This window comes from Oncorhynchus tshawytscha, linkage group LG24, assembly GCF_018296145.1.
Source record: "Oncorhynchus tshawytscha isolate Ot180627B linkage group LG24, Otsh_v2.0, whole genome shotgun sequence".
NCBI classification, from domain to species: Eukaryota; Metazoa; Chordata; class Actinopteri; order Salmoniformes; family Salmonidae; genus Oncorhynchus; species Oncorhynchus tshawytscha.
In genome coordinates this window covers 13,226,401-13,354,384 of record NC_056452.1, presented here as the reverse complement: position 1 = coordinate 13,354,384, position 127,984 = coordinate 13,226,401, and the positions used below count along the sequence as shown (strand labels likewise).

At 41.7% G+C, this 127,984-nt stretch overlaps 14 protein-coding genes across 31 annotated transcripts; 7 read left to right on the top strand and 7 right to left on the bottom strand.

Moving 5' to 3' along the window:
- Positions 1-1,348: 1,348 nt before the first annotated feature.
- On the bottom strand, positions 1,349-12,814 carry ube2ib (ubiquitin-conjugating enzyme E2Ib). Of its 4 annotated transcripts, none has more exons than XM_024386812.2 (7): positions 12,400-12,814; positions 3,654-3,733; positions 3,393-3,476; positions 3,074-3,146; positions 2,636-2,745; positions 2,467-2,546; positions 1,349-2,339 (listed from the first exon to the last, which is right to left on the bottom strand). In XM_024386812.2, the coding sequence occupies exons 2-7, from the start codon at positions 3,717-3,719 to the stop codon at positions 2,276-2,278; spliced, it is 477 nt and encodes a 158-aa protein (XP_024242580.1). In that variant the 5' UTR covers positions 3,720-3,733; positions 12,400-12,814; the 3' UTR covers positions 1,349-2,275. The 4 variants fall into 4 exon arrangements, with proteins under 4 accessions (XP_024242580.1, XP_024242577.1, XP_024242578.1 ...); XM_024386809.2 differs by having other exon boundaries at positions 12,417-12,799; XM_024386810.2 differs by lacking the exon at positions 12,400-12,814 and adding an exon at positions 10,949-11,091.
- Positions 12,815-17,658: 4,844 nt separating this feature from the next.
- Positions 17,659-50,641, bottom strand: kctd5b (potassium channel tetramerization domain containing 5b). 4 transcript variants are annotated; one of them, XM_024386819.2, is made up of 8 exons: positions 50,175-50,641; positions 32,392-32,500; positions 32,147-32,238; positions 28,815-28,910; positions 28,523-28,627; positions 21,669-21,794; positions 20,335-20,402; positions 19,674-19,760 (listed from the first exon to the last, which is right to left on the bottom strand). In XM_024386819.2, the coding sequence occupies exons 1-7, from the start codon at positions 50,394-50,396 to the stop codon at positions 20,358-20,360; spliced, it is 795 nt and encodes a 264-aa protein (XP_024242587.1). In that variant the 5' UTR covers positions 50,397-50,641; the 3' UTR covers positions 19,674-19,760; positions 20,335-20,357. The 4 variants fall into 4 exon arrangements, with proteins under 4 accessions (XP_024242588.1, XP_024242590.1, XP_024242587.1 ...); XM_024386820.2 differs by lacking the exon at positions 20,335-20,402 and having other exon boundaries at positions 17,659-19,760; positions 50,175-50,636; XM_024386821.2 differs by lacking the exon at positions 28,523-28,627.
- A 2,521-nt stretch (positions 50,642-53,162) lies between these two features.
- pdpk1b (3-phosphoinositide dependent protein kinase 1b) lies at positions 53,163-63,929 on the bottom strand. Of its 3 annotated transcripts, none has more exons than XM_024386816.2 (14): positions 63,797-63,929; positions 56,912-57,184; positions 56,637-56,679; positions 56,335-56,472; positions 56,039-56,183; positions 55,717-55,814; positions 55,504-55,579; positions 55,274-55,342; positions 55,025-55,121; positions 54,666-54,839; positions 54,266-54,489; positions 54,021-54,078; positions 53,608-53,760; positions 53,163-53,427 (listed from the first exon to the last, which is right to left on the bottom strand). In XM_024386816.2, exons 2-14 carry the CDS (start codon positions 57,125-57,127, stop codon positions 53,314-53,316), a joined length of 1,605 nt encoding a protein of 534 aa, XP_024242584.1. In that variant the 5' UTR covers positions 57,128-57,184; positions 63,797-63,929; the 3' UTR covers positions 53,163-53,313. The 3 variants fall into 3 exon arrangements, with proteins under 3 accessions (XP_024242584.1, XP_024242583.1, XP_024242582.1); XM_024386815.2 differs by lacking the exon at positions 63,797-63,929 and adding an exon at positions 63,754-63,772; XM_024386814.2 differs by lacking the exon at positions 63,797-63,929 and adding an exon at positions 63,284-63,440.
- A 388-nt stretch (positions 63,930-64,317) lies between these two features.
- On the bottom strand, positions 64,318-70,578 carry tsr3 (TSR3 ribosome maturation factor). Its single transcript, XM_024386817.2, has 6 exons — positions 70,179-70,578; positions 69,416-69,626; positions 68,986-69,179; positions 65,517-65,684; positions 65,231-65,285; positions 64,318-65,110 (listed from the first exon to the last, which is right to left on the bottom strand). The coding sequence occupies exons 1-6, from the start codon at positions 70,297-70,299 to the stop codon at positions 64,942-64,944; spliced, it is 918 nt and encodes a 305-aa protein (XP_024242585.1). The 5' UTR covers positions 70,300-70,578; the 3' UTR covers positions 64,318-64,941.
- Positions 70,579-70,612: 34 nt separating this feature from the next.
- Positions 70,613-77,167, top strand: gnptg (N-acetylglucosamine-1-phosphate transferase subunit gamma). The gene is made up of 11 exons (XM_024386818.2): positions 70,613-70,771; positions 73,391-73,445; positions 73,561-73,628; positions 74,573-74,627; positions 74,838-74,921; positions 75,054-75,147; positions 75,333-75,447; positions 75,555-75,637; positions 75,929-76,054; positions 76,221-76,302; positions 76,449-77,167. Exons 1-11 carry the CDS (start codon positions 70,705-70,707, stop codon positions 76,529-76,531), a joined length of 912 nt encoding a protein of 303 aa, XP_024242586.1. The 5' UTR covers positions 70,613-70,704; the 3' UTR covers positions 76,532-77,167.
- A 2,014-nt stretch (positions 77,168-79,181) lies between these two features.
- Positions 79,182-96,923, bottom strand: LOC112223693 (uncharacterized protein C7orf50 homolog). Its single transcript, XM_024386835.2, has 6 exons — positions 96,813-96,923; positions 96,331-96,481; positions 96,070-96,204; positions 81,383-81,612; positions 81,021-81,102; positions 79,182-80,645 (listed from the first exon to the last, which is right to left on the bottom strand). The coding sequence occupies exons 2-6, from the start codon at positions 96,463-96,465 to the stop codon at positions 80,475-80,477; spliced, it is 753 nt and encodes a 250-aa protein (XP_024242603.1). The 5' UTR covers positions 96,466-96,481; positions 96,813-96,923; the 3' UTR covers positions 79,182-80,474.
- LOC112223689 lies at positions 82,654-89,115 on the top strand. The gene is made up of 2 exons (XM_024386828.2): positions 82,654-82,905; positions 87,603-89,115. Exons 1-2 carry the CDS (start codon positions 82,903-82,905, stop codon positions 88,650-88,652), a joined length of 1,053 nt encoding a protein of 350 aa, XP_024242596.1. The 5' UTR covers positions 82,654-82,902; the 3' UTR covers positions 88,653-89,115.
- LOC112223690 (G-protein coupled estrogen receptor 1) lies at positions 92,186-94,739 on the top strand. Its single transcript, XM_024386829.2, has 2 exons — positions 92,186-92,586; positions 93,004-94,739. Exon 2 carries the CDS (start codon positions 93,276-93,278, stop codon positions 94,287-94,289), a length of 1,014 nt encoding a protein of 337 aa, XP_024242597.1. The 5' UTR covers positions 92,186-92,586; positions 93,004-93,275; the 3' UTR covers positions 94,290-94,739.
- Positions 96,924-97,269: 346 nt separating the features above from the next.
- lg24h16orf91 (linkage group 24 C16orf91 homolog) lies at positions 97,270-98,758 on the top strand. The gene is made up of 2 exons (XM_024386836.2): positions 97,270-97,483; positions 97,891-98,758. Exons 1-2 carry the CDS (start codon positions 97,395-97,397, stop codon positions 98,216-98,218), a joined length of 417 nt encoding a protein of 138 aa, XP_024242604.1. The 5' UTR covers positions 97,270-97,394; the 3' UTR covers positions 98,219-98,758.
- Positions 98,759-98,882: 124 nt separating this feature from the next.
- On the top strand, positions 98,883-105,985 carry lg24h8orf33 (linkage group 24 C8orf33 homolog). Of its 5 annotated transcripts, none has more exons than XM_024386833.2 (6): positions 98,883-99,452; positions 104,065-104,177; positions 104,287-104,795; positions 104,885-104,975; positions 105,134-105,280; positions 105,569-105,985. In XM_024386833.2, the coding sequence occupies exons 2-6, from the start codon at positions 104,150-104,152 to the stop codon at positions 105,790-105,792; spliced, it is 999 nt and encodes a 332-aa protein (XP_024242601.1). In that variant the 5' UTR covers positions 98,883-99,452; positions 104,065-104,149; the 3' UTR covers positions 105,793-105,985. The 5 variants fall into 5 exon arrangements, with proteins under 5 accessions (XP_024242601.1, XP_024242598.1, XP_024242599.1 ...); XM_024386830.2 differs by lacking the exon at positions 98,883-99,452 and adding an exon at positions 103,144-103,404; XM_024386831.2 differs by lacking the exon at positions 98,883-99,452 and adding an exon at positions 103,144-103,519.
- On the bottom strand, positions 100,548-102,982 carry h3f3d (H3 histone, family 3D). Of its 2 annotated transcripts, none has more exons than XM_024386839.2 (4): positions 102,858-102,982; positions 101,634-101,772; positions 101,382-101,535; positions 100,548-101,000 (listed from the first exon to the last, which is right to left on the bottom strand). In XM_024386839.2, exons 2-4 carry the CDS (start codon positions 101,759-101,761, stop codon positions 100,872-100,874), a joined length of 411 nt encoding a protein of 136 aa, XP_024242607.1. In that variant the 5' UTR covers positions 101,762-101,772; positions 102,858-102,982; the 3' UTR covers positions 100,548-100,871. The 2 variants fall into 2 exon arrangements, with proteins under 2 accessions (XP_024242607.1, XP_024242606.1); XM_024386838.2 differs by having other exon boundaries at positions 101,634-101,775; positions 102,858-102,975.
- Positions 105,986-106,372: 387 nt separating the features above from the next.
- Positions 106,373-111,645, top strand: anks3 (ankyrin repeat and sterile alpha motif domain containing 3). Of its 3 annotated transcripts, none has more exons than XM_024386826.1 (16): positions 106,373-106,482; positions 106,803-107,017; positions 107,105-107,303; positions 107,447-107,568; positions 107,661-107,742; positions 107,872-107,989; positions 108,118-108,273; positions 108,423-108,548; positions 108,720-108,835; positions 108,945-109,079; positions 109,241-109,365; positions 109,544-109,685; positions 109,783-110,053; positions 110,175-110,246; positions 110,354-110,445; positions 110,579-111,645. In XM_024386826.1, exons 2-15 carry the CDS (start codon positions 106,845-106,847, stop codon positions 110,434-110,436), a joined length of 1,920 nt encoding a protein of 639 aa, XP_024242594.1. In that variant the 5' UTR covers positions 106,373-106,482; positions 106,803-106,844; the 3' UTR covers positions 110,437-110,445; positions 110,579-111,645. The 3 variants fall into 3 exon arrangements, with proteins under 3 accessions (XP_024242594.1, XP_024242591.1, XP_024242593.1); XM_024386823.1 differs by having other exon boundaries at positions 108,945-109,112; XM_024386825.1 differs by having other exon boundaries at positions 108,945-109,112; positions 110,354-110,457.
- A 3,009-nt stretch (positions 111,646-114,654) lies between these two features.
- wdr24 (WD repeat domain 24) lies at positions 114,655-123,145 on the bottom strand. Of its 3 annotated transcripts, none has more exons than XM_024386841.2 (12): positions 123,077-123,145; positions 122,493-122,594; positions 122,078-122,136; positions 121,402-121,885; positions 120,183-120,360; positions 117,454-118,126; positions 117,218-117,327; positions 117,018-117,133; positions 116,770-116,874; positions 116,094-116,434; positions 115,606-115,790; positions 114,655-115,265 (listed from the first exon to the last, which is right to left on the bottom strand). In XM_024386841.2, exons 4-12 carry the CDS (start codon positions 121,880-121,882, stop codon positions 115,097-115,099), a joined length of 2,358 nt encoding a protein of 785 aa, XP_024242609.1. In that variant the 5' UTR covers positions 121,883-121,885; positions 122,078-122,136; positions 122,493-122,594; positions 123,077-123,145; the 3' UTR covers positions 114,655-115,096. The 3 variants fall into 3 exon arrangements, with proteins under 3 accessions (XP_024242609.1, XP_024242610.1, XP_024242608.1); XM_024386842.2 differs by lacking the exon at positions 123,077-123,145 and adding an exon at positions 123,014-123,074; XM_024386840.2 differs by lacking the exon at positions 123,077-123,145 and adding an exon at positions 122,754-122,844.
- On the top strand, positions 123,124-125,489 carry zgc:112496 (uncharacterized protein LOC541336 homolog). Its single transcript, XM_024386843.2, has 6 exons — positions 123,124-123,256; positions 123,583-123,755; positions 123,973-124,066; positions 124,258-124,417; positions 124,741-124,893; positions 125,135-125,489. The coding sequence occupies exons 2-6, from the start codon at positions 123,622-123,624 to the stop codon at positions 125,308-125,310; spliced, it is 717 nt and encodes a 238-aa protein (XP_024242611.1). The 5' UTR covers positions 123,124-123,256; positions 123,583-123,621; the 3' UTR covers positions 125,311-125,489.
- Positions 125,490-127,984: the final 2,495 nt, after the last annotated feature.

Genomic DNA, 127,984 nt, shown 5'->3' with positions numbered 1-127,984 from the left:
GTGTCTACCTTGAGAAACAGACACCTCTCACAAGCCCACAACTGGCAGCTTCACTAAATGGTACCCGCAAATCAAGTCTCAACATCAACAGTGAAGAGGCGACTGCGGGATGTTGGCCTTCTAGGCAGAGTTTCTCTATCCAGTGTCCGTGTTCTTTTGCCCATCTTAATCTTTTATTTTTATTGACCAGCCTGAGATATGGCTTTTTCTTTGCAACTCTGCCTAGAAAAATGTTATTTCCTTTCAAAAACAAGGACATTTCAAAGTGTCCCCAAACTTTTGAACGGTAGTGCATTTTGATTTGTTTAACACTTTTCTGGTTACTACATGATTCCATATGTGTTACTTCGTATAGTTTTGATGTCTTCATTATTATTCTTCAATGTAGAAAATAGTAAAAATAAATGAAAACCCTGGAATGAGTAGGTGTCCAAACTTTTGACTGCTACTGTATATATTGTTTAGATAACATGCATTATAGTGTCTGTAAAGAATACACATGGAAAAAACAAATGTAGACATTAATAAATGCATTTCTATAGCTTCCAAAATATGTTTTACAATGGTAGGGGGGGTGGCAAGATTGAGGCAGGGTAGTTTAACACAGCACCCCTATCAGTAATCTAGTCTATATATAAATAATTGAATACAATACAGGCTAGAAAAGTCATTGTAAATAGACTGCATTTGCTCATCATCTACAGAACACATGTTTATTCTTACTGGGATAATAAGATCCTCAATTCTTGTTTTAACATGTTTTTTGTAAATTATAAAGCACAAATCAGAGACGGCTGGAGCTTTGAGGCCAGGCTCATTGTAACAGCTCACTACGATGAGCCTGCCCTCCTGTAGCTCCTCCCACCAACCTCTGGTGCAAATATCCTATATTATAATCATGTTCTTTTAATTTTACCTCAATAATCTGGAAATCAAGTGTGATGTCTTACTCTGAATCCCGATGTTCAAACAGTTTAATATACTATCTCAATAAAATAAGATATATTGAAAGTGTCTTTAATAGTCTTTGGGGTGGGGGGTTGTCAGTTACAGCCATTAAAACATTTCCACTTCAGCATTTGTTAACCACCAGTATATTCTAACCTGCTTGATGGTGATTGCTGGTCTCCAGTCCTCGTCTTCAGGTATATTGTGCCTGACAGATACGCGTTAGGATTGAAGAGGCTAGAAAATATATTGTACATAAGCCGCATTTCCTCTTCATCTACAGACATTGTGCTCATTCTTACTCAAGGGATAAGAACCTTAATTTTTGTTTTAAAATGTGCAAATATACTGTACTTCGATCATTATCAGGTAAACAAAATACATCCACTCAAGTCAAAAATCAAATTTCTTGATAAAGTATGATGTTTTACTGTATCATGATGATCAAACAAACATCTGTACAAAATATGGTATATAAACAGTGTTTCTTGTGGGGGGGGGTCCAGCTATAGCTTTAAAAACAAATCTATGCCAGCATTTGTTAAAACACTAGTTTTACTGCGAGACAGAAAGTATAACAATGGCTTTATAGAAACGGTTTATTTAGTCTAACACGTACATGAACAAAGCACCCTATAAATAGAGTTTAATACAGAAGTAAGCCTACCTGCATTGAGACGAGGCCATAAAAAATAAAAAAATGCAAACACTACAAATAACAAAAGAAAAAAAAAAAAGACAGCCAAGGCAGCAGATTATTTTATATTACAGCATGCTGAATAGAAAACCTGCATAAGAGAATCAGACCGAGCATTCTAGAGAAACTAGTGAGATAATACAGTATAAAAAGTGCCACTAATTATACAGCAGTTGAAATACTGACATTTAAGTAAATAGCTAATTTTACAGAATTAAAAATCAAGGAAAATACAAGAGGGGTGTTTTTTTTTTTTTTTAAAGGAACAGACCCTGTGAGAGAAATTAAACAAAAGACAAAGACAACCAAGACGGTCTCTTCCTCAAAAGAGGCTTATTTTGAGTCGATGGCAAAACCGTTACTGTGCTCTGTCCCTCGCACCACAAGACAAGTAATACGGCTAAAAAAAGGAAGCGGCCGGGGTGCTACGGCTCCCATTTCATCCTAGCGCCTGCCACACTCCAACCCAGAGGTAAAGAACAAAAAAAGGAAAAGAGGATGGCACAGAATGTATCAGTTTTAAATAGAAGTCCTTATAAGCAAGTCCCGATGTGAGAGGGGCACATTCATAGAGAAACAGAGGTGATCCGCGTTTGACCCATTCCTTCTGCCGAAGCCAAGCCTTCACCCTTACGAAGGGGAGAATTTTTTGGCCTGTGCGCGAACTCTTTTTTCATATTCTACTCTGTTTTGGCTGAAAAGAAAGAGGGGTTTAGTAAAACAACAGAAAGATCAGAATCTAGTTTTAATTCCACAATATCCCTATCCGAAAAACAACACGGCAAACAGGAAGGCATCCCTTCGATACTAGCAGAACGCACCAGTAAATTGTGTATGCCTCTGCTTGGGCTGGATCCTGGATATTTGGCTCATTTAAGAGTTCCTGTATTCCTAATAGGATCTGTAAGAAATGACAAGACATAAAAATCACAGTTGGGCATAGCCATTTGGTGGCTATAGCTTGTAAGTCGATCCCCAGCATATCTTAACCTGCTTGATGGTGATGGCGGGTCTCCAGTCCTTGTCCTCTTCTAGAATGGATAGGCATACTGTGCCTGACGGATATACGTTAGGATGGAAGAGCGGAGGCTCAAATTTACCTATTAAATAAAAATCAGTACAGTTAAATTAGAACTACTCTCACGACCTAAGGTCTGTTCCTTTGCGATCACCTGATCTGACTGAATTGGTGAAAAAAAACCTTGCACCAATCAAATTAGTGTCAGATCAGTGACTACGTCAAGGAAGAGGGAAGGATGCATTTTTCAAGTATTGGGCCCGAATACTAAGCTGTTCCCAACGTTCTGTATTGTGCCATGTTTTATGTTGCCCTCAGGAAGAGTAGCTGCTGCATGAGGAAGAGCTAATGGGGATTCTAATAATAAAAAATAAAATAAAAAACAGAAGACTGGTTAAAAGGAAACTCACACTTTGGGGGCGAGGAAGGATAGTCATCCTTGAACAGCATCCGCAGTTTGAACAAGCCTCCTTCCCATGGGGTCTGGGGAGGAGTCGTAAGTGTTTATAATTGATCACAAACACTTGCAGACTATGAAGATCAAGGATGAACTATGTCCTATCCTAGCATTCTTTGGTTTCATACAAGATGTCCACTTCATAGTATTGGTGCAAAAACATTTCTAGAAATGATCTACTAACTATGCACAGGCGAAATGCTATGAACAAAGTCACTCGGCACCTCCACTTTGAAACTGTATTGCATGTGTAGATAAATGGCTGTACTTACCCCCTTCTTCCCAGGAATGGCACATTCCCAGTTCATCAAGTTCATTGTTCCATCTGGATTTTTTGTGGGCACAGCCACAAAGCCCTTAGATGGAGGTGCATCAAACAGTAAAACAGTGAGATTAAGCAAAAATAAACCTGAATTTCAAAGCTCTTGAATAATGGATAAAATACTTCCCCCAATCCCTATCATAGTAAAAAAAAAAAAAAAAAAAGTACTATTAGAAATATAAAAAGTCTAGAACTACACACTGCTACTCACAAAAGGGTGGTCTTTCCGCCACGCTTTGCGCTCCTGAGCAAGCCGGCTCAATGCAATACCTGACATGACTGGTGGGCTTTCTGAAACAGCAGAGGTGACAAACGTGTGCTTTCAAAGACGTGTACATACATTTCTTAGGATTGTGTCATTATGGCATACACCAATTGTACAACACATTAGGAACACCTGCTCATTCCATGACGGACAGACAAGGTGAAAGCTATGATCTTATACCGACATCACTTGTTAAATCCATGCCAATCAGTGTAGATGAAGGGGAGGCAGGTTAAAGGATTGTTAATGCCTTGAGACATGGATTGTCTATGTGTGCCATTCAGAGGGCAAATGGGCAAGGCAAAAGATTTGTGTTTTTGAACGGGACATGGTAGGTGCCAGGTGCTCCAGTTTGAGTGTCTCAAGAACTGCAACGCTGCTGGGTTTTTCCACGCACAACAGTTTCCCCCATGTGTATCAGGAACGGCCCACCATACAAAAGGACATCCAGCCAACTGTTGGAAGCATTGGAGTCAAAATGGGCCATAATCCCTGTGGAAAACTTGACACCTTGCAGAGTTCATGCCCTGACAAATTGAGGCTGTTCTGAGGGGAAAAGGGGGTGAAACTCAATATTAGGTAGGTGTTCCTAATGTTTTGTACACTCCGGTGCACAAAGGTACCAAACGCAACAAGATTCCTGGAAGGTCGAAGTTGATATCTGGTTTACAAAGTCCAGCCTAAATCAGTCAAATTTAGCATATTACAGTTTATCAGGCATACAATGTGATATAAAATACCAAAAATCTTTTGTTATAAGAAATGTTTTCCAGCATTGAGAAAGAAGATTGTATTGCCAATACCAGGTTAGCTGAAGAGTGGTGGTTTGTATGGGGCTTTCCTGTAACGTCCTGTAACGTCCAGTAATGGACACCAACAATCTTTGGTTATATAAAAATCACATTATTTGCCAACTATAGCAAGCATAAACTGTGTCAAACCCCAGTCTAAAAGGGACATTTATGTAATTAGCAATTTAGCTACTTCCATCTCCCCTCTTTACATCCTTAGAAACCTCCCAGTGTGTATTGTAGGCTTTTAGTTTTATCCATCCAAAACTCTGGTCCTCGCGGGCTGCATACTTGTTGTCATGCATTTCGTAGCAATAGCTAGCTAGCGAGCTAATGTTACATCGTTTTAAAACACGGCAAACAGAGTAAACCAGCCTTTGTTATGAAGGGGTAAGATAACGTACTAGCTAGCTAAGTTCATTAGGCATACGAGTTGTACTCTTCAAGAATCAAATGGGTAAATGGAGAGCAACAGATAAGGAAATGTGCCATCTGTAATACTTAACTGACACTTTGGGGTTTGTAATCCAGTCTGATATTGTCATTGACTGAGCACAGCTATCATCATAGTAGTGATTTTACTGACTGATCTTTGATTCGTTCTGTACAAAGATCAAACCTTGACTAATTTGGTTAATTTGAGTCACTAATATACTGAACAAAGATATAAAAACAGTGTTGGCCACCCTGACATCTGATGAAACAGAAGTATTTCTGTCATGGCTGTGCCCCTGCCCAGTCATGTGAAAACCATTTAATAGGGCCTAATGAATTTATTTCAATTGACCGTTTTCCGTATATGAACTGTAACTCAGTAAAATTGTTACATTTATAGTTCAGTATAGACGCTGTAAACAGGTCAATCGAACTAGACCAAAACAATGGAATTACCTTGGAAACGTGTCGGGGAAAGATCACGAGTTTCCTCATTGTCCCCTGAGCAAAATTTGCCTAAATTTGGGCTAAAGTTTATTTCACACTATGTTGAGGTAAAAATCAGAGTACAATGCTTGTATTGAGGTCAACCCCAACACATATTCATGTCATCCTTACCAATCAACTGCATTACAGTCAAGAATGTAATTTGACTACCACCACCACTGATTTCTGTATGCTTACTATACTAACCAGCTTATACGAGCGGGAGTAAGAATTTAGGAGTCACTTCTTCTAAACCTGAAAAAGGGACTTCTACATGTTATGCAGCGAGAACAACCAAATATATCCAAATTGGACTTACAGTGCATTTGGAAAGTATTCAGGCCCCTTGACTTTTTCCACTTTGTTACATTACAGCCTTATTCTAAAATGGATTAAATTTTAAAAAATCCTCAGCAAACAATAGCCCATACTGATGAAGTCAAAACAGGTTAGTAGAAATGTTAGCAAATGTAAAATTAAAAAAAAAAAAAAAAAAGTATTCAGACCCTTTGCTATGAGACTCAAAATTGGAGCTCAGGTGCATCCTGTTTAAATTTATCATCGAAGGAATTGTCCGTAGAGCTCTGAGACAGAATTGTGTCAGAAGGGTATGAAAAAAAATGTCTGCAGCATTGAAGGTCCACAAGAAAAGCATGGCCTCTATTATTCTTAAATGGAAAAAGTTTGGAACCACCAAGACTCTTCCTAGACCTGGCCACCCGGCCAAACTGAGCAATCGGGGGAGAAGGGCCTTGGTCAGGGAGGTGACCAAGAACCCGATGGTCACTGACAGAGTTCCTCTGCGGAGATGGGAGAACCTTACAGAAGAACAGCCATCTCTGCAGCACTCCACCAATCAGGCCTTTATTGTGGAATAGCCACTTCTCAGTAAAAGGCACATGACGACTCGCTTGGAGTTTGCCAAAAGGCACCTAAAGGACTCTGACCATTAAAAACAAGATTCTCTGATATGATGAAACCAAGATTGAACTATTGGCCTGAATGCTAAGCATCACGTCTGGAGGAAACCTGGCACCATCCCTACGGTGATGCATGGTTTGTGGCAGCATCATGCTGTGGGGATGTTTTTCAGCAGCAGGGACTGGAAGACTAGTCAGGATCGAGAGAATGATGAACGGAGCAAAATACAAAGAGATCCTTGATGAAAACCTGCTCCAGAGCACTCAGGACCTCCGACTGGGGGGGGCGAAGGTTCACCTTCCAAAAGGAAAACGACCCTAAGCACACAGCCAAGACAATGCAGGAGTGGTTTCGGGACAAGTCTCTGAATGTCTTTGAGTGGCCCAGCCAGAGCACGGACTTCAACCCGAACAAACATCTCTGGAGTGACCCGAAAATAGCTGTGCAGAGACGCTACCCATCCAACCTGACAGAGCTTGAGAGGATCTGCAGAGAAGAACGGGAGAAACTCCCCAAATACAGGTGTGTCATATCCAAGAAGACTCAAGGCTGTAATTGTCTGCCAAAGATGTTTCAACAAAGTACTGAGTAAAGGGTCTGAATACTTGTGATCCGCCTCCCAACCCGTTTGAAAAAAAACACATTCTAAACCTATTTAAAAAAAAAACACATTTAAGAATAAGGCTAAAACATAACGTGGACAAAGTCAAGGGGTATGAATACTTTCTGAATGCACTGTAAGTAACCACATTGGGCTGGTTAGCCCACATAAATAATGACAGGTTTGACCAATATCCACTTTGTTAGATCAGATTTGTTGAATGTACGGCAATCTGGTCAATGGAATGTCTGTGGATAGGTTAATATAATAGTTTAAACTGTTTACATGCTTTGCAAGAAGAACAATTTCCTTAATAATCCTGGCTACTGATGGGACTTCTGATAAATGCAGAAAATGTCCAATCAAAATAAACTTTCTACTGCACTGACCATGTCATTTTTGCGAATACTTTTTGATTCTGAGTTTGGACATATAAATCATTTCACAGTCAATGTATAAGACGCATACTTCCAGTTTTTCTCAAACTCACTTTACTTGCGCATAAGAGGGAGGCTTGCGCGACCCGGTGCCAGTACATGCACAGATCTAATAAACCACTGGAACATCGATGAAATGTCCTAATACTTCGAAGGCCTCCCGGGTGGCGCAGCGGTCTAAGGCACTGCATTGCAGTGCTAGCTGTGCCACCAGAGACTCTGTCGCAGCCGGCCGTGACCGGGAGCGTCTGGCCGGTGGGGATATCCTTGTCTCATTGCGTACTAGCGACTCCTGTGGCGGGCCGGGCGCAGTGCACGCTGACCAGGTCGCTAAGTGCATGGTGTTTCCTCCGACACATTGGTGTGGCTGGCTTCCGGGTTGGATGCGCGCTGTTTTAAGAACCAGTGCGGCTTGGTTGGGTTTCAGAGGACGCATGGCTTTCGTCTCTCCCGAGCCCGTACGGGAGTTGTAGCGATGAGACAAGATAGTAATGGCTAACAATTGGATTCCACGAAATTGGGGAGAAAAGTTTTTTTTTTTAACAAAAAGCCATGCAATCTCCATAAACAAAACATTGGCAGTTGAATGGCCCTTACAGAGCTCAGTGAGTTTCAACGTGGCACCTTTCCTACAAGTCTGTTCGTTAAATTTCTGCCTTGCTAGAGATACCCCAGTCAACTGTAAGTGCTGCTATTATGAAGTGGAAACGTCTAGAAGCAACAACAGCTCAGCCGCGAAGTGGTAGACCACACAAGCTCACAGAAAGGGACCGCTGAGGCGCGTAAAAAGCATCTGTCCTCAGTTGCAACACTCTACAGAGTTCCAAACTGCCTCTGGAAGCAACGTCAGCACAAGAACTGTTCGTTGGGAGCTTCATGAAATGGGTTTCCATGGTCGAGCAGCCACACACATGCCTAAGATCACCATGTGCAATGCCAAGGTGTTGGCTGGAGTGGTGTAAAGCTCGCTGCCATTGGACTCTGCAGCAGTGGAAACGTTCTCTGGAGTGATGAATCACGCTTCACCATCTGGCAGTCAGAGAGATTAATCTAGGTTTGGCAGATGCATAGTGCCAACTGTAAAGTTAGGTGGAAGAGGAATAATGGTCTGCGGCTGTTGTCATGGTTTGGGCTAGGCCCCTTAGTTCCAGTGAAGGGAAATCTTAATGCGACAGCATACAATGACATTGTAGACAATTATGTGCTTCCAATTTTGTGGAAGGCCCTTTCCTGGTTCAGCATGACAATGCCCCCGTGCACAAAGCAAAGTCTATACAGAAATGGTTTGTCGAAATTGGGGTAGAAGCACTTGACTGGCCTGAACAGAGCTCTGACCTCAACCCCATCGAACAACTTTGGGATTAATTGTGACGCTGACTGAGTCAGGCCTAATCACCCAACATCAGTGCCCACCTCACCAATGCTTTTGTGGCTGAATGGAAGTAAGTTCCCATAAATGTTTCAACATCTAGTAGAAAGCCTTCCCAGAAGAGTAGAGGCTGTTATAGGAACAAAAGGGTGGGGGGGACCAAATCCATATTACTGCCCATGATTTTGGAATGAGATGTTCAACGAGTAGGTGTCCACCTACTTTTGGCCATGTAGCATAGTGTGCTTCTACACCTGCATTGCTTGCTGTTTGGGGTTTTAGGCTGGGTTTCTGTACAGCACTTTGAGATATCAGCTGATGTACGAAGGGCTATATAAATAAATTTGATTTGATTTAGCATAGATAGTTTATCATTTTGAAGTAGAACATTTGTTTGTGTCGTCTCTATTTTTGCGATTGTCCTGGCTGGAAGAAGGTTCAGTGAATGTGTAAGTCCATAGTCAAGTCAGTCTAGCTAGGTAGTCAGGAAGAATTGGTAGCTAACTAACTACAGAAAATGTACATCTACCGCGCATAAGTCATTTGCTAGATTAATACAATTCACATATCTAGCTGATCATTATCAAGTAAAATGTTTGCTTTGTGTAGATCTGGTTTAGTCTCTATTGTTACCAGTGTCCTGGCTGGAAGAAGGTTCAGTGAATGGCAAAGTGCAGTTTGAGGTAATACAGTAGGGCAAATGCTTCTCAATTGTAATGTTTTAATGCGTTCTCCACACGCTTGTCCTCACAAGAACATACTCAAGAGAATGTCCTTGGAGCATGAGTGTGGAGCAGAGTAGTCTGCATGTTACCATCTATGTCCAAAGCATGCAGGAGCCTAGACCTGCAAATTATAAAACTGAAAATGCAAAGAATGATTCTACAAGCTTCTCATTCACCATAAGGGGCTTATTGAGCTGTCATTTGTGACAGAATTGTAAAAGTGTGCTTTAAAACTATTTACATTTGTTGATTACTATATACACATAATACGATTTCTTGATACATTTTAAACAAGGTTTATTTGTGGCAGCAATCGGACTAGATTGTTAACGACTCGTGGCGGAATGCATTGCTTGATTGCGGTGAGGGTGATAAACACAATATCATTTGCAATCTGCAACACACCAAAACGATTCATTCGGATTTATTTTGTTGCAGAAACTCATTGTATGCATGTTTCAGTTCTACAAAACATTGAATAATTAATTGCATTTATTCTTACACATGAGATAAATTAACAGTTATAACCATGTATTTTTGTTATGTTATTGCTGCAGCATGATTTCCTATATAGACTTGTTTCTACTGTATGTTTGTTTTACTCCATGTGTAACTCTGTCGTTGTATGTGTCGAACTGCTTTGCTTTATCTTGGCCAGGTCGCAATTGTAAATGAGAACTTGTTCTCAACTTGCCTACCTGGTTAAATAAAGGTGAAATAAAAAAATATTTTAGTTGTTTGGTCAGAGCATGTCTCCGGAGCCGCTGAGCCGGAGGAGCGCGTATTAAACATTATATTACTCATAACGGCCAGCAGGTAAACGAAATCCAAAAGGATCGATTCACTCAAACATCATGACACGTCAGTAAAAAAAAAAAGTCGTAAAATAACGAATCGTCGAATAGTTAGCGAACTGCACATCACTAAGTTACATCATAGCTACTAGCTATTAGCATAACATCCGGCTGTTCATCTGTACCAGCAACAAGTCCAGCATGTTTGAGCAAAATCTCTCTGGTCCGCTTGTGGCTAAAACACGTTAGAAGGTAGCTAGTTATGTCAGCGACTATAGTCACGTAAGAAAGAAATAACTCAGAGCAAGTTCCAAGACAGAAACTGGCCAACAACATGCGCAAGTACCCTGGCTATTTGTGGCGCGCGGCTGGCAAACTGAAAAACCATAGACTTGCGCACTTGTCGTTGATTTTACACGTCGTTGTGGCTACGAGACTCGTTCTTCTCATCTGATGCCATACATATTAGTTGCCATGTTGGTCCGCTTGCTTTGGCTTAAAGCGGAACCTCACACGAATGTGCAATACCACCCATGACTGAGCAGGACAAAGAACCTAGGGCTTCCCAAACTGGCGCACATTTACGCATCAACCAACTAGCGAAAATGGCGCAAACTCAGGCAGATAGTAAAGCTAACCTTGTATTGCGTAAATACAAAATTGTTGGGCGACATTCGCTTACCTTGCTGTATGGCTATAATGACTCGTATTATTTAACTGTATGAATGAATCGTCTTTTAATCAAGAAAAACCCTGGTGAAGTTTCCCTCCTGAAAAAGCACCCGTTCCTGTCCGGGCTAAATAACAGGACCAGTGACATAGGCAACCTCCCAACCGCCTGAAAATATTTATAATTAATTGGGGGTTATGGAGAGATTGATGTACCATCATCACGTTACTAGTTTGTGTTAATTGGAATAACTGACAATTAAGTGGCTACAACGTTCACAATGTGGTCTGCATTGATTTGGGCACAATTTGCATTCTTAATAAACGACAGTTGATGAACATGCATTTATTACTATGTTCCATCATGTATGTTATTCAATATGTGCACATGAATTGGATAATAATTTTAGACATAGTCATATTCAATGTAATATAACAAATAAGTGCAAACAGGCAATTTTGTAGACGACTAAAAATTTAAAGGAGCAGCACAATTTTTTCTACCTGTTACCACAGCCACAAAGTCAAAATTGGCTACATCCTAAACATTTGAGAGAGATCGTTGAAGATCCGACATCGAAATTGGATGTCTATGTCCTGAGGACCCCTTTCTAAAATTATTATAAAAAATAAAACAATTTTTTAGCAGACGCTCTTATCCAGAGTGATTTACAGGTGCAATTTAGGTTTAAGTACCTTGCTCAAGGTCACAGCAACAGATTTTTCACCTAGTTGCCTCTGGGATTCGAACCAGCAACCTTTCGGAGCACTATTACCATCAAGTAGGATTGGGTTTTGCTTGGTGGCAGATTAGTGAACTCTGGATCAGAAGGTTGCATGTTCAATCCCAGTCTGAACTGTTTTTTTTTTTTTTTCACACTATCCCAAACCTTAACCATTCAGAATGAGGGTGCAAATGTAACTCTTAATTTAGAAATAGGGTTGCACCAACATGGATTAACTCTTAAACTGGATTAAATCAAGGTGTATTTTTTAATCTTGTTGCACCAAATGTTAAACCTAGTTTTAAATGAATCCTAGTTAAATAAAATCCTTCCTCTTCCCTTTAGTTTTCACTTTAAACCTAGATTCATTTGAAATCTGTTTCTCAATTAATAAAAAAATATACATTTAGATTGGAGATTAATTCTAAACTGCCACTTTAGGTGGTTTAACTGATTAAATGGCAGCATGTCTACTGTGGAGAGACCAAAACGAGTTCCTCAGAGAATAATTAGTGACAGGTTGAATCCTGTTGAGTTTTATGATAATTAACTCATTATTAGTAGGCTATTTACGTGCCCATTTTGCACAACAATTGAATTGGGGTTAATGATTTGCCCAGTCTTGGTACGAATGATGATGTTATGCAACATGTAACCGGCCTGATAACAAAAACATTGTAGTGAAGTAACGTTAGCATGAACGTTAGTTTTAACGTGCATTATAGGAATTTATATTTACCAGTTATTTATGCTTACTAAATATTGGTGGGTCAAATTGTCCGTCGTCATCATAGGGGATATGGAGAGGGGCAAACTGCTGAGGAATCATCTCGCATATTTTCTGGGCGATAGGATTCATTCCTTTGGACGGAGGCCCCCCTCCGGGTCCGGTCTGAAATAGCCCCCGCCTCACCTCTGCCGTATCCTTTCTCACTTTTGCTTTAAAAACAATTCCATCACGCTTTCATCCGATTTGGGTCCTTCTCTTTAATCCGTGTTGAGCCATTACATTTGTCGAATAAAATGGCTCAAGTGTCTTCCTTCTTTTTGACAGTCGTGTTGTCTGTCATTTTATCCTCTAGTACGTTACAAAATTCCTCCATCAGCTCGGACAATTGTTTTTTTTTTCTTCATAAAACGGAGAAATTTGAACTTCTTTGACGTGCCCGGATCAGGTGGCTAAATAACGTTAGGTAATGACAATAATACAGATTGTATGCTAGCTAGCTAAGTTTATAAACTAGCTAGCTACAGGAGCTAACGAATTCGTTTTCTGTCTAGTACTGGCAAATAACGGATTTTATTTCAAATCAGCCAACCCATGAGAACCTTTCACGGTGGAGTTGCAGTACTTCTAACGTTACATTGTTAGTATTTTATCAAGGAACAGCAACTTTGTGACCTCATTTGTCAAGTAGGGTAGCTACTTCGTTTCAACTCACGAAATACCTCATATATTGATGTAACATGCCACTAATCATAGTTTAAAACCGTACTGATCCAGATTTAAATTTAGTGGTGAAGTGGTGCAACCCGTTTGGAGAACGTGGATGAACGTCTAAATTGTGCAAATTCATGAAAACAACGATTAGCTTTTTGCTCTAAATTGAAGATTAGGGTTAGGCATGAGGTTAGCAGCGTGGTTGGTAAAATTTGTTTTAAAAAAAACAGATTGTGTAGAAATAGACGGGGTATATGACTTTGTGGCTGGGGGAACTAGTGACGACACAGTACCAGCATTTCCAAATGAATAACACTAGAGGGCGCTATTTGTTTACGTTTACTGTATCAGTTCAATTTGGTAAGAGTGACCAGCAGGTCTGTCGTTGTCTGTTAATAAATGTGAAGAGGCCGTCATTACATGAAGTTTGATAATTGCTCTTTTGAAACTATTGGCTTATTTGAATATGATTACAACATAAGGTGCTATGAAGTTTGGATGATCATTATTTTTCCCTCTCCAGGTAAAACAGACATTGTGCTTTTACACGGTGCCTAATTTGAGTCAGATTCTGCCCGAACAGCATCCGGCAACTCTGTTTTGGACAATGTCCTTCCGAAACCCATTTTCTAGGACCCGGTACCTCTTGTGGCATGAAAAATAACTATCACATTTGGCAATGTACAAATTGTAAAATCAGAGTTAGGCTAATTCAAGTGGACTCCTCCGTAATTATCCTGGCAGCCCCCTAAAAAACGTTACGTAGAAGCGCGCCTGTACCTCGCACAGGAGTATAATGAAATTCACTTTATATGATCTCGCTGTACTCTGATAGACTTGAGCCACATAACCCCTGATGAAGTGTAATACATTTACCAAAGTTACACAATTGCTCCTGTTTGTTCAGAAAGAAATGCAATAATTCGGACTACTACTCCAGGAGTAGGCCTACAATCTAGCCACAGACGGGCAATTTTTTTTTATTCCCTGTGCTGTGGATTGTGTAGCCCAATCACGAGTAATGCCTACAGTCGTGAACGCGTGACAAATCTGTCAGTGAACATCATGCAGCCAACAGGCCTTTCGTAATATTTCAAATACAGTCGCGGGAAAACAGTTTGGAAAGCAAATTGATCCTGCTGAAAAGACTAATCTGTCAGTAAGGCCATTCTACTGCCAATGTTTGTCTGTTTATCAACTTCCAAATAGGCCTATTGAGCCGAATAGCATTGTTTTACCAAGTAAAACAAGAGAGATAAGCTTTTGGCACGAGCACATCGGCCATCGCGGGTGAATGATCTGAGCTTCATTGGGCGAGTCAGTGAAACTGGAAAGCTTTATAAAACTAATTTCCTCGTACTGTACAATGTGTGTGTCTCCACACACGCTTAAATCCATGCTATTGATGGATTGAAGGTCGAATTTATTTATCTCAGATTCTGTTAGTGTTAAAGTAGCCTGTCATTTCGATATTTTGTTAGGTATAAAATAAATATTCTGCTAAAGTCTCCAGTTATTTAAAATGTAGAATTTTACGAAATGAGTTTATAAAAAGGCCACATTTTCCCCGAACACTAGGCTACACATTTTTACCCATGTGTGCAACTTCCACAAGCGCCTCTACTCCACTGATCTACGCCAGTACGCAAAAACATGAGAAAAGCATTCAAAGCTTTATTATAAAAGGAGATTTTTATTTTCTTCTCATGCGCACTGGAACCTCAGAGCACTCCGGGTCACCTCGCTCTCCGGCTCATTTTTTTGTTCCAGCGCCTCCAAATGTACAAATTAAGCACTGCTTTTGCCACTAGTGACAGTGTTAGATACGTTTTTGGACTATTTTGGTTGCCTCGTCTTGTCCCATTTCCCCCAACGATGTAGTTTTAATTTGAGCATTTTATTGAAGTATTTATGTACAAAATCTTACAAAAAAATCTGAGTGCGCTGCTACAAACTGTATAAAAAGAACAGAGATACACATGTGAAATGCAAACCATTTTATTGAAGTTAACCTATGCAAGACCATACATCTATCCCAGTAACATTTTTACATTGCATAAAATCATGGTAATAGTCAGAAGTGACAGGTGTAGTGATATGACATCATTCTGATAATTATCTTCGATATCAAGAGCATTATAATTCTGATTATGGAACAAGTACATTCCATCTACTCTGGAATAATAGGCCTGTGTGTGACTGTCTTCAATCATGCGTTACAGTGGACTGTGATGAAGTAACCAGCTGACTCTTCCCAATATACTGGGAACTTGCACATCTTACAGTAGACTGGAGACATTGGTGCACAAAAAGTGAAAGTTAAATGACCATGGAATGTAGTCGAGCAGTGTGTAAAATGGTGCTGCTGAGGAGGTAGTGCAGCCAGCCACTGTGATACAGGTCAAGACCAAAGTACACAGACTGCTAAGATTAAGATGGAACCAAGCTAACTAAACAAAAAAAAAGTACAAATCTCACAGCAACAATACTCATGAGACCAACACCAGTCTCCTCAAGCTGACTGAGCTAGTCACCATTTTCACAGGATCACTTTCACAGGGGGAAAAAAACATGGTCTCCAGCACTTTCTCAGTTAACCCAGAACTAAATTCTGATGTAAATTGGTCAGTACCATTAACAGTTGAAGTCGGAAGTTTACATACACTTAGGTTGGAGTCATTAAAACTCATTTTTCAACCACTCCACAAATTTCTTGTTAACAAACTATAGTTTTGGCAAGTCAGTTAGGGCATCTACTTTGTGCATAACAAGTAATTTTTCAAACAATTGTTTACAGAGAGATTATTTCACTGCATCACAATTCCAGTGGGTCAGAAGTTTACATACACTAAGTTGACTGTGCCTTGAAACAGCTTGGAAAATTCCTGAAAATGTTGTCATGGCTTTAGAAGCTTCTGATAGGCTAATTGACATAATTTGAGACAACTGGAGGTGTACCTGTGGATGTATTTCAAGGCCTACCTTCAAACTCAATGCCTCTTTGCTTGACATCATGGGAAAAATCAAAAGATCAGCAAAGACCTCAGAAAAACAATTATAGACCGCCACAAGTCTGGTTCATCCTTGGGAGCAATTTCCAAGCACCTGAAGGTACCACGTTCATCTGAACAAACAATAGCACGCAAGTATAAACACCATGGGACCACGCAGCCGTCATACCGCTCAGGAAGGAGACCCTTTGAGCGGCACAGATGAACGTACTTTGGTGCGAAAAGTGCAAATCAATCCCAGAACAACAGCAAAGGACATTGTGAAGATGCTGGAGGAAACAGGTACCCAAGTATCTATATCCACAGTAAAACAAGTCCTATATCGACATAACCTGAAAGGCCGCTCAGCAGGGAAGTAGCCACTGCTCCAAAACCGCCATAAAGACAGACAGACTACGGTTTGCAAATGCACAAAGATCGTACTTTTTGGAGAAATGTCCTGTGGTCTGATGAAACAAAAATAGAACTGTTTGACCATAATGACCATCGTTATGTTTGGAGGAAAAAGGGGGAAGCTTGCAAGCCGAAGAACACCATCCCAACTGTGAAGCACATGGGTGGCAGCATCATGTTGTGGGGGTACTTTGCTGCAGGAGGGACTGGTGCACTTCACAAAATAGAGGGCACCATGAGAAAGAAAAATTATGTGGATATATTAAAGCAACATCAAGACATTAGTCAGGAAGTTAAAGGTTGGTCGCAAACGGGTCTTCCAAATGGACAATGACCCTAAACATACTTCCCGAAGATGAGGCAAAACGGCTTAAGGACAACAAAGTCCAGGTATTGAAGTGGCCATCACAAAGCCCTGAACGCAATCCTATCGAACATTTGTGGGCAGAACTGAAAAAGTGTGTGTGAGCAAGGCGGCCAACAAACCTGACTCCATTACACCAGCTCTGTCAGGAGGAATAGGTCAAAATTCACCCAACTTATTGTGTGAAGCTTGTGGAAGGCTACCCAAAACATTTGACCCAAGTTATGCAATTTAAAAGGCAATGCTACCAAATACTAATTGGGTGTATGCAAACCTCTGACCCACTGGGAATGTAATTAAATAACTCTATTATTATTGACATTTCACATTCTTAAAATAAAGTGGTGATCCTAACTGACCTAAGACTGGGAATTTTTACAAGGATTAAATGTCAGTCATTTCAAAAAATTGAGTATTTGGCTAAGGTGTATGTACTATTCCGACTTCAACTGTATGTTTACGTAGTCGGTCCACGAGAGATTACCAGCTCTAACATTGACGTGGTAGCAAACCACTTGGAAATGTATATGTTAACAAACTATTTACATGCATTTAAAGTCTATCTAGAGTGGGGCGTGCTTGTTCCCTTTTCTCCAGTCAAACAAGTCAATATTTAGGTAAGTGGGGAGTGCAAGATCGCTGGAAGGCTTCAGAATACTATAGCAAATGTAAACATAGCCTAGCTCTGTCAAAACACACTTATTTAAATTGAACCTCTTTGCAGATTTCATAGTTTCCACTTTAAAAGCCCTTGTGTGCGAGTGTATGTATGTATATCAAAAACATGCATCCATCCAATCACCTTTAATGATATAAAACTGTTTGTTACATGGAAAGAGTGTGTGTAAAATTAGTTGTGGGTCAATATGCGTTTCCTGCTGCACATACAGGGTGCGTGTGCCTGCAACCAGAGTTCCAAAGTTCATGTATAAGCGGCACATAAGACATTGGATTTGGTCATCACTGGGAAAAGGAAACACTATCAAAAGTTGAGCAGTACCGCATCTCCGGTCAGAAACAATTTTTTGGTATAAAAAGTCTCCTGAAATGCAGCATTTACCCTTAAAACGGTGTTGCAGTGTAAGGAAAGCAATGTACACATCCTCCAACTAGAGCTTGGAATGCTGTGGTCTACACAATACAAAATGTCTCAAATAATGTGTAGCCTTTCAAGACCAATACATCTTTTTACAACATAACAGTCAATGTCTGAGCCCAGGTATATTGCCCGTATTATTGGATATCAAGAGATTTCAGGTGTTTTCTAAGTAAAACAGCGCATCAACCATTTCAACCTCGATTTACAAGTCTTAATATGCAGAGACCCATGTACAAACATTGCAAAACTCAAGTTAGCAATTTAAATTGTCAAGACTTTCTAGCTATGATCCAGTACAACAACTTACATTTTAAGTTGTGTTTAACTATACAGTGTACAAAACATGGAGTTTAACAGTTAAATATTAAATGGACTTTTTAGATTATGCACATCAACAAACCTAAGGATATTAACATATATTCCTTCACCGTTACCTTCCAAAACATTAGCAAACCCCAACCTTCTCAAAAACATCTTAAACCCACAAATACATGCTTTAAACAGAAAGTCCCATCTAAAATACAGAGGACACACCAGAAAAGGAAGCATTAAACTCGTTTGAAAACAAAATTAAGAATCGCTGTCTCTTTTGCGACTAATTTCTCAATAAGTATGCTTAATTACCTTCTACTACTACTACTGACAGCACAGGTTTTTAGCAGTTTATGCCTGATAATATATTGCTCATCATAAACCCTTCAGATCCTGGAGTGAGAAGGTAACAGAAACTCAAAAGTAGCCCCTGAGTGAATCATTGGCCGTGTATGACCATGGCCATGTTTTATAGCATAAAACATTATAATTCATCACTTTTAGTTAGAAGAAATTCACCACTAATTCAAAAATGGTCCAGTGTAACTGTACAGGCACAAAGACTCATATTTACATTATAAAATAAAATGGGAGGAAAAAAACAAACAAACGTACGTCCCTCTTAACTGTCTTCTCCGTTGTGTGACATGTTCTTCCTTGTCAAGGACATGTTTGCATCGTTATAGAGCCCCACAGTAGAGGTGTCGTAATACCCGTTAAACAGGGAAATGGTTTCAAATCGCTTTCACACCATTTTCCCCCATAGGTGATTTTAGAAACACTTAAAATAAAGGGCCGTGTTTTGTTTAGGCTTGATGTGATGTTTTGATGACCATGTAAATCCCTCTCGGACAAGGTGACTTATCAATGTAGTCGGTTCCATTTCCTCTCATATTTCAAAAATGCTAACTAGCATCAGAGTAGACGACATGCAAGACTACAAATCCCTACAAGCTCCTGCACGACATCTCTAGCTGAAAACCTTTGCTAAACAGGTAGTGTCAATTTCAAAAACTTGCACAAGACAGTTCACAGAATAGTCAAGTTTAAGTCATTTTGCCAATTTATTACTACATTTAGCCATCATTAGATAGTTCATCCAGAGACTCTTACCTTTGCCTCGATTCAGCAGTCTCATCCAGATCCCCATCGTATTTATTCTTTATGATAGCGACATTAGTAGTTAATTAGATTAATATTTTCGTGGGTAAATATATTGATAAAAAGTAATCTTGTCCTAGAGAGACTTACACGGTTATCAAAACATCACCCCCAGGGTAAGCCTACACAAAACACAGCCCTTATTTTAAGTGTTTCTAAAATTTCCCCTATGGGAAAAATGAACTGTGGAAAAACAATTGTAACCATTTCCCTGTTTGACTGCTAGGTTTTATGGGCATTATGACTCACACGATTGTACTCTATACCTGGTGCTTGTAATACTGATCATTCACATCCTGGATCCCCTCTCCTGAAGAATCTGCAAAGGGATTAATCAGTTAATGTTAAAACATATAGTAAAATATCTCAAACTACACCGCAGCAAGCTCAATCTTTGAGCCTGGTATCTGTGAATGGGACAGACCAACTAAATCTAAATATCAATTTATTGTACTATTTTTTTGAGATGCATCTTTGTTTAATTTTCATTGAGAATCCAAAACAAAAGTCGACATGATTTGAACTCTTTCCTTCCCACACACAATGATCCAAGCAAACGAGTACATGTAGGTGCCACACACACACACACACACGAGGGGGAGGATAGGATGAGGGGGTTTCTAAGAATGCATGCACTTGGTTTCCATGCCAGCAATACAAAGCAAAGATATGCTCATTGCTAAAAAAGTAAATGACAATTGCAGCCAACCTCAGTTCTAGAGAGACAGCGTTTGAAAGACTTATGAAGTGGTTGAATGCCTTACAGGACTAAACGCCCAGACATAATCAGCTTATTGATCAGGGTTGCAAGCACCAGGGCAAAGACACATGGGGGAGTCGTGGAAAGGTAAGATGGAGGGAGTCGAAGGAATGGAGGGCAGCTGAGCGCTCACCGTTGAGTCATAAGTGCTCAACCCTAATCAGAGTCATTCATTTCATAATCCGTCTCTTCGTCCTCGCTCTGAGCAACATGCAGCATGCAAATGGGACAGGAAAAAGACAAGACAGGCAAGTCTTACAAGAATGAAAATGAAAGGAGAAAATGTCAGGGGTAAAGTGGGGTATAAAACAACAAGGTTGCGTAAATGTTACAAAACATTTACCTTCAAACCAACATCAGTCAAATGAAGACTCAAACAGGGGATGTATCACAAACTATTACTACAACTTATTGGGACTTGATTCTCAAAAGGGGTTCACTCACATTTCAGGTTCAAGACACGATCACAACAGAGGTACATTGAAGGGTCAGAGGATAGACTACCTTTCATATCTACTAAGACTCACTTGCAATCGATCCGAGCCCCCCCCCCTCTCAAGATGTCCTTTGTGATTGCTTTGCACCTTAGTCCATTTAGTATACAGACGTACTGTAATAGGTGTATCCAAGTCTGTTTAGAACTCAAGCGAAAAACCTCTGTGGTGGAAATGTACTGAAATTCCTATCAATAGGAAAATAAATCTAAAACTGGTTGTAACTAGACTACATCCATGTGACTTCTAAAACCACTGACAGAATACAAGACTTAATGTCAGCCTATTAGCAATAATTCAATAGAATTACCAAGTCTGGGACTAGCTAGAGTGTGAAGCAGGCCCCGGAGGACTGGGCCCACATGGGAACCAGCAGATGGGACTAGTAATTCCCACTGCTAGGCCTGCTGCTCTGCTCCCAAAGCCCTCAGAAAGAATGACATTCTCCACTAATAGTCCCAATAATCCTCAAGGCTATGCTCTTAACCTTCTAATGTGGATTCAAATGTTTCAGTTTTTCCGGTGTAAGGTCAAATCTAACAACTTCAATCTTGTAAAGCTGGATTAATGGATTTAGGCCTGCGTGTGGTCTGACTAATAACTGTACACTAAATGACCGTACTGTCCTTTTGATTTTAGATACAAAATAGTTGACAGTTCATTTGTAATGCTATTAAATTTATTTGTATAGATTGATTGAAGGGTAATTCTCAGTAAATTAACACTAACCAAAGTCAATTACCATTTTAAAAAAAATATACTTTTCAGAAAATACCAAATTCATCAACTAATTACTCTGTGCAGCAGTCAAAGCCTATCTGCTTCAAAATGGACTCTTCTATGAAGGTAAACATCAGTAAACTGGGGATAGTTAGTAAATGTGTTGCATTTAGACATTAGAACAATCCACCATTCAGACAAGCTTGTCATTGGGCTTACTTTCAGTGTACACACATCTTAGGATGGGGCTCACCTTGGCTTTCTCACTGGGCTCACTGTTTGGGCCATATGATTGGTTGTGCAGCTCCTTGGAGACGACACACAGGAACTCAGATTGGTCCTCGTTTCCGTAGTTATAAGAGGATCCAATGCTGACCAGCTGGGGGGGGGGGAGAGAAAGAGAGTTAGCTTCAGAGAGAGAGAAAAGAGGATTACAGTGTAGATGTGAAGAGTTTGAACAGAAATTAAAAGCATTAGCGAATACGTAGAACATACATGAGACAGAGACAGAAACAGATCAGAACACAAAAGATGAGTTGGCTACAGACTCCAAATATGTAGAAAGTAATTAATGTGTGTGTGGGGGTGAGGGGTCAAATTTGCTTCCTTAAGATGTTAGTTCCTTTTTAAACGGACACAAAACACAGGGATACCAGGACATTAAACAAACATGCAGACGGTGAGGTGATACGATGTCATGCAAATACATATTTGACAAGGTCAGACAAACACAAAAATGTTCCTCCACTCAGTCGAATGCTTTTAACTTTAGTGTTCAACCAGTCAGCGTGCGCACATACACTATATACACACACAAAAGTATGTGGACACCCCCTCAAAAAAATGTGTGGATTCAGCAGTTTTAGCCACACCTGTTGCTGGCAGGTGTATTAAATCGAGCACACAGCCATGCAATCTCCATAGATTAACATTAGCAGTAGAATGGCCTTACTGAAGAGCTGTAATTTTCAAAGTAGCACCGTCATTGGATGCCACCTTTCCAACAAGTCTACCCCAGTCAACTGTAAGTGCTGTTATTGTTGAGAAGCAACAAGTGGAAGGCCCCACAGGCTCACAGAAAGGGACCGCCGAGTGCTGAAGCGCGTGAAAATCATCTGTCTTCAGTTGCAACACTCACTACCGAGTTGCAACGTCAGCACAAGAACTGTTCGTCGCAGGCTTCAGGAATTGGGTTTCCATAGCCAAGCAGCGTCACACAAGCCTAAGATCACCACGTGCAATGCCAAGCATTGGCTGGAGTGGTGTAAAGCTTGCCACAATTGGACTCTGGAGCAGTGGAAACATGTTCTCTGGAGTGACCATCTGGGTTTGGCTGATGCCAGAAGAACGCTAACTGCCTGAATGCATAGTGCAAACTGTAAAATCTGGTGGAGGAGGACTAATGGTCTGGGGCTGTTATTCATGATTCGGGCTAGGCCCCTTCGTTCCAGTGGAGGATAATCTTAAAGCAACAGAATACAATGACATTCTAGACGATTCTGTGCTTCCAACTTAGTGGCAACAGTTTGGGGAAGGCCCTTTCCTGGTTCAGCATGACAATACCCCCTTGCATAAAGTGAGGACCATACAGAAATGGTTTGTCAAGATCGGTGTGTTAGAACTTCACTAACCTGCACAGAGCCCTGACCTCAAACCCATCAAACACCTTTGGGATTAATTGGAACGCCGACTGCGAGCCAGACCTAAATGGCCAACATCAGTGCCCGACCTCACTAATGCTTGTGGCTGAATGGAAGCAAGTTCCTGCAGCAATGTTCCAAAATCTAGTGGAACACCTTCGCAGAAGAGTGGGAGGCTCTTGTACGCATTAAAAGGGGGGGACCAACTATTGATGCCCATGAGTTTGGAATGAGATGTTTGACGAGCAGGTGTCCATATACTTTTTGTCATGTAGTGTATGAGAACTTAACAGTGTACTCTGTAGGTGTGTATGTCTCAACATACAGACTCATTAGTCACTTCTGCATGAGCCCTGTTGGTGCCAAGAGACGTCTCACACAGGAGGCAAAAGTATTAGGCTACTCTATAATCAATGCTAAACGTTAAAGTTAGCAGGTACTGTACCATACCTTCAAGTTTCAATCTGAATAATAATAATATTTTTGTTGATGTTGCAAAACTTTCCCCAATGAACACAAACCAGGACTGGGTGGCTCTGAAAGTAGTGCAATAGGTTAGCGGAGTGCGTATGCCCAGATCGCAGGACTCACTGCTGCTGAGCCTTAAGCTAAAGGTCGAAGTGTTTTAAGGGGCTTCCCATCGGGAACCCTATAAGAAGATTAGTGAGATTCCTGCTCCGAGGGAGATCCAGTGTTCGTTCTTACCCCCCCAAAGGGATAGTGGGGCCAGGGGAGATTCAGAGTTTATCCACACACACTTATAGCCTGCACACAAACCCCCTAAAACCAAAACCCTAAAAGCGCTGAATTGGGTCATTGCAATTACCAACTCGGAGTCAAAACAGACTGTCAAGCAGTGACTGGTTTTAATTCCCCAAAACAAGCATACATTTGAACATTACACATTTAGTCAAATTTGATGTTTTATGTTTGTGTTTTGAACAGTTATTTTTCTGCTCAATTTCATTCACAGCAACTTTTCATAAACATTTTCTGTTATTCATTCAAAGATACTCAGAGGCTGAGAAATATGAGATTGAGCTAAATAGGACATGGTGGTACGACCTGTTTTATTTTACACTTGGTCCCTTTCAGAAATTGTTGGTGAACTCGGTTTGGGTTAAAGTTTGGTGCAATGCGAACGCTCCAAAATAATTCATATCCCTCAAAAGAGCCCCTTGGAGCGAGCCAAACTGAATCCATCTCGAGAGGTGGTCTGAGTTCGGTTGGTTTGAAGACCACGGTCCGGTTCGCTTTTTTACCCAAAGCTCTCCAGGCTCGCTTGTCATTGTTACCACACCATGTAGTAGGCTACTGCAACACCGTTTACCCTGCTATAACCCCTCACGTTGGTGCCACAAACGAGAGAAGATGTGCAGGTTGGTGGAGGAAAACATGCGTGCCGTTCTTGGACATTAGGCAGCAATTTAAGGATTACAAAATATGTATGTAGTTAAACAATGTTTAGATTTAAACATTTTTTAAAAGTTTGTTTATTCGATTGTGGGGCTTGAATAAAGTAACATTTGATGAAAACCACACAACTAGATTACAAAATCAACACAAGCTCTTAAAAAGGGGCAGTATCCTACATTGCATATACAATTTTCAAATACAGCATTCAATCTGCAGTTAATATTCTGCCATTTACCCTGTTACCAGTCATATTTACATTAAATATAATAATATTTTGATTAGAATGGTCTTTGATTAACTAAAATCTATTATCTTCCAACCGGTTCTGATGGTATGGCTTTGTCCTAAACATTTACCCATAGTGGATTGAGTCGATATTGGAAGATGAGCTTGGTTCATTTCTAAACACAGCAATGTGAATGTAAGAGTACTCTGACCACAATTGTTTAAGTGAACTGGCAAGAGAGCAGAGTGCTCATTCAAAAAGGCAAGGGCAGTGTGAATCGTTTCGTTCTAAACAGAACCATTACTCTATTAGTTCCATTCCACTGTTCTGACTAGCAAAATAAAGTTCTGAACCGGTTTAGAAAAAAAAACCAGAAAAAAATACCCATTATGGTTTATATGGTTCCTTTGTTCCTTTTTAAAACCCCAAATTTACATTTAGCTCAACACTAAATGACGTCACCAATCAGCGCAGATAGAGCAGCTTGCTATGGAGCGGGCAAGCTATTTTCATGCATTGGACCGACAAGTGTAGGGCGCGAGACGTGACAATTATGCGGGTAGGGAGAGGATGGAGGCGGCTTGAATTACTGGGCATCTTGTTGTTATGACATGCATAATCTGAATTAGGCCAACAGAATTATACCTACGGAGGAGCGGCTTCTATTGAGAAACTTTGAATGTCTGGACCAGAGACTTCTGAGACTGGACCAGAGCTGGCTAGCGAGCTAACATGCATCTGTGTGCAGCGCGGCACCAGAATTAAAATAAAAACATCTTACCTTTCTGTAGTTAATACATCCACTGAATTAACTATAGTATCCTTACCTAGCATTGAAAAGGTTAATCCATTATTCTCTAATAAACCCCCCCCCTAATTTCTGAAACACACTTGTAACATCAGTAGGCTACAGTAGGCTATACTTTGAGGGGAGGGGCAGGTAGCCTACACATTTTTAGCTGGCAGGCAGACGCTGGAATAAGTTTGAGTGACAGAGTGAGGGCTTTGCATAGGCACTTTGTTGTTCCTTGAACCGGTTCCAACCCCTGGTGTGGATAGAGGACTATATGTGAAAACAAAGATGGCCACTCTGGAGACAGACATTTAGTGCCAATTTTGCATTCGAAAGATCAATGTTTTCTACACCAAGTTGAGTGAACGGAAGCTAAATATGTATTAAAATGTTTGAGTTATATTTGTTTTAGTGGCTGCCAAACCCCCTAAAAGGCCAAATCTGGATGGCTCCATATCTCTTCAGGGTACATGTAGTACATCTACCTCTGTGCCAAATATGGTGCTTGTATCAAAGCGCCCTATTGAGTCAACATTTTCTGTTTAGTATACAAAATATTACTTTTCCTTCCTCCTGGAAATCATGGTAAGTTGTGTTTTTTTTGTCAGTTACTAATTGCTTGACAAAGTCCAAACATTTTAGAAGGCTAAAAAATGTCACAAAATTGATTATTTTGACACTTTGGGGTCAATTGACTTTCTATCCACATTATTTAGCCTGGCAACAAAGGCGCAGTCAGTTTGTTGCCATTGTCTTCCAACTTGAGACCCATTGACACAGCAAATCCAGGGAGGAGCTAAATATAAAATACATTGGTCAAAATTGTTTAATGAAGTGCACTGAATCTGAAAGAAGTTAATTCTCTTTCTTGAAATAAAAACGTTTATTTTTAATGGCGAAAAAATGCCAACATTAGCATTCCCATATTGTCGCAGTCTGATGAAAACCTCTCATCTTCTAGACACTTAAGAAAATAAATGCAATATTTGACCATTAACAAACCTACAATTTCAAGAAGCTATTTGGAATATATTTTCCAGGTCCTAGAATGTTCTGAAATATTCAGGGTACATTGATGTGAGTTACTACCTACATGTAATATAATTACAATTGGCAAAACATGTACTTACGGAGGTTTTCATCAGACAGCAATGACATGCTAAAACATGGATGTTAGCTAGTTAGTTGTGTGGCACAAAGAGATCGAAAACGACCTAATGTTATCTACAGAAAACCCTCTCGACACACATGCAGTAAAGAGATCAATGGATCGCAGACCGTCGTGGCTAGAAGAAGGACGCCATCATTGGTGTCCAATCAAAAACAGTCAAGTCCATCACGATTTGTGTGTTCTAACAGGCCCACAGTGTGGTTAGTAAAATCCGATTAGGATATATTTGGCTGTTTTCCCTACATAATATTTAGAAGTCGTCCTTTTCGGGTTTATTAAAAAATAATAATAATAATAATAATCTCTGCTAAATACTAACTCCCGTTTTGTATAAGCTGGTAGCAAAAGCTAGCGACATAGAAAAATTGGTGGTGGTAGTTGAATTAGTTTGAGTGTAATGCAGTTGATGATGACGATGACATGAACAAGTTTTGGGGTTGACATTCACACAAGCATTATACTCAGATTTTTACCTCAACATAGTGAAATGCATAAACAACCTAAATGTAGGCTAATTTTGATGGGCGGCAATGAGGAGATTCTGGATCTATCCCCAAGGGGAACTCATGTGCGACGTTTACATTGGGTAAGAGTTTGTTTTTGTCAATCTATTGTGTCTGTCTTTTGTCAATGGTATTCGTGTCTAACATAGTCATCCTTTCAAGTATTGCTCTTCGAGTGAAAAGGGAAAGCCTGTGAGGATAACGACCATTATATAGTTTAAATACGCTATCTAGCTAACCATCCATGTTGAGTCTATGGGAATGCTAACTGCACAAATGTCAGCGTTTAAATGAAATGTAAAAAATGTATATAATTTTCCTCATGTTAATAAATCAATCTTTCAGATTCTATGCAGTTTGTTGAATAATTTGGAAAAGTGTGATTTATATTTAGCGACTGCTTCTCCCTGGCTACAAAAGGTGAATAGCCTAATCAGGCTTCAATCACTTCCTTCTCTCATCAACTAGCATGGGTTAAAAGAATAAACAGGGTTGACGATTTCTTCTTAAAATCAGCCATACATCCCTTTGTGACAGGGGGAATGGCAGCTTGTTGTGTGCAACAGGGGGTGGCAATTGAAACATTTCTAGCCTGCCTATTTATGAGTCACAGGGTTGACGCGTTTCTCTCAACCTGCTCAGTTTTCCACCACAAAACACTGGAAAATGTCCAAAGAGTAGAACCAGCTCACCTGCTTTTACAGTAGGATTTGACTATTAGATGTTCAAACGTTAGATCTTTTTTTTTTTAGGAATAGTTTCACCATTTTAAAAATAAAGTTCAGTTCACGTAACAGGGTTGACCTTAAAATGAGGGACAGACGTAAATGAATCACTAATCACATGAAATAAAATAATCTTCAGAAATGACTGTCAAAGCAACAAAATAACTAGGGCTTTATTTTGGGGATTAAGTGGGATAAAAATCATCCTAGAAGTGACACAGGGTTGAATTTTTGCACTTTAGCAAGCCTTTTTTCATATAAAAAACTGATTTGAATAAATTCTCGATGTGGTCTATATTAAAAAGGGCAGTTCATATAATGTAACAGGCTTTTAAAATAGACATTGTGTGGGAATATGGTATAAAAATAGCAATAGATCTTTGTGGAACAACCTGCATATCACCAACAAACTGAAAACAAAATTGTAAAGGGGGAGGGGATAATCAAACAGACATAGAAAGGGTGCTGTGTTCACTTGGGTCCTTTGTTGAACAGTACACATCTTAAAATTGAAATCAACTCAAAATGGCTGCCTACTGTTCATAGAGTTGGGACAGAGGCCAAAAGGGTTGTGAATGGGTACATAGGGGACATGCAGTGACCAGCCCGTGGACGGAACATTGTGGGACACACCTCTCCGCTGTGGCTTGGGAAAGTAGACTCCTCCCCCTTCACCTCCCTTGACACAATCAGCAGAAACTCTGACTGCTGGGCCCGCCCGTAACCTATACTGACAAGCTGCAACAACCAAATCAGAGCACAGAGGGATGCCCGGATCACGTATAAGACACAGAAAATGTAACAGTTTTTTTAATGTTAATTTCCAATTCATGAATTGGATTGTTTGGGCGTTCAGGATTATGGGTCGAGGGAAGTACAAATAAAAGGAGGACATTTGGCTCCTCGTGGTGAGGGGCAGCGTTACCTGCTCAAACTTCCAGCCGTCAGACATGGTGGACACCATCTGGGTGAGCTCCTCCTCCTGGCACTGCAGCACCCGGTACACATGTTTCACTGGAGCCTGGGGAGAGAGCAGGGAGACGAGAGGGTATTCGAGTTGAGTGAATTCTGGCTACACACACGATGGAGCAGGTGCATTGATTAACAGTGCACTCGCAGCCAAAGGCCAGCAATCCCAAAGGGGGGGGGGTTCATACTGAATGAACACTTATTTTAACTTAATATAATACAATAAAAATCTATTTAGCCTCAAATAAATAATGATTGAACGTTTGAGTTCCTTGCTCAGTACATATGAAAGTTGGTGGTTCCTTTTAACATGAGTCTTCAATATTCCCAGGTAAGAAGTTTTAGGTTGTAGGACTATTTCTCTCTATACCAGTTATATTTCATATACCTTTGACTATTGGATGTTCTTATAGGCTCTATAGTATTGCCAGTGTAACAGTATAGCTTCCGTCCCTCTCCTCGCCCCTACCTGGGCTAGAACCAGGAACACATCGACAACAGCCACACTCGAAGAAGCGTTACCCTTGCAGAGCAAGGGGAACAACTACTCCAAGTCTCAGAGCGAGTGACATTTGAAACACTATTAGTGCGCACCCCGCTAACTAGCTAGCCATTTCACATCAGTTACACCAGCCATTAGGCTGATAGGCTTGAAGTCATAAACAGCACTGTGCTTGTGAAGAGCTGCTGGCAAAACGCACTAAAATGTTGTTTGGATGAATGCTTACGAGCCTGCTTCTGCCAACCATTGCTCAGACAGACTGCTCTATCAAATCATAGACTTAATTATAATATAACACACAGAAATAAGAGCCTTTGGTCATTAATATGATCGAATCCGGAAACTATCATTTCGAAAACAAAACATTTATTATTTCAGTGAAATACGGAACCGTTCTGTATTTTATCTAACGGGTGGCATCCATAAGTCTAAATATTATTGTTACATTGCACAACCTTCAATGTTATGTCATAATTACGTAAAATTATGGCAAATTAGTTCGCAATGAGCCAGGCTGCCCAAACTTGCATATACCCTGACTCTGCGTGCAATGAACGCAAGACAAATGACACAATTTCACCTGGTTAATATTGCCTGCTAAACTGGATTAGTAGTTATAACTAGTGATTATCATTGATTGTTTTTTTATAAGATAAGTTTAATTCTAACTAGCAATTTACCTTGGCTTCTACTGCATTCGCGTAACAGGCAGGCTACTCGTGGAGTGCAATGGTTAGACCGTTGGACTAGTTAACTGTGCAGTTGCAAGATTGAAACCCCTGAGCTGACAAGGTGAAAATCTGTCGTTCTGCCCCTGAACAAGGCAGTTAACCCACCGTTCCTAGGCCATCATTGAAAATAAGAATGTGTTCTTTTAACGGACTTGCCTAGTTAAATAAAAAGGTATAAAAAAAATGTTTAATTTTTTCCCCCAAAAAAATCGGAACTCGGCGCCCAAGAATATTGATTTCCGATTATGAAAACTTGAAATCGGCCCTAATTAATCGGCCATTCCGATTAATCGGTCGACCTCTAATATAGCCTAACTAATGCAACGTAAAACTTGACAACTTTTTTCCCTCTGGCCTCTGTTGATTTAGTCACCCTAATTCTGCCCATCCTACAAAAGGGTACACACACCAATAACTTTTGAATGGATTATGATAGACATGAGGTTTGGACCACTGGTTATCTACATAATTAACAAAATCAGCAAAAAATAAAAGGTCCCTTTTTCAGGACCCTGTCTTTCAAAGATAATTCGTAAAAAATCCAAATAACTTCACAGATCTTCACTGTAAAGGGTTTACACACTGTTTCCCATGCTTGTTCAATGAACCAGAAACAATTAATGAACATGCACCCATGGAACGGTCGTTAAGACACTAAGCGCTTATAGACGGTAGGCAATTAAGGTCACAGTTATGAAAACTTAGGACACTAAAGACGCCTTTCTACTGATTCTGAAAAACACCAAAAGATGCCCAGGGTCCCTGCTCATCTGCGTGAACGTGCCTTAGGCATGCTGCAAGGAGGCATAAGGACTGCAGCTGTGACCAGGGCAATAAATTGCAACGTCCGTTCTGTGAGACGCTTAAGACAGCGCTACAGGGAGACAGGGCGGACAGCTGATCGTCCTCGCAGTGGCAGACCACGTGTAACAGCACCTGCACAGGATCAGTACATCCGAACATCACACCTGCGGGACAGGTACATGATGGCAACAACAACTGTCCGAGTTACATCAGGAACCCACAATCCCTCCATCAATGCTCAGACTGTCCGCAATAGGCTGAGAGAGGCTGGACTGAGGGCTTGTAGGCATGTTGTAAGGCAGGTCCTCACTAGACATCACCGGCAATAACGTTGCCTATGGGCACAAACCCCCCCCATCGCTGGATCAGACAGGACTGGCAAAAAGTGCTCTTCTCTGACGAGTCGCAGTTCTCTCTCACCAGGGGTGATGGTCGGATTCGCATTTATCGTCAAAAGGAATGAGCATTACACCGAGGCCTGCACTCTGGAGCGGGATGGATTTGGAGGTGGCGGGTCCATCATGGTCTGGGGCGGTGTGTCACAGTATCATCGGACTGAGCTTGTTGTCATTGCAGGCAATCTCAACGCTGTGCTTTACAGGGAAGACATCCTCCTCCCTCATGTGGTACCCTTCCAGCAGGCTCATCCTGACATGACCCTCCAGCATGACAATGCCACCAGCCTTCCTGCTCACTCTGTGCGTGATTTCCTGCAAAACAGGAATGTCAGTGTTCTGTCATGGCCAGCGAAGAGCCCAGATCTCAATCCCATTGAGCACGTCTGGGACCTGTTGGATCGGAGGGTGAGGGCTAGGGCCATTCCCCCCAGAAATGTCTGTGAACTTGCAGGTGCCTTGGTAGAAGAGTGGGGTAACATCTCACAGCAAGAACTGGCAAATCTGGTGCAGGGTCTCTGAAGAGGAGATGCACTGCAGTACTTAATGCAGCTGGTGGCCACACCAGATACTGACTTACTTTTGACCCCCCCTTTGTTCAGGGACACATTATTAAATGTCTGTTAGTCACACGTCTGTGGAACTTGTTTAGTTTACATCTCGTTGTTGAATCTTATGTTCATAAATATTTACACGTTAAGTTTGCTGAAAATAAAACTCAGTTGGCAGTGAGGACGTTTCTTTTTTTGCTGAGTTTATTTTAACCATTGGTCAAAAGATACGTATCCTTACAGAAGGGATAAGAGTTTTGAAGAAATACAAAAATCAATAGCGTGCGATTGGGAAGTTCACCTACCTGTGATGTTTTGCAGTCTCGTTCCCTGATCTTGTCCTTGAGGAGCTTTATTAATGATGTGATATTGTAGAATTCGGCTTCCTCCAGGACACCTTCAAAAACACACATTAAGAATCCATTCTGGCAGGAATGAGCAACATAATAAAAACAGACTGCAACAGAGGATACTTAAGAGCTGACGTTGGAAACCAACAGCTTCACTGTGCACATTAGTAGCAACATTCATCTCATATGTCTAGTCTTACCTTCTTCTGCCAGCTCCCTGTTGAGCACCAGCTTGCCATGCCTCAAGTAGTTCAGTACCGGCCCAAAGTATGTGGGGTCTCTGTCTATGAGATAGGCACCAGTGTCATCCTGTAAATGGAACAGATAGAAAATAATTAGTCAAGATTTACAGTTCACCATTGTCGGACTAAGACCACTGAGTTGAGTGAAGAGAGGAAAACCACTGGACAAAAGTTAGAACACACAAAACCACACTGCATATATCAGGAAACAGAAACCCCAACATAAGCCCATATGAATGATGGAGGAAGCTACTGGGCTCATAATCCCTGCAAGTGTTGAGGAGTCACACACACACACACACAGCCGTCAACTATCACTTCTAGCCTTTATTCCCAGAAGCACTCAGATTTTGATCCTCTTGAGCTCATAACCAGTGGGCATTCCCATATTCCAGTAAGTACTGTGAATAGAACATCCTGCCTTTATGTACATATCTACCTCAAATACATTGTACCCCTGCACAGTGTTATGATACTGGTACTCCCTGGATATAGCTATTTTCTGGTATTTTATTCCTAGTGTAACCATTATTTTTAAACTGCATCATTGAGATGGGCTCATAAGTAAGCATTTCACAGTAGTCTACTCCCATTATATTCTGCATATGTGACAAATAAAATGTTAAATTCCACTGGTTAACATTTTATTTCTCACATATGCAGAATATAATGGGAGTAGACTACTGTGAAATGCTATAACACTGTGCAGGGGTACAATGTATTTGAGGTAGATATGTACATAAAGGCAGGATGTTCTAAATCACAGTACTTATAGGAATGCCCACTAGTGATAAGTACTGCGATTAAAAAAAAATATATATATAAAAAAATCTTTGTCTCCTGGGGGAATGGGTTGTTGAAACAATTAGAGCAGAACAGAATGAAATTTGGAACAGGAGACTGAATCCACAGAAGGGACCAAGAGGGAAAACACGACTACATCATCTTCAATGCAAAACAAGACCGAACAAATTACACAACCACCCTCTTCATTCCATTGAAAAACACAGAAGTCATTGAGATTGCTGACAAACTATCTGCAGTCAACACTAGTCCCCCAAAAACAGGGAAAAAAAGAGATAGTTCAAGTTACAATTAAATGGAAATGGTGAGTGAATGTCATTCACCAAAGGGGGGGGGGGGTGAAACCCAAAACAAATGTAACGCAAATCTCGTTAATGCAACAGGATGTGCGAGTTTGCATACTTTTTAGTACTTGGCCTCAGCGATCTAGACAAATTAGCTGAGGCATTGGGCTGGCAGCTGTCCCAACATAATTTACACAACACACGCTTCATTTTCATACTTTCCAGGCCTTGGTCAAACAAAGCTAGGCAAACACACACCTCTTCCTTCGCCATTGATAGACTGCCATCAAACGTTGTTAAACCCATTAGGTCTTTCCAATAATGAGAAACTGTCTCAGAGCATTCCCTAAGGTGCTGAACCTGAAGATTCGTGGCTGACTGACCTCCTTTCCACGGCAAAAATACCCCACTGGACCCCCATGGATTATGAACTAGTCCAAATGCTCTGCGTATCAGTTCCTTAATATTCTTCTGCACACATTCATTTAACCATAGTTACAGGTGGAAAGTACAGGAGAACAGAAATAGGTCAGTTAAGACTCATTTTCTGGTGTAGCGGCACCTAAAAAATAAACACTTACAAACTTAAGTCCCGCTAAATTAAACAGATGCAAGTACATAGTGAAAACATTACTGTGCCATGTTTGTACTTTGTGTGCAGCAACAACAACAGTTTTAAGGACAGGCCACCTAGATTTAGAAGCAGGCCTCTGTGTTGCCATATCTGTACATCGTTTCAGTCTCTGGTTGATGCGTCAGCTCGGAGCTGAACAAGTGGCCTATCCTAGTGATACGCACATGTCAAGAGTGTGCAAAGCCGTCAACAAGGCAAAGGGTGGCTACTTTGAGGAACCTCAAATATAATTTTGATTCGTTTAACACATGATTCCATGTGTTACTTTGTAGAATAATAGTGAAGACATCAAAACTATAATGTAGAAAAGAGTAAAAAAAATAAAAAAATAAAACCTTGAATGAGTTGGTGTGTCCAAACTTGACTGGTACGGTGCGTGTACATATTTTCGAAGAAGTCTGACCTTTTAACAGTTTCCCCACCCGCCCCGCTTCTTCCTCCACCATTTTCAAGGCACACATTCACTAGGCTCACAGCCGGTGCGCATTTAGCTGAACAATTTATGATGGATTAATGTCTCAAGTTCTAAAATGAACAACTCCTTTTAGAAGCCCCTGAAAGCTTTCCCTTCATAAGAGGCCGTTAAAGAGTTCCATCATGGCTGGGCTGGCAAAGGGGGGGGGAGAATAAAAAAAAATCACTCCTGTCCAAAGCACTCTCTGGGTGGGGAATATTCTTGTAGAGGAGGAGAAAACAGGCACAACGTAAAATATTTACTCTGCCTCGGAAACCATCAGTCGACAGGGAGACCGAGACACAGCTTACTGCTTCTCGATTACGCGACCGACTGAGCTGGCTAACTTCTGGAATGTTCCATCACCATGTGGCCGGGCCACCAAGGCATGTACAGTCATCCATGGCATGTACAGTCATCCATAGCATGTACAGTCATCCATAGCATGTACAGTCATCCATACCTAGCCAATTTTTGCAAATGCCACGTCGGTGGTGCCGACGTGTCACTGGTTCTGGTGATTTGTGGCATGGTGTTTAGAGCGTGGCAGTGTGAAGGCAGCAGGGGAGGAGCAGGGAGCTGGTAGTGTTAAATATTATCACTGCCTCCCTCCCCCAGTGTTCAGGCGGGAACCCAGCGCTAAATGCGGGCCGCACATCTCACCCACGTGGAGAAAGCCTTCTCAGCAGGAAAATAGAGAGGAATATGAAAAGAATTAGATGCGAAAGGAACAAGAATTTTATGCAATGGAATTCTTGAAATATTGATGTTGCTCTCAAAACCGGAGAGCTGGAATGTCACTTGAGTGGCCCTGCATTTGGTTCAGATGAGTAGTCTGATCTCACATTAACAAAGGAAAAAGTGATGAGGTTCTGTAAACTTATGGTCCTTAAGTCATTAGATAGCGGACCATCCACAACTTACCTGACGTCTGACCCAGTATACTTGGCTGATAAAACACTTGTTCTACCGGCACTTTAAATTAGCCAAGAACTGTGCACAAAAATCAACTAAGATATGTGGCAGAAAGGACCCATAAGTCAGGTGATTATCTAATACTATTCCAAAAAAATAAAAGCAGGAAGAAGTCTCTTAAAATATAGATGCAGTTCCCTCTGGAAACAAGAATTTGGGAGAATCTTAGATGTGGTGACTGTGCATGCGAGTGTACTACACCAACCTACACACTCTCTCCCTGGCTTACCCCAATGTGCAAAACAGGCTCCAGTCAACATGAATAATGCAAAGCTCCTTCTGAAGCGCATCAGCCTAGGTGACTGAAGACCAAGGTACTCATTTCCTGAGGTGGTAAACACAATACTGCATCGCCAAAAATAGAGCACTTGAATTAGCCATCAGTCTTTAGTGCATCCTGTTCAAGTGAAGGGATGTGAAGTGACCAAAAAAAAAAAACTGGCCTTGCACTCCACCATGTGCAAAATGAATTCATGTATAAACATTTTTTTGAAAGGTGTTAGGTATAGGGCTGACTATGGTTGATGGGAATAGCTCTTTTTATATTGAAGGTAGCCATTAGTCAAAGCTGCTGGCAGACAGGGATATGTAGTGCATTAGCCTGAGAGCCCAATCTGCACTTAGGCAGGGGATTGGGCTGGGCTGCTCCATTTATGATCAGCTGTTCACGTTTGGGCAAACCACCCAAAAACACACTGATTTAGGCTATTGAGAGATTAGGAGATTTGCATGAGCAAATGAAAATATTAAAAGGAACTGAGAACAGTAAATCCAAGGGAATGTGTGGTAATGGAGATTAACGGTGCTAGTAGATGAGTGCAATGGAATATGATGGAGCATTACGAGAAACGAAACGCACACGGACGTTTTTTTTTTAAACTGACAAAACAGTGCTGAGGCGGAGGTAGTGGTGGAGAGTCGACTCCAAAATAATTGATTCTTCGACTCCTTGCCCGTCGATTCCCGGTGTCGACTCCCAATTCTGGGTGTCAATAATAGATTCCGCTGGGAAGACTTCTCGGCTCCTAGGAATCAGCATTTTTGCAACGGAGGAGAGTGTTCTCGGGAAGTAGCCAACGGCAACTACTCAAACTCTTGCATCCTTCACAGCAAATACATTTAGGGGAAGGGCATAACTAGACAAGTAGGCCACCAGGCAGACAATCAGAGCTGAGCATTGGTAATCAAAAGCTGTATCTCGCAATATCTTGGCTTACAATAGTTTCGCAAGATCATTACGTAGGAGGCTAATCAATGAGTAGGCTAGCGTAAACTACTCCACACGCAACAGACCGAAGACTGAACATGCACTCACCTTTCATAGCGAAGCGAAAGAGCAGGCGACAGCGAGAGAGAAGGGGGCAGGCAGACAGGCTATATACTCTCACAATGCCTCGTAAATTCACCAAAAGTATAGGATTAGACTATCAATGAGTATGGCAAAACTATTCTACACTGAACAAAAATATAAAACGGCAACATACAATTTCAAAGATTTTACTGAGTTACAAGGTAAATCAGTCAATTTTACTAAAAATTAATTAGGCCCTAATCTATTGATTTCACATGACTGGGAATACAGATATGCATCGGTTGGCCACAGATAAATAAAGTAGGGGCGTGGATAAAAAAAATATTTTAAACTGTCCGTATCTGGTGTGACCACCATTTGCCTCATGCAGCAAGACATCTCCTTCGCATAGAGTTGCTCAGGCTGTTGATTGTGACCTGTTGAATGTTGTCCCACTCCTCAATGGCTCTGCGAAGTCACTGGATATTGGCGAGAACATGCTGTTGTACACGTCAGTCCAGAGTATCCCAAATATGCTCAATGGGTGACATGTCTGGTGAGTATGCAGGCCATGGAAGTAGTGAGACATTTTCAGCTTCCAGGAATTGTGTACAGATCCTTGAGACACAGGGCTGTGCATTATGCTGAAACATGAGGTGATAGCAGTGGATGAATGGCACGACAACGGGCCTCAGGATCTTGTCACGGTGTCTGTGCATTCAAATTCCCATCAATGAAATAAGTGTTTGTCCATAGTTTATGCCTACCCAAACATAACCCCACCACGGGGCACTCTGTTCACAATGTCGACATCAGCAAATCGCTCACCAACACGCGGTCTGCCCAGTACAGTTGAAACTGGGATTTATCTGTGAAGAGCACACTTCTCCAGTGTGCCAGTTGTCAAAGGTGAGCATTTGCCCACTGAAGTCTGTTACGACACTGAACTGTAGTCAGGTCAAGGCCCTGGTGAGGATGAGGAGCACGCAATAAGCTTCCCTGAGATGGTTTCTGACAGTTTGTGCAGAAATTATTCTGTTGTGCAAACCCAGTTTCATCAGGTGTCCGGCTGGCTGGTCTCAGACAATCCTGCAGGTTAAGAAGCCGTATGTGGAGCTCCTGGGCTGGCATGGTTACATGTGATCTGCAGTTTTGAGGTTGATTGAATGTACTGCCAAATTCTCTTAAACAACATTTGTGAGAAATTAACATTAAATTCTCTGGCAACAGCTGTGGTGGACATTCCTGCAGTCAGCATGCAAAATGCACTCTCCCTCAAAACTTGATACATCTGTGGAATTGTGTCAAGTGACAACAATACACAATTTTGAGTGGCCTTTTATTGCCCCCAGCACAAGGCCCATCTGTATAATGATCATGCAATTTACTCAGATTCTTGATGTGCCACAACTGTCAGGTGAATGGAATATCTTGGCAAAGGAAAAATGCTCACTAACAGGGACTAAAGAGAATGAGAGAAATACGATTTTTGTGGCATGGAACATTTCTGTGATATTTTGTTTCAGCTTATGAAACATGGGATCAACACTTTACATGTTGTGTTTATATTTTTGCTATGTGTACATTGTGCCAGTGAATTGAAATTGAACAAATGTCCGTTTAATTAGGCCTAAATGTGCAATTAAAAGTATTGTGCCTATAGTTTATTTAATGAAACCCTGGCTGTTAATTTCCTAGGCAATAGATCGCAAAGCGACTGAGCTAAACGTTTTGGAAAGGGCAAGTTCACTTCCTCATCCAGTCTCAAACGCAAATACTGTTCAGCAGCTAAAAATCTATTTATTAGGACGAAAGTCTACCATGGATCGCTAAAATAATGATTATGTCAATTCCACAATTGAAATATTATGGGGACACATATAGGCTGCTTGGCAGCCAAGCACGAGTTATTAGTGTAGCCTATTATCTATCGTCTAGACATGACCTTGAAACATCTTCACGCCCAGTTACAAAAACCTCCACTCCAAGCTGCTGTCGTAAGTGCAAATCGAATTTTAAAAAAAACACAGGTGGCAGTTTGGAGAATTCATGGATTGTGTTTTAAATGCTCAAAAGTACGGTACAATGCGCACATTTTCCTTATTACAAAAAAGTACGGTACAATGCGCACATTTTCCTTATTACAAAAATATATTGTGCAAAATATGTTGTTCGGTTACTATTAATACACTGACCCTCAGTGACTGCCAGCCGCGGCAGCTCCGCCGCAGTGGGCGCAAAGGCCGTGCAGATCGTGCGCAAATTGCCAGCCATTTGCTACGAGGGGGAACTTGCCCATAGCAAACAGCAAAAAGTAAGTGGACCGTCCTGGTACAATCAGTCAGAACTTCTGGAGCTCCGCTCTAGTCTCCTCCCAAAGAGTCTCTCGCACGTGACCGTAGGTTGAAGATGGGAACCTAAACGTGACTAGATCTGGTCTATCAGATGAAGCTAAAGCAAAATGTAATTAACTTGTAAATAAATAAAAATCATAGAAGCCTGGGACCTGAAACCAGACAACTACAAAGAACAAGAGTCGAAGGATTGACTAGCTAGAGCCTTCACATCGCGGATCTAGTAGTACAAAAAAAGCATGAGCAATTTTAATGTGGTTTGTCAGGTTCTACTGTAGGTGACAGGGCAAACATGTGCAGACTATAACAGCATAAAAGCAGGTGTATCAAAGCATGATCAAATTAATGAACCAGCTAGAGTAATTGTGCGAAGTAGAGAATTTGTTAAGCAGCTAGCTTATATAGTTAGCTCCCATGCCAATGTCAAGACTTTCTAAACTCATAACTAACCCGGAAATATGAAGTTACTTCAGAATGAACGTTAACTGGTTAGCGCATCCTGCTTTTTAACATTAAGTTAGATAAAGTTTTCACTTGCATTTGCGTGCTTGTGGCGGTCTCCCTAATGCTCTCGTTCGTTCGTGAGCTGTCTGCTCGTTCTAAATAGTATAATCTATCCTGTTCAAAACAGTGGCAGCATGTGCAGCAGTGTTCATTCGGTTTTTGACATACCAAAAGTTGAATAGGTGTATTGATGTTGTTCAAATGCACAGATCACTTTATATTTCTTCAAAATTAACTACCGGTAGTTCGAAAACTAGCATTACATTTCTGTCATGCTGCTTTGTTGACAACCACAATCTCGCCGTACCGGGTATTCAGCGGCCGCAGCTGTACTAATTCCGTCCGAATAGGCTATAACCTATAAACATGGCACATAACAGGCTCATCTGCATAGAGTGCGCTGCATCATCCAATGGGATCTGTCAAGGCTGCGCCCAGCAGGAATATTCTAGTTCATACACCTCACCTATTTTCAAACAAAATAGGCCTTTATAAGTTAATAAGCTAAATGGGCAGCATCATGCTCATGCCAGTCCGCTCTAGAAAGCAACATGTGTCTTCCAAGTAGGACTGCAATAATGAGGTAGTTTGAACGTGTATGCGCACACAGCCGTTTCAGCGTGTTTTGGGAGTCAAGCAAAAAAAAATATTCTGGAGTAGTTCCCCCCTAGGCGGGAGGGAGAAGTGACATGCAAACTGCTGCTGACAGATGGACGAACAGAGTAGGGATGGGCATTGGGCACGGTTATTCGAATACTACAATATTCATTTATTTTTGACAAAGATTTTAGGCCCATTTCAATGAAAAGGCTGTCTAATATTAAATTATCTCTGTGACATTGCTACATACAGGGATAGACCATGACATTACACAATGTTAGTAAAACAAGTTAGTGTGCCCCATAAACAATAAGTACCAGTAGCCTACACACTTTCCCGTGTGAAGCTTGTTATTGTTGATCAATCAAAGCAGCACTACTGTCAAGAGGCTCCATGTATGCAAAATTGAATTACAATTACACAATTAAGTTGGCTAAATGAGTAGGCTACAATGATTAACCCACAGGTAGGCTGTTTGAGTTGTAGACAAGGACGCGAGGAGCGCAGCAAAAGCCTCAATTAGCCTTGATAGCTGGCTCACTAACTTAACTGGCTAGTGTAGCTAGCTTGCTTCTTTAAAAAAATAATATTTAATGCAGTCAAGACAGACACTCACAGCAACAAGTTTGTCCAACTTGCGAGTTGGTTTGGCTACTTTGTGTCAGACACACCCAAGTGTACAACTGCAGCCCGCAATTTGGGGCCTTCCTGCATCAACTCAACCGTGTTCCAGATAAAACCGTGCCCGACAGGCGGGGACAGGTCTACCGGTCGCCCCCGTTTCCAGCTAGCACAGAAGGCGGAGGGACACAGTGTGCTAGCTCACCTACACCTCCTTTATACCGGAGTCATCTTTGCTCCTGCATGCCGAACACCTGCCCTCAACATTAACACAATTGCAGGAAAACAATGCCCGACACCCGGGGGCAAAGGACACTACCGGTGTGTACTAACTATAGCTTGCTACCGTTGTCGACCCTGCCCCTTCTTGTGGGGTTTATCAGCGGTTGGCATCCAACGTTATGGTGAATTACCACCATCTACTGTATGGAGCGCCACTGCCTATGTACTGTAATGAAACAGCAGGGAGCAGGTCTCGAACCCTCGACCTTCGAGCCCGAGGTCCGGCGCGCTATCGACTTCGCCGCAAAAGCATGCTCATGCGGCACGGTCGATTTCAGCGCTTATAAACCCAGGGTCGTTACACTACCAAAGTCATAGCTTAAAAAAAAAAAGAGGATGCAGATGTAGGAATGCCCACATACAGGAACTCCGAATTTCAGACACCAGTTCCACCCTTCAACACTGGCCCATGCTCTTATTGAGGGTGGGGCAAAATGCTTGTGTTCTTATCTCCAACAGTGCAGTAGTATGTGACAATACACACAAATCTAAAGTAAAATAATGGAATATATAACTTAGGCTGAGAAATGTCAAGAATGGCATTGACTGAAATACTGTAGATACGCATGAGTAAAGCAGTATGTAAACATTTAATAGTGTAACACTAGTCACTTTAAAAAGGGACCAATGATTCCATGTCTATGTATATAGGGCAGCAGCCTCTAAGGTGCAAGGTGGAGTAACCAGCTGGCAGCCAGCTAGTGATGGCTATTTAGCAGTCTGATGGCCTTGACATAGAAACTGTTTTTCAGTCTCTCTGTCCCAGCTTTGATGCACCTGTACTGACCTCGCCTTCTGGATGATAGAGGGGTGAACAGGCCGTGGCTCAGGTGGTTGTTGTCCTTCATGATCTTTTTGGCCTTCCTGTGACATCGGGTGCTGTCGGTGTCCTGGAGGGCAGATAATCACAGAGGGCAAACTCTTGGGCAGACCGCACCACCCTCTTGGTTGCCATACCAGGCGGTGATACAGCCCAACAGGATGCTCTCAATTGTGAATCTGTAAAAGTTGAGGGTTATTGGGGCCAAGCCAAATTTCTTCAGCCTCCTGAGGTCAAAGAGGCGCTATTGCGCCTTCTTTACCACACACCATAACAAATTATCAGTGATGTGTATGCTGAGGAACTTGAAGCTTTTCACCTTCTCTACTGCGGTCCCGTCAATGTGGATAGGGGCATGAGAGCAAGTCCCCATTGAAGAAAAATGTGTTTTTTAAAACACGCATTCCGACTATCCGGATATGCAAACAAAATGAACGATATAATAGTGTAATCATTTCAAAATGCCCAACCCTGGAACAGAGGCCCCTGATTCTCACCCAATACAAGCATACAGCACTTTCAGGGAGGGGAGTGACATCATGCCTTGGCTCCCCACCACACTTGGAAAAAGGCTAGAACATGAACTAAGCCAGTGAGAGAGACATCCACACAAGCTGCTCCTTACAGACCAGACACACAGCCAGAGGGTGAAGGGGACTAAGGATGGCAGTCAGTGTGTGTGTGTTTAAAAACAGAGCTAAAGTGGGAGAAAGGATAGCAAGACTGACAAAAAGGAGAGAGATATGTTGGATATTACGGCATTTTCAGGGCAGGTTACTAGGCCTATTAGAAACAGTAACAAAGACAGCAAAATAATATTTCTTTATTTTTGCCATTTTCTATCTGGCTTTTATTTCAGCTGTCAGTCAACTTCCCTTGCACTATGACAAGAAAATCTAAATTGCATGACAATCTTATTTGTAGCTAGGCCTACCTCTTCTAGCATTCTTCTCATTTTAAAAATGTCACAGCAGAACAATATTGGTCTACATTAACCTTGAAAAAACAAGTGCATGCATTTCATTATTATCATTGTGTGTGAGCAGCACACAACTGCTTCTTCCTCTATGCCCAGCGGATGAATAGGAAATTCATCACACGTGGCTGGAATGTCATTCATGCAAGCATTCAAACCAGTTAGCCAAAGCAGTTGGGCACTGGTTCATTCCTCGCCATACAGTAGTCAATCCCTTATGCCGCATTTCCATTGAGGATTTACCCCAGTGTTTTAGCCAAAAAGCTCAGACTTCTGTTTCCATCTACACAGGCCGGCACCCGTCTCTCACTGGGCCACGGCTGACGGACCAGCTGACTTGGAGCCAACTCAAGGCCCTGGGTACTTTTCAGCTTATTGACATAATAGCCAACTGGACTGGGTCGCACACGTCCCACAGAATGTGGAACTCCTGTTTGCTCAGCGCACTGTTGACATCTGACACCGGAAATCCACGTAGCACATTGGGGCGAAACAAAGGAGCCCCATTCATTTTCAATGAAGGAAAGCTAAGTGGGAAGGGGACCATTGGGCGATAATAGCATGGCTAAGGGAGCATGAACAGGGAGGGACCAAAGTTGGAGAAAGCTGAACATTATGTAAATATTCTGCTATTGACCAATCAAAGCTCGCTACAGTTTCTAGCCCCTACTGGATTGTCTGCTGATATCTAGCGCCAACGAGGGTGAAACAAGCTTGGCGATCCAAATGTACTTGTTACACGGATCTAGGCCATGACTACCAACATTTTCACATGATTCTACATGTAAAATCAGTTTGCACTCAGTTCACAAGTACTCTCGGCAAGCAAACGCCATTGTTGCGTTCAAGCCTTAAAACAACAGTCTTGTTGATTCTGCTCGCCACAAGTATTTAGTGTCACAAGCCTGACGGAAACATAAAAACACTAGTAGTGACGGGCATTCGAGTCTTTTCGGTGAGCAGGCTCATTTCACTCCATCCAGTAAACAAGTATGCTTATTTGGCTCTTCGTTCAAAATGCTTAAAAAGAGCAACTCCAGCATTATGGATGTGACATTTGCACACAAAATGACAAACAAAATGTCAAACAGAATTGACTTAACAAGCATAAATGAAAATGTTAACGTGTATATTTGTAGAACCCTATAGGGGAAGAGTAGACAAAATTACAAAAATGTAAGTAGTATCATTGAATTAAACAACAACTTGCGTTATGGATGTGACATATGGACAGGCATTCTTGGGAGAATGACATTAGCAAAAGTCGGTGAATCTCAAAGTCTAAAAGGTAAAATATTAATAGCCACTTTGAAAGTAATGCTTGGCTACACACAAAACCAATGAAAATATACAACAAAAAAACATACACTTGAGGAAAATGTACAGTCGTGGACAAAAGTTGAGAATGACACAAATATTAATTTCCACAAAGTTTGCTGCTTCAGTGTCTTCAGATATTTTTGTCAGATGTTACTATGGAATACTGTAGTATAATTACAAGCATTTCACAAGTGTCAAAGGCTTTTATTGACAATTACATGAAGTTGATGCAAAGAGTCAATATTTGCAGTGTTGACCCTTCTTTTTCAAGACCTCTGCAATCCGCCCTGGCATGCTGTCAATTAACTTCTGGGCCACATCCTGACTGATGGCAGCCCATTCTTGCATAATCAATGCTTGGAGGTTGTCAGAATTTGTGGGTTTGCGTTTGTCCACCCGCCTCTTGACGATTGACCACAAGTTCTCAATGGGATTAAGGTCTGGGGAGTTTCCTGGCCATGGACCCAAAATATCTATGTTTTGTTCCCCGAGCCACTTAGTTATCACTTTTACCTTATGGCAAGGTGCTCCATCATGCTGGAAAAGGCATTGTTCGTCACCAAACTGTTCCTGGATGGTAGGGAGAAGTTGCTCTCGGAGGATGTGTTGGTACCATTCTTTATTCATGGCTGTGTTCTTAGGCAAAATTGTGAGTGAGCCCACTCCCTTGGCTGAGAAGCAACCCCACACATGAATGGGCTCAGGATGCTTTACTGTTGGCATGACACAGGACTGATGGTAGCGCTCACCTTGTCTGCTCTGGACAAGCTTTTTTACGGATGCACCAAACAATCGGAAAGGGGATTCATCAGAGAAAATGACTTTACCCCAGTCCTCGGCAGTCCAATCCCAGTACCTTTTGCAGAATATCAGTCCGTCCCTGATGTTTTTCCTGGAGAGAAGTGGCTTCTTTGCTGCCCTTCTTGACACCAAGCCATCCTCCAAAAGTCTTCGCCTCACTGTGCGTGCAGGTCCACTCACACAAGCCTGCTGCCATTCCTGAGCAAGCTCTGTACTGGTGGTGCCCCGATACCGCAGCTGAATCAACTTTAGGAGACGGTCCTAGCGCTTGCTGAACTTTCTTGGGCGCCCTGAAGCCTTCTTCACAACAATTGAACCACTCTCCTAGAAGTTCTTGATGATCCAATAAATGGTTGATTTAGGTGCAATCTTACTGGCAGCAATATCCTTGCCTGTGAAGCCATTTTTGTGCAAAGCAATGATGACAGCACGCGTTTCCTTGCAGGTAACCATGATTGCCAGAGGAAGAACAATGATTCCAAGCACCACCCTCCTTTTGAAGCTTCAAGTCTGTTATTCAAACTCAATCAGCATGAGAGAGTGATCTCCAGCCTTGTCAACACTCACACCTGTGTTAACTAGAAAATCAATTACATGATGTCAGCTGGTCCGTTTGTGGCAGAGCTCAAATGCAGTGGAATTGTTTTGGGGGGTGGGTGGGTGGGTGGGGGGGGGGATTCAGTTCATTTCAATGGCAAAGAGGGACTTTGCAATTAATCTGATCACTCTTCATAACATTCTGGAGTATATGCAAATTTCCATCATACAAACTGAGGAAGCAGACTTTGTGAAAATTTATATTTGTGTCATTCAAAACTTTTGGCCACAATTGTACAATTATGTGTGACTGTGCAAAATGTGTGTTTATATAAAGATATATTCACCAAATGTCATCATAATACTTTTGTCTTCATCTGAAAAATGCACTGTACCTCAAAGAACCAAGAAATAACCAGTATATTGTATAGGCTATTAAAGTGTACTTGTGAGTCCCATGAAAGCCCAAATGTGGTAAAAAGAAATGCATTTACAATTCCTTATTTGAAAGTGCGGCATACCTCAATCATAGAAATATTTGCACTTTCATAATAACACTAGAGGAAAATGTTATGGATATGACAGGGTCCCAAAAGACAGTTAGCAAATGACACTGCACTCCATTTCAAATGTACCAAATGACACGGCACTCCATTTCAAATGTACAGATGTTATCACCTACTGAGTAACAGAAAACACTGTTAAAAAAGTGTCTTTTTAAGATGAGGCTTTGTTTTGATCTAACACCCTTTAATCTGCCAGCACAGGCTCTGTGAAACAGTACCCCATCCCTATATTGTCCACAAATTGACACAGGGACTGAACAACTTGACCTGCAGCCACCCAAGTCTGATCATCCTTGGCTGGCAAGATGTACACAAATCCTTCCTCCTCAAGAACTGCATTTCAACAGCATCTGAGTCAGTCTGTTACTAGTCCCACAAACTGCATGTATGTATGTATGCATGCATGTACACACACACACACCAAACATTAGGAACACCTTCCTAATTAAGTTGCACTCCCCCTCTATAAAAGGTGTCGAAAGCGTTCCACAGGGATGCTGGCCCATGTTGTTCTTGATACAGACGGGAAACCGGTGCGCACCCAGCAGCGTTGCAGTTCTTAACACAAACTAGTGCGCCTGGCACCTACTACCATAGCCCATTCAGAGACACATTTTCGTCTTGCCCATTCACCCTCAATGGCACACATACACAATTCATGTCTCAATTGTCTCAAGGCTTAAAATATCCTTTAACCTGTTTCCACCCATTCATCTATACAGATTTTAAAGGTGATTTAACAAATTACATCAATAAGGGATAATGGCTTTCATCGAGAGTCACCTGGTCAGTGTGTCATGGAAAGAGCAAGTGATCTTAATGTTTTGTAGACTCAGTGAATACCTCTAAACCTAGACTCAGTGATTGATACACTGATTTCATTCCCTTGTTTGAGCTAGCTGGACTCATTCCTTCTCTCTACTGTATCTTGACATATGTCATTTTGCTGATGTCTTTCCTATTTAGGGTTCATCTTAATTTTCGTTACGTGAAATAGTAAAAAGGTTTAATTAAAATATAAACTACCCCTGGTGCAGGGTTTGCACTTTCATATACATTTCTTGTCAGATCGACAATCACCTCAGGCTTGACAGCTGCAGTTCACAAGCACGTGCAGGACAGACTACACAGATATATTGTCAATGACAGGGTACCCTCAAGGAAGTAAACAAACTCAGCATGACCGGTGAAATTGTATGGATTTTTAAGAACTTAATTATGCAATGCTCCAGTTAGCAGAACAACATGATTGCAGTTCATATGATAACGTGAGTAGACCCAAAATAGATCACACACGATAAAAATGGCCAGCTAGCTTGTTTGCAAACAAGCACACTTCGGAAGCAATAGAATGGGCATGAACATTTGATCATGATCGCGTGACACAGTGTTGTAGACTAGTGAGTCATTGATCATGTCCTTTACGCTTAGAACGAGTAAGTTACTGACAGAGAAAGGAAACCAATTATACATCACCTAAGCACTTGATTAAAGTTAGCTTTGCACAGAAAGTTTGTATACAATCATAATTGAAACGCGTCCACAATAACCTTTCCTCAAAAACATTACGATTGTAACACTGCCTGTCCAAATCAGCGTTATTTCTATACTAGCACTCAGACACATTAAAAATATATATTGTTTCATTAACCTTCCTACTTGGTCAGAAACACAGGGGGACAAATGATTACCAAAACAAATTCTGTGAGCCATTGCCAAAAGCTATGAAATCTGGTTGACTGAAAAAACATATTTTGAGACTGTATCCTACTTTGTAGTAACAATAACATTCAATTTGACAAATGTAGTCTTTAAATACACACATTCAAGGTAAATATGAATGTAGTTTAATTAGGAAATAAGCTATTTTGTTTTTTCATGCTCAGGTTGAACTTACAATTTAAAAACATTGCAAATCTACAATTTAAAGCACAAAAAAGGTAGGCCACCATTATGTCACCCCCTGAAATGTGCAGTCAAATACATTTTTACCTTGCCAAATTCTTAAAATGGCCTGCAAAAAAAAAAAAAAAAAAAAAAAAAAAGTTTCACACTCCCCACTATTTGTTTCTGCAGTGAGGATTCACCACATTTAGGTAAAAAATAATGAACATATCTGCAGAAAAACATTGTTTTAAACTCAAAAAGCAGTAGTAGCTGTATGCAAATCACAGCTGAACGGCTCTTTCACAGATGCGATTCGGTTTCCCGACGTTCACCAAAAAGACCGTTCGACCCATCACTTATTAAAGCTGTTATTAACATAAAACACGGGCAGCAATTGATGTTTAATTCTCAATGGAAAATACCAGTGTCCTTAAACTGGACATGGTCACCAATACAAAAAACAAATACAATTAATTATGGCACTGAAAATACAAATTTCAATAAGGTAATATGCTATATTGTTAAGACTTATGTAGGCACTCAATGCCAAACTAATACCCAAGCATTGTAACAAGTAGTCAGAGTAAAGACAGCACTGGAGGGGACGACTGGCGAGCCATTTCAGGAAGCTAAGATGACAATGCATGATCATTAAATGTCCTTGAGCTAATTCTAGTTAGTCTACGTTGTATCAACCAACTCTTTACAATGTTTGTAGCTACCTTGGTAACTAGAGAACCAGTTCTGCTCTCCTGCTAGCTAGCTAACAGTACCAACTAGATACTTGTGTGTGTGTGTGGACACCCCTTCCCTTCGAATTAGTGGATTCGGGTATTTGCTGACAGTTGTATAAAATCGAGCACAGATGCATGCAATCTTCATTGACAAACATTGGCAGTAGAATGGCCTTACTGAAGAGCTCAGTGCCTACCAATGTAGCACGTTATAGGATGCCACCTTCCCAACAAGTCTGCCCAGGCCAACTCTAAGTAATGTTATTTTCAAGTGGAAACATCTAGGAGCAACAACGGCTGAGCCATGAAGTGGTAAGAGCACATAAGCTCACAGAATGGGACCCCCAAGTGCTGAAGGGTGTAAAAATCTGGAAGCAATGTCAGCACAAGAACTGTTCGTTGGGAGCTTCATGAAATAGTTTTTCATGGCCGAGCAGCCGCACACAAGCCTAAGATCATTGTACGTAATGCCAAGCGTCTGCTGGAGTGGTGGAATCAAGCTTCACCATCTGGCAGTCTGACGGATAAATCTGGGTTTGGAGGATACTAGGAGGACACTACCTGCCCCAATGCATAGCGCCAACTGTAAAGTTTGGTGGTGGAGGAATAATTATCTGGGGCTGTTTTTCAGTTCGGGCTAGGCCCCTTAGTTCCAGTGAAGGGAAAGCTTAATATTACAGCATACAATGACATTCTAGATAATTTCATGATTCCAACTTAGTGACAACAGCTTGAGGAAGGCCCTTTCCCGTTTCAGCATGACAATACCCCATGCACAAAGCAAGGTCCATACAGAAATGGTTTGTCGAGATCAGAGTGGAAGAACTTGAATGGCCTGCACACAGCCCTGCCCTCAACTCCATCAAACACCTTCGGAATGAATTGGAACACCGACTGAGAGCCAGGAATAATCGCCCAACATCATAACCGACCTCACTAATGCTATTGTGGCTGAATGGAAGTAAGTCCCCACAGCAATGTACCAACATGCTGCTTTAGCGGTATGGACCATAACTCCATATTAATACGCATGATTTTGGACGGAGATGTTCGACGAGCAGGTGTCCACATACGTTTGGTCATGTAGTGTACGTCGTTTGACGGCTGTCGGAATCTGGAATTAACGTTAATAAACTAGCTAGCTAGTAGTCGTTTGCAATCGGTCATAAAATATCCCTTTCACTACATTATACCATTACATTTGCAGACTACCTAGTTAGGCGAACCCACAGACATTGAATTATTCACCATTGACACAAAAAACCCGGAGAAGGCTAGCTAACTCGGCTAACATTACCTTATCAGAGTCGAGGTCGGGGTCAGCCTGGCTCAGTCGGTACAGAAATGATTTCGGATCTCGGCACAGCGTCTGTCGTGTTGTTAAGAAATACGTTCCCCCCACGTTCAATCGAACCCATTTGGATGCCCCGTTACTGGTTGACTGGGTTTTTTCCCCGGTAGAATGAGTCAAACACCTCCGATAAACGGAACCACAAGCATCGGAGCTGTTTTCTGCCATCCCCTCTTCTACGCCCTCCGGTATGACTGGGTGAGGCTGTTGACAGGAAGCTTTTCCTCTCCAGTAGGCTCCACGCCATTCACTGGGCTGCGTTCAGTACGAAAAAAACGTAAAAGGTGCTGTTCTGAACGACCAGTTAAAAAAAGAGGGGATGGGTTGTGGATTCAAAATGCACCGCTGCCCGTTAAATAAGTCACTCATTGCTTCCAGACACAACATCCAAATGGCACAAACGCACCTCATAGTCCCGGAGTATCAAACTCACCACGGCGAGCCGAAGCGTTTTTATTTTCAACCAAGACCTAGACTACCAGGTGAGGCGATTTCCTTACTAATTTATGACCTTAATTCAATAAAGTACAAAGGTGGAGCGAAAACTTGCAGTCAGGCCTTTGTGGAATGAGTTTGACACCTAGTTTGTTCAAGACATGAGCAGCTATAAAAAGAACAGGTTCAAGAACGTGGGGCCTTGTCGTTCAGTACAAGAAGTTACGAAACGCAGCATACGTTTAATCGAATTGAATGCACCCCAGGCGATACCACTCCTTTTCCTCCATCTACTAGAGGCCTACCACACCACTTATAGCATAATATGCAGTGAGCAAAGGGCAGAAAACTGTCAAACGAATCTCTGAAATACATAACATTCCTATCAATGTACACAACATATTATTGAAATCAGGATACAGTAGACCTACTTAAAATTCCAACATAGCTGTAGAAATGTAACACTTTCTTGCAAGCCTTTATATTGTATCAATTTAACACTATGCAGAAAACTGATGGACAGATGCATGACTGCTGAAACATTACAAATGTATTATGTCTGGTTGTAACAGAAGACAAGAGGCATGGTTTTATTGTATGCCTAAATCCCTACATGCTTTAATTACTGGACTAGCAAGCATTACGTGGAAAATTCATCATTCAACTACTGACCTAGCGCACAAATAATCAGAGAGAGAATGAACAGATTCATTAAATTATCAGAAATATGATTAAATTACCGAGCAAATAGAAAATGTATATGATATAGTAAGAAAAAAAAGCTGTAAAATATTATAGTTTACAATAATTATTCACATTCAAAGGCTTTACATCTCAATACATACACAACATGGCCCCTGAACATGACTTCAATCCAAATATGATTCATATATTAGAATTTAAATAACACAGAATGAACTAGAGGCTAAACAATAGCCATCAAATAACCTTATACAAGAATAAAAATACAAAAACTGTATCCTAATATCATTGCATTTCTTGCTTCAGAGTTCAATAATACATTGTCTGTACATCACAGTTCTAGTCGGTTACAAACCAGGTAGAGTATTACATACAATGTAACCGACTGCCGCCCAACTTGATAAAAAAAAAAAGAAAAAAAGTCTAGCAAGAGAGCAAACACTTTCTATAGTGTTTCCTTACTTTAGAGAGATAGATACAGCAATTTCATCTCTTATTTGGATCAGATACCATTTAGCTGACATCAAAGCACGTTCAGCCCAAACCAGAGGCCTGCGGCTACTATTCACTCGCTCCAGTCACAAAAGGCAAATCAATCGCTTGATACATGGGCCATAATTGGGCCAGGTATCACGTTGTAGAAAAACCATAGGAACACTCCCAATGAACCTTGATAACCCAAACAAGGCAAAGCTGCCAACTTGCCCTGGGACTACAGCTTTACTGTGATTGCTTCCAAGAAATGATAGTATAGTATTATGGATGTAATGCTCTGTTGATGCTTTCCTTATCACCAAAGCTGTTCAACATGGTGGTCAGCATTAGATTTAGTTTTAAACAGGACATACTTAAGATGAACCGACAATCCCCACCCCCAAAAAACTAAAAGTATTCAAACCACAAAGAAATAGCCAGTGAATGGTAAAGAACAGCCAAATAATTCAATAATATTAGCCATGGTTGCCAATGCAGTCAAAATACCCACCTTAACTTTAATAAAACTACATCGCCAGTGCCCTGGGAGAGAAGCAGACAAGGCTGAGCTACAAAACTGGCCGTGCAGGAAAGCTAAGCAGGTCTTATGATAAGAGAGTACAAGCTAGTGGCATGTTCACCTACCCCGTATTGGCAATGTAATGGATCTACTATTAGGGACTGTCCTCAGTCTACGGAGAACCAATGCTGAAGCAGAGCTACGCCTCACTTTGGGGACCAGCGATCCACTCCGAAACATTAACCTACAGACCCAAACTGAACTGCAATCATTAAGTACCAAGAGCCTTGAAAACCAATTAAAATATTATACTCTGTGGACAATGGGGGTCAGACTAAAAATATAGTTTATTTGGTTAGTGCCTGGTTGCAGTGCGATACTGAACCAGGCAATAGTCTGCTCTAAGTATGGAGTATGAAGTTCAGGTCTGATCACAGAGGCATAAAATGTTGGATTAAGAACTGGGTGGAGTGTCATACTGTGTTGGGATAGGCTCTGGTATACAAGTGATGCTGGATTGTGTTTTGTGGTTGAACAAGGAAACCAGTCCTTGCACTCAGGTGGTCCAAATGGTACCTTATGCCAGTGGAATTATACAGACAAGCCTGTCCTCTCCCTTTCCCTTGCAGAATATACAAGATGCCGATGTGCATGGAAGCAGTCACATCAACACGTGGAAAAATGCATTTAGAAGCCTCACAGAGAGCACAAAGAACAAGCAAAGCAAACCTTAAATCCCATGGTCTTTTTTTCTCCCTATTGGTTCTGCTTATTTCAGAGAAGGAAAATAAACAAGGTCTAGATGCCATAGATGCTAGCGTCTCTAAAATAGTTTTTTTTAATTATTATTTTTTTTTTTTACATTGCTGTGAAGGGCACTCAGGAGGGTGTTACTCTGCTCCGTGATCGGCCTCAGAGCTAGGAGGAAGGAGTGGCGCAGGAGGAACTGCTCTCCTATAGGCCAAGATTTTGGTGCTTGTGATAGATCTTTCTCCACACTTCCTGGATCTTCTTACACCACTTGTCTGCATTTCCACTCGGGTCCATCAGATAGTATGTTCGATTGGGCTGTAAATAAATGCCAACAAAGATCAAATTTAAAAAAAAAACATTAAAAGCTGAGAAAGTCAATATAGTCAGAAGAGACATGTCAGTTTGAAGCTACAAACGGTTACTTTTTGCCAGTATACTTTTTTTCTACAGTCATTACAGTGTCGTCAATAAGTGTTAATTGCAGTTAACATTTACCGTGTGGACAAAGAAGGTCTTAAAGTTCTTGGCCTCTGGACGCAGCTCAGGGGACCAGGGGATCTCCCCCTTCAGGACCTTGTTGACAGGGTCCACGTAGTACAGGTGTGGCCCTTCAGTGAGGAGCAGCTGTCTCCGTCGAGCAAACAGGCCCTGCAATGGAATCATGAGACATGGCATGAGATCACCACCAGAGGGGGCTAGTTCTAAGAGAGTGACATTACATACCAGAGGTGGTATTCCCCTTCGCTGCTGACCTAGAATCAGCTTTCTCCAGCTCAAACAAGTGAAACTACACACAAACACTGCTCCTCATTGTCAACAACTAAACATTTGGTAAGTTCAAAGTGATACTCTTATGAACTTACTATGAAAACTCTGGAGATGTGATGTAAAGTTTGGCTTCCACTTACCTTCCGTTTATCCACTGGGCCCATTTTCAGGATCAAATTATTCTCAACAAACTGGTGCCTGCGTAAGCCAGTAATTGTAAGGGTTATGAGCAAGTACTTTCAAGCAAAGCTAAGCAATGTAAACAAAAGTTCTTACAACACACTTCAAACTATCAATGTACATTCCAACGTCAAATGTTCATGGTCAAACTGAATTTAAAAATAATAATAATTGCAATGAGAGAGTTCCTCAGAGTGGGGCTCACCAGGGGTTTCCACTCGTCTGTTTGTCCAGCAGCAGCTGCTTCTCCTCCTCGGAGAACAGCAGGTCCAGCTCAAACGAGTTGTTGTCCAGGTCGTGGATGTACTGCTCGATGTTGCTGCTGGACCTCTGCGGCGCTGGGGGAATGGTCTCAGGCGTGGAGAGCGAGTGGGACGAGCTGGACTGGGCCACCTGCATGCTGCTGAACTGGCTCAGGAGGTCGTCATACTGGGGAAATACAGGAGATGGGGGCAGAAGGTGGTTAGTTGGATTATTGCATGGGCTTTTACATGGCACAAAGATATAGATCCCATGAATTAACAGGATTCTTGAAAAATCACCACAAGCCAATATGACACGGTGGCCAAGTTTCATGTTGCCAAGTATGGGTGGAAGTGTCTCACGTTTCCATAGCAGTCCTCATCATCCTCAGACATGGCTGGCAGGTAGGGGGTGAGCTTGGGTGGCGTCTGCACATGGAGGTCTCCCCAGGAGATGGTCTCGAAGAACGGGTGTCCCCTCAGGGGGTCGTACCCTCCCATCTCCTCGCAACCGATTCTCTTGGAGGGGTCCAGCGACTGAGAGAAACAGAATCGCATTAATATACACAAACACACTGATCCATAGCCTTCTAATCTTACTACAATTTATTAATCCAGTCTGTGGATAATTGAGAGATTCACCATAACATGTTGTAGAATCCTGTACTACAGTGCTCATATTACAGAAATACTTTGAATATATTGATGAAAACAAGACCTACCAAAAGCTGTTCAACAAGATCTTTCGCTTTGGGAAAGAACTTCTCTGGAAATTCATACTCCAGCTTGATTATCTTCTGGAATATTAGGTACTCGTTTCTGGTCGGAAGTAAGCACAGAAGGACAGTTTGTGAAGTAGAAGTAAGAGCAGCTCCATAAAACGTAATATCCAGATGAGTTTATCACAAGTTTAGTACTAGCCTAAAACAAAAAAGGTGAGAGGCCACAAGCAGACATCGTGCTCTACTTACCCAGCTCTGAAGGGTGGTAGCCCAGCCACCAGCTGATAGACTATGCATCCCAAGGCCCAGAGGTCAGAGCTGAAACACACAACCAGTTGATATCAATATGATATCCTATCGGAGGAGGACAGACATTCACTAACTGCATGGGAAAACAATGCATTAGCACAACACTGAAAAGGAGTAGAAGAAAACCGAGCGAGTTATGAAGAGGTACTCCATGCTCGAATCCCAGTTACCTCTTGCAAGCAGATTTCTCTGTCAGCAGCTCTGGAGACACATACTGCGCAGTTCCTACAAAGGAGTTCGCTCTCGCTGCAAAACAATAAGAGGATGTGACTGATCAAAACTGTTAAGAGATCAAATTTGGGTATTAAACTAAAAACATCAAATAAGGGAATGTTCAGGGAGGAATAACTTGCAATTATTGCTTCCTGTTGATAAACATCTACCTTGTTTGCTATCGGAAGATAATTGCTTTGCTGTTCCAAAGTCTGTTATTTGGATGTGCATGTCTTCGCTCAGTAAAATATTCTCAGGTTTAAGGTCTCTGAAAAGACAAAATAAGCAAATGTGAGGGAACCTAGTCAACCTACATTTTCAATAACAGAATATGGCATAGCAAGAAGGGCTCATTTGTGTTAAGTGGCAGCAAGTTTACAAGTCTAGTTATTCATACAAATATTGTAAAAAGTAATGTTAAAATGTATTATATAAATTGAACTAGAATATCCTGTAACATATGACAGGCTTACCGGTTCAGACATTTCCTACCTGTGAATAATCCCCTTCTCATGCAAATATTCTAGTGCGCAAACAATTTCCGCCGAGTAGAATCTAGTACAGGTCTCATCAAAAGAACCGATTTTGCGAATATATTTCAAAAGCTCTCCATTCTTAGCATAGCTAAGGCCAAAATCTGATAGCAAGTTGTTAAGGAAAACTACACGTCAAAGGAACACAAACAAGAGACAAAACATTTTAATCATACAGACAAGATAAGTTGCTAAGCAAGTGGGTGATGCAGCCAGGCTCCGAGTCATCGTGGTCTCGTCTTATTAAAAGGATACACAACTTTTCATCATCTTGAAATGTAAAGTAGAGTTTGACAAAGAATGGGTGATCTAGGTTTGACATCACATCCCTTTCTCTTTTCACGTACTGTGCCTTGTTCTCCTTCATAATATGCCGCTTCTCCAAAATTTTTACTGGAAGAGAGAAAAGTTAGGAGTGAAGTTGAGGGTAAATAGCAGAAAAGAAAACACGATAAACAGAAACTTTGCCGTTCTTAACCTGAGAAAATACCATTGAAGAGAAACAGGTATTGCACATGGAAGCGGAGTTCGACACGAATGCCTACATTTCAACTTACTTGCATATTCTTTTGCCGTTGCCTGTTCTCTTGCAAGGACAACCTAGAGAAAAAAAAAATAATAATAATAATAATAATGTTTGAAGAAAATATATTTCTACAACTAAAGCAGTAGACCACTTCATCACCATGGTAAATGAGGTGCCAGGCCATTCCTTTACAATAAACATTAATTGAAGTTGAGTCACTGGAGTATATAACTACAAAAATGCTTGCGTGTAACACCATCTATCTGAGACTAATTCGTAAGTAAAAATGGAATGCAGGCTACATACGGTTGAGAACGAGCCCTCTCCTAGTATCTTGCCGAATTTGAAGTCCTCTGGCCTCTTTTTGCGCGGCTGGGGGGCCTGCCGGAGCTCGGAGCCCTGGCTGGTAGGCTTGCCCGGAGCCCGGGACTCAGAGGTGGGGCCATCCATGCTAGGACAGTGGCTGCTACTTGCGCCTGGGATACCAAGTGGCGAGCAGGAGTCGGGCTGATTTCTTACCATTGATGGATGTGGGCAGGAACAGATGACAACGCTGGATTGAATGGGCACAACATCATACTGTAAGGTAGAGGAGAAAGGGGCGACATTAGGTGACTTAGCCACAGCATAGGCATGATTGTCTGTCTAGACTTGGGGCCATCTAAATCATCAAGTTTTTTGCTCAATCATTCTCAGTTATGTGAATGAATGAGGACAACAACCAACCGAGCCACTGCCTGTTCACCCCGCTATCATCCAGAAGGTGAGGTCAGTACAGGTGCATCAAAACTGTGACCGAGAGACTGAAAAACAGCTTCTATCGCAAGGCCATCCGACTTTTAAATAGCCATCACCAACACATTACAGGCGGCTGCCCTATATACATACACTTGAAATCACTGGCCACTTCAATAATGGAACACCGGTCACTGTAATGTTTACATATTTTGCATTACTCATCTCATATGTATATACTGTATCTTAGTCTATGCCGATCTGACATTGCTCATCCAAATATTTATATATTCTTAATTCCATTCCTTTACTTAGATGTGTGTATTGTGAAATTGTTAGATATTACTGCACTGTTGGGAGCTAGAAACAAGCATTTCGCTATACCAGCAATAACATCTGCTAAACACATGTATGTGACCAATCAAATTTGATGTTTAATGTCTTGTCTCAAACACACCAATAGCGTTTTCCTGCCGAGAGTACTTCTAAAATCAGTTTGCACTGTCTTCACATGTATAAACGCATGAAAATGTCTGCAGTCAGACGTCAACAGTGCAGTGACCAATCGGTAGATGAATGGGAAATCCACATTCGGTGCGATGTGTGTAATGTAACGGGTTATGTGGATAGGGCTAAATTGAAATGTTTCTAACAGAAGAAATATTGAAAGCAGATGCATAACCATGGTAGCAATTAAAAGGGAACAGTTTAGAGATTATGAAAAAAAAATGACTAATAGTGAGTACACAACCGTTCACCTGATAAGACTCAATCCAAACATTACAATTGATTTTATGTGCATTTTACATTTGACTGTACTTTTTGCCACATTTGTTGATTAACGAAATCTGAAAATACACTGGATACTAGGGGTCGACCGATTATGATTTTTCAACGCCGATACCGATTATTGGAGGCCCAAAAAAGCCGATGCCAATTAAATCGGCTGATTTTTAAAAATGTATTTGTATTAATGACAATTACAACAATACTGAATTAACACTTCTTTTAATATATCAATCAAATCAATTTAGCCTCAAAATAAAGAATGAAACATGTTCAATTTGGTTTAAATAATGCAAAAACAAAGTGTTGGAGAAGAAAGTAAAAGTGCAATATGTGCCATGTAAGAAAGCTAAAGTTTAAGTTCCTTGCTCAGAACATATGAAAGCTGGTGGTTCTTTTTAACATGAGTCTTCAATATTCCCAGGTAAGAAGTTTTAAGTTGTAGTTATTATAGGACTATTTCTCTCTATACCATTTGTATTTCATTAACATTTGACTAATGGATGTTCGTATTGGCACTTTAGTATTGCCAGTGTAACAGTATAGCTTCAGTACCTCTCCTCACTCCTACCTGGGCTCGAACCAGGAACACAACGACAACAGCCACCCTCAAAGCAGCATTACCCATCGCTCCACAAAAGCAGGGGGAACAACCACTCCAAGTCTCAGAGTGAGCGATGTTTGAAATGATATTAGCGCGCACACCGCTAACTAGCTAGCCATTTCACATCGGTTACACGAGCCTAATCTCGGGAGTTGATAGGCTTGAAGTCATAAACAGCTGCTGGCAAACGCGCGAAAGTGCTGTTTGAATGAATACTTTCGTGCCTGCTGGTGCCTACCATCGCTCAGTCAGACTGCTCTATCAAATCATAGACTTAATTATAACATAATAACACACAGAAATACGAGCCTTAGGTCATTAATATGGTCGAATCCGGAAACTATCCTCTCGAAAACAAGATGTTTATTCTTTCAGTGAAATACGGAACCGTTCCGTATTTTATCTAACGGGTGGCATCCATAAATCTAAATATTCCTGTTACATTGCACAATCTTCAATGTATGTCATAATTACGTAGAATTCTGGCAAATTAGGTGGCCCAAACTGTTGCATTTACACTGACTCTGCGTCCAATGAACGCAAAAGAAGTGACACAATTTCACCTGGTTAATATTGCCTGCTAACCTGGATTTCTTTTAGGTAAATATGCAGGTTTAAAAATATATACTTCTGTGTATTGATTTTAATTAAGGCATTGATGTTTATGGTTTGGTACACATTGGAGCAACGATACGCACCGCATCGATTATATGCAACGCAGAACACGCTAGATAAACTAGTAATATCATCAACCATGTGTAGTTAACTAGTGATTATGATTGATTGTTTTTTTATAAGTTAAGTTTAATGCTAGCTAGCAACTTACCATGGCTTACTGCATTCGCGTAACAGGCAGTCTCCTCGTGGAGTGCAATGAGAGGCAGGTGGTTAGAGCGTTGGACTAGTTAACTAAGGTTGCAAGATTGAATCCCCTGAGCTGACAAGGTAAAAATCTGTCGTTCTGCCCCTGAACGAGGCAGTTAACCCACCATTCCTAGGCCGTCATTGAAAATAAGAATGTGTTCATAACTGACTTGCTTAGTTAAATAAATATGAAATAAAAGGTGTACAAAAAGTAAATTTAAATTAAATGTAAAAAAATATATTTTTAAACAGACTATTCGGTGTCCAAAAATACCGATTTCCGATTGTTATGAAAATTTGAAGTCGGCCCTAATTAAAATCAGCCATTCCGATTAATCGGTCAACCTCTACTGGATACATTCAGTAACATGATAAGAATAATGCGATCATAGCTGTGCCATTGAGGAACTAGAGCATGCACACTTGTTTTGTTTGGAACATAGCCCTGTATCCCCTACATCACACAATTAATGTTGTTAACACAATCCAAAAACAGTCCAGTAGAAATCGCAATCTGGGTAAGGTGGGCATCATTTGAAAGCTAGTAATACCGCCAACATTAGAAAATAGGATCTTACATTGTTAGGCTGTCACAAGGCAATTCATAGAGGCAGATTGTAATTGTGGTGCGCATAGAATGGAGTCATGAGGGCATTCAGATGTGTGGTCAAATTTTCTTCACAATACAGCAAACAGACTCATTCTGTTCAGAATGAACCAAGGTATAAAGCCATGTCATCTTTTAACAGTACATCAAACGTAGTGATCATAAACGTTGACACTGTATATTACATGAGTTTTATGATATAGAAATGTGAAATGCACATTTGGACTCAAGGGTGTTAGGCTTGCTTGTATGACAAAGGTACTTATTATCCTCAACCTCTCATCATTCCAAATACATCAACTCCTCTTAATTAACAGCATTTCCCTCACTCAGACGAAAAACTATTACAACCGTTTCCAATAAGCAGGAGGGATGGAGGCAACTTCTTGCGGTGTGCAGCACTCAAGTTCAGAACGTCTGTCAGGAAGCGCAAACCCTGAGCTCTGAAGTCCTGTATAGCATATCTTACTGTACAGCCAATTTAGGCACATATCAGCCATTTTCAAACTGTATATGGGTAGGAGTGTAAAGGGCTACGCTATGCCATGTTCAGTTATAGTTCTTTAAGAGTGTAGGTGTGAAAAAACAGCTCAAACTCTGTTCTCTGGAGGGTCTGAGGGCCCCATAAGGAGGCAGGCTAACTCAACCAAGACATGTGCAGGAAAGCACACTGTACCAAACTGTCAACATGTACATGAGAGAATCTAATAAAGACATGTTAATTTGGGGCGGCAGGGTAGCCTAATGGTTAGAGCATTGGACTAGTAACCAGAAGGTTGCAAGTACAAATCCCAGAGCTAACAAGGGTGAAATCTGTTGTTATGCCCCTAGGAACCCACTGTTCCTAGGCAGTCATTGAAAATAAGAATTTGTTCTTAACTGACTTGCCTAGTTAAATAAAGGTTAAAAAAAAATAAAAAATCCCCACTGTCAGGGGACAGTATTTCCTTTGCACTTTTGAGTCATGTATTGTTTCTATACATTTTGTCATGTCTGGAAGACAGGTTGGCTAGGTGTTCGAAAATAAGGATAGCTGGCAGGGCTCCAAGCCCAAGTCTGAGCACAGGTGAAGAGCATTATGTTCTATTTACAACCTTGGGCTCGTTCCACTCAAGACATGCTTAGTTGAGGATGAGGCAAAACTTCAAGGCAACAAAAAATGACATTAATATAACGTATAACGTGATCAGTAAGTGACCTCATACCTTATGCTCACTATGGGGCAATTTAATCACAAGGGGTGGAGATTTATCTAGTTGACAAGACAATGTGAAGTAGATAAACTCCTGACCCAACCCTTTCCCTGGAAGAAAAATCCCACTTACGTCCTCCAGTGAGAGACGTCAAATTGTCGACACCAAATGCTTATACGATTAAATTCATGACAAAATATATTTTTTTTTATTGACTGGTGCTCAAAAAACTATATCATGTGGTGCATTTTCCTAAGCAAATAGCTTACTAGCATCCCGCCTACCATCCTGTCATTAACTAGCTAGCTAATCTTAAACAAATTAGTATTGGATAACAGTTTGCGAATGTGAGCGAGGACGTCCAACGGTTGTTTCTTTTAGTAAGCAAGCATCACGAATGTTCAGAATCTTTAAAATGGCAAACATACAAGCACTATCTAAAGACATATCACCGGCCAAATGAAAAGCTTTAGATTTCATAAATATCCAATCCAAAATTGTAAACTGAGTTAACATGCGAACGTTAGCTTACTACCCAGTATAGGCTGGGAAATTAGAAGCTAGCTAGCTTTTTCAGCTATTTAGGCAGTTTAGCAAAAGGGAAACCTTTATTATTATTATTATTAGTCGAACACGGACAAATTAAATCTCGAGCGAGCAGCTACTGTAGCTCGTCGACCGCGACACACAAGGTGTGGCCAGATTGGTTCCTTATCCATCGGCGAACTACCTAACGTTACATCGTATTGATTCGCTTATGCAGCTAGGATGCGACATTACATGGGTCTCCGTCTGCTAACGTAACCAACTAGTTTGTTAGCATCATCGGCTAATTCTAGAGCTGACGCTTCAAGTATCAACAAGTTAGCGTCCTACCTAATTAACTAGTGGTAGTAAGTTGACACAGCTATCTAGATATCAAGTTACTTTCCAAATAGCTAACGTTAGCCCTTGCCCACTAGCGGTATAGCTAACGTTAGCCATTTTAAAATCTAAATATTGAAAACATGAACTAGTTCGCAATCCCTTTGCTTTGCTTGGTAGCAACGGTTAGCAAAGTTACTGTGTTGGATAGTCAACCGCCAAGTTGGCTGGCTGGCTAACAACCTGGAATTCAACTCACTTACGTTAGCTAAAAGTAAAGCGAGCTAGCATGGTGGCAGGATAACTTCATTGACAAATTACCTAATTTAGCCAAAAGAATAGCCGAAAGTATCTACGTAGTCGTTAACGTTACCACATTTCAAACAATGTAAAACTACCTAGCTATAACGTTAAGTTAATGTTTCTATTTGCTAACAAAACCAACATAGTAGTAGTAATCAAGCTAACTGTTAGTCAAACAAGCTCCGTGAACATGAAGTGGAAAAAAAGGTTTGAAAACGTAACGTTAGCTAGGAACCTCAAAGGGATGGACCGCGTCTTGTACCGTTAGTTACTATTTGTCCCACTACAATTTGTCAAATCGAGAAGATTTAATCTAGCTAGCTAACGTTAGCAGTATTTCATTAAACGGCAATTTCGTCCTCATGCTAGGTTAGCCAATGCAGCCCATTGGCACTGGAATCCGTGAAAATGGATTGGCTAAACTGGATAGAATAAGGACGAAAAAAGCAGTTAAAGCGACCATTTCCATCCATACATTGGGGCACGTTTTCAAACCATTTCACTAGAAGTTCACCAAGGTGCAAATATATTTTTATATGGTCGTTTCGACTATTCCTCGTAACTGGTCGAAATGTTTTGGTTAGCTAGTCAGAGGTCCTCGTACTGCTGCGCTGTTTTAAATGAGGGCCTAACACATCGAAAATATTGTCAAACTGCCGCCAAACAATACATCTTGAGCAACGGCTTCGAATTGAAATTCGGATGAAAGAGTCAATACTCACTATTTGACTTGTAGCTCTTGCCATGGAAGTTTTCAGCTAGTATTTATTTGGGAAAAAATGATTACAGAACCTCCATTAATGGCTGCCTCTGCACCTTCATTTTTCCAGCTGTGACGTCGTTCCACAACAATGTTACCGCAAAGACAGAAGATGATAGGCCTACTCCCCTGTATCCGCCCCCTTCGCATCGTTTCGACTGAACCTCGTCAATGTGAAGACAGCGATAGTCGTTTCAGGAAAAATTCCAAAACGTCTAGTTTAAGCCTATTTCAAATCGCCTTTGTATTGCATAACTAATAACCAGCAGCATACGAAATACGTTACGGCTATATAATACTAGGCCTTTGCTGTATATAGTATTCACACTGCAGATGCTTCATGTCATGTTCTTCTTTCAAATGTTTGAAACTTAGTATGTCCAAGTACAACCCATGTTCAAATATATTTTCTACCATCCACACTTTTCATACTCAATATCTTATCTTTGCTGTTGATGCCTATGTCATTGAATACCCATCTCTGCTGCTTTTCTTGTTCATATTGTAGGGCATTCGGTGGGTAGCCCTGTCAGGGACTCGAACCCGCGTCCAACGACTGTCAAGCTAACACCTTAACTGTTATGCATCTCTTGTCGAGGTGGCTACATTACCCCCTTCTTTGTGAGAACGTGTCCCCAAGATTCTCTATAACAAAGTTCCTGACGTATACACACCCCCGATTGCCACACGACCGACCTCCCACTTCTGACGCCAGTGTAGGGAATTCAGGGTGTAGCCCTGACCGGGACTCGATCCCAGGTTCAGCGACCGTCAAAACCAAGACCTTAACCGTTACACCTTGACGAGGTCACTAAGTGTTGGGTTAAATTCGTTACAATATCCTATTTTTTAAACTCACATAATTGACACATAAACATGTATTAAGAGGCGTAATCGCGTTACATTCAATTCAATGTAATACTCGTCAATTCAATTTGACTGAATTAAGAATGTATAGACACTGTCTAAGGATACATGCACACAATAATTCGATTATTGTTGATAGTCAGATTAATTTAATAGTTCGTTTAAAACGTTAACATGCTTTGGAAAATGAACTTTTCCCCTAATAATCCTGTTTACATGGACACATCTGGAATCAGGCTACCTGATGAGAAATAAATGCATAAAAATCACCAATCAAAATAAACGGTCGCTGTGGTAGAACATGTTATTTTTGCGAAACCTACTTGATTCTGAGTTCGGCCATATAGTTTGTACTTGAAAAGTATTTCCAAACGTATAGCCTACTTTCAGTTTTTCCAAACTCACTTCACTCCCTCAAGAGGGAGGCTTGACCTACTGGTGCTGGCAAATCAAATACACTACTAGAACGAGGATAACGCAGTTTATATGTCCTAATAATTCAAAATATTGATCAGAAAACCAGGTGTTTTAATCGACATATGCTTACTTCGATTGTAACCATATGACGATTAAGATAAACAGAGTAAACTGTTTACATGCCTATTGCCATACTTGGCCAATTGCCATAATCCGTTTAATATCGAATTAGTGTCCATGTAAACCTACACAATGTTTAGTAAACAAAGGGACTCAATTTCACATAGTGAATAAGTCTTGCCATTCTCCTCAAAGTCCCCAGTATATCCACATTTTTCATTGCACTTTTGATGACTCTCCTGGCTCTTCCTCCTCATCTCCAGTTTCTCTATCCTTTCCCCCATCGTCCTCTTCCTCTTTGACATCACCGTTGTCATCTTCTGATGTTCCAGAACTTCCAGCTTCCTCACCATCACTCTCTGTATCATCCTCTTCCTCAGCAACACTAAACAAAGATGAAATGCAATACCATTTACCAACAAAGTTTGCATAACAAATGTGAAACTGAAATTCATTAAATATATTATGATTTTCAATTCAATACAAAGCAATGGGTCTTTATTACTGAGGGGGTCTGTTGAGATTCATGCATTCTCTCCCTGAGTCAACATCGAATGGATCTGCAAAGACAATGGATTAGACATTTTTGGTTCAAGACAGTCTCTGAAGAAATACACAAACACTCAAAGTAAAATATGTTAAAGACTAAGCTTTCTATGTATGACATCAATAGTGCTCTCTCCGAAGGCATACCAGTCTTAACACCTTCTTGTATTGCTAAACATTCACCCCTCACTCAACTCCAAATATTTCCTGGGATTTGATCCCAAACTTCTCCAACAGTAACTTACCAAACTCCTCTTTCTCAGGAGGGGTGTTAAGGTACTCTTTCTCCACAGCCAGCAGCTCCTCCTCTGACTGACAAGCTGCATAGCGATCCAGCAGAGTCTTGTTCAGATCCAGAAACACAGTCCCCCACTTAAACTTCCTTAGCAGAATCACAGCCAGGTCCTGAAAACCTGCATTTAAGACATGTTAATTAATGATTGATCATGACACTGCCAACACTTAACACTACTAAAGTAATCTGATGGTAAAACCAATTAATTTGTATAGATTAAATCAAATATTATTTGTCACATACGCAAAATACAACAGGTTACAGTGAAATGCTTACTTACAAGCCCTTAACCAACAATGCAGTTAAGAAAAAGAAGTACAAAATAAAAAATTTAAATAATTAAAAAGCAGCAGAAAATTAACTAGCAAGGCTATATACAGGGGGTACCGGTACAGAGTCAATGTGCAGGGGCACAGGTTAATCGAGGTAATTGAGGTAATATGTACATGTAGGTAAGAGTTAAAGTGACTATGCATAGATAATAACCAGAGAGTAGCAGCAGCGTAAAATAGGGGGTGAGGGGGACAATGCAAATAGTCTGGGTAGCAATTTTAATTAGTTGTTGGGGGTGGAAGCTAAAAAGCCTTTTGGACCTAGACTTGGCACCCCTGTACCGCTTGTCGTGCGGCAGCAGAGTAAACAGTCTGTGACTAGGGTGGCTGGAGTCTTTGACCATTTTTAGGGCAATCCTCTGACACCGCCTGGTATAGAGGTCCTGGATGGCAGGAAGCTTAGCCACAGTGATGTACTGGACCGTACACACTACCCTCTGTAGTGCCTTGCGGTCGGAAGCTGAGCAATTGCCATACTAGACAGTGATGCAATCAGTCAGGATACTCTCAATGGTGCAGCTGTAGAACCTTTTGAGGATCTGAGGACCGATGCCAAATATTTTCAGTCTCCTGAGGGGGAATAGGTGTTGTCATGCCCTCTTCACGATTATCTTGGTGTGTTTGGACCATGACAGTTGGTTGGTGATGTGGACACCAAGGAACTTGAAGCTCTCAACCTGCTCCTCTACAGCCCCGTCGATGAGAATGGGGGCTGCTCGGCCCTCAATCATCTATTTTGTCTTGATCACGTTGAGGGAGAGGTTGTTATCCTGGCACCACACGACCAGGATTCTGACCTCCTCCCTATAGGCTGTCTCATCGTTGTCGGTGATCAGGTCTACCACCGTTGTGTCGTCTGCAAACTTGATGATGGTGTTGGAGTCGTGCCTGGGCATGCAGTCATGGAACAGGGAGTAATAGTTTGCAAAAAACATTTCCTTCCAGTTCTCTGCTGCCTGTGACTGGAACGAATTTCAAAAATCGCTGAAGTTGGAGACTTTTATCTCCCTCACCAACTTTAAACATCTGCTATCTGAGCAGCTAACCGATCGCTGCAGCTGTACATAGCCCACCCAATTTACCTACCTCATCCCCATACTGTTTTTATTTATTTACTTTTCTGCTCTTTTGCACACCAGTATCTCTACCTGCACATGACCATCTGATTATTTATCATTCCAGTGTTAATCTGCTAAATTGTAATTATTCGCCTACCTCCTCATGCCTTTTGCACACAATGTATATAGACTCTTTTTTCCCTACTGTGTTATTGACTTGTTTATTGTTGACTCCATGTGTAACTCTGTGTTGTTGTCTGTTCACACTGCTATGCTTTATCTTGGCCAGGTCGCAGTTGTAAATGAGAACTTGTTCTCAACTAGTCTACCTGGTTAAATTAAAAAAATATTTTAAAAAATTAACAGGAGGGGACTGAGCACGCTCCCCTGAGGGCCTCTGTGTTGAGTATCATCATGGCAGATGTGTTGTTACCTAGCCTTACCACCTGGGGGCGGCTGTCAGGAAGTCCAGGATCCAGTTGCAGAGGGAGGTGTTTAGTCCCAGGGTCCTTAGATTAGTGATGAGTTGAGGGCCCTATGGTGTTGAACGCTGAGCTGTAGTCAATGAATAGCATTCTCATGTAGGTGTTCCTTTTGTCCAGGTGGGAAAGGGCAGTGTGGAGTGTAATAGAGATTGCATCATCTGTGGATCTGTTGAGGCAGTATGCAAATTGGAGTGGTTCTAGGGTTTCTGGGAAAATGGTGTTGATGTGAGCCATGACCAGCCTTTCAAAGCACTTCATGGCTACAGACGTGAGTGCTACGGGTCGGTAGTCATTTAGGCAGGTTACCTTAGGGACTATGGTGGTCTGCTTGAAACATTTTGGTATTACAGACTCGGTCAGGGACAGTTTGAAAATGTCAGTGAAGACACTTGCCAGTTGGTCAGCGCATGCTCGGAGTACACGTCCTGGTAATCCGTCTGTCTCTGCGGCCTTGTGAATGTTGACCTGTTTAAAGGTCTTACTCACAGCGGCTGTGGAGAGCATGATCACACAGTCATCCGGAACAGCTGATGCTCTCATGCATTTTAATTTTTTCCAAAAACATATATATATATTTTTTTTTACCCCTTTATCTCCCCAATTGGTAGTTACAGTCTTGTCCCATCACTGCAACTCCCATACGGACTCGGGAGAGATGAAGGTCGAGAGCCGTGCATCCTCCGAAACACAATCGCACTGCTTCTTTACACCATGCCCACTGAACCCAGCCACACCAATATGTCGGAGGAAACGCCGTACACCTGGCGGCTGTGTCAGTGTGCACTGCGCCTGACCTGCCACAGGAGTCGCTCGTGCGCAATGAAACAAGGACATCCCTGCCGGCCAAATCTTCCTCTAGACGACGCTGGGCCAATTGTGTGCCGTCCCATGGGTCTCCCGGTTGCGGCCGCCTGCGACATAGCCTGGACTCGACCCCAGAATCTCTAGTGGCACAGCTAGCATGCATGCTTCAGTGTTGCTTGCCTCGAAGCGAGCATATACGTAATTTAGCTTGTCTGGTAGGCTCGTGTCATTGGGCAGCTTGCGGCTGTGCCCCACTTTGTAGTCTGGTCTGTAATAGTTTGTAAGCCCTGCCACATCCGACGAGTGTCGGAGCCGGTGTAGTACGATTCAGTCTTAGTACTGTATTGACGCTTTGCCTGTTTGATGGTTCGTCTGAGGGCATAGCGGGATATCTTATAAGTGTTCGGGTTAGACTCCCGCTCCTTGAAAGCGTCAGCTCTACCCTTTAGCTCAGTGCGGATGTTGCCTGTAATTCATAGCTTCTGGTTGGGGTATGTACGTATGGTCACTGTGGGGACGACGTCACCAATGCACTTAATGATGAAGCCAGTGACTGATGTGGTGTACTCCTCAATGCCATTGGAAGAATCCCGGAACTTATTCCAGTCTGTGCAAAACAGTCCTGTAGCTTAGCATCTGCGTCATCTGACCACTGGGCATTTGTGTTAAATCTTCTATTCAGGTTAATGCGATACGACACCACAGGTTATGAATTAACTGCAGAATAGCTCATGTCTTACCCACAATGCAGAAGGTGGCAGCAAAAGCCTCCACACAAGACAGCTTGCAGGGCTTCCCATAGTTCACTGGGTTGGCAGCAACCAAGTATGGTAGCAACCGAGGATGACTACCTATCATCTTATTGAAGGGCGTCTCCTCAAGTTTAGCCCAAGAGCAGTCAATGACAGCAAGTCCATTCTGAGCCACAATGTCCCTAAAAAAATTAAGGAAAACACAGGACTCTGACTTCAACAGCACAAATACTTGCATATACTATTGCGATATGTCCCAATAATCTTGATTAGAAATTGATGGTTGTCATTGGTTAAACATGTCCTGATCTCACAGACAGTGAAAGGATAAAGGTATGGTCAAATTATATCCAGCCCTTTGATCTATTAGTGGTAATGATGTGCTTAGGGTTTTGGCCATGTCAAAAGCATCACTCACCTGTCTGCTGGTGAGACGTATTTGGTGCCCATGGGGCTCAGAATGAGTCCATGGAACCTCTGGTTGAGGCGTAGGTTGTGAACAAAGCCTTTGCGGACCAGCTTTCTTCCTGTGCAGCGCTTTGGGTCGCAGTGGCCCAGCTCCCACATGGCCAGGGGGCAGGGCAACTTCACCTGGGCAGCCTCTCCTGCATCATCAGGATGCAGGCTGGCTGAAACCGAGAAAAACCAACCAAGTTACCAACCTGGTCCCAGAGCTTTTCGTATTATTCTATACGTAAATCCGAGGGACTTCATTTAGTATGATACCTAACGTTTGGTGTGGTTACATAAGACAGATGGTTAGTTAAGGCAACAAACAAAAGGAGGGTGGTTGCTCACGGTGGATGGCTACGCATATAACAAATCTTATCACGGACAACTTTAAAATTGTATCTTCTTTTCAACTACTTACTACTAAGTATTTTGCAACTACTTAGCATGTTAGCTAATCCTTCCCCTAACCCTTCCCCTATCTCCGAAATTTAACCACTACCTCCTAGTAACAGATAATACGAATTGTAATTCGTAACATGTCATACAAAACAGATCATACAAATTAATACGTACCATACTAAACGTAACATATCATTCTAAATGGAGTCTAGGATTTACATACAGAATAATATGACATGCTCTGAGACCAGGTTAAATTATATGATCACACATACAAACATGACTGGTTAGCTGTGACACATACTGTTTCTGGAAGAGGCATACTGTACCTTGCAATGCATCATGCATCTCTTCTGTGAAACACTCAAGAGATTTCCCCTTCATCTTGTGTCGTTTATCTTTCCCCTTGTTCACTGGGCGCTCAAATTTACCCTGCTTCTTTCGCCCCATGTCAGAACTGTCAGACTCTCTCTACCTACTGTTTATTGACTGAGAAAAAAATGTAACGTTAACCTGACTTTGTAGCACTTGAATCAATTGGTCCTTACAGAAGTAAACATCCAAGCAAGCTACCAAGATGACATAGAAAACATGTGTACTCCGCTCCTCTTGTTTTGAGATTATATTGTATCGCTTTAGTTGACTAAATAAAAGTATAAACAACAACTTCGTTCACTTTTCATGTGCTCACGCTGTACCGAGGAAGCACTAACACGCACGCGCAGACCGTGTATTATGGTCAGCTGACTTCTTCCCATGTTTCCCTAATGGTCACGTGGCCACTACTTGTAAAACAAACAAAAAATACCCACGGATTATATAGCTAGTAAAGAAGTAAATGAAAGTCCACTAATCATGTATTATACATCGACTAAAATACAACATTTACTATGGATATATCTGCTCTGTCTTACCCTGCTGAGTAAGTATTTTTCACTTAATTCATGTACTCAAACAAAACAGCATCTGTCGTTTCAACGTTTATTCCGGGTTAGGTTTTAGAGGAGTGTATTGCGAACTCAAACATTGTAACCAAAATATAGAGCAGTTAAATATACACAGTACCAGTCAAAAGTTTGCACACACTTATTCATTTAAGGGTTTTTCTTTATTTTTACTATTTTCTACATTGTAGAATAATAGGTTAGACATCAACTATGAAATAACACATGTAATCATGAGTGATGAAGTGTTGCATCTGATGACCTGGCCTCCACAATCACCAGACCTCAACCCAATTGAGATGGTTTGGGATGAGTTGGACCGCAGAGTGAAGGAAAAGAAGCCAACAAGTTCTCAGCATATGTGGGAACTCCTTCAAGACTGTTGGGGAAAAACATTCCTCATGAAACTGGTTGAGAAAATGCCAAGACTACAAAGCTGTCATCAAGGCAAAGGGTGCCTACTTTGAAGAATCTCAAATAGATTTTTATTTGTTTAACACTTTTTTAGTTTACTACATGGTTCCATATGTGTTATTTGATAGTTTTGATGTCTTCACTATTATTCTACAATGTAGAAAATGGTACAAATAAAGAAAAACCCAGGAATGAATAGGTGTGTCCAAACTTTTGACTGGTACTGTATATATTTTCACATTATGTGGCTCTAGATTTTATTGTACATGTATATTCATGATTAACCCCGCTGACAAATTGTCGCTCAAATGTTTAACTTTTTTAATTAAAGCTGCAATATGTCTACTTTTTGGGTGACCTGACGAAATGAACATAGCAATGTGAGTTATAGATCTGTCAATCTCATTGAGAATAGATATGAAGTGGTAGGTATGTTCTATATGCGCCATTTCTGTACTTCCTGTGCTGAAGTTTAGTTTTTGCTTCTTTTACTTTTGGTTTTGTACACCAGCTTCAAACTGCTGAAAACACAATATTTTTGGTTATTGAAAATGTATTTCACAGCTGTTTAGATAATAATACAATTGTACACAAACTGAAATTAGGCAAACAATTAGCATTTGAGCAATTTCACATTATGAGCATGATTTGTGTCCAATTACATATTAGCAATTGGTATCAATACACACTAGTATTAATTATAAATGACATACATTTCCCTTTTTTTCAATCACTTCAAGACAGTAGCTTCAAACTTAGCCCATATTTGTTTGTATTCATATGACTTTCCATGTCCATTTGCAATAGTTTTCAAAAATGTTACAGTTTGCAATTCATTGACAGCTGGAGCCATTCTGCAAATGAGGGTGGCTCGTCTTTTTTCCAATGCCTTAAAATGACCCTTTTAACTATGAGAGTTAGTGTCCTAAGTATGGAAGCATTTAAGGTATTTTCCCAGCAAGATAAGAGCTGCATTTGTGTGTAGTCTGTTTTTTAATTTTTTTATTGCTCCTAGAAATAGAGAATATTATTTTCCAATATGCTTCCAGTTTAGGACACTTGACCAATATATGCACAAGCCCAGCATCATCTGATATACATCTTCAACATTTGCTGTCGGTTGTCATTTTTGCCATGTGTATGTTTGAGTCCAGTAGGTTCTATTAATTATATTATACTGAACCATTTGTGTTTTAGATTCTGCACGGTTTAAAACAGTTTTTCCATACCCTTTCCCATTCAATTATTGTATATGAATATTCACATTTTTACCCCATTTCTCTCTTAAGGGAAGTGTGTAGTGCCCTTGTTTTTCGTTTAAGAATTTATACACTTGATGCCAGGTGGTTTATGGAATGGACATCCTTTATGAAACTTTCCAATACTTTAAACTCATGTTTATATTTAAATGGTTATTTATTCCGACTTGACTGCTTGAACAATCTGAATGATTCTAAAATGGTTGATAGAGCCGGCCTTTTCCTTCCGTTCATTCAGATCCATAGTTTTACCATCTTTATACAAATCTGCCACTATCCAAACTCCCATCTGTAGCTAACCTCTCCACAATACTGATCTGTGATTAATATGTGTGGATTACTCCAGATGGTTGCTTGGAGAGAGGTACATATGGAAACTGCGTATTTATTTCCAACAATTTTAAGAACATTCCAAGAAGAAGATCTTTTTGGATGGCCTTTTTTGCATAGGGAATACTACCCAAATATCTATCAATCTAAGTGGCATGGGGTGGGATATTTCTTCAATTGCTAACCAACAGGGGGTTCTTTTGGTGGGTAGAGCCAGTATACGGTTTATCTTGTTACATGTAATATCTTTTAATATTTGGAAGTGCCATGCCTCCTTTATATTTTGACATCATTAGTTTCTCAAGGGCAATGCTAGGTTGCTTTGAATTCCATATACATTTAGTGATCAGTTCATTGATCTTTAAAAAACCTTGCGGTAGATTGAGGCAACATGCTCAGTTTGTAATTGATTGTAGGAGCAACTCATTTTTTATTATTTCAATTCTTGCTTGGAATGTTAGAGGGAGGACCATCCCAAAAATTGTGCTTTAAAGGATTGCACAATAGCTTCTACATTCTCTTCAGTCTTCTTCTAATGTTTCTAATTTTAGTGTGGATGCAGATGGTTTATTCTTGTTAAAATTCCTATTTTAGGCCCCTATTCATTTGCTGGTAAAATGAAGATTGTTGAGGAACCAAATACATTTGGGTAAGTCATATGTTATTCTATAATTGCATTTAGATATGTTTCAAAAGTTAAATGTATGAAGGTATAAAACATACTAATTCAGTCAGTGTAATGTGGTTCTCTCCTATTTCTCTAGGCTCAACAATCCCTTTTTGGCCCAAGGAAGTAGACTCCAGCCCAAGGTGACTCCAGAACCAGTGTCGGGTAATAAGAATACGTATTACTTACTGGGTTAAGTACTTTATGGTCTGCAGACTGCAATAAGATATTATACAGGTATTGCAGTACAGATTGATACTTTCACCAGCAGTGGGAAGGTACCGCAGTAGTCTGGTCCCTTTTCCTTGTTACTCAGTAATCAAAAGATTGAAACAAGTGGAAAAAGAATCGCCTAATACAGAGGTCAAATTAAATCACAATACGTCACCAACTGGTTTACATTTGTGAAAGCAAAGGAGACAGTGCTTGCAAAGTAATGATCTAATTCTGTCAACACTGGCAGATCATATGTTTAATCAAGAATATACAGGTAACTGACAAAATAAAAGAATCGCCAACATAGTGTCTTAATAGGGCGTTGGGCCACCAAAACAGTTTCAATGCACCTTGGCATAGATTCTACAAGTGTCGGGAACTCTATTGGAGGGGATGTGCACCATTATTCCACAAGAAATTCCATAATTTGGTGTTTTGTTGATGGTGGTGGAAAACACTGTCTATCGCCATTCCAGAATCTTCCATAAGTGTTCAATTGGGTTGAGATCTGATGACTGAGACCCACACACTTTAAACCCCCTATGCTCCTTTGAGACCCCTCTTTCAAAGTCACTGATATCTTATCTTCTAGCCATGGTAGCCAAAATAATGGGCAACTGTGCATTTTTATACATGACCCTAAGCATGATGGGATGTTAATTGTTTAATTAACTCAGGAACCACATCTGTGTGGAAGCATCTTCTTTCAATATACTTCATATCCCTCATTTACTCAAGTGTTTCCTTATATTTTGGTAGTTACTTGTCTGTCTAAACTGACCATTCCTAGCATGCATTCAATATGACCATACCTAGCACGGTATACAGTATACATACAGCCCTGTTTTTTTACTTGTACTCTTTTCATAACATTTCTAATCCTTTCTTTATAGGACCAGCACATCTCCGCCGACTAGCAGGAAAGTGCTTCAGTTACATAGAGTCCACGTAAGTACTGGGAAACTGAGCGCCTACAAAATCAACACCTAATTGCTGCAGTGAACATTATGGCAAAGTTTCGATCAAACTGTTTAGGACTCATCTTTGATTTCTGTACCAGTTTTCCAATTGTTTGATTCACCGCTAGTCAAGGCTGCAAGATGACATGTGTAGAAAATGGGTATATTTGAAAATAAATCATTGTGTTATTTTGTTTAGGTATAAATATGAATTCTGTCCATTCCACAACATCACCCAGCATGAGCAGTCATTCAGGTGGAATGCTTACAGTGGCATACTGGGGTGAGTGGATCCTCCACAACACAATTTCAAACTGCACTCATCCTATCAAGTGAATAAGATTCATTTGAAGCATGTTATCCTGTGAATACATTATTTCCATTCATCAGTTTACACCCTTTGTCTTTCCAACAGAATCTGGCAGGAGTGGGAGATTGTGAACAACACCTTTTTGGCCATGTGGATGAGAGAGGGAGATGCCTGTGGGAATAAAAATAGGCAAACAAAGGTAATAAATTGCTTGTGCTCATTCCTCCCAGAGGTCAATTGACAAAGCAGGATTGGCGAGCGTTTGAGTAAAACGTGCAAACCTGGTCAGCGAGCGTTGTGAAAGGCCTTTAAAGACATTGCAGAGTTGAATGTTGCGGTTACTGTTCTTTGCGAAAACATTTTTTTCTTCTCTCGTTGCACTAGGTCATTCTGACCTGTGGTGGAAGTAGCAAGTTGGCTCAAGTGTCAGAGCCCACTACCTGTGTGTATTCTCTAAGCTTTGAGACCCCACTTGTATGCCACCCACATTCTCTCTTAGGTAAGACGAGCAAAAGCTCTTTTAAAATATATATATATTTTTTAATCTTAACGTTTTAAGATGGTGCTTGTTTACGTTCTAAGTCACACATGTGTCCTCTCATCAAGTGTACCCAACTCTGAGTGACAAGCTGCAGATGGAATGGGATGAAATCGAACAGGCCCGCTATGAGAACCTCATTACTGAGCAGGTACGACTTTACTTACTAACATAGGCATTGACCTTGCCCTTTCATAGCACTTATATGAGTGTAGGACTACACAGGAGTTTAAAGGTGTTCGCAGACAAAGCGGCAGGCGGGATGGCCTAATCAGTTTCAATGAGGCGGAATTCAATCCAGACGGAGCGGTCGGCGGTGCTTGAAAGCCAATTAGTGGAGAAAATAGGAATCAGGTCTATTTGGGCGATATCCACTCTGGAGTTTCACTTCTTGTCTTGAAAGCACTTAAGAAGTCCTCTAACGTGTATGTGTATATTACAGGGCTACAATAATCTACTGAGGGATATTTTTGAGGATGCTGGTTTCCTAAAGAGCCAAAAGGTAAAGGAGAAGCCGGATATCACAACTACCTCAAAGACACATGATTCCTTGCAGAAATGCAATGAGGTAGGTTCACTGGAGAGAATCCAAAACCATTCGTGACCATGAGTAGTAATGGAAGCCCTGCCATTTAGAGCTTTCAGCTAATGCTCTAGTTTAGCTATCCATATACATGAAATGTCATTGAGAAGTTGTATTAGTTTACATTTCTACGGATGCTTGTTTTATACAGGATGTCCGTAAACAGAGGGAAGAGATTGAGAGATTGCAAGCTCTCCTCACTCAACACAACATTCCCCATGAGTCAAAGGCAGGTGAGTCGGAGCATTATTATTCATGTACAAGTCCATACTTCTCCATGAATAGATGTAGGAAATTAATCCCTTCGTAAGTAACATGTTATGATTGCATTGGTCCATAATGTTAACATGTTTGCACCCTTCCCTCCCTCTACGGACAGCTAAGGCGAAGATTCCAGTGAGTGTGACTGTGCAAAATCGGCACCTGAGAGGGGACAACGGCCTCATCGCAGACCTACTCTGAGGATTCCAGACATTTACACAAAATATTGCAGACCACTAACTGAACAGCAGAGAAGGCAGATGTCACACAATAAACATGGCAGTTCCACATTAGAGAATTCAAGTAAAAAAACAAAAAAAAGTTTATTCTAAATACAATTTTAGATAAACAACCATGTTTTCTTGACTGTGAGGCGTACCTGTACTCCCCAATGGCATAGCTACATTCTTAGAATATTTCTTTTTCAACTCCATTGTCTGTCTGGACAGAAATCATACCTCTGCTATCAAAGGAAGTACACTGAAGATGTAAATTGTTTCATCCAGAAAATACATTTAAGAAAATGAAAAGTTGCAGCCTTGAGCAATTTTTAAAATTTCTTTACCCTTTATTTAACTAGGCAAGTCAGAACAAATTGTTATTTACAATGACTGCCTTCCCCGGCCAAACCCTCCCCTAACCCGGATGACGCTGGGCCAATTGTGCGCAGCCCTATGGGACTCCCGATCACAGCCAGTTGTGATACAGCCCAGGACCGAACCAGGGTCTGTAGTGATGCCTCTAGCACTGAGATGCAGTGCCTTAGACTGCTGTGCCACTCGGGACCCCAAATGCCAATTATTTTGTCCTATGACATTAAAAAGGTGCTTAAACAGGCTTCTTCTTGTAGGCTGTTTACATATTTTATTATTGTTTAACTGGCGATACACCATCCCATCTGGTTTGCGCTTAGTGGGACAATCATTTGTTTTTCAACAGGACAATGACCCAACACCTCCAGGCTGTGTAAGGGCTATTTGACCAAGAAGGACAGTGATGGAGTGCTGCATCAGATGACCTGGACTCCACAATCACCTGACCTCAACCCAATTTAGATGGTTTGGGATGAGTTGGACCGCAGAGTGAAGGAAAAGCAGCCAACAAGTGCTCAGCATATGTGGGAACTCCTTCAAGACTGTTGGAAAAGCATTCCAGGTGAAGCTGGTTGCTAGAATGCCAAGAATGTACAAAGCTGTCAACAAGGCAAAGGGTGGCTACTTTGAAGAATCTAAAATATTAAATATATTTTGATTTGTTTAAAAATGTTGGTTACTACATGATTCCATGTGTTATTTACAATGACTGCCTTCCCCAACCAAACCCTCCCCTAAAGTGGATGAAGCTGGGCCAATTGTGCGCTGCCTGTTGTTTCACTATTATTCTACATTGTAGAAAATAGTAAAAATAAAGAAACTCTTTCATGAGTTGGTGTGCCAACTTTTGACTGGTACCATCTATATACGCACTCTGGACTCCGACATTGCGCATCCTAATATTTCTGTATTAATTAATTTCATGATTTACTTTTAGATTTGTGTATTTTTTTAGATATTACTGCACTGTTGGAGCTAGGAACACAAGCATTTCGCTACACCCTCAATAACATCTGCTAAACACGTGTATGCGACCAATAAAATTGTATTCGAATTTTGATTTGAGTTTTAACGATGCTCCTACGAAGGTTCTGACGATTAATTTAGCCTTAAAATTCTTTTGGGGACTGGGCCATGGGCTGATGTGTTTCTTTACTGAACATGTGAGGGATTGTAAGGGACTGTAATTATGCATCCAGCGTCTCTATGGAGTGGAGAATGAAGATGGAAATATGTTATTATACAACAAGCCAAATGAAACTAGTTCAGACACAGGACAACCCTTTCGGCAAGGAAGAGGAATGGTAAAAAAAAATCAATTAAAGGGAATGTTTCCAATTATGGGGACTGCCAAGGGCTTGAGGGAGGGATAGAAGGAAGGAGGTTGACGCTTAAAGCTGTGGAGGGAGGGAACGATGGATGAAATGCTTAAAACTGGGTGTAAGGAGGCAGGGTGGGAAGAAAGAATGAAAGCGGAAAGAGCCATACATTGCAAGGAAGGACAGCAGTGTTGTGCCTGCCTATATATGTAGTGTCACTGCCAGCGTCAATAACCAAGTGATGTGTAGTGGTGGCCATTCACAGGCATACGCAGTACACCCACCAATTTCTCTACAGATATAGAGTATACTTAAGCAATAAGGCCCGAGGGGGTGGTATGTGGTCAATATACCACGGCTATCGGCTGTTCTTATGCACGGCGCAACGCAGAATGCTTGGACACAGCCCTTAGCCGTGGTATATTGGCCATATATCACAAACCCACGAGGTGCTTTACTGCTACTATAAACTGGTTAGCAACCTAAATAGAGCAGTAAAAATAAATGTTTTGTCATACCGTGGTATACGGTCTGATATGTTGGTAACCAGTTTCTAATCAGCCAATCAGCTTTCAGGGCTCAAACCACCCAGTTTATAATCACATTACCATTGAGAATGATTGAACAATTGAACGATTCATCTTAATTCCTATCTCTGCCATTATTTGGTGGAGGGAAGGATCAGCTATAACCATCTACACCATATAGACAATTGCTGATAATTAATTCATACTCACCTGATGGCATGGAGTGATGGTCAAACATTGTAATCTAATGCCTGCCTCAGAGCACTCGTTAGTAAAGTTGCATTTGAAAATGATAGCTGGCCTGAGGCAGTTTTCTAAATAACTAAGTTCATCGTTAGATCATTTTTGCCTTCCCACGTCAACTTCATACACAGAAGGATCTAAGCTACAGCATATGAGACAATGAAACACATTTGAGTTCATATGCTTTTATATCATTAAACAACTTATGAAATAGTTTTGACAACCCTGTTTGTAAGCTTTTAAGTGATATCAAACTCAACCATTTATATTTTCCAATGATGAAGACATGGATGTCTAATGGTAGGGTGGGGTATGCAAAATGGATGCAAATCTATGGTAACGTTTATGCTACCCACCTTCTAAAAGGAAAGGTGGAACTGTTATGCTTCTTATTATACTGTTATAATTGATGCTGGACCGGGCCCTGGTCTCTGCTCGGCATTGATCGCAGTCACAACTGAATTGATTAGCCATTGGCCAAAACACAGGCAGGGGCAAACTGCATACTCAAGAAGTAGTCTTGAAGTAGTCCCAAAAGTTGTATTGGTTGTACTGCAACAGGTAAACAGTGGCTTGATAGCAGTCTAGTGTGCAAGACTGAATAAAATGTGTTACTCTTGTAACATAATTTTTAAAAACTTCATATGCATTTTTTTGGGGGGGATTCCAACATATATTCTGTATATAGCCAGACAAACTGTTAAAAAGGCAACATCAGCTCCATCACTGACAGGTCAAACAAACATGGAGGATACAGATGCAGCACAAACGGGCTCATCATCCCCAGCAAGATTAACAATCAGCTTTAGACTGAAGTACTGTGAATGGTTAGAGTCAGTAGGCATAAGTTCCTGGTTACTAAAATTCAAATAGTTTGCCTAATTTCAGTTTATGTGACCAAACAAGCAAGTATAGTGTAGAGAATCATTGTACAATCTAAACCGCTGTGAAATAACCACAAATATTGTATTTTCAGCTGTTTGAAGCTGGTGTACAAAACCAAAAGTAAAAACCAAAACTTTAGCACAAGAAGCATAGCGCACATAGAACATATCTACTGCTTCTTAGACGAATGACAGATCTATAACTCACATTTATATGTGAATTTGGTAGCGTTGCACAAAAAGTTACATATTGCAACTTTAAATGGCTCATCTACTGGCAAATGACAAGTTTGATTACATGAAACCATGGATATATTCACATTACATCATGTCATAACAAAACATACAGCATCACAATACTTAACAGAAGTGTGAACATAATATGGAATTCATTGGTATCAACATTCCAGCAACCATGGCTGGTTGCCATTTAATTTTGTATACACAGTGAATATACCACACTGCATTAATTGAGGAACCAGCAGATAAAAATCTAGTGAACTGAATATTCCCTTTGAGTGTGGTGGTGGTGCTGTGGTGGTATTTGATTGATCATCTAGAATAATGGTAGTGGTTGGTCAGGAAAGCAGCTGGATGATTTCCCTGGCTCTTTGTATCCTCTGCTGGGCATCTGTGTCCTGTTCCCCCTCCCGCACCAATGTCTCAGCCTTCTGCACGGTGGTGTCCCTGGCCCCCCCACGCAGCCCGTCCAGGTAAGACAGAAGCACAGAGAAGTTCTCATCTGGGATCTGTGGAGACAGAGAATGTGATTTTGTCCTTATGTAAGAAAAGTTACAGCCTCATTGACTTCTTAGGATTTTAAAATAAATAACTACCTAATTAGTATATTATAAAGGCTATATGTTATTTTTCAGGTGAGATACAGGTAAGGGTGTCATAACAGGGAGGGAGGGATATTTGCACAGAAAGCCATGTCAGTTAATTGCCAGTTGAAAGGAGACACTCAACACAGATAAGCAACCTCTCCCAACAGGGGGAGCCCTAAGATTGCTCTTTGGGGGTTTAGATTTGATTACATGCAAGAAAAGTGTTTGTAAAAAGCACAATCAATATCTGATTAGATGGATGAAAAGGGTTTCCACTCAGGTCTTAGGACAGTTTACCTTCTCTGAGTCAAACATGTGCTGTAGTAACCACGTCTGCCTGGTCTTCTGGAACTTCCACTCCTTACGGTTCTCAGCCCAACTGCAAAGATGGAGAAAGACAAAATAGATGGGCCAGAGCTCACCTTCAAGAAAGACCATGCTGTATTTAAGGTTACAAATAAGCTACATTTTACTGTGATCATCCAGTACTGTAGCAAATTTGATTGCACAGTAGTACTCAATTTGGAATGTGTTTGGGGACATTTATGTCCAACATACAGCAACATCAGCAGTGAAGAGTGCAATAAACAGAAGATATCCGTTTTACTTGAAGTCGCAGTGTGTGGGTGTGATTCATATGGTGCACTCTCCTCACTTACCAGGTAAGGTAGTCTAGCGCCTGTTGGGGAGCAATGGGTTTCGAGGCCTCATTTTTGTCTTCTGTCTTCCCTTCAGCTTTAAGTTGATCCTTTTGCTCCTTTTTCAGAATCTTCTTCATTTTCCTCTCGAGGACTCGTCTCTCCTCTGGACTCAAGTCCTCCTCTCCCTCCATCACATTATCTTCCTCCTCATCTTCTGCTGCAGCTGGGACTATGATGGGCTTGGGACTCTGCTCAACAAAACCAGAGATTTATTTTTTTATTCATAAAAAGTATTTCATAATGGGATATTTATTATCTCCCCAATGTACTGAATAAGATTGATTTTTTATATATACTTTTATTGGACTTAACTACATATCAGATTAATTTCATATCTCATTCTGTTAAGGGATGGAGGTAAAACACAAGTGAGTGGTGTCTTGCCTCTCAACCTCGCCTCCAGCTGGGCTGAGGCTACTTCCTGTCCCTTGGCTGTTCAAGGGCCATTTCCTGTATCTACAGCAAAGTGAGGCCAGCGAGAGACACATTCTGAAGTTCAATATGGTCAACCGCACCTCAGGTTAAATCGGAAGAGCTCCTTCTCGCATCCTGTCTCTAGCAAAGTGAAAATAAACAGCCTTCCATCACATGCCAATCGTTACACATGACATTTCAATTAAAGAGTCCGTGCAACTTCAGCTGTCTCATTACTGAAATGAAGATCATAGTCTATGTGAAAGTATATTGAGCCACTTTAAAAGACTAAGGAGTAAGAACATTTCAAGCTGTTAGAACTAAAATGAGCAAATAGGGAGAGAGCAGAAGAGAAGGTAAGAGAGCAGGGTGTCGATTAAAGCTACAGCGAGACCACAGACACCCTTCAGGCATTTTCCATTTCTGTGTATTTACAGGGGTGAATCTGACGTACACAGTTTGAAATAAGTCCAGTGAAAATAGTTCCATTGATGCTCAGAGCATTTTCCACTGTGAAAAAAGTCAATTGACCTTCTCCACAGACTTCATTTAAAAACAAAACAAAGCCATTGCGTTTCACTGAAACACTTCAGGAAAAAGAGGAACTTGTGTCGAGAGGCAAAGGGTACATGCATCTTTGTACAAGAGAAGATTGATGAATTGAAAAGATGTAGCATTTTGGATTTAGTTTCTTGGAAAAGTAAACCCTATTACTTCCAAAAAAAAGAGTGTATTTTCATATGAAAAACACAGACACCTTCTCAGACAAACTCAAACAAGGGACATGTTTTTTTATGACTATAGAAACCCACAAGAAACAAGTGTGGGGGGAAAAAAAGAAAAAAAAGAAAAGATTTTAGATCACGTGGCCACCACGTCATACTCAGAATATGCTGGCTGGGTGTAGCCAATAAAAATACAACAACCTCTCCACTGAAACCTAATGACTTGCTCTGCTCGCCTATATCCACGCAACATGCATCAATCTCAGAGAATGAGACTTTAGATCGTCTTGGCAGACTGAGTTACTGAAAATAAACAGAAGACGCCAGCCGAAAGTGAAAATGGTAAGCGGAAACATTTGTTGCTTTGTGTGCAGTGAGTTCTCCCCATACCCTGCTTTGAGTACTTCAAGTTGGGAGGGTCTATGTGGTGATAGTCCACAAACCAATGTCTTCTTAGATACTGTCTATGAGAAATAAGGGACTGGGAGATTCTCTACACTGCCGAGAGTGCCAACACAGAGCTGGCAGTGTGTCGTTTTTATGTGTTGGTAAAATTAGCCATTTCTGCAAAACTGAATGAAATGGTAACATCTTAGTGTGATGCTCTTTCGGGGACAAAATTGCAGGTGCAGTAAAATGGATTAAATTGAGATTTTGTGTTACTGGCCTACACACAATACCCCATAAATGTAAAAGTGGAATTATGTTTTTAGTCCTTTTTATAAATTAATTACAAATAAAAAGCCGAAATGTCTTGAGTTAATAAATATTCAACCCCTTTGTTATGTCAAGACTAAATAAGTTCAGGAGTAAAAATTTGCACAACAAGTCACGTAAGTTACATGGACTCCATGTGCAAAAATTGTGTTTAACATGATTTTTGAATGACTACCTCATCTTTGTACCCCACAAATACAATTATATGTAAGGTCCCTCAGTCGAGCAGTGAATTCCAAACACAGATTTAACAGCAAAGACCAGGGAGGTTTTCTGATGCCTTGCAAAGAAGGGCACCTATTGGTATATCAATACAACAAGTCACTACAAAGATATAAGCGTCCTTCCTAACTCAGTTTCCGGAGAGGAAGGAAACCGCTTAGGGATTTCACCAAGAGGCCAATGGTGACTTTAAAACAGTTACAGAGTTTAATGACTGCGATAGGAGAAAGCTGATGGTGGATCAACAACATTGTAATTACTCCACAGTACTAACCTAAATGACTGGGTGAAAAGAAGGAAGCCTGTACAGAATACAAATATTACAAAACATGCATCCTGTTTACAATAATCCTGTTTACAATAACTGCCAAAAATCTAGCAAAGAAATTAACTTCATGTCCTGAATACAAAGCATTATGTTTGGGGAAAATTCTACACAACCTGCATTTAAATTTGAGCTGATCCTGCACCACTCAGTTTTGGACTGTTTTGTTCCGGGAACCCATTTGCAAGGATCCGGTACCTTTCTTCCCATGAAAAATTCATTTTCACAGTTTGCAATGTCAAAGTTATAATTAAAGCAATCAGAGGTAATTCAAGTTGCCTCCTCTGTAATTCTCCTACTACCTAAATCACGTAAATGTGAAAACGTGCCTGATATTTTCAGAATGAACTTGGACCGGCCTCGGTTTATGCAACATCGCAGCCTATAGACCGACACGTGGCCATTGCTGTGGTGAGAGAGAAGCTCCTCTGTATCTCTCAGAAATAGAACGACATTAACTTTATATGATCTCTCTCCCACTCTCTGATAAGACATGAGGCTGCAAGTCTGCTCTCTCCAGCGTTGCATTTCATAATTAATTTCCTTATAGAATTATAGCCGTGGCAACGATGCTAGAGGAGACATAACACCCCATATAAATTGAAATACATTAGCCAAAGTTATATAGAATTACTGCGGTTTGTTCAGAAATGAATGAAATATTTCAGAAGACTACACCAGGAGTAAGTCTATCATTTAGCCACAGAGGATCAATAGCTTTAAAATAATAATAATAATAATCTATTGCCTAGCTGTGGATTGTGCGTAGCCCAATCAAAAGGCATGCCTACAGTTGGGAACGTGCGGCAAATCGGTCAGTGAGCAGCATTCAAACAAAACAGGCCTTTTGCAATATTTCAACGGCATTGTTTTACAAAGTAAAACGAGAGAGAGGCTTCAGCCATCGACGGTGAGTGAGATGAAACTGGAAATCGTTTTTACACACCTAGGTCTAGGCTATTGATGTATTCAAGACAAGGTTGCTTTTCTTGAGCTCAGATTCTCAGTTTGTCAGTGTCAAAGTAGGCTGTTCGATCATTCCAATCATTTGTGAGGAATATTTTTTAAAAGCTGCTCAAATCTTAAGTAATCTAAAATTATATAGAATTGAGTGAAATTAGTCTATAACAAGGCACTTCAAATCGGCTTGAAAATCTATGGCAAGACTTGAAAACGGCTGTCTAGCAATGATCAACAACCAACTTGACAGAGCTTGAATCATTTAAAAGAATGTGCAAATATTGTACAATCCAGGTGTGCAAAGCTCTTAGAGACTTACCCAGAAATACTCACTGCTGTAATCACTGCTGATTCTAACATGTATTGACTCAGGGGTGTAAATACTTCTGTAAATGAGATTTCTGTATTTCAATTTCAAAAAATTAAGAACAAATTCTAAAACCATGTTTTCACTGTCATTATGTCATTAACATGTAGATGGGTGTGAAACAAAATATGTATTTCATAAAATGTTGAATTCAGGCTGTAACAACAAAATGTTGAATAAGTCCAGGGGTATGAATACTTTCTGAAGGCACTGTAGCTGGTTAAAGCATTGAACCGACTGTAATAAACTCAGCAAAAAAAAAAAAAAAACTTTCAGGACCCTGTCTTTCAAAGATAATTTGTTTAAAAAAATCCTAATAACTTCACAGATCTTCATTGTAAAGGGTTTAAACACTGTTTCCCATGCTTTTTCAATGAACCAGAAACAATTAATGAAAATACACCCGTGGAACGGTCGTTAAGACACTAACAGCTTACAGACAGTAGGCAATGAAGGTCACAGTTATGAAAACTTAGGACACTAAAAGACGCCTTTCTACTGACTCTGAAAAACACCAAAAGAAAGATGCCCAGGGTCCCTGCTCATCTGCGTGAACGTGCCTTAGGCATGCTGCAAGGAGGCATGAGGACTGCAGATTTGGCCAGGGCAATAAATTGCAACGTCCGTTCTGTGAGACGCTTAAGACAGCGCTGCAGGGAGACAGGGTGGACAGCTGATTGTCCTTGCATTGGCAGACCACGTGTAACAACACCCACACAGGATCGGTACATCCGAACATCACACCTGTGGGACAGGTACATGATGGAACGCACAATCCCTCCATCAGTGCTCAGACTGTCCGCAATAGGCTGAGAGGCTGGACTGAGGGCTTGTAGGCCTGTTGTAAGGCAGGTCCTCGCCAGACATCACTGGCAACAACGTCGCCTATGGGCACAAACCCACCGTCCCTGGACCAGACAAGACTGGCAAAAAGTGCTCTTCACTGGCGAGTCACGGTTTTGTCTCATGATGGTCGGATTCACGTTTATCGTCAAAGGAATGAGCGTTACACTGAGGCCTGTACTCTGAAGCGAGATGGATTTGGAGGTGGAGGGTCCGTCATGGTCTGGGGCGGTGTGTCACAGCATCATCGGACTGAGCTTGTTGTCATTGCAGGCAATCTCAATGCTGTGTGTTACAAGGAAGACATCCTCCTCCCTCATGTGGTACCCTTCCTGCAGGCTCATCCTGACATGACCCTCCAGCATGACAATGCCACCAGCCATACTGCTCACTCTGTGCGTGATTTCCTGCAAAACAGGAATGTCAGTGTTCTGTCATGGCCAGCGAAGAGCCTGGATCTCAATCCTATTGAGCACGTCTGGGACCTGTTGGATCGGAAGGTGAGGGCTACGGCCATCCCCCCCGGAAACTTGCAGGTGCCTTGGTGGAAGAGTGGGGTAACATCTCACAGCAAAAACTGGCAAATCTGGTGCAGTCCATGAGGAGTAGATGCACTGCGGTACTTAATGCCACTTTAAACAATGCTACCTATTATGTTTACATACCCTACATTATTCATCTCATATGTATACGTATATACTGTACTCTATATCATCTACTGCATCATTATGTAATACATGTATCACTAGCCACTTTAACTATGCCACTCTGTTTACATACTCATCTCATATGTATATACTGTACTCAATACCATCTACTGTATCTTGCCTATGCCGCTCTGTACCATCACTCATTCATCATATCATTCACTCATATATCTTTATGTACATATTCTTTATCCCCTTACACTTGTGTCTATAAGGTAGTAGTTTTGGAATTGTTAGCTAGATTACTTGTTGGTTATTACTGCATTGTCGGAACTAGAAGCACAAGCATTTCGCTACACTCGCATTAACATCTGCTAACCATGTGTATGTGACAAATAACATTTGATTTGATTTAATGCAGCTGGTGGCCACACCAGACACTGACTGTTACTTTTGATTTTGACCCCCCCTTTGTTCAGACACACATTATTCAATTTCTGTTAGTCACATGTCTGTGGAACTTGTTCAGTTTGTCTCTCAGTTGCTGAATCTTATGTTCATACAAATATTTACACGTTAAGTTTGCTGAAAATAAACACAGTTGACAGTGAGGACATTTATTTTTTTGCTGAGTTTATAACTCCTCTGGATACCAGTCCAAACACATTCAGTAACACTCTGTGAAAGCACACATGGCTTCTGACACCAGTTTTGATATTTCTTCATATCTATACGTTTCATCAACTCTTAATTTGGTGTGACTTTATTGGCATTGTTTATAATGTAGTCTTTGGTGTGTAACTGCAGAAACAAAGCAACTTGCTCAGTGACTGAACATTAGATGGTGATGTTATAACTGGAACAGTGTTGTGTAATCTCATCAATGAAAATTGGATTGCGTACTCACTTATTGTTCTAAATTGCCATGTGTTCTTTTTTCCCCCTCATTGGACACAAGGCAAATCAAACAGACTTTCTGCCCCAGACTGAGATGAGCACCGACATGCAACCCTTCAACACCACCTCAACATCCAGCCCCTTCAACACCTCAGACTTCATTGCCAAAATCGCAGCCAACGACCTGACATCCAGGGCCAACTACGTCTATGCGCTCTGTGCCGTGCTGGGCTTGGCCTCGGCGTGCATTCTACTCTACGCCTTAATTCGGTCCTACAGAGCCCAGAGGTACCTGGCCTGGCTGGACTCCCTGCTCTGGGCCTTTTCCAGCTCCCAGCTCCTTCTCTTGCTCCTCTCCCTCTCTTCCGTAGCACACCGGCCCAGCTACCTGGTGACCACACACATCGGCTGTGCTGCGCTCGCCTTCACCGTCAACATGGCATCCCTCTGCGGGCTGTTGCTCCTGGTGTTCATGGGATACGCCCTGACCTTCGACACCCCAACTCACACCCTGCTGAAGAGGGCTGGGGTCTGTGTGGCTCTGGTGCTTCTGGTTTCTATCCTGTGCTCCTTGGTGCTGGCCAGACTCAGAGGCCCCTCCAAGGAACTGCATTTGGAGGGCATATGTATTATAGACCCAACTGAGGCAGGAAGGTCTTATGCCATGGCGAAGCTTTGTCTGGGGTGCCTAATTCCCTACCTCCTCATTCTGGGGCTCCTGACAGGCGGCTGCGTCCGCCAATGGAAATCCAGCAGCCGGTTCCTCTCCGGATCAGAGGAAGGTCCGGTGTTCCTGGCAGTGGCTGTGGTGATATTTGTATGTCAGCTATTCCATGGCATTGTGCTGGTAAGGGGGGCAGGGATGCAGCAGGCTGGTGATCTCAGCTATCACGAGAGGGCGTTCATGCACGTGTCCGAGTTTGTGATGTTCTCTGGGAGTTGTGTGTGTCTAGTGTTAGTGCTCCTGCTGCATAGGCCGTGCAGGGAAAGCCTTCTGGAGGTGACCAGGCAACTCCGCGACTGCTGCCGGGGCCTGGGGGGCCGACAGACCCACAGACACATCATGGCCCCCCATATTGAGATCGCTGACACTCAGGACTATAACCCTTAGGTCAATAACCATCTCAGACATTCTGGATTCAGGGATATTATGCCTTTTTAAGACCGCCAAATCTATCCTTATAAACGATGATTCATATATATATGATTTATTAGAAGCTGACAGCAGATAACTTAAAAGCAAGGATACATTCTGAAAGTTTAGTTGCTGATCGTTTACATTTAATTTTAGCTTGAATTTGAAGAGGTGTAAATAGTGTTACTCAGACAGTTTTGTTTTCCCATGTACTTTTTGTAACTTTTTCAATGTAATGATTATAATCTTATTTCATGTATGATCAGCGTACTGTTACTTCACCAACCGACTGACTTTTGTTTATGAAAACCTTTTTTTCGGCAAATCGAACGATGTCTGTACAATTCATTGGTGACTTTTGCAATATGATGATCGTGAAATTGCAAACGAAGAAGAGTAAAACGAAGTTGTGCAATGACAAATAAACCATGAACAATCATTGGAAAGACTATTTCTACTAATTCAACTGACTTGTGCTACTGTTTCTACACTTAGGCTTGCTATTTGACACACAACACTTCCAAGAAACAGACAGTGGCGGTGTTTGCATAAACATGTTTTACACAAAAACCCATTCAAACTCAATGTCACAATATGATGACTGAATAGTGGGAAAACACCTTACATAGGAAATACAGTGCATTTGGAAAGTATTCAGACCTTCCCTTTTACCACATTTTGTTACGTTACAGACTTATTCTAAAATTGATTCAATTATATATTGTGTCATCAATCTACACACAAAACCCCATAATGACAAAGCAAAAAACGGTTTTAGACATTTTTGCAAATGTATTACAAATAAAAAAAACTGAAATAGCTGATTTACATAAGTATTCTGAGCCTTTGGTATAAGCCTCGAAAATGAGCTCAGGTGCATCATCCTGTTTCCATTGATCATCCTTGAGATGTTTCTACAACTTGGAGTCCACCTGTGGTAAATTAAATTGATTAGATTAAATTAATTGGACATGATTTGCAAAGGCACACACCTGTCTATAGAAGGTCCCACAGTTGACAGTGCATGTCAAAGCGAAAACCAAGCCATGAGGTCAAAGGAATTGTCCATAGAGCTCCGAGACAGGATTGTGTCGAGGCACAGTTCTGGGGAAGGGTACCAAAACATTTCTGCAACATTGAAGGTCCCCAAGAACACAGTGGCCTCCATCATTCTTAAACCACGACTCTTCCTAGAGCTGGCCACCCGGCCAAACTGAGCAATCGGGGGAGAAGGGCTTTGGTCAGGGAAGTGACCAAGAACCCGATGATCACTCTGACAGAGCTCCAGAGTTCCTCTGTGGATATGGGAGAACCTTCCAGAAGGACAACCATCTCTGCAGAACTCCACAAATCAGGCCCTTATGGTAGAGTGGCCAGACGGAACCCACTCCTCAGTAAAAGGTACATGACAGCCTGCTTGGAGTTTCTCAAAAGGCACCAAAAAAGGACTCAGGCCATTAGAAACTAGATTCTCTGGTCTGATGAAACCAAGATTGAACTCTTTGGTCTGAATGCCAAGCGTCACATCTGGAGGAAACCTGGCACTATCCCTATGGTGAAGTATGGTGATGGCAGCATCATGCTTTGGGGATGTTCTTCAGCAGGGACTGGGAGACTAGTCAGGATCAAGGGAAAGATGAACAGAGCAAAGTACAGAGCGGTCCTTGATGAAAACCTTTTGTAAATGTGATTTCTCCATTTTTATAAAATGTGCAAAAAATTATACAAATCTGTTTTTGCTTTGTCATTATGGAGCAATGTGTGTAGATTGATGAGGGGATAAAACAATTTAATCAATTTTAGAATAAGGCTGTAACATAACAAAATGTGGAAAAACTCAAGGGGTCTGAATACTTTCCAAATGCAGTGTATTTAATTAAGGAATGTACTAAAGAGAAGCTTGCCAAAACATTGATGTAAGTTTCTTTTGGACTGGATATAGTTCATGCATCCTTAGGTAGTAATCAGTAGCGTGATGAAGAAAATGTCAAATCTTAGCAGCCAGGGGCTTCCTATTCATAGATGGCAGAGACTCACCTGAAAATGGATTGACAAACTCCGATACATTTAAATACAGAGCTCACAAGAACATTTCCAACAGTGAAAACATGTCCTTAAGTTGTGTTGAGTAGGTGATGGCATAAGTTTATATAGGGGAGAGTGGGTTAAGTTGAGCCAAAGAGTTAATTGAGCCATGCCTTGTTTCTAGGAAGCCATAAACAAAATGGAGTCTGAAGGAAGAAACCACATGGAGAGGTAAGCAAGTTTAGTCCAAAATGATTTTCACAAAGTCAAATTAATTGGTGTTATGAGTTTCATGATGCTTGTATTGTTTTATAACATCAGTTGGGATCTCTATAAGCTACAAGGTAGAGTAGTGGTTAGAGCATTGGGCCAGTAATTGAAAGGTTGCTAGATCAAATCCTCGAACTGACAAGGTAAAAATATTTGGTTCTGCCCCCGAACAAGGCAGTTAACCCACTGTTTCTAGGCCGTCATTGTAAATAAGAAATTCTTAACTGACTTGCCTAGTTAAATTTTAAAAAAAATGGAAGTTAAGTCTAGCATGAAAGTGCATCCTTGTAGCTGTGTGGACTAATATAGTAAAAATGTTTGCCTTAGGGTAAGTTGGTCACCGTACTAATGATACAATTTTGTCCGTTTTATGCACACTATTATTGCAATGTGTCATGGATATGAACAACAAATATTGTGCATTTTTATTGTTACAGAGCAGACGTCATCATGCACTACGTATACAAATGTAAAACAAGCAAAAGTCTAGCCCCCCTTGTGGTTCTTGAGAGAGCAGCGACAGGAAGTGAGAAGGGGAAAAAGTACATTCGAGTAGCAGCAAAGGGATACAACTTCTAACTGAATGACACTGAAGAGGAACATTGACAAAAGAAAATGAACATACACCTGCGTGAAAGAGGATATGATAGAGTAGCAGGGTCTTATCTGATCTCACTGACCAGTTTTATGGGTTTATTCGTATCAAATGCAGAGAACTTGGCCATGAATTGGCACATCGAAATAACATCCATGTGCCAGACAACTGGTGAAGAAATGGAAGGGTAAGTGATATTGAACGTAAATGTATGCCTACATTCAGATATAGATCTAAAATATACCACACCCCCATTCCATTAATTAAACTTTAACCTACCACCACAGACAACCACCATCCACTTACCCCAAGGTGGCTCAACTTACCCTGTCCCTATGCCCAACTTACCCCATACAGAGACCCCTTATTGGACAAGCTGTTTTCAAAACTGTTATGATTACATTAAATCTTATTATTTCCAGGGATACACAACATCCTGAAATATATGTAGATATCTTTGTTAGACAACTGTTTCCCTTGACGTTGAATGTAAAAAAAAATGGCTCAACATACCCTACTCTCCACCACAGCATACCAGTTCTGCCATCCATCTTGTTTTGTGTAAATATGAGGCAGTTTCCAGAGTTTCCCCATAAGTTACCCATACCCAGTGACTCCCTTATTTATATATTTGAACATTCTACATAATGATCCACCCTTCGTGCATGGATGATTATACTTGAATAAAAATTCCTTCCATAGAGCAAAAACAGTAAAACTGTGTGAAAAATCATGAAGAATCAGTCTCAAGTAACAGAAAACAGTAGAGAAGACCAGCTATAGCTGAGGACAACAGCAGAGAGAGAGAGAGAGAGGACTGTTTGCATACATCTATCTTACGCTGAGGAGCAGGTGACGTCGAATTACTTGGGGGATGAGCAAGTAAAGAAAGTCTACACAGCCTCAGTCGTTGGAAGCTAATGAGAATTGATTGGTGATTGTTGTTAAACCTCTACACTGAGTGAGAAAGATCTCGACGTGAGCATTCTGGTAATGAAAACAACACAGGAAGTCAACAATGTAAGTTTGCTTTTCCTCTTACCTCGCCCTCTAAAGGGCAAGTGCTTCAGACTGGCTCTCTCTTATATGGTAAAGATATTGCCATAGAAATGTCCTCATCAGCCACTGTACAGGTAGTGCGGTTCCAGTTACCTTTGTTCCAAAATGTTTACTACTGCATAATTTTCATGCGTTCATTGATGGTTGTTCACACATCCGCAAGAACGAAGGACAAATCTTCTCAGATAAATAACAAGTAATTATTTTTGTTGTTGTTACTTAAACCAACTGAAGGGCACTGATACTACTGCACTTTTGGAGCTAGGAGCACAAGCATTTCGCTACACCCGCAATAACATCAGATAAATATATGTGTATGTGACCAATAAAATTTGATTTATTTGAGTTGACCCATTTCATTATTTATCCCCTTCCTAGCACCGTGAGTGAGCCATCAACCCTTCAACCTGAACCAAGAGAGTGCGTTTCTAAAAAGCACTTTTTGACTATTTGTGTCCAAACGCCAACACACCTTCGGGTGAGAAACAAAGAGTCTCTTAGCAGTGGTTATTATTGATGTGGGATTTTTACCTGGCAACAACTCCTTGATACCCCATCGTAAATGACAACTTGGGGCTAGAGTTCAACTGCAGGCTCAAAATGACAGCTTGTAACTTTTGACACAGACAGACACCAGACCAGACAATGACATGGAGGAGCGCGCGTACATGGACTATCCCGTTGCGATTTACAGCAACGTCACAGAGCAGTTGAATGGCTCCTCAGCCACCTCCTCTGGGCTGGCAGGAGAGGAACCTGACCCCTACCAGCATTACACCATCAGCGTCTTCCTCTCCTGCCTCTACACAATCTTCCTTTTCCCCGTGGGCTTCATCGGGAACGTCCTCATCCTGGCCGTCAACCTGAGCCACAGGGGCCGAATGACCGCCCCCGACCTTTACTTTGTCAACCTGGCGGCTGCCGACCTGGTCCTGGTGGCTGACTCCCTGATCGAGGTGTTCAACCTTAGCGAGCACTACTATGACATGGCTGCCCTGTGCACCTTCATGGCCCTGTTCCTGCAGGTTAACATGTACAGCAGTGTCTTCTTCCTGACCTGGATGAGCTTTGACCGGTTTGTGGTGCTGGCGGGCTCAATGAGTCTGGGCAGAAGCATGCCCCGGGCCCGTCTGACCTGCTGCCTGATCTGGGTGACCTCCGCCCTGCTCACCCTGCTGCCATTCACCGTGGCCCAGGTGCAGCACGCTGGGGAGCTCCACTTCTGCTTTGCGAACGTATCCCAGATCCAGTGGCTGGAGGTTACGCTGGGCTTCCTGCTTCCCTTCTGCGTGCTGGGCCTCTGCTACTGGAGGATCGCCCTGGTTTTGGTGAGCGCTCAAAGGGAGCACAGTGGGCTGCAGCGGCGGCCACAGAAGCGGAAGGCTTTGAGGATGATTTCTGCGGCCGTGTTGGTGTTCTTTGCCTGCTGGTTACCGCAGAACATGTTTGTCAGCGTGCACCTGCTTAGAGGCGATGTGGATGAAACACTGTGGCATGACTACCCTCTGACGGCCCACATGGTCAACCTGGCTGCCTTCTCCAACAGCTGTCTCAACCCCCTGGTCTACAGCTTCCTGGGGGAGACCTTCCAGGACAAGCTAAGGAGCTTCATCAAGGAAAACATCAGCTGGGCCAAGTTAGACAGCTCCTGCTGGAGTAGCTAGCCCCTCTAGCCTACCCACTGCAAGCTCCTGCCCCCATCCCATACTTAAAAGTACAAGTCCCACCACACAACCTCTCCAACGCTCCTGCTGCCTCTACAAACCAGCCATCCATCCTTCAAATCAAAACTCAACAACATACGTGTGCCCTGGACAGCTAAGTGGTGCGTCTGATTTCAATCACTTTCTGACCTCACTCCTTTTGACTTAAATCTTTCCATAGATAGTTGTGTGTATATATAATGTATGTGGACACCCCTTCAAATGAGTGGATTCGGCTATTTCAGCCACACTGTTGCTGACAGGTCTATAAAGTCAGGCACACCGCCACGCAATCTCCACAGACAAACATTGGCAGTAGAATAGCTTTACTGAAGAGCCCAGTGACTTTCAATGTGGCACAGTCATAGGATGCCACCTTTCCAACAAGTCAGTTGGTCAAATGTTTGTCCTGCTAGAGCTGCCCCGGTCAACTGTACGTGCTGTTATTGTGAAGTGGGAACGTCTAGGAGCAACAACGGCTCAGCCGCTCACAGAATGGGACCAGTGCGTAGCGTGTAAAAATCATCTGTCCTCGGTTGCAACACTCACGACGAGTTCCAAACTGCCTCTGGAAGCAAAGTCAGCACAAGGAATGTTCGTCGGAAGCTGCATGAAGTGTGTTTCCATGGCCGAGCAGCAGCACGATTCTGTGCTTCCAACATTGTGGCAACTGTTTCTGGAAGGACCTTTCCTGTTTCAGCATGACAATGCCCCCCTGCATTGTCAAAGCAAGGTCCATACGGAAATGGTTTGTTGAGATCGGTGTGGAAGAACTTGACTGGCCTGCACTGAGCCCTGACCTCAAACCAATCGAACACCTTTGGAATGAATTGGAATGCCAACTGCTTACCAGGCCTGAGTTCAGTGCCCGAACTCACTACTGCTCGTGGCTGAATGGAAGCTTACAAACAGGGTTGTCAAACTATTTTCTTTAAACATTTTTATTTGTCATTTTAAACTTTAACGTCTAAAAAAAGCTTAAACTCTGATTTTCCTCATTGTCACATATTTTATAGTTTAGACCCATTTTAGATAATCTGAGGTGTTTGTTGTGTCCACCATCAGTTGAGACAGCATACTCTTGAATATAAGGGTGGGTGTCATTTCAATCATAGAAATAGAATGGATATATCCCTTCAGACCACTACAATTGAGCTAGTACATCGTTGAAATATAATATAAATTGACATTTAAAACATCCAATTACTACCACAAAAATGGGTGCCTGTCATCGTCAAATGTCTACTTAAATGGAAATGTATATTATATTATCTTTATTTCTATGACTCCAACAGGTTTCCTAGAGAAGATTGAAGGTGTAATTTAAAACTGATATTCCCATTCAAATAAACATTCTCTGATGTGTGGACCTCCAACCATCTTTGTGCTACCATTTGAAAGTAAAATGTTTCAATTGTATTCCCATTTTAGAACATTTATCAGCAAAAACATGACACCCACCACCCTGTATTGAAGGGCATGCTGTGTCTCAACTGATGGCGAGCACAACAAAAATATCTCAGATGTAAAATAGGGTCTAACCTACAACATAAGCAAAATGAGAAACTGAGTGTTCAGATAATCTCAAAATTATACAAATATATATCATTCTGATCACTTACATGGGAAAAAAATATGTAGAAAGCTTTGTGTGTGTGTTTGTGGCCCCATCTACTGGTGTCACCATACAAAAATGTTTCTGTAAATTAAATGAATAAAGCAGGAATATATAGCAGTTTACCCCAGTAGTTTTGTTCTTCTTCTTCCGCTTCTTTTCCTTCTGTGCATCATCTGCTTGTTGTTTGTGTTTCCTTGAATTTGTCACCACGTCCTCTGAAGTGTTCTTTGACAATGTGGGGACTGGTATAGGAGCCTCCTTGGAATGTGCAAGACCTTATTTTAATATCTCATCATGATGACCTCAGCTTACAAGAAATGACATATGCCTCTATGCAATCTTTTTTATATTTTAAAATCACCATATTACTATTACCATACTTGCCTCAATGTCAGTATTTTTCCTTTTCTTTTTCACTTTGCTTTCATCAATGCAGACATCTCTCTCATTTGAATTCAACTTCATCCTTTTGCACCCACTTCTTTTGGGATCTGATTCACATGATTTACTCTTTGCCATGATAGCCAACTTGTTCCTGAAACATAATTGCATAGTTAGCTAGCGTCACAGTACAGTGTTAGACAATGGGCATACTGACATATCTGTCAAGGTAAAAGTCATGACTCTCATGACGTTTAGCTACAATTTTACTTTGAAAACTAGCTCATTATTACTAACTATGACACTTGCACTGACTAGTTAGCTAGCTATTGTAACGTTAGCTATCAACAGTGCTAATTACACCACACTAACGTTATAAGCTTGCCATTTAGTTTCAGCATCTTTGACATGCTTCATGTTAGAAAAAAATGACAGCAGGTTACATTCAAAAGATGTTAATAACTTACTAATAAGAATAAACTTACGGTAACAGAACAATTGTACTCGCGTTGACCTCAGCAGCATGAACACCAACATGCGTTTTGTGAATCAGGAAGTGTTGTCGCTTAGCTTGTTGTGATTGGTCAAATAGTCATTTCAGTTCGGTGATTGGTGATTTGAGATTAGTTATGTTCCTAAGTGTGCTGGGACTTGTAGTCTCAAGGTGAATGTTCTTGCAATTTCAACAGATGACGATAGATGACAATATTGTCCAACATTTTATGCAAGCACAGTATATTGCATTTGTGATCTTTAGCATTTAGGATTATAGTATATAATTCAAGGCCTCTTCGCTCTTTCTCTCCTAGACAACGGCTTTTATTTTATTTTTTATTTTGCAAAGGGTAAAATCTACAAAACGCAGTTCACTCTCGCTCCATCTTCGCCCACTGCCGGTTACTGGGCTTTCCTGTCATCACCATATTTGGTCGTGAGTGGAAACGTCAGCCGGATGCATCACATTTATACATCCGGTGAAATATCTTGCTCGTTGTTATATGTGTAACGAAATGTTACATGACCTGCTTCGAATTGAGGATTTTGCCATGACATGACCATTCTACAAAATGTCGAGAATAGGACGTGTTTTGTCTAGTTCGTCACAATATTCTCTGTGTCGTAGGATTGTGATTGATGGTATCAAGACAAAGCTGAGGTATGTACAATATGAGAAATATAGCCAGATAGCTATTTATGTTCACTTTAATGGACAGTGAGTGGTTCAATGACAATGAGTCAAACCTGACAGAGGCAAGCTAGCAAAGTAGTACACATTTGGTTCAGGTTTTAAAATCATCACTCGCATGAGTGTTCCCAATGTACTGTTATTGGTTATTTGACCTTCCGATTTGACTTGGGAGCTCTATTGGAGCTTCCGGCACCTCATATTTGATCAGTTAGGCGTGATTTACGCATTAGTTAACAGGGATTTCTAGTTAGCTACATTTCCTGCGTCAGCACTATTGTATTGAATTCTATTTCTTGATATTTTGTAACAGTTGTCACTTTGGCTTTAAGTGTTTTTGTAGATTCTAAAAAGGTTGCTTTCCTTTTTCTTTTGAGATTGAACCATATACGGACCCTCTGCTTGACCTCCCATTGCCTGGCTAAATCAAAGAAACCAGCAGATGAGGATGACGAGGAGTTTAGTCAACCCATCAAGTTCTCTAGCAGTAAAGCCAGTCACAAGACTTGGAATGTAGACCAGTCCCTGGGAAGCAAGTATCAGCGGCCGTGGTGGAAAGTCCTCCCCATCAGTCTCTTAGGGGTGAGCTTCTTGCTGTGGTGCGCACTGAGGGGCGAGACGGTTATTGATGAACAGCTTGAGAAGAATCTCTATGAACAGTTACCTGGCTTACTCTCAGATGAAGAACAAAGCAAATCTAGATAATATTGTGCAATTAAAAAAATGTATAATTTAAGACTATTAATTTGAGCTAGATTAGGCCATGTCTATGGTATGCACAATTGGTGTATGCTTCCAGGCCGATGGGCAATGTTCATAAGATGTATTGTAATGTTCTGGCTATTGTCCACCTGTGTCCATAAGTGCAGAGGCTCAAAAGTTATGGTCCAAAATCCAATTGTCATTACATTGTTCATCAAGATTAGACTATCTATGATGAACATTTAGTTGTCAGAATGGTGTGAAGGTAACATTGATGCAGTTTATACTTGACATACAGGCGCCATTACCAAGCCTCTGCAGAATGACATGTATACTAAGCAAATCTGAGTGAAATGAACCAAGTTGTTACATTGAATGATGTTTTGCAGATGCAGAAATGTAATCGTAGTTCATGTATTTGAAGAAATGCCTTTAGTAGAGCCACTTGTTTTAACCTCTGGTTTTTAAATGTTCTTTAACTGAGCATGTTTGCTTTGTATAAGTAATTTTGCTTGAATTAAAATGGCCTCAATTTAGTCCTAATTACCAGTTTAGGTATACATTTCCATCCAATTGGCGACAGAGGTTTGTGCAACTATTCTATAATCTCAATTTTCCCCACCAGAGGTGGGGAAATTCAAGCTTCCACATACCAAAAAGTTTAGGGGGATCCATCACATTTTCAACTGATTGTTTTGTCAAACATGCTCACTCTGGTTTTTGCGCATGCTCGCCAATAATGAAAAGTGTTGGCTATGGACAGGGTAGGGATTACAAAAACGCCAACTATAATCCGTTACATTACCAGCAAAAATATTGTATTCAGATTACTTTTGAAAAACTAGATTCAAGAACTACTTTTCAATTCAAAGGATGTTTGCAAAAAATATTTTTCTCAATTAAATTTAAATCGGCATCGAAAAAGCACATTTTAATTTTTTGCACCTGAGCGAGTCTGACACACATGTGTTTGGTTCGCGGGAAAAGAGCAGGAATATGCATTTGTAGGCTACAGCCTGTTATGTTTGTTCCTTATGACAAACCGGGGCATAGGTTTTACGTTTAATGAATTTACTTCAGCTGGAAAACTCCATGTTTAGCCATGCAAGGCATTCCTTAACCATCTGCCTCCCGCATAGCCTGCTGGGTAACGTAGTCTTAACACACAGCCCAGGGTGTCTTCCGATGGTGCGACTGCGGCATCCAAAGATTATCCAACTGCAATAAACGCTTGGCGGTAAGGATGACAAGTGTAGTCTAAGGCGATACCGATATCACTTGATCGATTTAGCACACTGCACTCTGCTTTAGCTATTTGCGCCTTATGGATTGTGGTTGGCGGTTCACAAATCTAAATGTCTTTAAACCCAATGTTTGAATTCGATCACTGAACTGCCTCTTATACCAGTGACAAAAGCGCTCTTGCAACAGCTGAACAGTGCGGATCCCAGCATATTGAATGAGGCTTTTATTGCTCAAATTCATGCAGATAAATTCCGTAGGCCAAACAGACACATTTGATACTTATTACATTGCTTCTTTAATGCCCCGAGACTCCATGAGAACCTAAAAGCTTGTTTGAATGTTTATCAACATTGAAATGTAAACAAGTCCTGTATAGCCTAAACGTGGTTAAAACAATGTTGATATCATGGATGGTCAATCCTTGCGTCCATAGCTTTGTTTATATGAGCCGGGTTCCATTTCTAGGGCTATCCCTGTTTTCTACCGAAGAGGCGGGGCGTCCATTTTGTATCTGCCCTTTATACAGCTGCTTATTTTTAAAAAATGTCGCCAACAAAAAGCATGCACTTGCTATGGGCATAATGTAACATGGCATTCATTTTCACATGTGTAGAGAACTTAATTTGCCTTTAACCTCAATGCTATTCGACGCAGTAACTTACGTAGCATATCGCATGTTTACAGCAACGTGGTTTAACCTCATGCGTAAACGAGTTCAACGCATTTGTCGCAAGTCGTTGGCCTAACCGAATGAATTGAAACAAATTAACCCGTTCACGGCAAGTTCCGTATTAGCAGGTTTTACTTTCGGTTTGGTACACCAGATGAAAGTATTTTTGGTTATGGGAAATAATGCTTTACACTTTTCAAAACAGAAATTGGGTGAATTTAGAATCTCAGCAACCAGGAAATTGCTGAGCGATTACATTTAATAGACACACCATGTCAAAGAAATTGTAAATGTGCAACTCTACAGAATTAACGTTACAACGCCTGGTCAATGTCTACTATCCCCCACTCAAGGTATACCAAGAAAGTACACTGTCAGCCCAGAATGTCCATAAAGGAGGGGGTAATAAACCAAACATGAGGTAGTGGAAAGTTTATTTACAATAAATGGCCAAAATGAGATTAAAACAGTTCTACGCCACATGACTCATGCACATTACAAGATGACCTGAAGGTATCAACCATTTCTAAAATACACTTTCAAAACCTGAGAGGTTAGGAATGTTTGGCAAGACACTTGCTACTTCTGTACTATAAATCACAAGCCTTTATCCTACCAATGAGACATTACAAAATTAATTGAAACTAGTACATACTAATTCATAGTTCAGAGAAAACACAGCCCCAACCATGCCCGCCCACCTAGTTACCCTCCAAAGAGGGAGTTCAAAAAGTGTTCATATTATGCACGCTCGCCTCGGATTCGCCTGGCCAGCTGAATGTCTTTGGGCATGATTGTGACCCTCTTGGCATGGATGGCACACAGGTTGGTGTCCTCAAACAGGCCAACAAGGTATGCTTCACTGGCTTCCTGTAATTGGAGAAAACAAGCATTTCTCAGAAAAGTAACAATTACATCTTAATTTAAAGGGATACTTGGATTTTTTAATGTGCTCTTTAATTCCCGAGTCAGATTAATTTGTAGAGACTATTTTTATGTTCCAGTATGAAGGAAGTTTTGCGAGCTAATGCTAACTAGCCTTAGTGCTATGACTGGAAGTCTATGGTACCTGCTAGCATGCTCCCGAAGTATCCCTTTTAGTGCAGCAGCAAACCATTACAAGCAAGTCCACACACGCTCACCACTTTGCTTGGTCCAACACTTTAACATGGGTAATTCTAAAATTAAACCCCATGTGACTAAACCCAACAAACTCAATCTGTTCCAATCCAAATCATAAAGTTCACTTGCCTGCAGAGCGCCAATGGCTGCACTCTGGAAGCGGAGGTCAGTCTTGAAGTCCTGGGCAATTTCACGGACCAGACGCTGGAAGGGCAGCTTCCTGATCAGCAGCTCAGTGGATTTCTGGTACCTACGGATTTCTCTCAGAGCCACTGTACCCGGCCTACACAACACATTTAAAATAAGTATCTGCAGGCCAGTCAACATTTGCCCAGAAGTCCAACACTGCAGAAAATCGAGAAGGTCCAGGTGAAGTGTTACCTGTATCTGTGAGGCTTCTTCACACCGCCAGTAGATGGTGCGCTTTTCCTTGCAGCCTTGGTGGCCAGCTGTTTCCTGGGCGCTTTTCCGCCAGTGGATTTACGGGCGGTCTGCTTAGTACGTGCCATGGCTTACTTGACTACTGAAAATACATCAAATTCAAATGTGTAAGGAACAAGGTGGCAATAGTATTAAAGTAAGCGCAATATGATCCTTAGTCAAGGTTACTGAAGGCCAGAAAATTGACCCGTTGAGACCTGGCTAGTGTGGGTGCACTAGATTATTCCAGTAAAAAGGTATCAATTGGCATGCACCTACAGTCAATACCGACAATGGACTAATATTAGCTTCATACGGGCCTTATACTAACGCCGCCAAGCTAGCTACTGCAGCTAGTAGGAAACGACAGCCATAATAGAAGAAAATAAAGCACCAAAATGACAAATCGACATCGGCATTGTGTAGTTCCATAATAACGTTCTGTGGAAAATAATTGTAATCGTGTGGAATGTGCGATAACTAGATATCCACTTGATAACTGGCAAGTCGGCTAGCCAGGAACAGGACATGGTTGAACACACTGGAAGCAGGGCGCCAACTATCTGAACCAATGGCGGGTCAATTGAAACTAACGTTAGCTATGTAAAATGTCTAGTTAGGATAGCTAACTACCCACGGCGTGGTACTAAAACTACCATCAAAATCAGTAATTAACTACTCATTACTAGATTGTTAAGGGCAAACCAAACTGAACGCTAGTTCAGAAATGTGCGCACCAACTACTGTTAATCTGCTATTCAAGCCACCATTACGCGGCTTGTAACCTACACGTTTCGTTTATCTTCAAAGATGCTAGGCAGCTGCCCATTTTGTAACATGGCGCCTACAACGAGGAATCATATTCCCATTGCCACACAATGGCCTTCAAGGCCTAGTTGAAGTAAATTACCTTACTCAGCGAAAATCGTAGAACACACAACACAATCAAAACGAGTCGCTTGAATGTCGCAAATCGTAAACATTAAAACACGTTATGCTTGGTAGGTACTGTAGTTAACTGTCGAGACAAACTAGTTCTGTTTTACAGTAACGTTGGCTAGCTAACAACAAAACCTCGCTTGATAGATTTGGGTACCTACATAATAGCAAAACGAACATTGACATAAAACGAACATTGACATGAACCACACACCGTATTAATTTGATAAAATCTTATCTAGCTACCTCTGTGACCAAAACAGACGTTCAAATGTTTTTCAAATGCCGTCTTCTACCGCTTCGGTGACTGTTCGTTAAGGGGAAACCGCACATTCTATTTATACTTTTTTTGTCTGATTTGTAGACCTGCCCACAAACATCAGCGAAACGCTTTGTATTGGTCAAACCACAATGACGCAGTCTTCTTTACAAATTGAATCAAATTTCTAACAAGTTTATCCAAGCGAAGTGTGAGACTCGTTTAATGATAAACAACATACCGGTAAACAAATTAAACGTAACACTTTAGTTAATTTTCAATCTAGAAAGTGGCATCTGGCAACAACAAAAATATGAAAAGCGGAACCAAAAGTATTTAGAAACTTTGCCGGTTCGGAATAACGATGGACGTGTACACAATGCTTGATACAGGCCCGGTTCATACATAGCCACAGTTAGGATTAGTCACACATGTATTTGATACAGCTCAGTGATGCATGCCTGTCGTTTCGAAGAAAGTCTGCCAAACATTTTTATTTGGTTGCTTGATATAGCGTTGTGAATCTTTTCAAAGGTGAGCATAAAGGCCTTTTCTCACCAGGTCCGTTAAAAATAAAAAATACGACGCCATTCACACCAATTGTGAAATATCGTCCTGCTGCAATCCGGCCATTATTTATTCGAAACAGGTTTGATTTTTGCGTATTTTCTCTTTCCCCAAAAATATGTTGACCAATAGGAATTGTTTTCAGGGACACGTGATCTTTATCACAAAGGTAAACTTGTCTGACAGACTGATCGTGTTCGTGTCTCAGCACAGGGAAGTATATGATAAACAGCATGTAAACTTTTGCTTGTTTTATTTTTTTTTTAAACCCAATCATCATTTGACAAACTGATTCTAAGTAACTGTAACATATACAATTGTGTCTAGACATGGCAACGCAAGCACATTGAGGGAAGCGCAGGAAACTGCTTCCCAGCGAGCATTGCCTACACTCAGCAGCCGTAGCCAGGTAGACCTAGATAGACCTAGAGCTATAGGCTAAGCTTGGTGTTATATCATTAGCCTATATCGTAATAAACAACAATTCGTACAAAAAACGCAACAGACTTGGTGAATAAGGGCCTTAGGGGTGCAAAAACAATACTTTGATCATCCGCTAGTTAAACTTTATGTCATGTTCAGCTATGTCATGATGCCATGTTCAGCTTTGGCATAATATTTCTGCAGCAATCTACATCTCATTTGAGAGAAACAGAAGTTATATGAGTGTCTTCAGAGTTGTCATCTGGAAATAGCTGGTGCTGAGTGAATCATGACAGAGCATAAGACACTGGTCATAGGTAGGACACAAGTCATTACAAGAAATTCCTTTACATTATTATGCATTGTAGGATGTTTTAATACTGTGTCTCTGCATGTGCTTGTATTTGTGTCAATGTTTTGGAGCAGACTTTGAGCCTCGGGTGAATGACACTGCCCAAGGTGAACAGAACCAACAAAGCAGAACAAAGAAACAACTCTGGGTACGCAGTGAAAACTCTTTCACTTTCAACTTCTTCCCTGATGGTGCACCAGCAGCACAGGGGGCAGAAACTGCCCTTTCAGATGTGAAACACCAGTTTGCAGGATTACAGACAAAAACATCCACCGCTTCTACAGAACAGGGTTCTGGTTTTGCATTCAACTTCCAAATCCCTGTTAGTATACCAGGGGAGATGGAGAAAGAAATTGGCACACCAGTACCCTCAGGGGCTGTAGCTCTGAAAGAGCCCAAAGAGGAAAAGCCTCAGGGCCAGAACGCTCAACAAGTAATTAAAGCACCTGAGCCAATCACATCTTCTAAAGCCAAGAAAAATAAGAAATCTGGTCATAAGAAAATTGCCAGCGAAGGACAGCAAAAACAGATGACAAACTTGACAGACACAGAAGGGACTCGTGGGGAGGATGGCACAATGCTGGTGGGTGATGGTGTTGTTTGAATTTAATATTTACATTCGATTCAGTGTGGCTGGTGTATATCAGTTCAACTTTTGGTTGTATTTTTCAGACTACAGAACAGCAGCTGAAAAGAGAGCTGGACTGGTGCATTGAGCAGCTGGAGTTGGGCATGGCTACTCTGAAGGCTACGCCAAAACAGAGTGGGTGTAGTTTAGACTCTATAATCCAGTTGATCTCTGAAGTGTACGATAAACAGTATATTCAAATGTGAGATGTTCATAAAGTGAATAAGTAGATTGTTATGAGATGCATAAAAAGTTTGATGTGGGATTATATCTTGAGTCTTTGCTGTCTGTAGAGGAGGAGGCCTCTCGTGCCCTTAAGACGCTGCGCAGCTCCAAAGCCCCCCTGGCAAAGAAGAGGCAGGTGATGAGGGCCATGTCTGGGGACTACAGGAAGAAGATGGAGGAGGAGAAGCACAAGCAGTTCAAATTGATTCATGCTGGTGAGTGGAGCGAGAGAGAAAGTCAGATATTAGTACAAATCACATTTTATTGGTCACATACACATATTTCGCAGATGTTATTGCAGGTGTATTGAAATCCTTGTGTTCCTAGCACCAGCAGTGCAGTAATATCTAACGATACAGCAAGACACATAGAAGTTCACATTTAAACAGGCTTGAAGTGAAAAAAATAAACATGCAGCTTACACTAAAGTCAGACCAGAAATACTGCAAATGATGATAGATATAAATATGTGGCAACTAAGTATTTATCTTTTTATATTGCAGCAATGACATCGGCTCAGGTCAAAGTAGTGGCAGACCCTGCTAAGAAGTCTATTTTCCACAGGAAAGCGGAAGGTAGAACAGAGACTCTACCCTTAAAATTAAATGCAAAGAGTCAACAAGAGAATTTACAGGCACAGACTCCAAACACAAGTGTGCTGAACCAGGAGAACTCAACTTTTGTCTTCACTCCTGCTAATGAAGAGTTCTGCTTTAACTTCCTCTGATTTGCTCTGGGGAAGTATTTGCTCAAGAAATCAGTCTTACTCTATTGAGGAATACAAATGAAGCCATTTTTAAAGTTCTTTGCTTGAATGCTCTCCATCTGAATAATGGTTTCGGTTGATTATAATGCTTTTGGTTGTGGTTTGATTAAGTATTGTAAACCTTTTGATTAATAAAATTGATTATTTGGGTAAATATCTGCATCACGCATGAATTCATTGAAGTTACATCAATCTACGACCATCTCTACATTTATTGAAACTGAAAGGTTAGCATTGTCCAGCAACAATGGTCTTGAGTTCAGGAGGGAGAACAACGTTACAAATGTGCCCATGGGGCAGCTTCAGTGTGTACTATTTCATGCCATAGTTTCTCTTGCTTCTTATTTTGTGTATCTCTATCAATCAAATACTGTATGACTGGGGTAAATATAATGTACATGAGGTTCAAAAAGTCTTGACTGGGGAGAGTTTCCACAAAACCCTGACTGTTTCTGGAGCTAGGAATCATGGGAAATGAAGTTACCCACCCAAATGTTTACTTTAGGCATTAAGTTCTCAAAGAAAAATGACTACAACTACCAGGAATATTGACTGCACAACTTTGGGCAGTCACCCGAGCAAATGTAATTGTAACACAAGCAAACGAGAAGTCTTGAAGACTAGGCAACTGAAGAAAAACTCGTTTTTACGGTAAGTTTAAATGCTTAAACTATTGCTTAATATAACGGTTGTTTCTTCTGTCCAACAGCTCTGTTAGTTTTTTAATTTATGCGTGTGATTCTATATTAAAATGGCTAGATAAGCTAGCTAACGTTAACGTAGCTAGTTAGCTGTTGTTCGCACCATCCAAAAAGGGGCTACAAATGTGCTTAGCCTGTTTTCTTAGCTAGCTACATGACAATGACAGAAGAGTTGGCTACAACACACATAGTATGAGACCAGGCCAAAGATTGCTCGCTGGAAAACATTTCTCCATGGCATCCTTTCTAAATTGGGTGTCTTATGTGCAGATTACAGCCGTGCAGTGGGAGCTTGCCTGGTCTGGGTTGAGAATGTCAGAGTTGAGCGACGAGGCGAGTGAATCGGAGCAGTTTGGTGTCAGTCTCTCCCTGTGGCTAGGGGACATTAACACTTTAGTACGACCTGAGGAATTGGATGTTCCCCTCGACCTCCACACCGCCTGCTCTATTGGCCAGTATGATGTGGTATCAGAGTGTATTAAAAAGTGAGTACCTCATCAATTGTGTTTGTGAGAGAGACTGGACGCTTCTCAACACTCATTGATAGTAATTTCCTGCTATGTCTTTTTTAGAGGGGAGGTGAATTTGGACAGCAAGAACATTGGTGGCTGGACTCCCCTGATGTATTCCTCATATATTGGGCATGACAACATTGCTAATCTTTTGCTGGAGGCTGGAGTGAACGTTAATGCCACCACTGGCAAAGGTCTGACACCCCTTATGCTGGCAGCGAGCTGTGGAAATGAAAGCATTGCATACTTCCTTATACAGGTCAGATTTACTTTTCTGAATCAACAATTGTTCAAATTTTCACCATAAATAAACTTTAGTTTAGGTTTAATTAAGTGTAATGGGTGGTGGTGGTTTTATTGTACACTATGAAACAATTTCCTAATTGTTTTATCTCCCAAAAGCAAGGTGCTGAATTGGAGCTGAAGGACTCTCGAGGCTGGACAGCCCTGTACCACTGCACCAGCACTGGCCACCAGCAGATGGTCAAGTTCCTGTTGGATAGCAATGCCAATGTCAATGTGAGGTGAGTATCGTCAGTCAAATTAAGACAACCACAACCATCTATGTCCCACTATTCAATCATGAGGTGTGTAATGACACGTTTCTCACCTGCAGAGAGCCAGGGTCTGGCTTCACTCCGCTGATGGAGGCTGCTGCTTCTGGACATGAAATCATTGTACAATGCCTCCTTGACCATGTGAGTAGGTTTCCGTTTGCTAGTATTTACAGTACTGTCATTTTCATATTTTAGTCTCAAATACGTACCTGATGCAAATCTGTTGAAGGGGTACTAAACCTAGTTTGTACATGATAAATCTGGTCTCAGGGTGTCAAAGTAGATGAGCGGAACGCCAAAGGAGAGACCGCCCGTGCCCTCGCTATGATGTACGGCCACACAAAGATCGCCAGCCTCATTGACATGCGCTCTCCTAAAGCCAAAGCAGGTGCAGGGGAGGACTTGCATACTAAGAAGATTACTCTTTAAATCTGATACCTTTTTGTACCTCAACTTTTGGAACAATTGTGGTGGAGCAGTTTAGGTTCTCATTGCACCTACATTTGTCCCCCACAGGACACTTTGAGGACCTGAGCTCGTCAGAGGACTCTGACAGCAGTGCTCCCCCCAGACTGAGTCGCTTGAGTCGCAGCCGAGCCAAGGGCCCCAGCATCCACGATGGGCCTCAAGCCATCGCCAAATTCAGAGTGGGAGGCCCCAGCAAACACTCAGGTAGCGTTCTTTAGGTTACTTCTCTATTACAGCTGTATCTATTCCACAGAAGAAGTTGAAATGGTTGTGCTGAATCCAATTACTGCTCTGCTGCTAGATACTGTCCTGTTGGACCTTGTTTGATATAGCTATTATTCACATTCCTATAGAGCCAGCGGTTGCGCCCCCGGGATACATTGCATTCCGTGATGTCGGGGAGCAGAGTGAGGGCATGTGTTTCCGTGACGTCACCTCGCCTATCAACGAGCTGGACGGTCAGAGCAACAGCAGCAGAGGTATGGCTACATAGTTAAGCACACTTAACCGTTCACCTGTTCACTTATTTGTCACTAGATCGTCCTAGAACAGCAGCAACTTTACACGTTTCCTCTACACAGAAATACCAGTCTACACTTCTACCCATTCCGCCATGTTGCTAATCCAGCTGCTGTGATATTCCGCTATAGATGAGAGCCCCTTCTTTGATAACGACATGCCCACCATGAGGAGCAGCAGTAGCAGCAGCGAGGGACTTCCCCGCGTGATCGGACTTAGCCGGGAGGGCTCGCTGGAGAGTAACGAGGTAACCACACACGGCACGGTGACTGCACATTGACACATTCACATACCACAATGGTGATTCCATTGAGCCCTTTTGTCCTCCATTCACAATGTACCTTTGTCCTTTTTAGGACTCGGATCAGGCTAAAAAGAGCTGCTCCCGTCGCGCAAACAAGGGTCATCACGGTAAAGGCAAGGGTCGCCATGGTAGCAGCAGTGAAACGGTGCAGCCCGGTGGCCCAGGGAACTGTGGGATGCGCTCGCCTGTAGGTGGTCGTCCAAACTATGCAGGTCCCAAGGCACGTGTCAGTGTTGTTGGATCACTATACATTCATGAATATTTCATGCTGTTCAGTGAGTTCTGTTGTGTTTTTCCCTCGAGCAGTGTCTGATCTATACCTGACCTTTGACCCCTGCCCTCTTGTAGGATCTGGCTGAGTTCCTGGAGCAGATTGGCTTTTCCAAGTACCTCCCCCTGTTGGAGGAACAGGACATTGACCTAAGGATATTCCTCACCCTCACAGAGAATGACCTTAAGGAAGTGGGAATCACGTAAGTCGCCGTGGTCTCTCACGTACCTACCTTTGTCTCCGAAGCCCTCACTCGTAGTGTCTGTGACATATCCACATTCTATCGGCTACTGACTTTCTGTCCATCTCAGACTTACTCTAGGCACCATAGAATATCACACGTCTCTCCATTCTGATTGACTTAGTTTTCTCCACTGCAGGCTTTTTGGACCCAAGCGCAAGATGACCTCAGCGATTGCACGTTGGCACAGTAGTGCCCGGCCACCTAGTGATGCTCTGGAGCAGGCCTACGCTGACCAGCTGGAGGCTGAGATGCAGGAGATGGCCATTCAGCTACATAAGGTGTCTACACGATAAAGAAGCAAAAACTAACCAAAACCTTATTTCTAAACCATCGCTCCTCTCCTCCCCCAACCCCTCTTTCTCCTCTCTGGTGTAGCGGTGTGAGGAGGTGGAGGGCCTGCAGGGCCAGATGTCTCAGGAGAAAGAATTGCGCACAGTGATGGAGGGATGCCTGATGGAGTACAAGATGGCCTGGAGGAAGGTGCACACAGAGCTGGTAGACAACCACAGGCTGGCCCAGGACATGAATGCCGTGCTAGAAAAGGCCCGCGCCTGCCGCTGCGAGCTCCTGTCTCGCCTCAGTGCCGACGGCAACGGCAGTCCTTACCACGGCGACGGAAAACTGAAAGGCGATACTGGTGGAAAAGGTGGGTGGCCGTGAGCTGCATTGTTGGATGACGGGTCATTTGCATGGCCACAAAACCAAATATCCTTCTGCCACTCCTTTGGAAAGCAACTTATTATTTCTCTTCTCGTTCTTTCCCTCAGGTGGAGAAGGCTTGAAGTCCACCAGTATCTCGGAGTTAATGACAACGCTGGATTCGTATGAAGAGGAGCTAGGTAGGACAAACTATCACAGGTTTTCAAATCTATCCAGTGCTCGGATGCTAACCATTGTTATGAGAGCTACTGTTGTCTGAGTGTGTCTGGTTGTTTGATCCTGCCAGGGGAGACCCTCCAGGCTGTCCTGCAGAACCTGAGAAGACTGAGTGTCCCAGAGAAGGTCACAGACAGCTGGGAACAGCCTTAGGCAGTACTGGTGAGTGTCTGGGTGGGTATAGACGTTAGGTGCTAAAGCAAACCATCAACATGAATGGCTAACCATTCTTTAGGTAGCTAGGACCCAATCAACATGAGTAAGAAGTTCTGGGTCTCAATTCTGTCTTCAAAAGGCTTCCTGAAAATGCTGACGGAGGGTGAACATGCCACCCTGAACACACTCAATGGACTGGGAGTGGGCCAGACCAGCTGGCCTGAGGACCAGTGTTCCCAGGCGCTCCCGAATGGGACAGGGGTTGTGGCCTCTAGCCTGGCCAAAGATGGAAGAGGCCATTGGCAGCTACTGCAGGGATATGACAAACGGGCAAGGGCAGCTGTCCCTCACATGCCTGTGCTGGTGATGGTGGACTGCTTCAGTTGAATTAGGAGGTGCAGTCGGGGGAAAGCTGATAAACCAGCAAGGCTGTAGATCCTATACTATATGTATGAGACACATGCATGCTGTGATCAATGATGCAGCCAAACAAAATAAAGATCACTCATGTTTCTAACTAACCTGATTTTTGACATGAAGAGAATGAATGTACATGAATTGATCATTTTAGATTTTTAAAAAAATATGTTTTGTTGCATGTTAGTGTCGTCCTGCTGAATGTAACCTCCCTTGTTAATATTTCACCATGCCTGTGTTACTGTCTTCTATAATGTTTAACTGTGTTTTGTGGGATGTTTTATTTTTTTCAAACTTTCCATTTTATTGTTCATGTTCATATGTTAAGTATGACTTCAGTGAATGTCGTGTGTAATCAAAAGCGCAATAAATGTTGTCGTGGCAGTCTAAAACCTGTGCATTATTAGGTTAACTTTCCAGGCAATTTTATCTTAATGGTAATTTCTCAACATTGTAGTATACCAGTCTTACTTTCATTATTAATTACATGTTTAATTAAGGTGTAAGCACAATTTAGTCTAATCTATTCCTTTTCAAATTCTAGTTCCGTAAGCATTATGGCAATATGTCCCATTCAAAAGGTCACTCACTGACTGGATTATGATACAGCTGAGCTTCAAAATATTTTATTGCCATAGAAAACAGTGCTGGAGATTCCATATCTGATGAATAAAGGCCACATCATCAAGACCGACATCTTTATCGCTATTTATATACACAAATTATCCATTTAGAGTAAATTGTTCCACCCAGCTGAGCAATACACTGAATAAAAAATTTTACATTTCAGCAAATATACAGTACCAGTCAAAAGTTTGGGTTTTTCTTTATTTTTACTTGTCAACTTTGGAGAATAATAGTGAAGACGTCAACACTATGAAATAACACATGGAATCATGTAACCCCAAAAAGTGTTTGAAAAATCTAAAATATATTTGTTTTAAGTAGCTAGCCTTGATGACAGCTTTGCACACTCTTGGCATTCTCTCAACCAGCTTCATGAGGGAGTCACCTGGAATGCATTTCAATTAACAGGTGTGCCTTAAGTTAATTTGTGGAATTTGTTTCCTTTATGTGTTTGAGCCTATCAGTTGGGTTATGACAAGTTAGGGGTGGTATGCAGAAGATACAGACCAAGTCCATATTAGGGCAAGAACAGCTCAAATAAGCAAAGAGAAACGACAGTCCATAATTACTTTAAGACATGGTCTGTCAATCTGGAAAATTTCAAGAACGTTGGACGTTTTTTCAAGTGCAGTCGTAAAAACCAAGAGCTACGATAAAACTGGCTCTCATCAGGACTGCCACAGGAAAGGAAGACCCAGAGAAATCTGAAATTAACTGCATCTCAGCACCTCACAGAGTTCAAGTAACATACACATATCAACATCAACTGTTCAGAGGAGACTGTGTGAATCAGGCCTTCATGGTCAATTTGCTGCAAAGAAACCACTATAAGGACACCAATAATAAGAGACTTGCTTGGGCCAAGAAACACGAGCAATGGACATTAGACCGGTGGAAATCTGTCCTTTGGTCTGATGAGTCAAAATTTGAGATTTTGGGTTCCAACCGCCGTGTCTTTGTGAGACGCAGAGTAGGTCAACAGATGATCTCCGCATATGTGGTTCCCACAGTGAAGCATGGAAGAGGATCGATGGTGCTTTGCTGTAGACACAGTCTGATTTATTTTGAATTCAATGCACACTTAACCAGCATGGCTACCATAGCATTCTACAGCGATATGCCATCCCATCTGGTTTGCACTTAGTGGTACTATCATTTGTTTTTCAAACAGGACAATGACACAAAACACACGTCCTGGCTGTGTACGGGCTATTTGACCAAGGAGAGTGATGGAGTGCTGCATCAGATGACCTGGCCTCCACAACCCCCCAACCTCAACCCAATTGAGATGGTTTGGGAAGAGTTGAACCGCAGAGTGAAGGAATAGCAGCCAACAAGTGCTCAGCATATGAGGGAACTCCTTAAAAATGGTTGGAAAAGCATTCCAGGTGACTACCTCAATTAAGCTAGTTGAGTGTGCCAAGGGTGGCTACTTTTTAGAATATAAAATATATTTTGATTTGTTTTTGTTACTACATGATTCCATATGTGTTATTTCATAGTTTCGCTGTCTTCACTATTATTTTACAATGTAGAAAATAGTAAAAAATAAAGAAAACCCCTTGAATGAGTATGTGTCCAAACTTGGTACAGTACAGTGTGTATGTATGTACGTACACACACACACATATATATATATATATACAGTTGAAGTCTAAAGTTTACATACACTTAGGTTGGAGTCATTAACACTCGTTTTTCAACCACTCCACCAATTTCTTGATAACAAACTATTGTTTTGGCAAGTCAGTTAGGACATCTACTTTGTGCATGACAAGTCATTTTCCCAACAATTGCTTACAGACATATTATTTCACTGTATCACAATTCCAGTGGGTCAGAGGTTTACATACACTGAGTTGACTGCCTTTAAACAGCTTGGAAAATTCCAGAAAATGATGTCATGGCTTTGAAGCTTCTGATAGGCTAATTGACATAATTTGAGTCAATTGGAGGTGTACCTGTGGATGTATTTCAAGGCCTACTTTCAAACTCAGTGCCTCCTTGCTTGACATCACGGGAAAATCAAAAGAAAGCAGCCAAGACCTCAGAAAAAAATGTGTAGACCTCCACAAGTCTGGTTCATCCCTGGGAGCAATTTCCAAAAGCCTGAAGGTACCACGTTCATCTGTACAAACAATAGTACGCAAGTATAAACACCATGGGACCACGCAGCCGTCATACCACTCAGGAAGGAGACATGTTCTGTCTCCTAGAGATGAACGTACTTTGGTGCGAAAAGTGCAAATCAATCCCAGAACAACAGCAAAGGACCTTGTGAAGATGCTGGAGGAAACAGGTACAAAAGTATCTATATCCACAGTAAAACAAGTCCTATAATCGACATAACCTGAAAGGCCGGTCAGCAAAGAAGAAGCCACTGATCCAAAACCGCCATAAAAAAGCCTGACTGGTTTGCAACTGCACCTGGGGACAAAGATCATACTTTTTGGAGAAATGTCCTCTGGTCTGATGAAACAAAAATAGAACTGTTTGGCCATAATGACCATCATTATGTTTGGAGGAAAAAGGGGGATTCTTGCAAGCTGAAGAACACCATCCCAACCGTGAAGCATGGGGGTAGCAGCATCATGTTGTGGGGGTGCTTTGCTGCAGGAGGGACTGGTGCACTTCACAAAATAGATGGCTTCATGAGGAAGGACAATTAGGTGGATATATTGAAGCAACATCTCAAGACATCAGTCACGAAATTAAAGCTTGGTCGCAAATGGGTCTTCTAAATGGACAATGACCCCAAACATACTTCCAAAGTTGTGGCAAAATGGCTTAAGAACAAAAAAGTCATGGTATTGGAGTGTCCATCACAAAGCCCTAACCTCAATCCCATAGAACATTTGTGCGCAGAACTGAAAAGGCATGTGCGAGCAAGGAGGCCTACAAACCTGACTCAGTTACACCAGCTCTGTCAGGAGGAATGGGCCAAAATTCACCCAACTTATTGTGGGAAGCTTGTGGAAGACTACCCAAAACGTTTGGCCCAGGTTAAACAATTTAAAGGCAATGCTCCCAAATACTAATTGAGTCTATATAAACTTCTGACCCACTGGGAATGTGATGAAAGAAAAAAACTGAAATAAATCACTCTCTATACTATTATTCTGAAATGTCACATTCTTAAAATAAAGTGGTAATCCTAACTGATTTAAAACAGGGAATTTGTACTAGGTTTAAATGTCAGGAATTGTGAAAAACTGAGTTTAAATGTATTTGGCTAAGGTGTATGTAAACTTCCAACTTCAACTGTATATATACACACACACACATACATACATTATTGTGTTCACTTAACTTTGAGTTTCTGTCATTGTCAAAGTGAGCACTGAATAGGCCAGCGGGCCCATCTCAAACTTTTAACAGTGCTCCATATGGTAGGTACATGATCCCTCATTCTCCTCTCCGACTGGTTAAATGAATTGGACTCCAGTCTTACCGACCTATCTTCCAATACAGTCATCCTGCTACCATGGCCACCTCCCTGTAGACCCCAGTCTTTGGAGAGGCCAGCCTGGATTGTGAGACCCAGGCCAGTGTGAGCCAGGTGAGGTGCTCCCCCTCTCACAGAGAGCTGGCTGGGAGGGGGTGGAGCTGAGGGTCAGGTGTACTCACACAGGTGTCCGCAGCCAGCCGGGCAGTGAGAATTGCTCTTTAACCAGTTCATCACGTGCTCCAGGTGCCCGCCATGACTGCAGCCTTGGCACCACACAAACAGCCCCTTCACCACATGGTGGCACACGGCACAAACACTGGCACACTGGTGGCACCTGGGGAACGGGAAAAGAAGTTGAGTGGCTATATTGCACAACTTTCCAAATGTCCTCTTGCCTGGCTCCTCTCTAAGTTTCTTCCTAGGTTCCTGCCTTTCTAGTGAGTTTTTCCTAGCCACTGTGCTTCTACATCTGCATTGCTTGCTGTTTGGGGTTTTAGGCTGGGTTTCTGTGTAGCACTTTGTGACATCTGCTGATGTAAAAAAGGGCTTTATAAATACATTTGATTTGAGAGTATCTAGAAATATGTACATTTGCCATTTAGTTACACTGTTTCTCATTAGGTTAGTAACGCTTCACTTAACCATTTACTGTGTTAGGTAGGTCAAAGTTATACCGGTCACAGATCCAGCCCCTGTTGCTCATGGGCCGTTTGCAGTTGCTGCAGTTGACGTGCAGCGTGGTGGATGTCTGGTTCAGACAGGTGATGGCGCTGCAAGTGCTCAGCTTGATGACCTCGTTGGACACGTTCCACAGCTCGAAACGCTGCAGCAAGTCAATGTAGGACATGTACCAGTGCTCCTGAAATAGGGTCACCGCTATTATTAGAACATGCAGAAATAAACAAAATATTTGTCCGCTTGGAAGACATGCAGATTACCAAGAATCTAACCTCCATCATTATTTAGTCAAGCAGTTATTTGTAAACCAAATCAGCTATGTTAAATCGTTCAGAATTCTCAAGAGCATCCAAATTAATTTTATGCAACACAATCATTGAATTTGTATTCTGGTTCAGGAACCGACCATACATATTCTCAACATTATTCCTATTAGAAAGCTTCAGTTCTTCACCATGACAACTGTTATATCCCTAGCTCTGACCTGAGTGAGGTCGTCGATCTCCTTGCGGATGCGGTCTCCCAGGACGATGAGCACCGAGACCGCCATCTGCACGTCGCCCTGCTCGGCGTAGTGGCTCAGCATCTCTCTGACCACGGGGCAGAAAAAGCGGGAAGGGAGGTGGGGGCTGAACAGCGGCTGCGAGATGGCGATCAGGGAGAGGGACTCTATGGGCGTCAGGCACATGACCTCCGCCTCGTTGCCGCTGGCGTGCGGCGAGTCGGCCTTGTCCTGCTGCAGGTGCTCCGGGACCGACGGGTTGTCCATGATCTCGTGGCGCAGCGGGAAGGCCTCCTGGGGGAGCGTGTACTCCTGTTCTTCCACTGAAAACACCGGAGAGAGAAGAATAATGCTCAGAAAGTACTAGGCCTAGATCATAGACTAGCTATGAAACATGGCTGTAACCTTCATTGAAATGGCATTTGACATATAAGGTTAGTGGAGGCTATTGGCTACATCAAAGGTCAAATAGGGGGTGCTTATATTTATCCTGTTTCACTGCATGTACAAGTGGGTAACCTGTACGGGTGTGAGGTGTGAAATGGAAATGTGTTTTTTTTTAAATTGATGTATTTCCCCAACTCCACCTTGGACACCCTCGGAGAGTCCAAGTCATCAGTGTTGAATGTATACGACCTGTGTTTGGGGTCAGACTCACCGGCCTGGATTTCGTGCTCCATAGAGTAGAGGTCATCGTCATCCAGCTCAGCGTCACCAAACATGTACTCCGCCTGTCCCTCACTCCCCTCTGTCTCCTCATTCTCTGCAGTGGGACAAATCTCTGTATTGTTTACTCATCTATTGCATCCATCATAGTAAAATGTGGTTCACAAAAACAACCTATATGTTGATTCATTTCTTCAGTCAAGTGGGAGCAGCTTGAATGTTTTTAGATTTTACTCTCACCGTCGTTGTTGGTGTTGATGAGCGAGTTCCCAGGCTCCAGGTGAATGTTGTCCTGTCTGCTCTCTCCTTTACTACGGTCCAGCCTGCTCTCCGTCCCCATCTCCTTCATACTGAAACTTGGGCGGACACAAAAATAGGATTTTAGTTTCTCCACACTATTTTTCAGCTTATGCGTTTTATGTAAAGCCTGTGGTCAGTACCTGTTCATTAAAGGAAGGTTGCCCAGTTTGCTGATGTTATTTGGACCAGGTGTTGAGAGGTTCGCTGGATCTGAGAACATAAGCCGAAGCATCGTCCATGTAGTAGAAACCTTCAAATGGGGAAATATGAAATAGGTTTGTTAGTGATCCTTAAAACTCTACTTAGTTCCACAACAATGTTTAATTGGATATGTGTAAATGAATGCAGCTCATCTCTGAGGGGAAGACTGACCAACCTGAGGTCTGTTGAGCTCCTTGGCCACCTTGGCATTGTGGTCGCACAGCTCGGCGAAGGGTTTGCCGCCGAGGAGATAGAGGCGCGCCGTCTTGACAAACCAGTCCATGCGCCTGCTCTCCAGAGACGACTCGAACACGCTGAGGGCGCTGGACACGTGGGCAAACTGCTCCGTCAGATCGGGCTTCTTGAAGAAGAAGATTGGGTAGCGGCGGTCGCCACCCGGGTAGGGTTTCCTGTTGGAGTCGCCACTGATGAGGCTCTCCTTGGCGGCAAAGGCAAGGTCGCCAAACAGGCCGAAGCACAGCCCCTCGGGGTTGGCCCGGTCCACGGGCCGGCTGGCATCCTTGAACATGTGCTGGTAGAGTGTGCTGTCCTTGGAGCCTGACAGCAGGAAGTAGGGGTCATGCTGGTGGCGCCACACGATGCCCGTGGTCACGTCCTTGTGCTCCTCGAAGGTGGCAAAGGGGATGAAGGGCCGTCGGACGTCCCACACGTAGATGTTGTGGTCCACCATCATGGAGCAGGTGGCCAGGTGCCACTTCCTCTCAGGACGCCACTTGACCCGTGCCACCGAGGCAATGGTTTGGACGCAGTAGATCTCTTTGGCCCGGTTGGTGGTCATGTCCCACACCTTCACCATCTTGTCCCGGCCACCAGTGGCCAGCCAACCCCTGCAGACAGAGGTCAATACATTAGTAAAGTGGCTGTTGATTAGAGGTCAACCGATTAATCGGAATGGCCGATTTCAAGATTTCATAACAATTGGTATTTTTGGACACCGATTGTGGCTGTTTTTTTGTTGTTGTTTTTTTACACCTTTATTTAACTAGGCAAGTCAGTTAAGAACACATTCTTATTTTCAATGACGGCCTAGGAACGGTGGGTTAACTGTCTTGTTCAGGGGCAGAACGACAGATTTTTACCTTGTCAGCTCGGGGATTCATTTTTGCAAATTTCCGGTTACTAGTCCAACGCTCTAACCAACCTGTCTTACATTGCACTCCAAGACGAGCCTGCATGGCAGGCTGACTACCTGTTACACGAGGGCAGCAAGTAGCCAAGGTAGGTTGCTAGCTAGCATTAAACTTATCTTATAAAATACAATCAATCTTAACATAATCACTAGTTAACTACACATGGTTGATGATATTACTAGTTTATCTAGCGTGTCCTGCGTTGCATATAATCAATGCGGTGCCTGTTAATTTCTCATCGAATCACAGCCTACTTCGCCAAACGGGTGATGATTTAACAAGCGCATTCGCGAAAAGAGCACGGTCATTGCACCAATGTGTACCTAACCATAAACGCCTTTCTTTAAAATCAATACACAAGTATATATTTTTACACTTGCATATTTAGTTAATATTGCCTGCTAGCATGAATTTCTTATAACTAGGGAAATTGTGTCACATCTCTTGCGTTCCGTGCAAGCAGTCAGGGTATATGCAGCAGGTTGGGCCGCCTGGCTCGTTGCGAACTGTGTGAAGTCCATTTATTCCTAACAAAGACCGTAATTAATTTGCCAGAATTGTACATAATTATGACATAACATTGAAGGTTGTACAATGTAACAGCAATATTTAGACTTAGGGATGCCACCAGTTAGATAAAATACGGAACGGTTCTGTATTTCACTGAAAGAATAAACTTTTTGTTTTCGAAATAATAGTTTCCCGCGACCATATTAATGACCAAAGGCTTGTATTTCTGTGTGTTATTATGTTATAATTAAGTCCATGATTTGATAGAGCAGTCTGACTGAGTGGTGGAAGGCAGCAGCAGGCTCGTAAGCACTCATTCAAACAGCACTTTTGTGCGTTTGCCAGCAGCTCTTCGCTGTGCTTCAAGCATTGAGCTATTTATGACTTCAAGCCTATCAACTCCCGATATTAGGCTGGTGTAACCGAAGTGAAATGGCTAGCTAGATAGCGGGGTGCGCGCTAATAGCGTTTCAAAAGTCATTCGCTCTGAGACTTGGAGTAGTTGTTCCCCTTGCTCTGCAAGGGCCGCGGCTTTTGTGGAGCGATGGGTAACGATGCTTCAAGGGTGGCTGTTGTCGATGTGTTCCTGGTTCGAGCCCAGGTAGGGGTGAGGAGAGGGACGGAAGCTATACTGTTACACTGGCAATACTAAAGTGCCTATAAGAACATCCAATAGTCAAAGATATATGAAATACAAATGGTATAAAGAAATAGTCCTATAATAACTACAACCTAAAACTTCTTACCTGGGAATATTGAAGACTCGTGTTAAAAAGAACCACCAGCTTTCATATGTTCTCATGTTCTGAGCAAGGAACTTAAACGCTAGCTTTTTTTACATGGCACATATCGCACTTTTACTTTCTTCTCCAACACTTTGTTTTTGCATTATTTAAACCAAATTGAACATGTTTCATTATTTATCTGAGGCTAAATCGATTTTATTGATATATTATATTAAGTTAAAATTAGTGTTCATTCAGTATTGTTGTAATTGTCATTATTATAAATAAATAAAATAAAAATCGGCTGATTAATCGGTATCGGCTTTTTTGGGTCCTCCAATAATCGGTATCGGTGTTAAAATCATAATCGGTCCACCTCTACTGTTGATTCAGGTGAATCAACAGCCACACTGTAAGCAAGAATGATTATTGTATCTAAAGAAAATTCACTTTAGATGAATGGTCAACCAATGCAAACATCAATACATTTTCAACATGTCTTTCTCTAAAGCCTCTACCTGTCATCGGGGTGCCAGTCACAGCAGAACACAGGGCCGGTGTGGGCTGTGAACATCCTCTCATACCGGTCAGGCCTCCGGATGTCCCACAGCTGGACGTTACCGTTCTCAAAGGAAGCAGCAAAAGTAAAGTAATCCTTCATGCTGAACTGAACATCTCTTACACTCTCCGACTGACCTGAAAAAAATAACATTGATAAACAGGAATGTTCTCAGGCCAGGTACATTACCATGTCGTGCGACTATGTTGTTTATTTAGTAACTAATAAGATGCTGTTTGTTTTGTATCCCAGGGGCATTCCTGGACATGAGCAGGGCCTGTTTTCCCAAAAGCATCTCAAGGTTAAGTTCATGATTAGAACCTTCGTAGGAGCATCGTTAAATCACCCAGCTGTTTCCCAAACCATCGTTAGTAAAGTCGCACTTCAAAAACTATTATTTACCAACTGCCACAGACCACTCATAGAACAGTTAAGTGCATTGTTTTTTGCCCTTCTGCGTCACTTTATACACAAAAGATCTCTACTCAACATAGAATCAAGTTGTTTATCTGTCTCTCTGTGACCGCCGATAACTTCGGAAAGAAGTTGACTATAAATACAAAGTTGCCAATGTCTTTGCAAGTGACGGAGAAAAAGATGTTCAAAATGAAAACTGAGAACTGCATTCCTACATAGGCATATACATTTAAATCATATGGGAATCAATTTCATGTTCAGTCAATTGAGTTCTATTCAATGCTACACTGTCTGTAATTTTGCCTCAATATATTTAATGATGTGTAACATGTGCGCAATGATGTGCCAAATTAAATTGGAAATTTATAGGGTAAGCATTAGAATAAGCCACCTCAATATTTTGCAGCCGTAAGGTGATAACTCTAGGAGCTGATCTGTCGTCATTATTGTGGAATAATTATGTTAAGGTAAGATTTGAATGGAGAAAGCTGATCAAAGAGCAGTGCTGCCTTTCTTCCTATCAGTATTGATACATGCTCCAACAACGCACTCAGCGAACGTTCTTTCTGCGTGGTGTTTTGGAAAGCGCATGTTACATCTTCGGCTGTTGTAAGAATGATGCATCGTTAAAACACTTGTAAGCCTAAAATGCATCGCTATCAGGAAACCAGGCCCAGGTAGGCATTTCTACACTCCACCCAAGGTGTTACTCCTGGGTTCAACCTCAAAAAAGTGCAAGAACTATCCACAGACACACATACCTGAAAAGGTGCTAACGGACTCCTTCTTTCGCAGGTCGAAGCACTTCATGTAGCCATCCTGGGAGCCACTGAGCAGCATGTAGACTTCGGTGGGGTGGAAGCACACCTTGTTGACCGTGCGCTTGTGCTCGGTGAACAGCTGGTCCTGCTTGTTGCGCGACGGCTTGCCCAGGTTCCAGGTGACTACCGCCCCGTTGGTGGCAGCCGTGGCCAGCAGGTTCTCCTCCATCTGGTGCCACATGACGTCGGCACAGCTGAAGTTGAGCGAGGGCTTGCGGCCCACGCGCAGGTTGAGCTTCTCCACAAACTGCTCCTCCTCCAGGCCATAGATCTTGAAGATATTGCGGCCGGCCACCACCACCTGTGTGGCATCGCGGCACACACTGATGGCGTTGGCGGGCGCGTCCAGGTGGCAGAACATGGTGCGTCCGCTGATGGCACTGCCGCCCAGGGCTGTGGTTACCCGCGACATCTTCTCCATGGCCTGGTGGGGGACAAAGAAGGGTGGTTGGGGAAATTATATTGGGAAATTCCAAAAGAATGCCCATAGTTTCGCCAGAAGATGGCACTGCTACTATGAAGAGAGCTCAGTTTGGTACTTGAGCTGTGCTGCTGGCAGTGGTCTGTCACATATTTATAAGACCCTGTAATCTCTAATTCATTTCAATGGACTTACTCCAAACAGCAGCGATCCTCTCTGCCTCTAGAGAAACACAGAGGCCTCCTCATACAGTCCTGTCAGAGGTTACCAGAGAAAAGTGTCATTATCCTCCACTTCAACAATCATCCACACGTATATGTTAATCTTGTAGAGCTGAGAAAGGGAACCCATTCAGTAGTGGGTCTGTAGGTTTTTGCTCCAACCAGCCAGCCACGACCTGATAGTACCTAGGCCTAACCAGTATCTACTTAGACAAAGTCCCTTCCTGTTCAGGTGCTGAGGTCCAAGCTGGAGCAAAAACCCTGACTGTCATTGCAACTCTTCAAAATCAAATTATCTTTAAAGAGTAGCTACACTGATACGTCACTGAGGCTGAGACAATTACTGCAACCAGATTAAACATTCACAAGTTACAACAAACAGTACTTACCTACAACCCAATAGTCTTCTATAACATGGCTCAAGAGAATATTCACCCCACTTTGCCCGAAGTGCATGGCGGACTGCTTAATGCTCCTAGCTCTCCAGATTCCTGCATGATTAGAACAGAGGGGCGCATAAAACTAAGATGACCATTCATTGCTTAAAACAATGTAACCACTGAACTTTGCAATGTTTAGGGAAGTTTACGACCTGCCATTTGAAATGTTTATAAATATTTGCTAGGATCTGGCTAGGGTAGCTAACGTACCTAGCTATACTAATTGTGTCGTTCACGTTCTCGATATGACCTCACAACAAGACTGAGACACACAGCCAATGAATGCATTTCAATAAGGAACATTTGTCTTCTAATTTGCAAGCAGAAATCACCTGGGAGCTGACTATAAAGCTTGCTAGCTAACGTTAACTTGCTAAAGTACTTAACGTTAGTTGCAACATAGCAGTCGGATGACATGATGCTAATTATTTTACTAGCAGGTTCAAAATATTAGTTGACGAGAAAGGTACCGTTATTTCCCAATATAAATGTTTTCAGTGCACAACAATTGGCGCTAATTTTGGAGGACTGACCTTGCTTTTGAAAAAACAAATGTTGTTCACTGCACTGGAGAACCGGAAGTTGTAACTGTTATTACCATGAATCTAGCGAAAACAAGCATAACAAAACGGAAGTACATGTTCTGAAAGGAATTCATTCATCGTTCATACTTTGTTTTGTAACATTTTATTACTGTTCTACACATATGGATGGTAAGTGTTTTTCTACCTTTTATTATTCTGACATCATGACTTTGAAGTCGCAGCTGAATGCATGTTTCTTGTTCTTCCCATACAGTTTCAGTTCATGCACCAATATCTATTGAATAGGCTATTTTGGGCCAGAATGAATATCAAAACAGAGAGTAGGCCTATTGAACTGAGAACTGAGAATGAGGCTTGTCAACTATGGTTTCTGTTCTCCAATGTATATAAAGGTTTAGATAGCAGCTGCCATCTGCAGTGTGTCAGGGGAAAAGGCCCTCCTCCCTCAGGAGTTTTGAGGAATAACAACATTCCCCTGTGTAATGTCCACTCAGGTCTGAGGTGGTTTTGGCCCATTAACCCTTTATAAAGCAATGAGTGGAGCACTATTCACCTGCAAAGACCCAGCTGTCTGGAGAAAGTTATATGGGAAATACTGGGAGGTAGTGGAGGCCAAGTCCCTTGGGAAGGGCAAGAAGTCTGGAAAACTGCTTCTCTTGGATAAATGGTAAGTGTGGCACATATATGATCCCATTACCAGGTATCAATGAAGAGCAGACTATCATCACAACTACAGTCAATCTGTCACATTAATAAACATAAACACACATAGATTTGAGCTTTCAATTTATCAGGACGGGGAATCCTTCAATGACATTTATGCATGCCTTTTGATTGATGTAAGTAAACGTGGGATATTTAGTCTGAGCCTCGTCTCTGGCCAGGTATCAAGAGGAGCTGCCTGTAGCCATCGCTGGGCGTGCTTATAAGTACGTCACCCAACCAGAGCTGGTGAAACTGATGGAGTGGAAGCTCACTGTAAGTAGTGCAGATAGATGCATAGCTTTATTGACTAAGTAGTAAGTGAATGTTTCTGATATTCCAGGTAATAATTTGAAATTAAAATAAAATAAAAATTCTAGTAACTATACTTTCCTTACTGTCCATGACCAAAGAAATCTCTTTAAACTCCCTGGTTGTGAAATGTCTTGGCACTGTATCACCTGCAGAGGGGGAAGTTCCGTCCGCGGCTGCAGCAGCTCGTGGCCTCGAACAGTGATGAGATGGTGGAGAAGTGCTCTAGAAAGGCCTTCAGTCTCCTCCCTGACGTCCAGGCAGCCATCACAGAACTCAGCTCTCTCAAAGCCCTGGGCCCAGCCACCGCCTCAGGTCAGCAGCACCCAGGGGCCGTCTGTCTGGTTCGCAGGATGAGAAAACACTTTTTAGGCAATTTTTAAGACTGACAAGACCGAGAAGGCTGACATGTTTTCTTCCTTTCAAGAGTAGAAAAAAAGTAACCTAGACAATGTTGGTTCAGTCACCTTAATGGGAAAAATTGATTTAGGCCTATCAATCTCATGAACAAAGCTCACAATGCAGGACGGAGGTTCCCAACACTCTGTTAAAGCATAGTTAATATTCAGGAAACTACAGCGATCTGGTAAGGGGCACAGTTTAACTTGGACTATCTTTGACTGGCCTTTGTGTTCCAGCTGTATTGGCAGCAGGAGCTCCCGAGCAGGCTGCATTCATGGCCGACGAGGCCGTTGAAAGTATCCCTGGACTGGGGCCCATCCAGTACACACCCAGGCACTATGCTCTCTACCTGAACAAGATGGCTACACACACACAAACACTTAACAAAGGTGAGATAGCAAGTGTGTGTGTGTGTGTGTGTGTGTGTGATGCACATTTGTGGATACATATTTAGTGGGTCCAAATATTATCTATCTGCAACATTGTAGTTTTGATCCATGTGCATTAGGCTTCCTCCTGGTGTGTGTGTGTGTAAGAGACAGAAGGGGGGGAAACTATACCCGGGATGTGGAAACCCCATGCCGTAATCTATGCTGACGTTGTTTGTTGACCCGCCTCCATCTTCCTCAGTGGACAGCGAGCGGGACTGGACCCCCCATAGGGTGGAGCTGTGTTTGTGGGCATGGGCGGTAGCCAATCAGCTGCAGCTCCCCCTGCTGAAGGATGTGAATCTAGAGAACAGCCTTCCCAATAAGTCAGACCCGGAGACCAATGACAGGCCAGCTAAGAGACAGAGGACCAAGTAAACTTTTTTTCTTCAGAAAACTACCTTGTAAAGCCTTTAATTTAACAATAGAGAATATGACTGGGATGAAAGAATGTCAGGCTACCTCAACATTATTGCAGTAGTGTTTTGTCTTTACGGTATGTCTAGTTTTACAGTGTAATGTGCAAATAAACTTCAAAATTAAATCTTTAAACAGTATTTATTTAGCATCTGGTGCTTGGTTAACTCACCCCATGTACCCACAATGTGTAGTGCCACTTGATGATACTTTTGTATATATAGTGTATGTAGACACCCCTTCAATTTTTTTTTATTTTACTAGGCAAGTCAGTTAAGTACAAATTCTTATTTTCAATGGCGGCCTAGGAACAGTGGGTTAACTGCCTGTTCAGGGGCAGAACGACAGATTTGTACCTTGTCAGCTCGGGGATTTGAACTTGCAACCTTCCGGTTACTAGTCCAACGCTCTAACCACTAGGCTACCCTGCCGCCCCAAATTAGTGGATTCTGCTATTTCAGCCACACAACCGTTGCTGACGTGTATAAAATCAAGCACACAGCCACGCAATCTCCATAGACACACATTGGCAGTAGAATGGCCTTACTGAAGAGCTCAGTGACATTCAACGTGGCACTGTCAAATGATGTCACCTTTCCAACAAGTTAGCTTGTCAAATTTCTGCCCTGCTAGAGCTGCCCTGGTCAACTGTAAGTGCTGTTATTGTGAAGTGGACACGTTTAGGAGCAACAATGGCTCAGCCACAAAGTGGTAGGCCACACGAGCTCACAGTGGGACCGCTGAAGTGCTTTGTCCTCAGTTCCAACACTCACTACTGAGTTCCAAACGGCCTCTGGAAGCAACGTCCACACAATAACTGTTAGTTGGAAGCTTCATGAAATGGGTTTCCATGGCTGAGCAGCCACACACAAGCCTAACGTCGGCAATGCCAAACATCGGTCAATGTGGTGTAAAGCTCGCCGCCATTGGACTCTGGAGCAGTGGAAATGTTTCTTTGGAGTGATGAATCATGCTTCACCATCTGGTAGTTCGACGGACAAATCTGGGTTTGGTGGATGCCAGGAGAACGCTACCTGCCCCAATGCATAGTGCCAACTGTAAAGTTTTGTGGAGGAGGGATATTGGTCTGGAGCTGTTTTACATGGATCGGGCTAGGTCCCTTAGTTCCACTGAAGGGACATTTTAACGCTACAGCATACAATGAAATTCTAGACGATTCTGTGCTTCCAACTTTGTGGCAACAGTTTGGGGAAGGCCCTTTCCTGTTTCAGCATGACAATGCCCCCGTGCACAAAGTGAGGTCCATATAGAAATGGTTTGTCTAGATCGGTGTGGAAGATCTTGACCGGCCTCCACAGGGCCCAGACCTCAACCTCACCTTTGGGATGAATTGGAAAGCTGACTGTGAGCCAGGCCTAATCACCTAAAATCAGTCCCCAACCTCACTAATGCTCGTGGCTAAATGGAAGCAAGTCCCCGCAGCAATGTTCCAACATCTAGTGGAAAGCCTTCCCAGAAGAGTGGAGGCTGCTATGGCAGCAAAGGGGGGCCAACTCCATATTAATGCCCATGATTTTGGAATGAGATGTTCGACGAGCAGGTGTCCACATACTTTTGATAATGTAGTGTATGTACAAGGTGGCTCGTATAATAAATATAGCGGTGGGATGATGAGACATTTCCACAGTATTGTTCTTTATTCGTATTGTTCCTAAATTAAAGCAAATACAATGAACAGTACAAAATAAAACCAAAATATATACAATAGAAAATGGTTCAGTTCAGAACATTTAAAAAGTACAATACATCATGAAATAATTAATGAGGACTTTAATATAAACTATCCATATTTACATTAAATTTAGTTTTCATTTGTTTCTTGGTGACCCAGAGAAAAATAGTCTCTTTGTTAATTTTTTACAATTATTTTTTTGTAAAGCTGTATTGGTACAACCTCTGGTCTGGATTTGGAAACTTAACTGCCGAAGCTTGGCACCATTTTATCAATGCAAGATAACAGCCAGTGAAAACTACCACAGCAGCACACATGACCTTAAACCAAACTGCCTCAATTATCCATAATATTGTACCATATTCTGCATTCAAAACCTCCATATACTGGTATTATAATGGTCTAGAGATGGATGAAAACAACTTGGATAACTGTTGATAGTTGTATGTTGGTCAAACCATGTGTGGATTCCACTGCTATCAAGTTTCTTTGTATTAGAAGGATACTGAGAAAGTAATGTGCTGGTTTGCTTGCTTCGATTCTTATTGAAAATAAGTTTATCTGGCTAATGAGCTACAGTAGCTTGCCTCATACAGTACTGCATTACAGTACCCCATGTTCAAGTAGTACACCGCTGACACATACTAGGAGAAGGCATCCTGCTTGGTCACAAGCATCAGCTTAAAGCAGATACTGCATATTGATATCATTAAGGTTGGTTGATCTACATATCCATAAAATATAAAGATCAGATCAGTGATGCAGTGCAGTGATCCTCCTAACCGGATGCCTTTAATCACACACAAATGCAACAGCCAAGTTTAGGGTGTAGATGCATTGGATGTAACAAGGCATTATCCGTAAGAGCACAACGGATTGTGGTAAGAAGGTAATACCTATGAAAGCATAAAATAAAGAGCAAAATGGCACTATAACATATTG

What these genes read in the sequence shown, in the direction of transcription:
- ube2ib (XM_024386809.2), bottom strand. Translation starts at nt 12,519, where the DNA reads ATGAATCCTATCGCCCAGAAAATATGCGAGATGATTCCTCAGCAGTTT. An exon ending in GGCGGAAAGACCACCCTTTT is followed by an intron (nt 3,477 to 3,653) that starts GTGAGTAGCAGT and finishes CCTCCATCTAAG; the next exon opens with GGCTTTGTGGCTGTGCCCAC. An exon ending in CCGCCATCACCATCAAGCAG is followed by an intron (nt 2,547 to 2,635) that starts GTTAAGATATGC and finishes CATTTCTTACAG; the next exon opens with ATCCTATTAGGAATACAGGA.
- kctd5b (XM_024386819.2), bottom strand. Translation starts at nt 50,396, where the DNA reads ATGGCAGAAAACAGCTCCGATGCTTGTGGTTCCGTTTATCGGAGGTGT. An exon ending in CAGGGAGCTGGCAGAAGAAG is followed by an intron (nt 32,239 to 32,391) that starts GTAAGACTAGAC and finishes GTGTTTTTGAAG; the next exon opens with GTGTCCTGGAGGAAGCCGAA. An exon ending in GAGACTGCAAAACATCACAG is followed by an intron (nt 28,911 to 32,146) that starts GTAGGTGAACTT and finishes CTCTCTCCCCAG; the next exon opens with GCTCCAGTGAAACATGTGTA.
- pdpk1b (XM_024386814.2), bottom strand. Translation starts at nt 63,307, where the DNA reads ATGGCAAGAGCTACAAGTCAAATA. An exon ending in AACGGCAAAAGAATATGCAA is followed by an intron (nt 56,473 to 56,636) that starts GTAAGTTGAAAT and finishes TCTCTCTTCCAG; the next exon opens with TAAAAATTTTGGAGAAGCGG. An exon ending in CTACCACCCTTCAGAGCTGG is followed by an intron (nt 55,122 to 55,273) that starts GTAAGTAGAGCA and finishes ACTTCCGACCAG; the next exon opens with AAACGAGTACCTAATATTCC.
- tsr3 (XM_024386817.2), bottom strand. Translation starts at nt 70,299, where the DNA reads ATGGGGCGAAAGAAGCAGGGTAAATTTGAGCGCCCAGTGAACAAGGGG. An exon ending in TACGTCTCACCAGCAGACAG is followed by an intron (nt 69,180 to 69,415) that starts GTGAGTGATGCT and finishes TAATTTTTTTAG; the next exon opens with GGACATTGTGGCTCAGAATG. An exon ending in AATCTCAACAGACCCCCTCA is followed by an intron (nt 65,111 to 65,230) that starts GTAATAAAGACC and finishes ATCTTTGTTTAG; the next exon opens with TGTTGCTGAGGAAGAGGATG.
- gnptg (XM_024386818.2), top strand. Translation starts at nt 70,705, where the DNA reads ATGTATTATACATCGACTAAAATACAACATTTACTATGGATATATCTG. An exon ending in GCTCTGTCTTACCCTGCTGA is followed by an intron (nt 70,772 to 73,390) that starts GTAAGTATTTTT and finishes TTCCTATTTTAG; the next exon opens with GCCCCTATTCATTTGCTGGT. An exon ending in ATAAAAATAGGCAAACAAAG is followed by an intron (nt 75,148 to 75,332) that starts GTAATAAATTGC and finishes TCGTTGCACTAG; the next exon opens with GTCATTCTGACCTGTGGTGG.
- LOC112223690 (XM_024386829.2), top strand. Translation starts at nt 93,276, where the DNA reads ATGGAGGAGCGCGCGTACATGGACTATCCCGTTGCGATTTACAGCAAC.
- LOC112223693 (XM_024386835.2), bottom strand. Translation starts at nt 96,465, where the DNA reads ATGGCAAAGAGTAAATCATGTGAATCAGATCCCAAAAGAAGTGGGTGC. An exon ending in AGAAGAACAAAACTACTGGG is followed by an intron (nt 81,613 to 96,069) that starts GTAAACTGCTAT and finishes TTTGTTGAGCAG; the next exon opens with AGTCCCAAGCCCATCATAGT. An exon ending in ACATGTTTGACTCAGAGAAG is followed by an intron (nt 80,646 to 81,020) that starts GTAAACTGTCCT and finishes CTGTCTCCACAG; the next exon opens with ATCCCAGATGAGAACTTCTC.
- lg24h16orf91 (XM_024386836.2), top strand. Translation starts at nt 97,395, where the DNA reads ATGTCGAGAATAGGACGTGTTTTGTCTAGTTCGTCACAATATTCTCTG. An exon ending in GGTATCAAGACAAAGCTGAG is followed by an intron (nt 97,484 to 97,890) that starts GTATGTACAATA and finishes TTTTCTTTTGAG; the next exon opens with ATTGAACCATATACGGACCC.
- h3f3d (XM_024386839.2), bottom strand. Translation starts at nt 101,761, where the DNA reads ATGGCACGTACTAAGCAGACCGCCCGTAAATCCACTGGCGGAAAAGCG. An exon ending in AAGAAGCCTCACAGATACAG is followed by an intron (nt 101,536 to 101,633) that starts GTAACACTTCAC and finishes TGTGTTGTGTAG; the next exon opens with GCCGGGTACAGTGGCTCTGA. An exon ending in CAGCCATTGGCGCTCTGCAG is followed by an intron (nt 101,001 to 101,381) that starts GCAAGTGAACTT and finishes CTCCAATTACAG; the next exon opens with GAAGCCAGTGAAGCATACCT.
- lg24h8orf33 (XM_024386833.2), top strand. Translation starts at nt 104,150, where the DNA reads ATGACAGAGCATAAGACACTGGTCATAG. An exon ending in GCATAAGACACTGGTCATAG is followed by an intron (nt 104,178 to 104,286) that starts GTAGGACACAAG and finishes GTTTTGGAGCAG; the next exon opens with ACTTTGAGCCTCGGGTGAAT. An exon ending in GGGAGGATGGCACAATGCTG is followed by an intron (nt 104,796 to 104,884) that starts GTGGGTGATGGT and finishes TGTATTTTTCAG; the next exon opens with ACTACAGAACAGCAGCTGAA.
- anks3 (XM_024386823.1), top strand. Translation starts at nt 106,845, where the DNA reads ATGTCAGAGTTGAGCGACGAGGCGAGTGAATCGGAGCAGTTTGGTGTC. An exon ending in CAAACTATGCAGGTCCCAAG is followed by an intron (nt 109,113 to 109,240) that starts GCACGTGTCAGT and finishes GCCCTCTTGTAG; the next exon opens with GATCTGGCTGAGTTCCTGGA. An exon ending in AGGCGATACTGGTGGAAAAG is followed by an intron (nt 110,054 to 110,174) that starts GTGGGTGGCCGT and finishes TCTTTCCCTCAG; the next exon opens with GTGGAGAAGGCTTGAAGTCC.
- wdr24 (XM_024386841.2), bottom strand. Translation starts at nt 121,882, where the DNA reads ATGGAGAAGATGTCGCGGGTAACCACAGCCCTGGGCGGCAGTGCCATC. An exon ending in GTCCGTTAGCACCTTTTCAG is followed by an intron (nt 120,361 to 121,401) that starts GTATGTGTGTCT and finishes TATTTTTTTCAG; the next exon opens with GTCAGTCGGAGAGTGTAAGA. An exon ending in CATCAACACCAACAACGACG is followed by an intron (nt 116,875 to 117,017) that starts GTGAGAGTAAAA and finishes GTCCCACTGCAG; the next exon opens with AGAATGAGGAGACAGAGGGG.
- zgc:112496 (XM_024386843.2), top strand. Translation starts at nt 123,622, where the DNA reads ATGAGTGGAGCACTATTCACCTGCAAAGACCCAGCTGTCTGGAGAAAG. An exon ending in CTGCTTCTCTTGGATAAATG is followed by an intron (nt 123,756 to 123,972) that starts GTAAGTGTGGCA and finishes GTCTCTGGCCAG; the next exon opens with GTATCAAGAGGAGCTGCCTG. An exon ending in GGGCCCAGCCACCGCCTCAG is followed by an intron (nt 124,418 to 124,740) that starts GTCAGCAGCACC and finishes TTTGTGTTCCAG; the next exon opens with CTGTATTGGCAGCAGGAGCT.